The following is a 133,080-nucleotide window of genomic DNA, read 5'->3' as shown; positions in this document are numbered from 1 at the left end:
TCCCCTCTCTCATCTCTCACCTCTCCTCCCTCCTCTATTCCCCCCTCTCTCCTCTTTCCCTCTCTTCTCTCTCTCTATTCCCCCTCTCTCACTCTATCCCCTCTTCTCTCTTTATTCCCCCTCTCTCTCTCTCTTTTATTTCAACTCTCTCTCTATTCCTCTCTCTCTCTCTTTTCCCCTCTCTCTCTCTTCCCCCTCTCTCTCTATCCCCTCCCTCTCTCCCTTTCCCCCTCTCTCTCTCTCTCTCTCTCCCCCCTCTCTTTCTCTATCCCCCCCTCTCGCTCTCTCTCTCTCTCTATCCCCCTCTCTCTCTCTCTATCCCCCTCTCTCTCTCTCTATTCCCCTCTCTCTCTCTCGCTCTATTCCCCCTCTCTCTCTCTCTCTCTCTCTATTCCCCCCTCTCTCTCTCTCTATTCCCCCCTCTCTCTCTCTCTATTCCCCCCTCTCTCTCTCTATTCCCCTCTTTCTCTCTCTATTCCCCCTCACTCTCTCTATACCCCACCTCTCTCTCTCTCTCTCTTATTTCACTCTCTCTCTCTATTCCTCTCTCTCTCTCTTCCCCCTCTCTCTCTATTCCCCCCCCTCTCCCCTCTCTCTCTCTTCCCTCTCTCTCTCTTCCCCTCTCTCTCTCTATTCCCTCCTCTCTCTCTCTCTATTCCCTCCTCTCTCTCTCTCTATTCCCTCCTCTCTCTCTCTCTATTCCCTCCTCTCTCTCCCTATTCCCTCCTCTCTCACTCTATTCCCTCCTCTCTCTCTATTCCCTCCTCGCTCTCTCTCTCTTCCCTCCTCGCTCTCTCTCTATTCCCTTCTCTCTATTCCCTCTCTCTCTCTCTATTCCCTCCTCTCTCTCTCTCTTCCCTCCTCTCTCTCTCTATTCCTCCCTCTCGCTCTCTATTCCTCTCTCTCTCTCTGTTCCCCTCTCTATCCCTCTCTCTCTCTTCCCCTTTCTCTCTCTATTCCCCTTTCTCTCTCTATTCCCTCTTTCTCTCTCTCTTCCCACCTTTCTCTCTCTATTCCCCTCTTTCTCTCTCTATTCCCCTCTCTCTTTCTCTATTCCTCTCTCTCTCTCTTCCCCCCTCTCTCTCTCTCTTCCCCCCTCTCTCTCTCTATCCCCTCTCTCTCTCTCAATCCCCTCTCTCTCTCTCTATTCCCCTCTGTCTCTCTATCCCCCCCTCTCTCTCTACCCCTCCCCCTCTCTCGCTCTCTATCCCTCCCCCTCTCTATTCCCACTCTCTCTATCCCCCCCCTCTCCACACCCCCACCCTCTATTCTCCTGTTGTGTGTGAACTGGTTGTGAATTTGATGCCAGCCCCTGGGTTTCTCTGCCACCAGGAGTGTAAGGATTACCGTGCTGGGACTCTCTCCTCCGCTGCTCAGTGTCTGGAAGTTTTCACGGGAAGCTTGCCTTGCCTCCAGCCAGTACCCGAGCTGTTGCTGTAGGCCGTGGCTTTCTGACTGTAATCCAGTGCACTGTTGCTTTCCCTGCGTTATCCCTCTCTCCGTATTCCCTTCTCTATTCCCCTCTCCTTTCTGCTCGACTTGTCAATTACCTTTCACACACGATATGAGCTTACCGTCTCACCCAGTGATGCCTCTCACCGCAAAAGCCCCGCAGGTCTGCAATCCATATGTTAATGCTTTATAATCATCCCTTTATCAGCAGAGGGAGGCCACACCTCTGTCGCTATGGTAATACAGCAATATTTGATAAGGATGGGCACTCCAGGCTTTGCGCGAGTACAAGAACCATTCTCCCCTCCCCCTCCATCCTATCAGCCGGCTCTCTGCGAGACTTGCAGTCAATGGCTGGCCAACTTCGAGGCATTCCAGCTATTCCTGTCAATGTCCCACCTCATCGAACACAACAGTAAGGGAGGACATTCAGTCCATCAGGCCTGTGCCGGCCCTGTGAAAGAACGATCCCATTAGTCGCGCAATGCTCCAGGCAATAAGTGGGGGGGGGACGCGTGTTTTTTATTAGTTCCGGGATGTGGGCGTCGCTGGCCAGGCCGGCATTTATTGCCCGTCCCTAATTGCCCCGTGAGAAGGTGGTGGTGAGCCGCTGCCTTGAACCGCTGCAGTCCGTGTGGTGAAGGTGCTCCCACAGTGCTGTTAGGGAGGGAGTTCCAGGATTGTGACCCAGCGACGATGAAGGAACGGCCAATATATTTCCAAGTCAGGATGGTGTGTGACTTGGAGGGGAACGTGGAGGTGGTGGTGTTCCCCTGGGCCTGCTGCCCTTGTCCTTCTAGGTGGTAGAGGTCGCGGGTTTGGGAGGTGCTGCTGAAGAAGCCTTGGCGAGTTGCTGCAGTGCATCTTGTAGATGGTGCACACTGCAGCCACGGTGCGCCGGTGGTGGAGGGAGTGAATGTTGAAGGTGGTGGATGGGGTGTCAATCAAACGGGCTGCTTTGTCCTGGATGGTGTCGAGTTTCTTGAGTGTTGTTGGAGCTGCAACTTATCCAGGCAAGTGGAGAGTATTCCATCACACTCCTGACTTGTGCCTTGTAGATGGTGGAAAGGCTTTTGGGGAGTCAGGGGGTGAGACACTTGCCGCAGAATACCCAGCCTCTGACCTGCTCTTGTAGCCACAGTATTTATGTGGCTGGTCCAGTTAAGTTTCTGGTCAATGGTGACCCCCAGGATGTTGACGGTGGGGGATTCAGCGATGGTTATGCCGTTGAATGTTAAGGGGCGGAGGTTAGACTCTCGCTTGTTGGAGATAGTCATTGCCTGCCACTTGTGTGGTGCGTATGTTACTTGCTATTATCAGCCCAAGTCTGAATGTCGCCCAGGTCTTGCTGCATACGGGCATGGACTGCCTCATTATCTGAGGAGTTGCGAATGGAACTGAACACTGTGCAGACATCAGCGAACATCCCCACTTCTGACCTTGTGATGGAGGGAAGATCATTGATGAAGGAGCTGAAGATGGTTGGGCCTAGGACACTGCCCTGAGGATCTCCTGCAGCGATGTCCTGGGGGCTGTGATAACTGGCCTCCAACTACCACAACCATCTTCCTTTGTGCTGGGTATGACTCCAGCCAGTGGAGAGTTTTCCCCCTGATTCCCATTTATGCGAACGGTAGCATAATGGTTATGTTACTGGACTAATAATCCCGAGGCTTGGACAATTGATCCGGAGATGTGAGTTCAAATCCCTCCACGGCAGCTGGGGAATTTAAATTCAGTTAATTAAATAAATCTGGAAAATAAAGCTAGTGCCAGTAATGGTGACCTTGAAACTATCGGATTGTCATCAAAACCCATCTGGTTCACTGATGTCCTTTAGGGAAGGAAATCTGCTGCCCTTACTCGGTCTGGCCTATAAGTGACTCCAGACCCACAGCAATGTGGTTAACTCTTAACTGAAATAGCCTAGCAAGACATTCAGTTGTACAAAACCACTATGAAAAACAATATTAAGAATAAAACCGGACGGACCACCCGGCTTTGACTTCGGCATTGGCTTCAGAGACAACAATGGCGGACCCAGCCCTGTGGACCCTGCAAAGTCCTCCTCACTAATATCTGGGGACTTGTACCAAAACTGGGAGAGCTATTCCACAGACTAGTCAAGCAACAGCCTGACATAGTCATAATCCTGGGATGGCGGGACTGACATATCAAGAAAGACTGGATCAGCTGGGCTTGTATTCACTGGAGTTCAGAAGAGTGAGAGGGGATCTCATAGAAACGTTTAAAATTCTGATGGGACTGGACAGGTTAGATGCAGGAAGAATGTTCCCGATGTTGGGGAAGTCCAGAACCAGGGGTCACAGTCTAAGGATAAGGGGAAAGCCATTTAGGACCGAGATGAGGAGAAACTTCTTCACCCAGAGAGTGGTAAACCTGTGGAATTCTCTACCACAGAAAGTTGTTGAGGCCAATTCACGAAATATATTCAAAAAGGAGTTAGATGTAGTCCTTAGGGGGATCAAGGGGTATGGCGAGAAAGCAGGAATGGGGTACTGAAGTTGCATGTTCAGCCATGAACTCATTGAATGGCGGTGCAGGCTCGAAGGGCCGAATGGTCTACTCCTGCTCCTATTTTCTCTGTTTCTATGTTTACTCACAGAATCAACCGATGTCCCAGACTCCTCCATCACCATCCCTGGGTATGTCCTGTCCCACCGTCAGGACAGTCCCACCCGAGGTGGCGGCTCAGTGATATACAGTCGGGAGGGAGTGGCGCTGGGAGTCCTCAACATTGACTCCAGACCCCATGGAATCTCATGGCTTCAGGTCAAGCATGGGCAAGGAAACCTCCTGCTGATAACCACCTACCGCCCTCCCTCAGCTGATCAATCAGTACCCTCCATGTTGAACACCACGTGGAAAAAGCACTGAGGGTAGCAAGGGCACAGTATGTACTCTGGGTGGGGACTTTAATATCCATCATCAAGAGTGGCTCCGTAGCACCACTACTGATCAAGCTGGCCGAGTCCTGAAGGACATAGCTGCCGGACTGGGCCTGCGGCCGATGATGAGAGAACCAACACGAGAGAAAAACCTACTTGACCTCGGCTTTACCTGTCGCAGATGCATCTGTCCATGACAGCATTGGTAGCATTGGTCATCACACAGTCATTGTGGAGATGAAGTCCTGTCTTCACACTGAGGACACCCTCCACCGTGTTGTGTGGCACCAGCACCGTGCTAAATGGGATAGATTCAGAACATATCTAACAGCTCAAAACTGGGCATCCATGAGGCATTATGGGCTATCAGCAGCAGCAGAATTGTATTGCACCACAATCTGTAACCTCATGGCCAGGCATATCCCTCAACTAACCCTGATTCAATGTGGAATGCAGAAAAGCATGCCAAGTGCAGCACCAAACGTACCTAAAAATGAGGTGCCAACCTGGGGAAGCTGCAACACAGGACTACATGCATGCTAAACAGCAGAAACAGCATGCTATAAACAAAGCTAAGTGATCCCACAATCAATGGATCACATCAAAACTCTGCAGTCCTGCCACATCCAGTTGTGAATGGTGGTAGATAATTAAGCAACATACCGAGCCACTCTTGGTGATGGACATTGAAGTCCTCCACCCAGAGTACATTCTGTGCCCTTGCTACCCTCAGTGCTTTTTCCACGTGGTGTTCAACATGGAGGGTACTGATTGATCAGCTGAGAGAGGGCGGTAGGTGGTTATCAGCAGGAGGTTTCCTTGCCCATGCTTGACCTGAAGCCATGAGACTTCATGGTGTCCGGAATCAATGTTGAGGACTCCCAGGGCCACTCCCTCCCGACTGTATACCACTGTACTGCCACCTCGGGTGGGACTGTCCTGCCAGTGGGACAGGACCTACCCAGGGATGGTGATGTAGACGTCTGGGACATTGGTTGAAAGGTTTGATTCTGTGAGTATGACAATGTCAGGCTGTTGCTTGACTGTGGGACAGCGCTCCTAGTTTTGGTACAAGTTCCCAGATGTTGGTGAGGAGCACTTTGCAGGGTCGGCTGGCCTGGGTGTGGCTTAGGTCAGGGATCACTGACACTTGCACACACAGTTGATTTAGTCGCAATCTCCTCAATCACCTCACCACCAACATTCCCGCTAAGCTGCGTGGCCAAGCACTGGCCAGGAACCTGGAGGTCCCGCACAGGCTGCTTACTGGATATTGAACGGGGGATTTTGTGCATACGCGAAATTTTGAATGGGCTTGTAGCTCGTTAAAGGGACCATTCAACTACAAAAATAAATGAGGGGAACATTGCTAACCACCCATTGCTCAACGTGATCTTCTCAAACTTAGATGTCTTCCACAACCAAATAGCCTGCGAATACATAAGAACATAAGAAATAGGAGCAGGAGTAGGCCATACGGCCCCTCGAGCCTGCTCCGCCATTTAATACGATCATGGCTGATCCGATCATGGACTCGGCTCCACTTCTCTGCCCGCTCCCCATAACCCCTTATCCTCTTATCGATTAAGAAACTGTCTATCTCTGTCTTAAATATATTCAATGACCCAGCCTCCACAGCTCTCTGAGGCAGCAAATTCCACAGATTAACAACCTTCTGAGAGAAGAAATTCCTCCTCATCTCAGTTTTAAATGGGCGGCCCCTTATTCTAAGACTATGCCCCCTAGTTCTAGTGTCCTCTATCAGTGGTAACATCCTCTCTGCATCCACTTTGTCAAGCCCCCTCATAATCTTATATGTTTCGATAAGATCACCTCTCATTCTCCTACCCGACCTTTCCTCATAAGTCAACTCCCTCAACCTTCAAAAAAATTGACGTGTATCAACACGTACAGAGGACTGTTCAGATACCACAGAATGCCCTTTTGGGATTCGCTTGGCGGCGGCCATCTTCCAGAGGAACAGGGAGAGTCTGCTGAAATCGGTTCCGCGCACCGTGGTGTTTCAAGACGACATCCTGATCACTGGTCGCAATACCACCGAACACTTGCACAACCTGGAAGAGGTTCTCAAACGACTGGACAGAGTTGGGACTCAGGCTGAAACGCTCCAAGTGTGTTTTCCTGGCACCAGAGGTCAAATTTCTGGGGAGAAAGATTGCGGCGGACGGCACCAGACCCACGGACTCCAAGACGGAGGCCATCAAGAATGTATCCAGACCACAGAATGTGACAGAGCTGCGTTCGTTCCTGGGACTCCTCAACTATTGAGATAACTTTCTACCGGGGTTGAACACTTTGCTCGGCCCACTACCACTTATTTGACGACTGGGTTTGGGGTAAATCTCACGAGACAGCCTTTCACAAGGCCAGAGACCTGCTATGTTCTAACAGTTACTTGTATTGTATGACCCATGTAAATGTTTAGTACTTGCTTGTGATGCATCTTCGTATGGGGTTGGTTGTGTGTTACAGCAAGCCAATGGGTCAAGCAAACTGCAACCGGTTGCATATTGACCCAGAAGCTTATCGAAGGCTGAAAGAGCCTGCAGTATAGTTGAGAAAGAAGCATTAGCATGCATATACAGGGTTAAGAAGATGCACCAATACCTATTTGGATTCCGGTTCGAGCTCGAAACTGACCACAAGCCGCTCATTTCGCTGTTCTCAGAAAGCAAAAGTATTAACACAATGCTTCATCCCGCATCCAAAGATGGGCACTAACGTTATCTGCGTATGACTATGTAATCCGCCACAGACCAGGCACTGAGAACTATGCTGATGCCCTCAGTCGGCTACCATTGCCCACCACCGGGGTGGAAATGGCGCAACCCGGAGACTTGCTTCTTGTAATGGATGCTTTTGAGAGTGAGTGGACACCCGTCACAACTCACCAGATCAGGACCTGGACTAGCCAGGACCCGGACTAGCCAGGACCCGGTGCTATCACTAGTAAAAAGCTGCGTCCTCAATGGGAGCTGGTCGGCCGTTCCCGGGGAAATGCAAGATGAAATTAAGCTGTTCCACCGACGCAAGGATGAAATGTCCATCCATTTGGATTGTCTCCTATGGGGGAATCGTGTAGTTTTGCCAAAAAAAGGCAGGGAAACGTTTATACGTGATCTCCACAGTACTTACCCAGGCATAGTCATGATGAAGGCTATCGCCAGGTCACATGTTTGGTGGCCTGGCATTGACTCGGAATTGGAGTCATGTGTACACCAATATTTCACTTGCTCACAGTTGAGCAATGCACCAAGGGAGGCCCCACTGAGTCTGTGGTCATGGCCCTCCAAACTGTGGTCCAGGGTCCACGTAGATTTCGCTGGCCCCTTTCTAGGAAAGATGTTCCTTGTAGCAGTGGATGCTTACTCTAAATGGATTGAATGTATAATAATGTCATCATGTACGTCCACTGCCACCATTGAAAGCCTCCGGGCCATGTTCACCACCCATGGTTTGCCCAACGTCCTTGTTAGTGACAATGGACCATGTTTCACCAGCTCGGAATTCAACGAGTTCATGACCCGCAATGGCATTAAGCATTCAGGTCTGCCCCGTTTAAACCCACATCCAATGGTCAAGTGGAACAGGCAGTCCAAACCATCAAGCAGAGCTTGAAACGCGTGATGGACGGTTCCCTGCAGACCCGGTTATCTCAGGTTCTGCTCAGTTACCAGACGCGACCCCACTCGCTTACTGGTGTTCCCCCGGCAGAATTGTTAATGAGGAGAGCACTCAAAACCAGGCTCTCCTTAGTCCACCCGGATCTCAATGATCATGCAGAAACCCGGCGTCACCGGCATAACATGTACCACGATTGCGTGGCTGTGTCACGTGACATTGAGGTTAATGACCCTGTGTTTGTTGTTAATTACGGTCATGGTCCCAAATGGGTTGCTGACACTGTGTTAGCCAAGGAAGGGAATAGAGTGTTTGTTGTCAAACCTTTGAATGGACAAACGTGCAGAAAACATTTGGATCAGACCAAACTGCGATTCACTGACAACCAAGAAGAGTTTGAAGAGGACATTACCATCATTGATCCACCCAGACACACCCAACCAGCAATCAACCTCGCGATCAACCACGAGGATGAACCCACCATGCCCGACAGTCCGATCAGACCAGCCACACCGCAGAGCAGCTATGATCCGACCCACTCACCCATGTCAGGACTTCAACTCAGGCGATCAACGGGGGAACGCAGAGCCCTGGATCGCCTCAACTTGTAAATAACTTGGGGGAGGGAGTGATGTTATGTATGTAAACTTTACTAGTGTGTAAGACTTGCCACCAGGGGGTGCACCTGTGGGAGACCCAAGGGTCACCTGCACACCCCGGGCAAGCAGGTATAAAAGGCAGACTACCATGCTCCCTCCTCACTCTGGAGTTACATTAAAGAGACCAAGGTCACAACAGTTTGAGCTTAAGATTATACAGTCTTGTGGAGTTACTCTAAACGTAAGAGCGGGGGTGGGGGAAGGGAGAAGTGATTCCGGAACATTTCCGCGGCAGGAAGTGAGTGGATTGGGAGTGAATGGGAGTGAGTGGCTGGATTGGAATCCTGCGCTGGCAATCGGTCTGGTGCTGGTACAGGACTGAGCAGGGAGCTTGGTAATTGAGAGCTGCAGAGTCAGCAGGTGAGAGGCAGGTACAGACAGGCAGCTTTATCGAATGCTTCGAGTGTCCTCATAACTCTGGCCGACTTCCTGCTTTCCACAACGGACTGACTGGGGCCGAGCTCCAGTTGGAAGCATTTCTGAGGGCTCACCACCTGCCCTTGCGCCTCCCATTATCATCTTCATCATCATAGGCAGTCTTTCGAAATCGAGGAAGACTTGCTTCCACTCTAAAAGTGAGTTGTTAGGTGACTGAACAGTCCAATGCAGGAATTACAGTTTCTGTCAGAGATGGGACAGACAGTGGTTGAGGGAAAGGGAGGGTGGGACAGGTTTACCGTACACTCTTTCCGCTGCCTGCACTTGGTTTCTGCATGGTCTCGGCGACGAGACTCGAGGTGCTCAGCGCCCTCCCGGATGCACTTCCTCCACTTAGGGCGGTCTTTGGCCAGGGACTCCCAGGTGTCAGTGGGGATGTTGCACTTTATCAGGGAGACTTTGAGGGTGTCCTTGTAACGTTTCCGCTGCCCACCTTGGGCTCGCTTGCCGTGTCGGAGTTCCGAGTAGAGCGCTTGCTTTGGGAGTCTCGTGTTGGGCATGCGGACAGTGTGGCCTGCGTCTCCAACTAGCCCATGACTAATAAAACAGCCTCCACACCAGCACCACTTCATAGCTAGTAAACAACAGTGTGCAAAGAAAATGAAAGAGCAACTTCTGTTTAAAGTGTAGAGATAATTTCTCTGCCTAAGTATGTCGGAGATTAATCCCTCATTCCGGAGATTGCAGGGGGGGTCCCAGAGGGTTCTTGGCAACCCTGCTAGAGGGGGAGGGGCTGCTGAGCTCATCCAAGACCCAAGACAAAAACAGCAAAGTTCACTTTATCTGCACCAATGTAATCGCTGCGTTCCCTTGCTAGTTCCTCTGTTTATATAATGTGGTCAGCCTGATGTGTTAATTGCCTGTTCTGATGTGTCAGCAGCCTGGCTCAAGTTCCAGTGTCTCAGTGCGTACATCTCTCACTTCTGAGTCACGAGGTTGTGGGTTCGAGACCCACTCCAGAAATTTGAGCACAAATCTCTAGGCTGACAGTTCAGTGCAGTGCTGAGGGAGGGCTGCACTGTCGGAAGGGCAGTACTGAGGGAGTGCTGCACTGTCGGAGGGGCAGTACTGACGGAGCACTGCACTGTCGGAGGGGCAGTACTGAGGGAGTGCTGCACTGTCGGAGGGGCAGTACTGAGGGAGTGCTGCACTGTCGGAGGGGCAGTACTGACGGAGCACTGCACTGTCGGAGGGGCAGTACTGAGGGAGTGCTGCACTGTCGGAGGGGCAGTACTGAGGGAGTGCTGCACTATCGGAGGGGCAGTACTGAGGGAGTGCTGCACTATCGGAGGGTCAGTACTGCGGGAGTGCTACATTGTCAGAGAGGCAGTACTGAGGGAGTGCTGCACTGTCAGAGGTGCCGACTTTCAGATGAGATGTTAAACCGAGGCCCCGTCTGCCTTTCAGGCGGAAGTAAAAGATCCCATGGCACTATTCAAAGAGCAGGGGAGTTATCCCCAATATCCTGGGACAATATTTAGCCCACAATCAAAATCAGTAAAACTGATTATCCTGTCGTTATCACATTGCTGTTTGTGGGAGCTTGCTGTGCGCACACTGGCTGAGTGTTTCCTACATTACAACAAAACTTCAAATCAAGTACTTCACGTATGGTAAATGGCAGGGAGTGCTGAGGGGGTGAAAGGTGTTGTCCAAGTGCCAGGTCTGCCTTACCCGGTGGATGGAGTCGGGTGAGGAGCAGGGTGCTGTGGGTCAGGGTGCTGGGGACAGGGTGCCAGGCTGTTGGGCAGGGTGCTGGGGACAGGGTGACAGGCTGTGGGACAGGGTGCGAGGCTGTGGGACAGGGTGCTGGGGGCAGGGTGCTAAGCTGTGGGACAGGGTGCTAGGCTGGGTGCTGGGGCAGGGTGCTAGGCTGTGGGACAGGGTGCTGGGGACAGGGTGCTAAGCTGTGGGACAGGGTGATGGGGGCAGGGTGCTAAGCTGTGGGACAGGGTGCTGGGGGCAGGGTGATAAGCTGTGGGGCTGGGTGATGGGGGCAGGGTGCTAAGCTGTGGGGCTGGGTGCTGGGGGCAGGGTGCTAAGCTGTGGGGCTGGGTGCTGGGGGCAGGGTGCTAAGCTGTGGGACAGGGTGCTGGGGGCAGGGTGATAAGCTGTGGGGCTGGGTGCTGGGGGCAGGGTGATAAGCTGTGGGGCTGGGTGCTAGGCTGGGTGCTGGGGCAGGGTCCTAGGCTGTGGGACAGGGTGCTAAGCTGTGGGACAGGGTGCCAGGCTGGGTGCCGGGGGCAGGGTGCCAGATCAGACACCCCACCCACAGTACTGGGAGTGGCGAGCTCTCCCGCCGGATGTGAAGCTCCAGGTCCCTCCCGAGTTGAACTTTGTTTCCTGGATCCGAGCGGTGGCCGGCAGCGGGAGTTCGGGGCGGAGCGGGGCCCGGAGTGGGAGCGGAGCGGAGCACAGCCCCGTGTGGCCCCTGGACAGCCAGCGGCCCCAGCATTCCGCCAGACCCCACTGTGTCTGCCCAGCCAGCCCCAACTCTGCGCTCCACACTCCGCTCCACCCCACTGCCCAACCCAGGTGTGTGTGTGTGTACAGGTAGGTGCCTGTGTCCCAGTGTCACTAACCCAGGTGTGTGTGTGTACAGGTAGGTGTGTGTCCCAGTGTCACTAACCCAGGTGTGTGTGTGTGTACAGGTAGGTGTGTGTCCCAGTGTCACTAACCCAGGTGTGTGTGTGTACAGGTAGGTGTGTGTCCCAGTGTCACTAACCCAGGTGTGTGTGTGTACAGGTAGGTGTGTGTCCCAGTGTCACTAACCCAGGTGTGTGTGTACAGGTAGGTGTGTGTCCCAGTGTCACTAACCCAGATGTGTGTGTGTACAGGTAGGTGCCTGTGTCCCAGTGTCACTAACCCAGGTGTGTGTGTACAGGTAGGTGCCTGTGTCCCAGTGTCACTAACCCAGGTGTGTGTGTGTATATAGGTAGGTGCCTGTGTCCCAGTGTCACTAACCCATGTGTGTGTGTGTGTGTACAGGTAGGTGCCTGTGTCCCAGTGTCACTAACCCAGGTGTGTGTGTGTACAGGTAGGTGTGTGTCCCAGTGTCACTAACCCAGGTGTGTGTGTGTGTACAGGTAGGTGTGTGTCCCAGTGTCACTAACCCAGGTGTGTGTGTGTACAGGTAGGTGTGTGTGTGTACAGGTAGGTGTGTGTCCCAGTGTCACTAACCCAGGTGTGTGTGTGTACAGGTAGCCGTGTGTCCCAGTGTCACTAACCCAGGTGTGTGTGTGTACAGGTAGGTGTGTGTCCCAGTGTCACTAACCCAGGTGTGTGTGTACAGGTAGCCGTGTGTCCCAGTGTCACTAACCCAGGTGTGTGTGTGTGTACAGGTAGGTGTGTGTCCCAGTGTCACTAACCCAGGTGTGTGTGTGTACAGGTAGGTGTGTGTCCCAGTGTCACTAACCCAGGTGTGTGTGTGTACAGGTAGGTGTGTGTCCCAGTGTCACTAACCCAGGTGTGTGTGTGTACAGGTAGGTGTGTGTCCCAGTGTCACTAACCCAGGTGTGTGTGTGTACAGGTAGGTGTGTGTCCCAGTGTCACTAACCCAGGTGTGTGTGTGTGTACAGGTAGGTGTGTGTCCCAGTGTCACTAACCCAGGTGTGTGTATGTACAGGTAGCCGTGTGTCCCAGTGTCACTAACCCAGGTGTGTGTATGTACAGGTAGGTGTGTGTCCCAGTGTCACTAACCCAGGTGTGTGTGTACAGGTAGCCGTGTGTCCCAGTGTCACTAACCCAGGTGTGTGTATGTACAGGTAGGTGTGTGTCCCAGTGTCACTAACCCAGGTGTGTGTGTACAGGTAGGTGTGTGTCCCAGTGTCACTAACCCAGGTGTGTGTATGTACAGGTAGGTGTGTGTCCCAGTGTCACTAACCCAGGTGTGTGTGTACAGGTAGGTGTGTGTCCCAGTGTCACTAACCCAGGTGTGTGTATGTACAGGTAGGTGTGTGTCCCAGTGTCACTAACCCAGGTGTGTGTGTACAGGTAGGTGTGTGTCCCAGTGTCACTAACCCAGGTGTGTGTGTACAGGTAGGTGTGTGTCCCAGTGTCACTAACCCAGGTGTGTGTGTACAGGTAGGTGTGTGTCCCAGTGTCACTAACCCAGGTGTGTGTATGTACAGGTAGGTGTGTGTCCCAGTGTCACTAACCCAGGTGTGTGTGTGTGTGTGTGTACAGGTAGGTGTGTGTCCCAGTGTCACTAACCCAGGTGTGTATGTACAGGTAGGTGTGTGTCCCAGTGTCACTAACCCAGGTGTGTGTATGTACAGGTAGGTGTGTGTCCCAGTGTCACTAACCCAGGTGTGTGTATGTACAGGTAGGTGTGTGTCCCAGTGTCACTAACCCAGGTGTGTGTGTGTGTACAGGTAGGTGTGTGTCCCAGTGTCACTAACCCAGGTGTGTGTGTGTACAGGTAGGTGTGTGTCCCAGTGTCACTAACCCAGGTGTGTATGTACAGGTGAGCTGCAGCAGTGGACGTGAGATGGCACACCGCTCTCAATGTTCGTTCACGGGCGATGTCGACAATGATTCCAGCCATGTCCCTCCTCACTACAAGGAGTATTACCGCATTGCCATCGACGTACTGGCGGAGGAGGGGATCGACGCCTATTACCGCTTCCTGGTGAATGAGAAGGAGGTGGACTTTCTCAGCACCAGCGAGATTGAGCACATTAATAAGCACCTGAAGAAACCGGCCATACCCTTGGACGAGCTTGAGTTTCTGGGCGATGAGTATGATGAATCGGACTCATCGGGCACCTATTGGCCTGTCCATACTGACATTGCTGCCCCAGCGCTGGATCTGGGATGGCCCAGCACTCACATGTGCAGGGGACCCTCCGATGTCACCATCTTTGTCCACCCACCGGCCCCCGATGCTCTGAGCATCAAGGAGGAGGTCAGAAGACTGATCAGGTCCGCTACCCAGGTAAGGAGATGAATGAGCTGCTCAATGGTCTTTTCACCCCGATAATCCCATGGGGAAGAGGAATGGCCGTGTAGGTTCCAGGCGTTCACTCGACTCACTGTCTCCTTTCACAGTCCCACACTGAGCCGTAGACTTGTCTGTAACACTCACTGTACAGCCATAGAATGGATTGAAGGCCATTCGGCCCATCGATCCTGTGTCAGCTCTGTGCAAAACCTATCCGTGTAATCCCACTGCCCCGGTCTTTCACCATTGCCCTGCAACTATTTATACAAGTTCCTTTCGAAAGTTACTGGCCCTGAAATCCCGGTTTCTTCTTCCCGCGGGCGTGTGACTAAAAGTAGGAGAAAAGATGCACACTTACCTTTTGGTCGAACGCTTGCCAGAGATCGCGGACTCGAGGCCTGCTCTTCTTGTGCAACGTTAGGGCATTCACGTTAGGACATCCGCAGGAGTCAAGTGGGCCTGGACACCCAATCACAGGGAAGTATTTTCTCATTCATAGTAAGCGGAGGTCGTAAGTCGGAAACTCCTATTACTGTGAATGAGATACACCCCCAAACACGACATAAAACATTAAAAAACTCACATAAATACACTATAGAAATTAAAGTTGATATAAAAGGTTTGAAAAAAAACATCTTTTTGCCGATTTTAAAAAAAAGTTTAATTATGGTTTAAAATAAAATTACCTGAGTGGACTTTTAACATAAATATGTATTTTTAAATTTTATTTAACTATGTTTTTGTATGTATTTAAACTCTTACGCTGGTAAAAGTAGGCTATGCACCTGCTTTCACCAGGCGCTGGAGTTTTAAGGACATTCGCAGGGCAAGAGATGGGCAAACAGTCCAATCCCTGCCGTGGGAATATCCTTCTCCCAAGATGCGGGAGGGTCTGTCAAACCAGAAACCAATGCCCGCCGAAAACCGGCTTTTCCGATGCCTTGCCGGGTCCGTACACACCCCGGCACGCACTCTGTCCCGACCCGGCACGCACTGTGTCCCGACCCGGCACGCACTCTGTCCCGACCCGGCACGCACTCTGTCCCGACCCGGCACGCACTCTGTCCCGACCCGGCACGCACTCCGTCCCGACCCGGCACGCACTCTGTCCCGACCCGGCACGCACTCGGTCCCGACCCGGCACGCACTCGGTCCCGGCACGCACTCGGTCCCGACCCGGCACGCACTCGGTCCCGACCCGGCACGCACTCCGTCCCGACCCGGCACGCACTCGGTCCCGACCCGGCACGCACTCCGTCCCGACCCGGCACGCACTCCGTCCCGACCCGGCACGCACTCCGTCCCGACCCGGCACGCACTCCGTCCCGACCCGGCACGGACTCTGTCCCGACCCGGCACGCACTCCGTCCCGACCCGGCGCGCACTCCGTACCGACCCGGCGCGCACTCTGTCCCGACCCGGCACGCACTCTGTCCCGACCCGGCGCGCACTCCGTACCGACCCGGCACGCACTCTGTCCCGACCCGGCACGCACTCTGTCCCGACCCGGCACGCACTCTGTCCCGACCCGGCACGCACTCCGTACCGACCCGGCGCGCACTCCGTACCGACCCGGCACGCACTCTGTCCCGACCCGGCACGCACTCTGTCCCGACCCGGCACGCACTCTGTCCCGACCCGGCACGCACTCCGTACCGACCCGGCGCGCACTCTGTCCCGACCCGGCACGCACTCTGTCCCGACCCGGCGCGCACTCCGTACCGACCCGGCACGCACTCTGTCCCGACCCGGCACGCACTCTGTCCCGACCCGGCACGCACTCTGTCCCGACCCGGCGCGCACTCCGTACCGACCCGGCACGCACTCGGTCCCGACCCGGCACGCACTCCGTCCCGACCCGGCACGCACTCCGTACCGACCCGGCACGCACTCTGTCCCGACCCGGCACGGACTCTGTCCCGACCCGGCACGCACTCCGTCCCGACCCGGCACGCACTCCGTCCCGACCCGGCACGCACTCTGTCCCGACCCGGCACGCACTCTGTCCCGACCCGGCACGCACCTGGCACGCACTCTGTACCGACCCGGCACGCACTCTGTACCGACCCGGCACGCACTCCGTCCCGACCCGGCACGCACTCCGTCCCGACCCGGCACGCACTCCGTCCCGACCCGGCACGCACTCCGTCCCGACCCGGCGCGCACTCTGTCCCGACCCGGCACGCACTCCGTCCCGACCCGGCACGCACTCTGTCCCGACCCGGCACGCACTCTGTCCCGACCCGGCACGCACTCTGTCCCGACCCGGCACGCACTCCGTACCGACCCGGCACGCACTCGGTCCCGACCCGGCACGCACTCGGTCCCGACCCGGCACGCACTCCGTCCCGACCCGGCACGCACTCGGTCCCGACCCGGCACGCACCCGGCACGCACTCCGTCCCGACCCGGCACGCACTCCGTCCCGACCCGGCACGCACTCCGTCCCGACCCGGCACGCACTCCGTCCCGACCCGGCACGCACTCCGTCCCGACCCGGCACGCACTCCGTACCGACCCGGCACGCACTCCGTACCGACCCGGCACGCACTCCGTCCCGACCCGGCACGCACTCTGTCCCGACCCGGCACGCACACGGCACGCACTCTGTCCCCACCCGGCACGCAGTCCGTACCGACCCGGCACGCACCCGGCACGCACTCCGTACCGACCCGGCACGCACCCGGCACGCACTCTGTCCCGACCCGGCACGCACTCTGTCCCGACCCGGCACGCACTCTGTCCCGACCCGGCACGCACCCGGCACGCACTCCGTACCGACCCGGCACGCACCTGGCACGCACCCGGCACGCACTCTGCCCCGACCCGGCACGTACTCTGCCCCGACCCGGCACACACTCGACACACACTCCGTACCGACCCGGCATGCACCCGGCACGCACTCTGCCCCGACCCGGCACGTACTCTGCCCCGACCCGGCACATACTCGACACACACTCCGTACCGACCCGGCACGCACCCGGCACGCAATCCGTACCGACCCGGCACACACCCGGCATGCACTCTGTCCCGACCCGGCACATACTCGACACACACTCCGTACCGACCCAGGGAGGCTGGAATTTCTGGGCCACGATTAAATCTGCTTCCACCGCCCCTTCAGGCAGCGCGTTCCAGATCACAACAACTCGCTGCCGAAAGAAATGTTTTCCCCATCTCCACTCTGGTCCTTTTGCCAATTACCTTCAATCTGTGCCCTCTGGTTACCGACCCTGCTGCCGCTGGAAACGATCTCTCCTTACTGTCAGATTTTAACATTCTCATTCTTGTTTTCAATCAATCCATGGATTCGCACCCCCTTCACCGCCTCTATCCCTGTAACCCCCTCGCCCCTCTATCCCTGTAACCCCCTTCACCGCCTCTATCCCTGTAACCCCCTCGCCCCTCTATCCCTGTAACCCCCTCGCCCCTCTATTCCTGTAACCCCCTTGCCCCTCTATCCCCCTAACCCCCTCGCCCCTCTATTCCTGTAACCCCCTCACCCCTCTATCCCTCTAACCCCCTCGCCCCTCTATACCTCTAACCCCCTCGCCCCTCTATCCCTGTAACCCCCTCGTCCCTCTATCCCTGTAACCCCCTTGCCCCTCTATTCCTGTAACCCCCTCGCCCCTCTATCCCTGTAACCCCCTCGCCCCTCTATCCCCCTAACCCCCTCGCCCCTCTATCCCTGTAACCCCCTCGCCCCTCTATCCCTGTAACACCCTCGCCCCTCTATCCCTGTAACCCCCTCACCCCTCTATCCCTGTAACCCCCTCGCCCCTCTATCCCTCTAACCCCCTCGCCCCTCTATCTCTATAACCCCCTCGCCCCCCCATCTCGAAAACCCCCACGCCCCCCTCTATTCCTGTAACCCCCTTGCCCCCCCCATCTCTATAACCCCCTCGCCCCCTCTCTATCCCTCTAACCCCCTCGCCCCTCTATCCCTCTAACCCCCTCGCCCCTGTATCCCTCTAACCCCTTCGCCCCTGTATCCCTGTAACCCCCCTCGTCCCCATCTCTGTAACCCCCTCGCCCCCCCCTATCTCTATAACCCCCTTGCCCCCTTTTATCCCTGTAACCCCCTCGCCCCCCCATCTCGCCCTCCCCTCTATCTCTATAACCCCCTCGCCCCCCATCTCGAAAACCCCCACGCCCCCCCTCTATTCCTGTAACCCCCTCGCCCCCCCATCTCTATAACCCCCTCGACCCCTCTCTATCTCTATAACCCCCTCACCCCCCTCTATCTCTACAACCCCCTCGCCCCCCCCTATCTCTATAACCCCCTCGCCCCCCCCTATCTCTATAACCCCCTCGCCCCCCTCTATCTCTACAACCCCCTCACACCCCCCTATCTCTATAACCCCCTCGCCCCCTCTATCTCTACAACCCCCTCACACCCCCCATCTCTATAACCCCCTCGCCCCCCCTATCTCTATAACCCCCTCGCACCCCATCTATCTCTATAACCCCCTCGCACCCCCTCTATCTCTATAACCCCCTCGCACCCCCTCTATCTCTATAACCCCCTCGCCCCCCCTCTATCTCTACAACCCCCTCGCCCCCCCCTATCTCTATAACCCCCTCGCCCCCCCCTATCTCTACAACCCCCTCGCCCCCCCCATCTCTATAACCCCCTCGCCCCCCCCTATCTCTATAACCCCCTCGCCCCCCTCTATCTCTACAACCCCCTCACACCCCCCTATCTCTATAACCCCCTCGCCCCCCCTCTATCTCTCTAACCCCCTCGCACCCCCCTATCTCTATAACCCCCTCGCCCCCCCCTCTATCTCTATAACCCCTCGCCCCCCTCTATCTCTCTAACCCCCTCGCCTCCCCTCTATCTCTATAACCCCCTCGCCCCCCTCTATCTCTATAACCCCTCCCCCCCCCCTCTATCTCTATAACCCCCTCACACCCCCCCTATCTCTATAACCCCCTCGCCCCCCCTCTATCTCTCTAACCCCCTCGCCTCCCCTCTATCTCTATAACCCCCTCGCCCCCCTCTATCTCTATAACCCCCTCGCCCCCCCCTCTATCTCTATAACCCCCTCGCACCCCCTCTATCTCTATAACCCCCTCGCCCCCCTCTATCTCTATAACCCCCTCGCCCCCCCTCTATCTCTCTAACCCCCTCGCCTCCCCTCTATCTCTATAACCCCCTCGCCCCCCTCTATCTCTATAACCCCTCGCCCCCCCCTCTATCTCTCTAACCCCCTTGCCCCCCCCTCTATCTCTATAACCCCCTCGTCCCCCCTCTATCTCTATAACCCCCTCGACCCCCTCTATCTCTATAACCCCCTCGCCCCCCTCTATCTCTATAACCCCCTCGCCCCCCTCTATCTCTATAACCCCCTCGCCTCCCCTCTATCTCTCTAACCCCCTCGCCTCCCCTCTATCTCTATAACCCCCTCGCCTCCCCTCTATCTCTATAACCCCCTCGCCCCCCTCTATCTCTATAACCCCTCGCACCCCCCTATCTCTATAACCCCCTCGCCCCCCCTCTATCTCTCTAACCCCCTCGCCTCCCCTCTATCTCTATAACCCCTCGCACCCCCCTATCTCTATAACCCCCTCGCCCCCCCTCTATCTCTCTAACCCCCTCGCCTGCCCTCTATCTCTATAACCCACTCGCCCCCCCTCTATCTCTATAACCCCCTCGCCTCCCCTCTATCTCTATAACCCCTTCGCCCCCCCCTCTATCTCTATAACCCCCTCGCCCCCCTCTATCTCTATAACCCCTCGCACCCCCCTATCTCTATAACCCCCTCGCCCCCCCCTCTATCTCTATAACCCCCTCGCCCTCCCCCTCTATCTTTATAAACACCTCGCCCCCCCCTATCTCTATAACCCCCTCGCCCCCCCCCCTTATCTCCATAACCCCCTCGACCCCCTCTATCTCTATAACCCCCTCGTCCCCCCTCTATCTCTATAACCCCCTCGCCCCCCCCCATATCTCCATAACCCCCTCGACCCCCTCTATCTCTCTAACCCCCTCGCCTCCCCTCTATCTCTATAACCCCCTCGCCCCCCCTCTATCTCTCTAACCCCCTCGCCTCCCCTCTATCTCTATAACCCCCTCGCCCCCCCTCTATCTCTATAACCCCTCGCCCCCCCCCTCTATCTCTATAACCCCCTCGTCCCCCCTCTATCTCTATAACCCCCTCGCCCTCCCCCTCTATCTTTATAAACACCTCGCCCCCCCCATCTCTATAACCCCCTCGCCCCCCCCCCCTTATCTCCATAACCCCCTCGACCCCCTCTATCTCTATAACCCCCTCGCCCCCCCCCTCTATCTCTGTAACCCCCTCGACCCCCTCTATCTCTATAACCCCCTCGCCCCCCCCTCTATCTCTGTAACCCCCTCGACCCCCTCTATCTCTATAACCCCATCGCCCCCCCCTCTATCTCTGTAACCCACTCGACCCCCTCTATCTCTATAACCCCTCGCACCCCCCTCTATCTCTGTAACCCCCTCGCCCCCCCTTTATCTCTATAACCCCCTCGCCCCCCCCCTCTATCTCTGTAACCCCCTCGACCCCCTCTATCTCTATAACCCCTCGCACCCCCCTCTATCTCTATAACCCCCTCGCCCCCCCCTCTATCTCTGTAACTCCCTCGACCCCCTCTATCTCTATAACCCCCTCGCACCCCTCTCTATCTCTGTAACCCCCTCGCCCCCCCTTTATCTCTATAACCCTCCTCGCCCCCCCCTCTATCTCTATAACCCCCTCGCCCCCCCTCTATCTCTATAACCCCCTCGCCCCCCCTCTATCTCTGTAACCCCCCCACGACCCCCCTCTAACCCTGTAACCCCCTCGCCCCCCTCTAACCCTGTAACCCCCTCGCCCCCCCTTTATCTCTATAACCCTCCTCGCCCCCCCCTCTATCTCTATAACTCCCTTCGACCCCCCTCTATCTCTGTAACCCCTCGCCCCCCCCCTCTATCTCTGTGACCCCCCCCTATCCCTGTAACCCCTCGCCCCCCTCATTCTCTGTAACCCCCCTCGACCCCCCTCGATCTCTATAACCCCCTCGCTCCCCCTCTATCTCTGTAAACCCCCTCACCCCCCTCTATCTCAATAACCCCCTCGCCCTCTCTATCCCTGTAATCTCAATGCAAGGAGTATTCGGAACCCAGGAGAGGGCTCTGAGCTAGTTAGAGTGGGTGAGAGCTCAGATGAACAGGATCCCAAGAAAGAATGCAAAAGGCAGGAGGCAACAGAGCAGAATAGCACTGGGGTAAGTGTAAACCACAAGTGATAGAAAGGGACAATATGTATGAATATAAAGGGGCTGCAGGAGGGGTCAAAACTAAAAATCATGGTTTAAAAACTAGTATTAAAACACTCTAAACGCACGCAGCATTCGAAATAAAGCAAATGAGTTGACGGCACAAATCATTACAAATGGGTATGATTTGGTGGCCATTACAGAAACGTGGTTGCAGGGTGGCCAAGACTGGGAATTAAACATACAGGGGTATCTGACAATTCGGAAAGATAGACAAGAAGGGAAAGGAGGTGGGGTAGCTCTGTTAATAACGGAAGATATCAGAGCAGTTGTGAGAGACGATATTGGCTCTAATGAACAAAATGTTGAATCATTGTGGGTGGAGATTAGAGACAGTAAGGGGAAAAAGTCACTGGTGGGTGTAGTTTATAGGCCCCAAATAATAACTTCATGGTGGGGCGGGCAATAATCAAGGGAATAATAGAGGCATGTGAAAAAGGAACGGCAGTAATCATGGGGGATTTTAACCTACATATCGATTGGTCAAATCAAATCGCACAGGGTAGCCTGGAGGAGGAATTCATAGAATGCATACGGGATTGTTTCTTAGAACCGTATGTTACAGAACCTACAAGGGAGCAAGCGAACTTAGATCTGATCCTGTGTAATGAGACAGGAATAATAAACGATCTCCTAGTAAAAGATCCTCTCGGAATGAGTGATCACAGTATGGTTGAATTTGTAATCAGATTGAGGGTGAGGAAGTTGTGTCAGAAATGAGCATACTATGCTTAAACAAAGGGGACTACAGTGGGATGAGGGCAGAGTTGGCGAAAGTAGATTGGGAACACAGACTAAACGGTGGCACAATTGAGGAACAGTGGAGGACTTTTAAGGAGCTCTTTCATAGTGCTCAACAAAAATATATTCCAGTGAAAAAGAAGGACAGTAAGAGAAGGGATAACCAAGGAAATAAAGGAGAGTATCAAATTAAAAACCAATGCGCATAAGGTGGCCAGGGTTAGTGGGAAACTAGAAGATTGGGAACATTTTAAACGACAGCAAAGAATGACTAAGAAAACAATAAAGAAAGGAAAGATAGATTACAAAAGTAAACTTGCGCAAAACATAAAAACAGATAGTAAAAGCTTTTACAGATATATAAAATGGAAAAGAGTGACTAAAGTAAATGTTGGTCCCTCAGAAGATGAGAAGGGGGATTTAATAATGGGAAATGTGGAAATGGCTGAGACCTTAAACAATTATTTTGCTTCGGTCTTCACAGTGGAAGACACAAAAACCATGCCAAAAATTGCTGGTCACAGGAATGTGGGAAGGGAGGACCTTGAGACAATCACTATCACTAGGAGGTAGTGCTGGACAGGCTAATGGGACTCAAGGTAGACAAGTCCCCTGGTCCTGATGAAATGCTTCCCAGGATATTAAAAGAGATGGTGGAAGTTATAGCAGATGCATTCGTTATAATCTACCAAAATTATCTGGGCTCTGGGGAGGTACCAGCGGATTGGAAAGCAGCTAATGTAACGCCTCTGTTTAAAAAAGGGGGAAGACAAAAGGCAGGTAACTATAGGCCGGTTAGTTTAACATCTGTAGTGGGGAAAATGCTTGAAGCTATCATTAAGGAAAAAATAGCGGGACATCTAGATAGGAATAGTGCAATCAAGCAGACGCAACATGGATTCATGAAGGGGAAATCATGTTGAACTAATTTACTGGAATTCTTTGAGGATATAATGAGCATGGTGGATAGACGTGTACCGATGGATGTGGTGTATTTAGATTTCCAAAAGGCATTCGATAAGGTGCCACACAAAAAGTTACTGCAGAAGATAAAGGTACGCGGAGTCAGAGGAAATGTATTAGCATGGATCGAGAATTGGCTGGCGAACAGAAAGCAGAGAGTCGGGATAAATGGGTCCTTTTCGGGTTGGAAATCGGTGGTTAGTGGTGTGCCACAGGGATTGGTGCTGGGACCACAACTGTTTACAATATACATAGATGACCTGGAAGAGTGAACAGAGTGTAGTGTAACAAAATTTGCAGATGACACAAAGATTAGTGGGAAAGCGGGTTGTGTGGAGGACACAGAACTGCAAAGAGATTTGGATAGGTTAAGCGAATGGGCTAAGGTTTGGCAGATGGAAGTGTGTTGGTATTTACAGGATGTCCTCGGGAGTGTGTCAGTATTTAGAGAGCGTCCCCGGGAATGTGTCAGTATTTCGAGGGACTTCTCCAGGAGTGTGCCTGTATTTACAGAGTGTCCTCGGGAGTGTGCCTGTATTTACAGAGTGTCCTCGGGAGTGTGTCAGTATTTACAGGGGGTCCCCGGGAGTGTGTCAGTATTTACAGGACGTCCCCGGGAGTGTGTCAGTATTTACAGGACGTCCCCGGGTGTGTGTCAGTATTTACAGGGCATCCTCGGGTGTGTGTCAGTATTTACAGGGCATCCTCGGGTGTGTGTCAGTATTTACAGGGGGTCCCCGGGAGTGTGTCAGTATTTACAGGGGGTCCCCGGGAGTGTGTCAGTATTTCGAGGGCATAATTCTTATGTTCTTATGTAAGTAACCCCCTCGCCCCCTCTATCTCTGTAACCCCCTCACCCCCTCTATCCCTGTAACCCCCTCGCCCCCTCTATCCCTGTAACCCCCTCACCCCCCTCTATCTCTGTAACCCCCCTCGCCCCCCTCTATCCCTGTAACCCCCTCGCACCCCCCTCTATCCCTGTAACCCCCTCACCCCCTCTATCTCTGTAACCCCCCTCACCCCCTCTATCTCTGTAACCCCCTCGCCCCCTCTATCTCTGTAACCCCCTCACCCCCTCTATCTCTGTAACCCCCTCACCCCCTCTATCCCTGTAACCCCCTCACCCCCTCTATCCCTGTAACTCCCCTCGCCCCCTCTATCCCTGTAACCCCCTCGCCCCCCTCTATCTCTGTAACCCCCTCACCCCCTCTATCTCTGTAACTCCCCTCGCCCCCTCTATCCCTGTAACCCCCTCGCCCCCCTCTATCTCTGTAACCCCCTCACCCCCTCTATCTCTGTAACCTCCCACATCTCTGTAACCCCCTCGCCCCCCCACCATCTCTATAACCCCTCCCTCTATCTCTATAACTTCCTCACGCCCCTCTATCTAACCCCCTCTCCACCCCATCTCTATAACCCCCCTCCCCCTCCCTATCTCTGTAACCCCCTTCAGCTCCACAACCCTCCTCCATCTCTGTAACCTCATCCAGCCCTACAGCCCTCCCTGTCTCTGTAACCTCATCCAGCCCCTACAGCCCTCCCTATCTCTGTAGCCTCCTCCAGCCCTACACTCCTCCCTATCTCTGTAACCTCCTTCAGCCCCTACACGCCTCCCTATCTCTGTAACCTCCTCCAGCCCCTACACTCCTCCCTATCTCTGTAACCTCCTTCAGCCCCTACACCCCTCCCTATCTCTGTAACCTCCTCCAGCTCTTACACCCCTCACTATCTCTGTAACATCCTCCAGCCCTACACCCCTCCCTATCTCTGTAATCCTCTTCAGCCCTACATCCGTCCCTATCTCTGTACCCTCCTCCAGCCCTACACCCCTCTCACTCTCTGTAACGTCCTCCAGCCCTACACCCCTCCCGACCTCTGTAACCTCCTCCAGCCCCTACGGCCCTGTCTATCTCTGTAACCTCCTCCAGCCCTACACCCCTCCCTATCTCTGTAACCCCCTCCAGCCCTACAGCCCTCCCTATCTCTGTAACCTCCTCCAGCCCTACACCCCTCCCTATCTCTGTAACCTCCTCCAGCTCCGACACCCTCCCTATTTCTGTAACCTCCTCCAGCCCTACATCCCTCCCTATCTCGGTAACCTCCTCCAGCCCTACACCCTCCCTATCTCTGTAACCTCCTCCAGCCCGACATCCCTCCCTATCTCTGTAACCCCCTACAGCCCTCCCTATCTCTGTAACCTCCTCCAGCTCCTACACCCTCCCTATTTCTGTAACCTCCTCCAGCCCTACATCCCTCCCTATTTCTGTAACCTCCTCCAGCCCTACATCCCTCCCTATCTCGGTAACCTCCTCCAGCCCCACACCCTCCCTATCTCTGTAACCTCCTCCAGCCCGACATCCCTCCCTATCTCTGTAACCTCCTCCAGCACTACACCCCTCCCTATCTCTGTAACCCCCTCCAGCCCTACACCCCTCACTATCTCTGTAACCTCCTCCAACCCTACACCCCTCCCTATCTCTCTAACCTCCTTCAGCCCCTACGACCCTCCCTATCTCTGTAACATCCTCCAGTCCTACAACCCTCTGAGATCCTAGAATAGGATCACAGAAGGAGGCCATTCGGCCCATCGAGTCCGCGCCGGCTCTGTCGAAGAGCAGTGCAGTCAGTCCCACTCTCCCCGCTCTTTCCCCATATCCCGGCAATTTTATCCTTCAGGTATTTATCCAATTCTCTTTTGAAGGTTACTATTGAATCTGTTCCACCGCCCATCAGGCAGTGCATTGCAGATCCTAACCGCTCATTGCATAAAAAAGGTTTCCCCTCATGTCTCCTCTTTTTTTTGCCGATCACCTTATATCTGTGCCCTCCCATTATCAACCTTTCAGCCAATGGAAACCGTTTCGCTTCATTTACTCTATAAAAACATAGAATCATAGAAACCTGCAGCGCAGAAGGAGGCCATTCCGGCCCATCGTGTCCGCGTTGGCCGACAAAGAGCCGCACGGCCCTCGGTCAGCAGCCCTGAAGGTTACATATAAACCTAGGAACAATGAACAATGGCGGAAAGGCAAAGAGCACCCGGCCCAACCAGTCCGCCCCACACAACTGCGACAGCGCTACACTGAAACATTCTACACTCCACCCCAACCGGAACCATGTGATCTCCTGGGAGAGGCAAAAACCAGACAAAAGTCCAGACCAATTGGAGAACAAAATCTGGGAAAGTTCCTCTCTGACCCATCCAGGCGATCGACACTAGTCCAGGCGATCACCCTGGCCGTATTCTATTCCCTGCAGTACTTACCATTATATCTGCTCCGTCCAACAAAAGGTCATCCAGTCTAATCCAAATTACCAGCTCTAGGTCTGTAACCCTGCAGGTTAGGGCACTTCAAGTGCCCATCCAACCATCTCTTAAAAGTGGTGAGGGTTTCTGCATCCACCACTCTTCCAGGCAGCGAGTTCCAGATCCCCACAACCCTCTGCGTAAAGAAGCCCCCCCTCAATTCCCCTCTAAACCTTCTACCAACCACCTTAAAACTATGCCCCCTCGTAATAGACCCCTCCACCAATGGAGATGGGCCCTATGTCCAGGCCCCTCAATATTTTGTACACCTTAATGAGGTCTCCTCTCAACTGCCTCTGCTCCAATGAGAACAAATCCAGCCTATCCAATCTCTCCTCATAACTAAGATTCTCCATTCCAGGCAACCTAGTAAATCTCCTCTGCACCCTCTCTAGTGCAATCATGTCCTTCCTATAATACGGCGACCAGAACTGCACGCAGTACTCCAGCTGTGGCCTAACCTAAGTATTATACAATTCAACCATAACGTCCCTGCTCTTATATTCTATATGCCAATAAAGGCAAGAATTCCGTATGCCTTCTTAACCACCTTATCCACCTGGCCTGCTACTTTCAGGGATCTGTGGACAATCTGTGGACTTTGCCTGCCAATCTTTGATTCCAATTTACCCAGGGGAGATCTGTTCTCAACCCACTGAAATTAGCTATTTTTATTCTAGATTGCACATTGTCCTTCTCTATAAGTGTAGAGTTAAAGTCTCCCAATATAAGAAATAGGAACAGGAGTAGGCCATTCGCCCCCTCGAGCCTGTTCCGCCATTCAGTAAGATCATGGCTGATCTTAACACTCTATAGTTCTTGCACCGATAAGTGACTTATTTGCAAATCTGCACCTCCACATCCTTTACACAATCTGGAGGCCTATAAAATACACCAACTAGCAAAATAGCTCCTTTATTGTTTCTCAACTCTAGCCAAATAGTTTCTGTCTTTGATCCCTCAAGGACATTCTTTCTAACACTGTAATATTTTCAGTAATCAAAACTGCTTCACCTTCTCCTATTTTCCCTTCCCTATCTTTCCTGAATACCTTGTACCCAGGAATATTTAACATCCAATTTTCCCTTTTTTTGAGCCAGGTCTCAGTTATCCCCATTGCATCATATTCCCACGTTGCTATTTGTGCCTGCAGCTCATCAACCGAATTAACCTCAGATAAGAACATAAACATAAGAATTAGGAACAGGAGTAGGCCACATGGTCCTCGAGCCTGCTCCTCCATTTAATAAGATCATGGCTGATCAGATCTTGGGCTCAGCTCCACTTCCCTCCCCGCTCCCCATAACCCTTTACTTCCTTATCGCTCAAAAATCTGTCCATCTCTGTCTTAAATATATTCAATGACCCAACCTCCATAGCTCTCTGGGGCAGAGAATTCCATAGATTTACGACCCTCTGAGAGAAATTCCTCCTCATCTCAATTCTTAAATGGGCGACCCTTTATTCTGAAACTATGCCCCCTAGTTCTAGATTCCCCCACGAGGGGAAGTATCCTCTCTGCATCGACCTTGTCGAGCCCCCTCATTATTTTACATGTTTCAATAAGATCACCTTTCATTCTTCTGAACTCCAATGTGTATAGGCCCAACCTACTCAACCTATCTTCATAAGTCAACCCCCTTATCTCCGAATCAGCCTAGTGAACCTTCTCTGAACTGCCTCCAATGCAAGTATATCCTACCTTTTAATACGGAGACCAAAACTGTACGCAGTACTCTAGGTGTGGCCTCACCAATACCCTGTACATTTTGTGATCAGCCATGATCTTATTGAATGGTGGTGCAGGCTCGAAGGGCCAAATGGCCTACTCCTGCACCTATTTTCTATGTTTCTATGTAGCAGGATTTCTCTGCTTTTATACTCCATCCTCCTTGCAATAAAGGACATCATTCCATTTGCCTTCCTCATTATTTGCTGTACTTGCATACTAACTGTTTGTGTTTCATGCACAAAGTCCTCCAGCTCCCTCTGTACTGCAGCATTTTGTAATTTGCTCTTTGATTTTTCCTGTGAAAATGGACAACTTCACACTTTCCCACATTTTACTCCATCTGCCAAATGTTTGCCCACTCACTTAGCCTGTCTACATCCCTTTGCAGATTTTTTGTGTCCTCCTCACATCTTGCTTTCCCACCCATCTTTGTGTCATCAGCAAATTTGGCTACATTACACTCAGTCTCTTCATGCAAGTCATTAATATAGATTGTAAATAGTTGGGGCCCAGCACCGATCCCTGCGGCACCCCACTGGTTACTGTTTGCCAACTTGAAAATGACCCCTTTTCCCCGACTCTCTGTTTTCTGTTAGTTAGCCAATCCTCTCTCCATGCTAATATATTACCCTCAACCCCATGAGCTCTTATCTTGTGCAGTAACCTTTTATGTGGCACCTTATCGAATGCCTTCTGGAAGTCCAAATGCACCACATCTACTGATCGCCCCCTTATCCACCCTGCTCATTACATCCTCAAAGAACTCCAGCAAATTTGTCAAACATGATTTCCCTTTCATAAAACCATGCAGACTCTGCTTGGTTGAATCATGCTTTTCCAAATGTCCTGCTACTGCTTCCTTAATAATGGACTCCAGCATTTTCCCAACAACAGATGTTAGCAGCATTACAATCACCTGGGACCACTCCAGAATCCAGGGAATTTTGGTAAATTACAACCAATGCATCCACTATCCCTGCAGCTACTTCTTTTAAGACCCTAGGATGCAGGCCATCAGGTTCAGGGAACTTGTCCATCTTTAGTCCCATTATTTTACTGAGTACTGTTATTTTAAGTTCATCCCTGCCGCAGGGATCAGTGCTGGATCCTCAACTATTTACAATCTATTTTAATGACTTGGATGAAGGGACCGAGTGTAATGTCGCCAAGTTTGCTGATGATACAAAGATGGGTGGGAAAGCAAATTGTGAGGAGGACACAAAAAATCTGCAAAGGGATATAGACAGGCTAAGTGAGTGGGCAAAAATTTGGCAGATGGAGTATAATGTGGGAAAGTGTGAAGTTATCCACTTTGGCAGAAATAATAGAAAAGCAAATTACTATTTAACTGGGGAAAAATTGCAAAGTGCTTCAGTACAGATGGACCTGGGGGCCCTTGTATATGAAACACAAAAAGTTAGTATGCAGGTACAGCAAGTAATCTGGAAGGCAAGTGGAATGTTGGCCTTTATTGCAAGGGGGATAGAGTATAAAAGCAGAGAAGTCCTGCTACAACTGTACAGGGTATTGGTGAGGCCACACCTGGAGTACTGCGTACAGTTTTGGTCTCCGTATTTAAGGAAGGATATACTTGAATTGGAGGCTGTTCAGAGAAGGTTCACTCGGTTGATTCCTGAGATCAGGGGATTGACTTATGAAGATAGTTTGAGTAGGTTGGGCCTCTACACATTGGAGTTCATAAGAATGAGAGGTGATCTTATTGAAACATATAAGATAATGAGGGGTCTCGACAAGGTGGATGCAGAGAGGATATTTCCACTCAGAGGGGAAACTAGAACAAGGGGGCATAGTCTCTAAGGGGCCACCCATTTAAAACTGAGCTGAGGAGGAATTTCTTCTCAGAAGGTTGTAAATCTGTGGAATTTACTACCCCAGAGAGCTGTAGAGGCTGGGTCATTGAATATATTTAAGGCAGAGATAGACAGCTTTTTGAGCGATAAGGGAGAAAAGGATAATGGGGAGCTGAGTCCATGATCGGATAAGCCATCAGCTTATTGAATGGCGGAGCAGGCTCGAGGGGCCAAACGGCCGACTCCTGCTCCTATTTCTTAAATTTCTTATGTTTGTTATGATCACTCTTTCCTAGAGGATCCTTTATTATGAGACTTATTACACAGTACCTGTACCAGATCCAAGATAGCCTGATCCCTTGTTGGTTCCACAACGTTCTGTTCAAGGAAACCATCTCGGATACACTCTATGAATTCTTCCTCAAGGCTACCGTGGCCAATTTGATTTGACCAATCAATGTGAAGATTAAAATCGCCCATGCTTATTGCCGTACCTTTCTTACAAGCCTCCATTATTTTTTGATTTATATTCAGTTCAACAGTGTGGCTACTGTTAGGGGGGCCTATAGACTACGCCCACCAGTGACTTCTTCCCCTTATTATTTCTTATCTCCACCCAAACTGATTCTACATCTTGATCTTCTGAGTCAATATCATTCCTCACTACTGCACTGATCCCATCCTTTATAAACCGAGCTACCCCACCTCCTTTTCCTTTCTGTCTATCCGACCAAATCGTCAAATACCCCTGAATATTCATTTCCCTGCCTTGGTCACCTTGTAACCACGTCTCTGTAATGGCTGTCAGATCATATCACATTTATATCTACTTGTACCGTCAACTCATCTATCTTGTTACGAATGTTGAGGAGCTTTTAAATTTATTCTTTTTACCATTTTTCCTGCTTTGACCCCACTCTCTGATACACTCTTATTTTTGTACATTTTGTCCCTTCCTGTCACGCTCTGGTTATCATTTCCCCCTTCGCTACCCTGCTCTATTGCCTTCTCCTTGCTCTTTGACTTTTTAAATTTCCGCTCACCTGAACCCTCCCCTCCTCCCCCCCCACTATTTAGTTTAAAGCCCTTTCTGCAGCCCTAGTTATTCAATTTGCCAGGGCACTGGTCCCAGCACGGTCTAAGTGGAGCCCGTCCCAGTGGAACAGCTCCCTCTTACCCCAGTACTGGTAGCAGTGCCCCACGAACCAAAACCCATTTCTCCCACACCAGTCTTTGAGCCACGTGTTGAACTCTCTGATCTTATTGACCCGATGCCAATTTGCTTGTGGCTCAGGTAGTAATACAGAGATTATTACCTTTTGTGGTTCTGCTTTTCACTTTAGCTCCCTCAGCAGAATCTCTTTCTTTGTCCTATCTTTGTCATTGGTACCTGGTGGACCACGACAACTGGATCTTCCCCTCCCACTCCAAGTTCCTCTCCAGCCCAGAGGAGGCGTCCTTAACCCTGGCACCAGGCAGGCAACACAGCCTTCGGGACTCACACTCTCGGCTGCAGAGAACGGTATCTATGCCCCTAAATTTACTGCCCTCTCCCGCTAACCTTTCTTTTTACTCCCCCCACTTGAATGGCCACCTGTACCACGGTGCTGTGGTCAGTTTGCTCATCCTCCCCGTAGTCCCTGCTCTCGTCCACACAGGGAGCAAGAGCCTCGAACCTGTTAGACAAGAGCAAGGGCTGAGGTTCCTCCAATGTTAATTTGTGGGTCCCCATACCTGCCTCACTTGTAGTCACACCCTCCTGTCCCTGACCACGGACCGAAGTTGAATTAATTGATTTAAGGGGTGTGACTGCTTCCTGGAACACAGCGTCCAGGTAACTCTTCCCCCTCCCCGATGTATCGCAGTGTTTGAAGCTCGGACTGCAGCTCATCAACACGGAGCCGACGTTCCTCGAGGTGCAGACACCTACTGTAGATGTGGTCACCGTGGACCTCAATGGGGTCCACCAGCTCCCACATGTTGCAGCAGTAACAACTCGCCTGTCCCGCCATCGCTAATGTATTTAGTTAATTAAGTTTTGAATGTTTAGTTTTTAATCCCGGCTCTTAATTTAAACCAATGCCCAAGGAAAGAGAGAAATACTGACCAACCAATCACTTCCCTGCTTTCCTGGGACGTCACACTTTCAATCTTTTTACTTCTTGCCCTCCCGGGTCAGTTGCTCCAATTCTGGCTCGCTCTTTTAATCTCCTGCTCCCGGTCTGCTCTCCCGTGGTTATGTTATCTCTGTGCTCTTCCAATTCTGGCCTCTTGCACATCCTGATTTTAATCACTCCACCCTTGGCAGCCGTGCCTTCAGCTGCTGAAGCACAAGCACTGGAATTCCCTCCCTAAACCTCACCACCTCTCTGCCCCTCGCTTCTCTTTTTAAGACGGTCCTCGAAACCTACCTGTTTGATCAAGCTTTTGGTCATCTGTCCTAATATTTCCTGACGTGGTTGACTGACAAATTTTGTTTGAACATAAGATAGGAGCAGGAGTAGGCCGTTCGGCCCCTCGAGCCCTCTGGGGCAGAGAATTCCAAAGATTCACAACCCTCTGAGTGAAGAAATTCCTCCTCATCTCTGTCCTAAATGGCCGACCCCTTATTCTGAGACTGTGACCCCTGGTTCTAGACTCCCCAGCCAGGGGAAACATCCTCCCTGCATCTACATCACACTTATGTGCATTTCAACGGCCTTGTGTCTGCGCATTTCGGCAGTCTGTTTATCTACTCCTGATTTCAATTACTATCCTTCTCACTGCTTACTCCATTTCTGAGTTTGCTGCCATCTGCATACTTTGAAATGATGCCCAGTCTCCTCAAGTCCAGGTCAGTGGAATATATCAAAAGAGCAGTGGTCCCAGTACCGACTCCTGGGGAACCCCACTGTATACCTCCCTCCAGTCCGATAAACAACTGTTCACCACTACTCTCTGTTTCCTGTCACTGAGCCAATTTATTATCCATGCTGACACTGTCCCTTTTATTCCATGGGCTTCAACTTTGCTGCAAACCGATTATGTGGCACTTTATCGAACGCCTTTTCAAAGCCTTTGCACACAACCACAACCTCACCACCTTCATCAACTCCGTTACATCATCAGAGAACTCAGTCAAGTTAGTCGGGCAGGATTTGCCTTTAACAAATCCGTGCTGGCTGTCATTTATTAACCCATTTTTTGCCAAGCTTAATTTTGTAGATAATGTGGATAAATGTGAGGTTATCCACTTTGGTGGTAAAAACAGGAAGGCAGAATATTATCTGAATGGTGACAGATTAGGAAAAGGGGAGGTGCAACGAGACCTGGGTGTCATGGTACATCAGTCATTGAAGGTTGGAATGCAGGTACAGCAGGCGGTGAAGAAGGCAAATGGCATGTTGGCCTTCATAGCGAGGGGATTTGAGTATAGGAGCAGGGAAATCTTACTGCAGTTGTTCAGGGCCTTGGTGAGCCCCACCTGGAATATTGTGTTCAGTTTTTGTCTCCTAATCTGAGGAAGGACATTCTTGCTATTGAGGGAGTGCAACGAAGGTTCACCAGACTGATTACCGGGATGGCGGGACTGACTTATGAGGAGAGACTGGATCAACTGGGTCTGTATTCACTGGAGTTTAGAAGGATGAGAGGGGATCTCATATAAACATATAAAATTCTGACGGGACTGGACAGGTTAGATGCGGGAAGAATGTTCCCGATGTTGGGGAAGTCCAGAACCAGGGGACATAGTCTTAGGATAAGGGGTAAGCCATTTAGGACTGAGATAAGGAGAAACTTCATCACTCAGAGAATTGTGAACCTGTGGAATTCTCTACCACAGAAAGTTGTTGAGGCCAGTCTGTTAGATATATTCAAAAGGGAGTTAGATATGGCCCTTACGGCTAAAGGGATCAAGGGTATGGAGAGGAAGCAAGAAAGGGGTACTGAGGGAATGAACAGCCATGATCATATCGAATGGCGGTGCAGGCTCGAAGGGCCGAATGGCCTACTCCTGCACCTATTTTCTATGTTTCGATGTCTCGGATTATTGTCTGTAAAAGTTTCCCCACGTGCTGTTGGGCTGACTGCCCTGTTGTTTCCGGGTTAATCCCCCTTCCCGGTTTTTGAAGAGTGTTGTAACATTTGCAATCCTCCAGTCCTCTGTCCTGACCCCGAGAGTCACCTTCTCCTTTAACACTCACACACTGAGCCCGAGAGTCACCATCTCCTTTAACACTCACACACTGAGCCCGAGAGTCACCTTCTCCTTTAACACTCACACACTGAGCCCGAGAGCCACCTTCTCCTTTAACACTCACACACTGAGCCCGAGAGTCACCATCTCCTTTAACACTCACACACTGAGACCGAGAGTCACCTTCTCCTTTAACACTCACACACTGAGCCCGAGAGTCACCATCTCCTTTAACACTCACACACTGAGCCCGAGAGTCACCATCTCCTTTAACACTCACACACTGAGCCCGAGAGTCACCATCTCCTTTAACACTCATACACTGAGCCCGAGAGTCACCTCCTTTAACACTCACACACTGAACCCGAGAGTCACCATCTCCTTTAACACTCACACACTGAGCTCGAGAGTCACCTTCTCCTTTAACACTCACACACTGAGCCCGAGAGCCACCTTCTCCTTTAACACTCACACACTGAGCCCGAGAGTCACCATCTCCTTTAACACTCACACACTGAGCCCGAGAGCCACCTTCTCCTTTAACACTCACACACTGAGCCCGAGAGTCACCATCTCCTTTAACACTCACACACTGAGCCCGAGAGTCACCATCTCCTTTAACACTCATACACTGAGCCCGAGAGTCACCTCCTTTAACACTCACACACTGAACCCGAGAGTCACCATCTCCTTTAACACTCACACACTGAGCTCGAGAGTCACCTTCTCCTTTAACACTCACACACTGAGCCCGAGAGCCACCTTCTCCTTTAACACTCACACACTGAGCCCGAGAGTCACCATCTCCTTTAACACTCACACACTGAGCCCGAGAGTCACCTTCTGACTCGGTATCGTGTGTGATTTAACCCTTCACTATCCAGCACGGCCTGTTATTGCTGAGTGAATCGCTGATTTTATTCTGGGTTTGTTGTTCCCGCAGGTGATTGCGATTGTAATGGATGTTTTTACTGACATCGATCTGTTTGATGAGGTACTGGAGGCAGCGAGCCACGGGATACCTGTCTACCTTCTCTTGGATGAATTCTTCTCTCACCACTTTCTGGAAATGGTCAAGAAATGCCGCGTGAATCTGAGCCGTATACACGTAAGAGCCCGTTATCTTTAGCCTGGTCTATCACGGAGTTACGGCGGGGCTGGTTTTAAAGATTGGGGGAACCGGGAGTACTGGGTGAGACACAGACCTCGTGCCTCTGGGATGCTCAGATACAGCTCACACTGATGGGACAATGCCTTTTTTCTGTCTGTGAACCGTAAGGTGTGAAATGGGTATGTGCAATCTGAGCACATATCCTCATAAACAGGGACAGGCGGAACCAGTCAACACTCGAGTCCAAAGGTTGTGGGTTCAGCTCCCACTGCTCGATAGGTTGGGAATCTAGGCCGACTCTCCAGTGCAGTACGAATGGCTGTGCTGGCTTGGGGTATTGAAGATTCCATTGAACCCTTCTTCACTGGGAGAGTTCACCTGGCCAACATTTCCCCCCCCACCCCCAACCCAAACCGCTGCGAAGGAATAGCCGCTCGTGCATCTGATTGCTGTGTCATAGGCGGTCCCTCGAGTCGAGGATGACTTGCTTCCACATCAAAAAGTTCACAGGTGTTTTAATGAAGGACCTAGTATTCCAGGTCCCGAACTACATCCTGAAAGGGTGGAAGATGCCTGTGCGTGGATTTTTTTAACGTGGGGTGACCGTTGCACACCAGCCACCACACGGGCTTGACAGAGCGAGGTCTTGGTCCAGTGCCAGGGGTAAACCAGGGCGACTGGAGACCTGCTCTGCTGCACGGACCTAGTGCACATATCGCAATGTGGGCTGGGCCCGTGCTGCCTCTGGTGTGTATGGGAGCTTCCGCTGCAAACGTTACTTGCTGCATTTGCCTCCGGAACAACAGTGAGGGGTTTGTAAACAATGCATCGTGCATGGAATGTGCTGGGTAAGTTCGCAGTTGTGAGACAGCACTATATAAACACTGACCATTCTTTAACATTATTAGTAACAGGAGTCTTTCCCTGCGCAGTTTGTGTCCCTGAATTCGGTGCTATCCCTTGTCCCTTTGTATCCTTCAATTTGTAACATATAAGGAACAACGCCCCCCCTCCCCAATCCTAAACAAGTACAGGCTCCTCTTACTGAATAAGCGTCAGGAACTATCAAACGGCTTGGATTCAGGGAGAGGAGATTGAAATCAGTGAAAGCAAGTCAGGGTAGATACAAGTCTACAAAGAATAGGTGGGATATTAAAGGGTACGGGGAGTGAGGGGAGAGTGGGATTAGACTGGTTGGGATATTAAAGGGTACGGGGAGTGAGGGGAGAGTGGGATTAGACTGGGTGGGATATTAAAGGGTGAGGGGAGAGTGGGATTAGACTGGGTGGAATATTAAAGGGTACGGGGAGTGATGGGGGAGAGTGGGATTAGACTGGGTGGGATATTAAAGGGTGTGGGGAGAGTGGGATTAGACTGGGTGGGATATTAAAGGGTACGGGGAGTGAGGGGGGAGAGTGGGATTAGACTGGGTGGGATATTAAAGGGTGAGGGGAGAGTGGGATTAGACTGGGTGGAATATTAAAGGGTACGGGGAGTGAGGGGGGAGAGTGGGATTAGACTGGGTGGGATATTAAAGGGTGAGGGGAGAGTGGGATTAGACTGGGTGGACTATTAAAGAGTACGGGGAGTGATGGGGGAGAGTGGGATTAGACTGGGTGGGATATTAAAGGGTGTGGGGAGTGAGGGGAGAGTGGGATTAGACTGGGTGGGATATTAAAGCGTGAGGGGAGAGGGGCATTAGACTGGTTGGGATATTAAAGGGTACGGGGAGTGAAGGGGAGAGTGGGATTAGACTGGGTGGTACATTAAAGGGTACGGGGAGTGAGGGGGGTGAGTGGGATTAGACTGGGTGGGATATTAAAGGGTGTGGGGAGTGAGGGGAGAGTGGGATTAGACTGGGTGGGATATTAAAGCGTGAGGGGAGAGGGGCATTAGACTGGTTGGGATATTAAAGGGTACGGGGAGTGAAGGGGAGAGTGGGATTAGACTGGGTGGTACATTAAAGGGTACGGGGAGTGAGGGGGGTGAGTGGAATTAGACTGGGTGGGATATTAAAGGGTGTGGGGAGTGAGGGGAGAGTGGGATTAGACTGGGTGATTTGTGGAGAAAAACACCAGGCAACTTTAATGGAAGAAATGGTTCTATAATCAGCTGTTTCAGCTCTGTAACCCCTGCGATCATGCACACCACATTGTGTATATCCAGTAGAACCAGCAGTAATGTGACCGATGGAGTATAATGTGGGGAAATGTCAGGCTATTCACTTTGGTAGAAAGAATAGAAACACAGAATATTTTTTAATTAGTGAGAAACTTTTAAATGTTAGCTGCTTTGGTAGGAAAAATAAAAAAGCAAATTATTATTGAAATGGGGAGAGGTTAATAAATGCTGCGGTACAGAGGGATTTGGGTGTATTTGTGCGAGGAACACAGAAAGCGAGCATGCAGGTACAGCAAACAATAAGGAAGGCAAATGGGATGTTGTCCTTTTATTGCCAGGGGGTTGGAGTATAAGAGTACTGAAGTCTTGCTACAATTGTTCAGGGCTCTGGTGAGACCACACCTGGAGTACTGTGTACAGTTTGGTCTCCTTTCTAAGGAAGGATATACTTACCACACTCGACCAGCTCTGCTGGGCGGGCCACATTGTCCACATGCCCGACACGAGACTCCCAAAGCAAGCGCTCTACTCGGAACTCCTTCACGGAAACGAGCCAAAGGTGGGCAGAGGAAACGTTTCAAGGACACCCTCAAAGCCTCCCTGATAAAGTGCGACATCCCCACTGACACCTGGGAGTCCCTGGCCAAAGACCGCCCTAAGTGGAGGAAGTGCATCCGGGAGAGTGCTGAGCACCTCGAGTCTCGTCGCCGAGAGCATGCAGAAACCAAGCGCAGTCAGCGGAAGGAGCGTGCGGCAAACCAGTCCCACCCTCCCTTACCCTCAATGACAGTGACAGGGACTGTGGTTCTCGTATTGGACTGTACCGTCACCTGAGGATTCATTTTTAGAGTGGAAACAAGTCTTCCTGTGAGGGGGACACTAAGAGGCTGCAGGGTGACTTGGACAGGTTAGGTGAGTGGGCAAATGCATGGCAGATGTAGCATAATGTGGATAAATGTGAGGTTATCCACTTTGGGGGCAAAAACACGAAGGCAGAATATTATCTGAATGGCGGCAGATTATGAAAAGGGGAGGTGCAGCGAGACCTGGGTGTCATGGTACATCAGTCATTGAAAGTTGGCATGCAGGTACAGCAGGCGGTGTTGAAGACAAATGGTATGTTGGCCTTCATAGCTAGGGGATTTGAGTATAGGAGCAGGGAGGTCTTACTGCAGTTGTACACGGTCTTAGTGAGACCTCACCTGGAATATTGTGTTCAGTTTTGGTCTTCTAATCTGAGGAAGGACGTTCTTGCTATTGAGGGAGTGCAGCGAAGGTTCACCAGACTGATTCCTGGGATGGCTGGACTCTCATATGAAGAGAGACTGGATCAACTGGGCCTTTATTCACTGGAGTTTAGAAGGATGAGAGGGGATCTCATAGAAACGTATAAGATTCTGATGGAACTGGACAGGTTAGATGCGGGAAGAATGTTCCCGATGTTGGGGAAGTCCAGAACCAGGGGACGTAGTCTTAGGATAAGGGGTAGGCCGTTTAGGACTGAGATGAGGAGAAACTTCTTCACTCAGAGAGTTGTTAACCTGTGGAATTCCCTGCCACAGAGAGTTATTGATGCCAGTTCATAGGATATATTCAAGAGGGAGTTAGATATGGCTCTTACGGCTAAGGGGATCAAGGGGTATGGAGAGAAAGCAGGAATGGGGTACTGAGGGAATGATCAGCCATGATCTTATTGAATGGTGGTGCAGGCTCGAAGGGCCAAATGGCCTACTCCTGCACCTATTTTCTATGTTTCTTCGATTCCGAGGACTGCCTATGATGATACTTGCCTTGGAGGTGGTACAATAGATTGATTCCTGGGATGAGAGGGTTGTCTTATGAGGCGAGATTGTGTAGAATGGGCCTATACTCTTTGGAGTTTAGAAGGATGAGAGGTGATCTCATTGAAACATACCAGATTCTGAGGGGGATTGACAGGGTAGATGCTGAGAGGTTGTTTCTCCTGGCTGCAGAGTCTAGAACTAGGGTCACAGTCTCAGGATAAGGGGTCAGCCATTTAAGACTGAGATGAGGAGGAATTTCTTCACTCAGGGGCTGTGGATGCTGAGTCTCTGAATATATTCAAGGCTGAGATCGATAGATTTTTAGAGTCAGGGGGGATTTTTGGAGTTTCGGAGAATCCCGGGATATGGAGATTGGGGGAAAGTGGAGTTGAGGTCAATGATCAGCCAGGATCTCATTAAATGGCGGAGCAGGCTCGAGGGGCCGTATGGCCGACTCCTGCTCCTATTTCTTATCTTCTTATCTTCTTAACCCCTGTACACCTGGACCTTACTGTCCTGGCTACATATTCCAGGTGAAAAATGCTTCAAACCACAGAAAGAGGTTAGAGATTCAACGGAAATTCTGGGAGGGGTGACGGAAATCAGCCAACGTGGTTGATTTAAAGGAAGAAAGGAAGATGACAAGGTTTCAGGGAGAGGATTCTGGAGAATGAACCGAAGTAGCTGCCAATGGTGCAGTGATGGGTAAGAGCTACACGAGAGGCCAGAGCCAGAGAGAGCTTGGTGTGTTGCAGGAGGAGCTGATCGGGCTGGGCAGTGAGGTGGAGCGATTTAAACACCATGAGGAGAATTGCAAGTTTGAGGCATTGCTGGGTCTTGTGCAGTCTGGGAACTCCCGGGTATATCAGTTACCCAAAAATGGTGCAGTTTAAGGTTCAGCTTATCATGGGAAAGAGAATCATAGAATCATCATGATCATCACCATCACAGGCAGTCCCTCGGAATCGAGGAAGACTTGCTTCCACTCTTAAAATGAGTCCTCAGGAGACTGAACAGTCCAATACGAGAGCCACAGTCCCTGTCACAGGTGGGACAGACAGTCGTTGAGGGAAGGGGAGGGTGGGACTGGTTTGCCGCACGCTCTTTCCGCTGTCTGCTCTTGATTTCTGCATGCTCTCGGTGATGAGACTCGAGGTGCTCAGTGCCCTCCCGGATGCACTTCCTCCACTTACGGCGGTCTTTAGCCAGGGACTCCCACATGTCGGTGGGGATGTTGCACTTTATCAGGGAGGCTTTGAGGGTGTCCTTGTAACGTTTCCTCGACCCACCTTTGGCGCGTTTGCCATGAAGAAGTTCCGAGTCGAGCGCTTGCTTTGGGAGTCTCGTGTTAGCCATGCGGACAATGTGACCTGCCCAGTGGAGCTGATCGAGTGTGGTCAGTGCTTCAATGCTGGGGATGATACAGCACAGGGGGCCATCAGCCTGTGCCAGCTCTTTGAAAAAATTATCCAATGAGTCCCATTCCCCCCGCTCTTTCCCGAAAGTCCTACAAATTTCTCCTTTTCAAATAGCCAATTCCCTTTAGAAAGTTACTATTGATCTGCTTCTACCGCCCTTTTAGGCAGCACGTTCCTGATCACAACAACTCGCTGCGTAAAACACTTCTCCTCATCTCCCCTCGGGATCTTTTGCCAAACACCTTAAATCTGTGTCCTCTGGTTACTGATCCTCCTGCCAGTGGAAACAGTCTTTCCTTATTTACTCTATCTATGAATCCCGAGGCCCGGATGAAATGTATCGCAGAGAAGCCAAAGAGGAAATGGCAGAGGCTCTGACCATAATTTTCCAATCCCCAGGCGACAGGTGTAGTGACAGAGGATTGGAGGACTAATAATGTACTTTTGTTTAAAAAGGGAGAAAGGGATAGACCGAATAAATCTAAGCCAGTCAGCCCACAGGATCTAGGGCAAAGTGGCAAGTTGGATCCAAAATTGGCTCGGAGGCAGGAAGCAAAGGGTAATGGTGATGGATGTTTTTGTGACTGGAAGGCTGTATCCAGTGGGGTTTCACAGGGCTGTGCTAGGTCCATAGAAACATAGAAAGTAGGTGCAGGAGTAGGTCATTCAGCCCTTCGAACCTGCTCCACTATTCAATATGATCATGGCTGATCATGCAACTTCAGTACCCCATTCCTGCTTTCTCTCCACACCCCTGATCCCTTTAGCCATAAGGGCCATATCTAACTCCCTTTTGAATATATCTAACAACTTTCTGTGGTAGAGAATTCCACAGGTTCACAATTCTCTGAGTGAAGAAGTTTCTCCTCATCTAAATGGCTTACCCCTTACCCTTAGACTGTGACCCCTGGTTCTAGACTTCCCCAACATCGGGAACATTCTTCCTGCAATCCCGTCAGAATTTTATATATTTCTATGAGATCCCCTCTCATTCTTCTAAATTCCACTGAGTATAAGCCTAGCCGATCCAGTCTTTCTTCATATATCAGTCCTGCCATCCCTGGAATCAGTCTGGTGAACCTTCGCTGCACTCCCTCAATAGCAAGAACGTCCTTCCTCAGATTGAAAGACCACAACTCAACACAATATTCCAGGTGAGGCCTTACCAAGGCCCTGTACAACTGCAGTAAGACCTCCCTGCTCCTATATTCAAATCCTCTCGCTATGAAGGCCAACATGCCATTTGCCTTCTTCACCGCCTGCTGTACCTGCATGCCACCTGTCAATGACTGATGTACCATGACACCCAGATCTCATGGCACCTCCCCTTTTCCTAATCTGTCACCATCCAGATAATATTCTGCCTTCCTGTATTTGCCACCAAAGTGGATAACCTCACATTTATCTACATTATACTGCATCTGCCATGCATTTGCCCACTCACCTAACCTGTCCAAGCCACTCTGCAGCCTCTTAGCATCCTCCTCACAGCTCACACTGCCACCCAGCTTAGTGCCATCTGCGAACTTGGAGATATTACATTCAATTCCTTCATCTAAATCATTAATATATATTGTAAATAGCTGGGGTCCCAGCACTGAGCCCTGCAGCATCCCACTAGTCACTGCCTGCCATTCTGAAAAGAACCCGTTTATTCCTACTCTTTGCTTCCTGTCTAACAACCAGTTCTCTATCCACGTCAATACATTACCCCCAATATCATGTGCTTTAATTTTGCACACTAATCTCTTGTGTGGGACCTTGTCAAAAGCCTTTTGAAAGTCCAAATACACCACATCCACTGGTTCTCCCTTGTCCACTCTGCTAGTTACATCCTCAAAAAATTCTAGAAGATTTGTCAAGCATGATTTCCCTTTCATAAATCCATGCTGACTTGGACCGATCCTGTCACTGCTTTCCAAATGCGCTGCTATTACATCTTTAATAATTGATTCCAACATTTTCCCCACTACCGATGTCAGGCTAACCGGTCTATAATTCCCTGTTTTCTCTCTCCCTCCTTTTTTAAAAAGTGGTGTTACATTAGCTACCCTCCAATCCATAGGAACTGATCCAGAGTCGATAGACTGTTAGAAAACGATCACCAATGCATTCACTATTTCCAGGATCACTTCCTTAAGTACTCTGGGATGCAGACTATCAGGCCCCAGGGATTTTTCGGCCTTCAATCCCATCAATTTCCCTAACACAATTTCCTGACTAATAAGGATTTCCTTCAGTTCCTCCTTCTCACTAGACCCTCAGTCCCCTAGTATTTCCGGAAGGTTATTTGTGTCTTCCTTCGTGAAGACAGAACCAAAGTATTTGTTCAATTGGTCTGCCATTTCTTTGTTCCCCATTATAAATTCACCTGAATCCGACTGCAAGGGACCTACATTTGTCTTCACTAATCTTTTTCTCTTCACATATCTATCGAAGCTTTTGCAGTCAGTTTTTATGTTCCCTGCAAGCTTATTCAGTCGTTGAAGGTTGGCATGCAGGTACAACAGGCGGTTAAGAAAGCAAATGGCATGTTGGCCTTCATAGCGAAGGGATTTGAGTACAGGGACAGGGAGGTGTTGCTACAGTTGTACAGGGCCTTGGTGAGGCCACACCTGGAGTATTGTGTACAGTTTTGGTCTCCTAACCTGAGAAAGGACATTCTTGCTATTGAGGGAGTGCAGCGAAGGTTCACCAGACTGATTCCCGGGATGGCGGGACTGACCTATCAAGAAAGACTGGATCAACTGGGCTTGTATTCACTGGAGTTCAGAAGAATGAGAGGAGACCTCATAGAAACGTTTAAAATTCTGATGGGTTTAGACAGGTTAGATGCAGGAAGAATGTTCCCAATGTTGGGGAAGTCCAGAACCAGGGGTCACAGTCTAAGGATAAGGGGTAAGCCATTTAGGACCGAGATGAGGAGAAACTTCTTCACCCAGAGAGTGGTGAACCTGTGGAATTCTCTACCACAGAAAGTAGTTGAGGCCAATTCACTAAATATATTCAAAAACGAGTTAGATGAAGTCCTTACTACTCGGGGGATCAAGGGGTATGGAGAGAAAGCAGGAAAGGGGTACTGAGGGAATGATCAGCCATGATCTTATCGAATGGTGGTGCAGGCTCGAAGGGCCGAATGGCCTACTCCTGCACCTATTTTCTATGTTTCTATGTATACTGCTGTTTGGTGGCCTGTACACAACTCCCACTAGCGTTTTCTTCCCTTTGGTGTTCCGCAGCTCTACCCATAAAAATTCCACATCATCCAAGCTAATGTCCTTCCTTGCTATTGCGTTAATCTCCTCTTTAATCAGCAACGCGACCCCATCTCCTTTTCCTTTCTGTCTATCCTTCCTGAATATTGAATACCCCTGGATGGTGAGTTCCCAGCCTTGGTGAACCTGGAGCCATGTCTCCGTAATCCCAATTACATCATATTCGTTAACAGCTATCTGCGCAATTAACTATTCCACCTTATTACGAATGCTCCTCGCATTGAGACACAGAGCCTTCAGGCTTGTTTTTTTAACACGCTTTGTCCTTTTAGAATTATGTTGTAATGTGGCCCTTTTTGATTGTTGCCTTAGGTTTCTCTGCCCTCCACTTTTCCTTATCTCCTTTCTATCTTTTGCTTCTGCCCCCATTTTAATTCCCTCTGTCTCCCTGCATAGATTCCCATCCCCCTGCCATATTAGTTTAACCCCTCCCCAACAACACTAGCAAACACTCCCCCTCGGACATTAGTTCCGGTCCTGCTGAGATGCAGACCGTCCGGTTTGTCCTGGTCCCACCTCCCCCAGAACCAGTTCCAATGTCCCAGGAATTTGAATCCCTCCCTCTTGTACCATTCCTCAAGCCACGTATTCATCTTAACTATCCTGCTATTTCTACCCTGACTAGCACGTGGCACTGGTAGCAATCCTGAGATTACTATCTTTGAGGTCCTACTTTTTAATTTAACTCCTAGCTCCCTAAATTCAGCTTGTATGACCTCATCCCGTTTTTTACCTATATCGATGGTACCTATATGCAACACGACAATTGGCTGTTCACCCTCCCCCTCCTGAATGCCCTGCAATCGCTCCGAGACATCCTTGACCCTTGCACCAGGGAGGCAACATACCATCCTGGAGTCTTGATTGCAGCCGCAGAAACGCCAATCTATTCCCCTTACAATTGAATCCCCTATCACTATCGCTCTCCCACTCTTTTTCCTGCCCTCCTGTGCAGCAGAGCCAGCCACGGTGCCATGAACTTGGCTGCTGCTGCCTTCTCCTGATGAGTCATCCCCTCAACAGTATCCAAAACGGTGTATCTGTTTTGGAGGGAGATGACCGCAAGGGACCCCTGCACTGCCTTCCTTCCACTGCTTTGCCTGATAGTCACCCATCCCCTATCTGCCTTTGTAACCTTTATCTGCGGTGTGACCAGCTCACTAAACGTGCTATTCACGACATCCTCAGCATCGCGGATGCTCTAGAGTGAATCCAGGCGCAGCTCCCGTGCCGCAATGCGGTCTGTCAGGAGCTGCAGGCGGATGCACTTCCTGCACATGTAGTTGTCAAGGACACTGGAAGCGTCCCTGACTTCCCACATAGCTCGATCGTCGACCTTCCGCCGCTCACAACTGCTGTTTCGACTGCCCGAACCCCTGGCCTTTTACAGGCCTCGATCCTCGACCTTCCGCTGTGCCCGACTGCTCCCAACTGTCACTTGCTTCTTGTGGTATATATCAATGACTTTGACTTGAACGTTGGGGGTATGATTAAGAAGTTTGCAGATGACACTAAAATAGGCTGTGTGGTTGACAATGAAGAAGAACAAAGGGATCTTGGACGGGAAAGAGTGCAGAGGAGATTTACAAGAATGTTGCCTGGACTGGAGAATTTTAGATATTAGGAAAGATTGAAGATGCCGGGTCTGATTGGAACAGAGGCTAGGGGAGAACTTATTGAGGTATATAAAATTATGAGGGGCCTGGATAGAGTGGATAGGAAGGACCTGTTTCCTTTGGCAGAGGGGTCAACAACCAGGGGACATAGATTTAAAGTAATTGCGGGGAGGTTTAGAGGGGATTTGAGGAGAAATGTCTTCACCCAGAGGGTGGTGGGGGTCTGGAACTCACGGCCTGAAAGTGTGGTAGAGGCAGAAACCCTCACCACATTTAACAAGTACTTGGATGTGCACCTGAAGTGCCGTAACATGCAGGGCTACAGACCCAGAGCTGGAAAGTGGGATTAGGCTGGGTAGCTCTTGGTCGGCCGGCACGGACACGATGGGCCGAATGGCCTCCTTCCGTGCTGTAAATTTCTATGATTGTAACCCAGGGGTCTCTCTCTCTCTCTCTCTCTCCCTGTGCCTGCTGAACAATTTCATCAATTGTTTATAGCCTCTCCTCAGTCGTCCTACCATAAAGCATCACCGCATTGCGACGTGAATACGACAAGCATTAGAAAGATAGATGATGGGATGGTCTCAGAAACTGCACTTGTCAGCACTAAAGGGAATTAGTGTCGAATCAGTGAAATGTCTGCATCTCCCAGGAGATCACATGGACCCCTTTAAAGCCTGACACACTCCCAGGGACCCCCTGTAAATACTGACACACTCCCGAGGACACTCTGTAAATACAGGCACACTCCTGGAGAAGTCCCTCGAAATACTGACACATTCCCGGGGATGCCCTTGAAAGACTGACACACTCCCGAGGACGCCCTGTAAATACTGACACACTCCTGGGGACCCACTGTAAATGCTGACACACTCCCGGGGAACCCCTGTAAATACTGACACACTCCTGGGGACCCCCTATAATTACTGACACACTCCCGGGGACCCCCTGTAAAGACTGACACACTCCTGGGGACCCCCTGTAAAGACTGACACACTCCCGAGGACATCCTGTAAATACCGACACACTCCCAAGGACATCCTATAAATACTGACACACTCCCGGGGACCCCCTGTAAATACTGACACACTCCCGGGGAACCTCTGTAAATACTGACACACTCCCGAGGACATCCTGTAAATACCGACACACACCCGAGGACACCCTGTAAATACAGGCACACTCCTGGAGAAGTCCCTGTAAATACTGACACACTCCCGGGGACACCCTGTAAATACTGACACACACCCGGGGACCCCTGTAAATACTGACAAACTCCCGGGGACGCCCTCTAAATACTGACACACTCCCGGGGACGCCCTCTAAATACTGACGCACTCCCGAGGACATCCTGTAAATACCGACACACTCCCGAGGACACCCTGTAAATACAGGCACACTCCTGGAGAAGTCCCTCTAAATACTGACACACTCCCTTGGACCCCTGTAAATACTGACACACTCCTGGGGACGCCCTGTAAATACTGACACACTCCCGCGGAGGCCCTGTAAATACTGACACTCTCCTGGGGACCCACTGTAAATGCTGACACACTCCCGGGGAACCCCTGTAAATACTGACACACTCCCAGGGAACCTCTGTAAATACTGACACACTCCCAGGGACCCCTGTAAATACTGACACACTCCTGGGGACGCCCTGTAAATACTGACACAATCCCAGGGACCCCCTGTAAATACTGACATTCTCCTGGGGAGGCCCTGTAAATACTGACACACTCCCGGGGACGCCCTGTAAATACTGACATTCTCCTGGGGACCCACTGTAAATGCTGACACACTCCCGGGGAACCCCTGTAAATACTGACACACTCCCGGGGAACCTCTGTAAATACTGACACACTCCTGAGGACACCATGTAAATACAGGCACACTCCTGGAGAAGTCCCTCTAAATACTGACACACTCCCGGGGACGCGCTGTAAATACTGACACACTCCCGGGGACCCCCTGTACATACTGACACACTGCCGGGGAGCCCCTGTACATACTGACACACTGCCGGGGACGCCCTGTAAATACTGACACACTCCTGGGGACCCACTGTAAATGCTGACACACTCCCGGGGACCCCTGTAAATACTGACACACTCCCGGGGACCCCTGTAAATACTGACACATTCCCAGGGACCCCCTGTAAATACTGACACACTCCCGGGGACCCCCTGTAAATACTGACACACTCCCGGGGACCCCCTGTAAATACCGACACACTCCCGAGGACACCCTGTAAATACAGGCACACTCCTGGAGAAGTCCCTGTAAATACTGACACACTCCCGGGGATGCCCTGTAAATACTGACACACACCCGGGGACACCTGTAAATACTGACAAACTCCCGGGTACGCCCTCTAAATACTGACACACTCCCGAGGACATCCTGTAAATACCGACACACTCCCGAGGACACCCTGTAAATAGAGGCACACTCCTGGAGAAGTCCCTCTAAATACTGACACACTCCCAGGGACCCCTGTAAATACTGACACACTCCTGGGGACGCCCTGTAAATACTGACACACTCCCGGGGAGGCCCTGTAAATACTGACACACTCCCGGGGACGCCCTGTAAATACTGACATTCTCCTGGGGACCCACTGTAAATGCTGACACACTCCCGGGGAACCCCTGTAAATACTGACACACTCCCGGGGAACCTCTGTAAATACTGACACACTCCCGGGGAACCTCTGTAAATACTGACACACTCCTGAGGACACCCTGTAAATACAGGCACACTCCTGGAGAAGTCCCTCTAAATACTGACACACTCCCAGGGACGCCCTCTAAATATTGACACACTCCCGAGGACCCCTGTAAATACTGACACACTCCCGGGGACCCCCTGTAAATACTGACACACTCCCGGGGACCCCTGTAAATACTGACACACTCCCGGGGACCCCTTGTAAATACTGACACACTCCCGGGGATCCCCTGTAAATACAGGCACACTCGTGGAGAAGTCCCTCTAAATACTGACACACTCCCGAGGACATGCTGTAAATACCGAAACACTCCCGAGGACACCCTGTAAATACAGGCACACTCCTGGAGAAGTCCCTGTAAATACTGACACACTCCCGGGGACGCCTGTAAATACTGACACACTCCCGGGGACGCCCTGTAAATACTGACACACTCCCGGGGACCCCCTGTACATACTGACACACTGCCGGGGAGCCCCTGTACATACTCCCACACTGCCGGGGACGCCCTGTAAATACTGACACACTCCTGGGGACCCACTGTAAATGCTGACACACTCCCGGGGACCCCTGTAAATACTGACACATTCCCGGGGACCTTCTGTAAATACTGACACACTCCCGGGGACCCCCTGTAAATACTGACACACTCCCGGGGACCCCCTGTAAATACAGACACACTACCGGGGACCCCCTGTAAATACTGACACCCTCCCAGGGACCCCCTGTAAATACCGACATACTCCCGAGGACATCCTGTAAATACCGACACACTCCTGAGGACACCCTGTAAATACAGGCACACTCCTGGAGAAGTCCCTCTAAATACTGACACACTCCCGGGGACGCCCTCTAAATACTGACACACTCCCGAGGACCCCTGTAAATACTGACACACTCCCGGGGACCCCCTGTAAATACAGGCACACTCGTGGAGAAGTCCTTCTAAATACTGACACACTCCCGGGGACGCCCTCTAAATACTGACACACTCCCGAGGACATCCTGTAAATATCGACACACTCCCGAGGACACCTTGTAAATACAGGCACACTCCTGGAGAAGTCCCTGTAAATACTGACACACTCCCAGGGACGCCTGTAAATACTGACACACTCCCGGGGATGCCCTGTAAATACTGACACACTCCCGGGGACCCCCTGTACATACTGACACACTGCCGGGGACCCCCTGTAAATACTGACACACTCCCGGGGACCCCCTGAAATACCGACACACTCCCGAGAACACCCTGTAAATACAGGCACACTCCTGGAGAAGTCCCTCTAAATACTGACACACTCCCAGGGACCCCTGTAAATACTGACACACTCCTGGGGACGCCCTGTAAATACTGACACACTCCCGGGGAGGCCCTGTAAATACTGACACACTCCCGGGGAACCTCTGTAAATACTGACACACTCCCAGGGACCCCTGTAAATACTGACACACTCCTGGGGACGCCCTGTAAATACTGACACACTCCCGGGGAGGCCCTGTAAATACTGACACACTCCCGGGGACGCCCTGTAAATACTGACACTCTCCTGGGGACCCACTGTAAATGCTGACACACTCCCGGGGAACCCCTGTAAATACTGACACACTCCCGGGGAACCTCTGTAAATACTGACACACTCCTGAGGAAACCCTGTAAATACAGGCACACTCCTGGAGAAGTCCCTCTAAATACTGACACACTCCCGGGGATGCCCTCTAAATACTGACACACTCCCGAGGACCCCTGTAAATACTGACACACTCCCGGGGACCCCCTGTAAATACTGACACACTCCCTGGGACCCCTGTAAATACTGACACACTCCCGGGGACCCCCTGTAAATACAGGCACACTCGTGGAGAAGTCCCTGTAAATACTGACACACTCCCGGGGACGCCCTCTAAATATTGACACACTCCCGAGGACATCCTGTAAATACCGACACACTCCCGAGGACACCCTGTAAATACAGGCACACTCCTGGGGACCACCTATAAATACTGACACTCCTGGGGGCCCTCTGTAAATACTGACACACTCCCGGGACGCCCTGTAAATAGTGACACATTCCCAGAGAATCCCCGTAAATACTGACACACTCCTGGGGACCCACTCTAAATACTGACACACTCCCGGGACGCCCTGTAAATACTGACACACTCCCGGGGACCCCCTGTAAATACTGATACACTCCCCGGGTACGCCCTGTAAATACTGACAAACTCCCGGGGAACCTCTGTAAGTACTGACACACTCCCTGGGACCCCCTGTAAATGCTGACACACTCCCGGTGACCCCCTCTAAATACTGACACACTCCCGGGGACACCCGGTACATACTGACACACTCCCGGGGACCCTCTGTAAATACTGACACACTCCCCGGGGACACCCTGTAAATACTGACACACTCCCGGGGACCCCCTGTAAATACTGACACACTCCCATGAAATCCCTGCAAATACTGACACACTCCCTGGGGCACCCTGTACATACTGACACACTCCCGGGGAGTCCCTGTACATACTGACACACTCCCGGGGAGTCCCTGTACATACTGACACACTCCCGGGGACCCCCTGTAAATACTGACACACTCCCGGGGACCCCCTGTAAATACTGACACACTCCCAGGGAGTCCCTGTAAATACTGACACATTCCCGGGGAGTCCCTGTAAATACTGACACACACCTGGGGAACCACTGCAAATACTGACACGCTCCCTGGGGACCCTCTGTACATACTGAGACATTCACGGGGATACCCTGTAAATACTGATAAACTCTTGGGGACCTGCAGTAAATACTGAACACACTCCCGGGGACCCTTTTAAATACTGACACACTCCCGGGGACCCACTGTAAATACTGACACACACCTGCGGACCCCTTCTACATACTGACACACTCTGAGGACCCACTGTAAATACTGATGCAGTCCCCAGGGACCCCCTGTAAATACTGACACACTCCCGGGGACCCCCTGTAAATACTGACACACTCCCCGGCGACCCCCTGTAAATACTGACACACTCCCCGGGGACTCCCTGTAAATACTGACACACACTCCCGGGGACCCCCTGTAAATACTGACACACTTCTGGGGACCCACTGCAAATACTGACACACTCCTGGGGACCCACTGCAAATACTGACACACTCCTGGGGACCCACTGCAAATACTGACAGACTCCCTGGGGACCCTCTGTAAATACTGACACACTCATGGGGACCACCTATAATTACTGACACACTCCCGGGGGCCCCCTGTAAATAATGACACACTCCTGGGGACCCCCTATAATTATTGACACACTCAAAGGGTACGCCAGTAAATACTGACACACTCCTGGGGACCTCCTGTAAATACTGACACACTCCCGGGGACCCCCTGTAAAAACTGACACATTCCCAGAGAATCCCCGTAAATACTGACACACTCCGGGGACCCACTCTAAATACTAACACACTCCCGGGGACCCCCTGTAAATACTGACACACTCCCGGGGACCCCCTGTAAATACTGACACACTCCCCGGCGACCCCCTGTAAATACTGACACACTCCCCGGGGACTCCCTGTAAATACTGACACACTCCCGGGGACCCCATGTAAATACTGACACACTTCTGGGGACCCCCTGTAAATACTGACACACTCCTGGGGACCCCCTGTAAATACTGACACACTCCAGGGGGCCCCCTGTAAATACTGACACACAGCCGGGGACCCCCTGTACATACTGACACACTCCCGGGGACCCCCTGTAAATACTGACAGACTCCCGGGGACCCTCTGTAAATACTGACACACTCCCCGGGGACACCCTGTAAATACTGACACACTCCCGGGGACCCCCTGTAAATACTGACACACTCCCGTGAAATCCCTGCAAATACTGACACACTCCCTGGGGCACCCTGTACATACTGACACACTCCCGGGGACCCCCTGTAAATACTGACACACTCCCGGGGACCCTCTGTACATACTGACACACTCCCGGGGACCCCCTGTAAATACTGACACACTCCCGGGGACCCCCTGTAAATACTGACACACTCCCAGGGAGTCCCTGTAAATACTGACACATTCCCGGGGAGTCCCTGTAAATACTGACACACACCTGGGGAACCACTGCAAATACTGACACGCTCTTTGGGGACCCTCTGTACATACTGAGACATTCACGGGGATACCCTGTAAATACTGATAAACTCTTGGGGACCTGCAGTAAATACTGAACACACTCCCGGGGACCCTTTTAAATACTGACACACTCCCGGGGACCCACTGTAAATACTGACGTACTCCCAGGGACCCCCTGTTAATATTGACACACTCCCCGGGGACCCCGTGTAAATGCTGACACACACCTGCGGACCCCTTCTACATACTGACAAACTCTGAGGACCCACTGTAAATACTGATGCAGTCCCCAGGGACCCCCTGTAAATACGGACACACTCCCGGGGACCCCCTGTAAATACTGACACACTCCCCGGCGACCCCCTGTAAATACTGACACACTCCCCGGGGACTCCCTGTAAATACTGACACACTCCCGGGGACCCCCTGTAAATACTGACACACTTCTGGGGACCCCCTGTAAATACTGACACACTTCTGGGGACCCACTGCAAATACTGACACACTCCTGGGGACCCACTGCAAATACTGACAGACTCCCTGGGGACCCTCTGTAAATACTGACACACTCATGGGGACCACCTATAATTACTGACACACTCCCGGGGGCCCCCTGTAAATAATGACACACTCCTGGGGACCCCCTGTAAATACTGACACACTGCCGGGGACTCCCTGTAAATACTGACACACTCCCGGGGACCCCATGGAAATACTGACACACTCACGGGGACCCTCTGTAAATACTGACACACTCCCGGGGACCCCCTGTAAATACTGACACACTCCCCGGGGGCCCCCTGTAAATACTGACACAATACTGCGGAACCCCTCTACATACTGATACACTCACGAGGACCCACTGTAAATACTGACACACTCCCAGTGACCTCCTGTAAATACTGATACACTCCGCGTGGACCCCCTGTAAATACTGATACACTCCTTGGGAACCCCGTGTAAATGCTGACACACTCCTGCGGACCCCCTGTAAATACTGACACACTCCGAGGACCCACTGTAAATATTGACGCACTCCCGGGGATTCCCTGTATATACTGACATACTTTCGGGGACCCCCTGTATATACTGACACATTCCCGGGGACACGCTGTTAATACTGACACACTGCCGGGGATGCCCTGTAAATATTGACACACTTCCAGGGAACCCTGTATATACCGACACACTCCCAGGGACCCCTTGTAAATACTGACACACTCCTGGGGACCCTCTGTAAATACTGACACACTCCTTGGGACCCCCTGTAAATACTGACACACTCCTGGGGACCCTCTGTAAATACTGACACACTCCCGGGGACCCCCTGTAAATACTGACACACTCCCGGGGGCCGCCTGTAAATACTGACACACTCCTGGGGACCCCCTGTAAATACTGACACACTCCTGGGGACCCCCTATAATTACTGACACACTCCCAGGGACTTCCTGTAAATACTGACACACTTCTGCGGACCCCTTGTAAATAAGAACATAAGAACATAAGAATTAGGAACAGGAGTAGGCCATCTAGCTCCTCGAGCCTGCTCCATAACCCTTAATTCCCTTATTGGTTAAAAATCTATCTATCTGTGATTTGAATACATTCAATGAGCTAGCCTCAACTGCTTCCTTGGGCAGAGAATTCCACAGATTCACAATCCTCTGGGAGAAGAAATTCCTTCTCAACTCAGTTTTAAATTGGCTCCCCCATATTTTGAGGCTGTGCCCCCTACTTCTAGTCCCCCCGACCAGTGGAAACAACCTCTCTGCCTCTATCTTGTCTATCCCTTTCATTATTTTAAATGTTTCTGTAAGATCACCCCTCATCCTTCTGAACTCCGAGTAAACACCCAGTCTACTCAATCTATCATCATAAGGTAACCTCCTCATCTCCGGAATCAGCCTAGTGAATCGTCTCTGTACCCCCTCCAAGGCTAGTATATCCTTCCTTAAGTAAGGTGACCAGTACTGCACGCAGTACTCCAGGTGTGGCCTCACCAATACCCTGTACAGTTGCAGCAGGACCTCCCTGCTTTTGTACTCCATCCCTCTCGCAATGAAGGTGTTAGATCTCTTAATTTCCAATGAAATACGAACTCCGATGGTAGTTTTAACTTTTTAATCTTGGCAGAGAGTAACAAGCTGCTGGCTGATTGCCAGTTTCTTTGTCTTACTGAGATACATGGTCAAAATGGCTGTATTTTATACCTGGATCAATTTACAGAAAAGAACTCGCCTTCTTTGACCTTATTGGCTCAATTGAAAGTCTTTTAACGTTTTAATTGGCTCGCTACCCAAGGTCTGAAAATGTCAAGTTGATTGATGAGTTAATGCAACATGCCCATGAACTGCATGTAGCAGCCTTGACTTGGGGGTCTGTGAATTTTCACAGTCTGTCTAAATGAGCCTGTTTGAATACTCTATCAATCCCCCCTTTGATTCTTTCACAAACTGAATCATAAAACATCAGGTATCACTGGTTAAACATTCTACAAAATAATTTCATACATGTTAATAGAGTTTCCTTCTAAAATTTGTTGATGTGTTTCGCCACATGTCCGGACTAGTAGCTTCCACACAAATTTACACCAACCCGAGTTCCATCGTGGCCACAATGGAAGTCTGGTTTTAGTAGGTTAATTAACCTTATTCCAATTTAATCCAAATCAATATCTTAATTCAACCAGTAAACAACCTTCCCTTAAGCATAACATACCCCTGTGCCACGTACAGACGGTCTGCTGGGACCTGCAAGGTGTCTCACCTGCGGGACAGCAGCTACAGCCGCCTGGTCACAACAACATTTAATCAACATAAACAAACAATATAAAAGTAAAATAATTACAACAAATAGAATTAAACCTTCCACCAATGAAGTTCCTATTGAACCGAGCCATTCAGTGGCTCCACTCCACAAAGTGAATGTGGGGGTTGCTTAAGTTTTTCTACCTCCTTTTGGATATGCTCCGCTAAGTGGGTAATTTCTTCGGAGCTGTCTGGGATATATGTGCAACACTCAGTTCCGAGTAGGGCGCAAGTACCTCCCTTTTCAGCCAGGATGTAATCAAGGGCCAGTCTATTCTGTAGGGCTACTGTACGGATTGCTACCATTTCTGCATTGATTTTAACTAGGGCCTCTGTGGTATCATTAGCTACCCGTTCCACAATGTTAATGGATTCCCTTGCCAGTTTGGCGGTCCCATATCCAGGGATCAGGATGGCAAAGAACCTCTCTGTTTCTGTGATAGCTCTCTTAGGACGGTGTAAATGTTCCGACAGTCACTTTATATGATACATATAAGGCACAATGTAGGCTAAATAGCAGGATCCCATCCAATTCTGGGGCAGCCAAGTGTAGGCCTTGTGGCCACACACCCAATAGGTGCCATTATATGCAATGAATGTTAGCTGTTTCTTTGTCAGCAACACTCCGGGGCCTGTCCAGGCTTTTCCATCTGTTTTATTCAGAATCCCTGTTACGTTAAAAATTCCCATATCGGCCCAGTTTGGACGGTTCCGTGGCTTGATTCTATTATAATTCCGGGAGCAGTTACTATACCCCATATTTTGGCCTCCTTTGATGTTTCTAATCAGACAGACCGATTCCCCCGGTCTTCCTATTCCCGTTGTATTAGTGATAACAAAAAATGGGGGCCGTTTGGAATTATTGTAGCACGGTTGGTATTCCCCTTCAAAGGTAGTCAGATTGTAACCTGCTGACTTCCATTTACGTGCCCAGTTTTTCGTATCCTGAAACGCATTGCCTGTTTTATTTTGATTAATTATCCACTCAGCCATTTCCAAGATATTCAAGGGAACTGGCCTCAAGAGAATCCCTCCCTTTGAGTGAATAGGAATATGCGTACACACCCAACAACTAGAAATGTTACCTTGTTTGGCATAAATGTATGACATATATAAAAAGGTATTTACATATAATTCCCTTGGTACCCTATTTCCCTTTGGTGCAGAGGGTCAGCTAGTAAGAAGTAGGCCTATGCCTAGGATACCTACAATCAATAATACAGTAAATTTATACATTTTCGCAAAAAGTAATTGTCCTTATTAGATTTCAGCTTCAGTTACGGGTGCTCGTTTAACGTGTGAAGTGTGGATCCAGGCTTTCTTTCCTTGGACTTTAACAGCTGCCTGGGTGGTCAATAACACTTGATAAGGTCCCTCCCACTTGGCACCCAAAGGTTCTTTATGCAACTTTTTCACATACACCCAGACTCCCGGGATGATGTCGTGTCCTCCTTCGGGTGGATTACCCCAAGCTGCCGATACCTGTCGGGAAACAGAACTAATAGCATTGGTTAAGTTCTGACAGTATGATAACAAAGTGTCACTCATTAAGTGAACATCAGCTTTCCGTAAATCCATAGTTCCTGGCAGCGACATGGGTCTTCCTGTTATAATTTCAAATGGGCTTAGACCTGTAGTTCTGTTCGGGGTTGCCCTAATGCTACATAGCACTATTGGTAGTGCCTGGGGCCATGGTGTTCCTTTTTGGTGATTTGTGTTTTGTCGATGCTGGCTTTATGTCCTTTCAGCCGAAGGTGATCCAGCAAAGCTCGTAAATCTTGTTCATGCTGTTCTTCCGTGTTTGAAGCTAGCAGGATATCGTCTACATATTGTTGGGGTAAGCATGTTAATTCCGCCCCTGTGTCTAAAAGACAGTCCACACCCTTATTGCCCACCCTCACAGTTATATATATCCCATCTCCCCGCTGTTGTATTAGTGCGAGGAGGGGGGCCAGGGTGGGCTCTCATCGTTTTTTGCTATCCCAAGTAACTCCTTCTGTTGTTGTATTGTCAGTCGCTTAAATGCTTCTATGAGGTCGTTATCTTGTGACAAGCCTGGCTTGTTGGCTGAATTGTATCCCTGGCTGCGTCCTCTTCCCCAGCCGCGACCTTTCTGTTTTGCCCTGCACGTCTTGGCCCAGTGACCTTCTTTCCCACAATAATGACATTTTCCGGGTAATTTTCCTAATTGTTTATCGGAATCCTGGGATTTCCATTCCATAGCCTGTACAGCTCGGACTTTAGCTCCCATATCCCGATCTAATTGGTTACATCGATCCACCAATGCTGCAAAGGTAGTTCCTCTACCTTCCCAGTCCGGTAACACTACCTTAAGCATTTTGGACAGTTCTGGCTTTAGACCTGCCACGAAAGCTGCTTTCAGGGGTCCAAACACTTGTTCATCCATTTCCTCATCCGTATTATTCATACCCGAATGTTCTAGCCACGTGCATCTAAACCGCTTGTCATACTCCAGGACCTCCTCTGTTCCTTTCTGTTGGCAGGCTGCAATTTTTCCCCAGTCTGTCTTAGCTGGACTGAAGGCTTGCAGCCAGTGTTTAATCGCCTCCCATCCTGTGTGTCTAATTCTTGCTCATTCTGCCCCAAAGCTTCATCTACCTTGTCGTGCAATTTTCTTCCCTGTATTTTTGGCACCATTATGGTCAAAATTTGCACTCCGTCCCAGGGATGAAGTTGATATATATTTCTTAAGCGGTCCAATTGGTCCCACGTTTTTACTCCCCCTTTCTTTGGATTGGGCAATTCTTTGGACCATTTATCAATTTTCTCTGGGTCTGCCGGAGCATGAACTAAGTATTCTGCATACACCCTTCTCGTTGTTTTTTTGGTTCCACCCTCATCCGCAGTCTCTTCTGATTTGACTACAACTCGTCTTTTTTTAAACGGGGCAAAGCGCACCCCTAATTCTTCATCATCCTCCGACACTGTATTGTCGGAGGATTCAGAAACCGTATCTATTCCTCGGTCGTGTCTTCGGGTTTGCACTTTTAATTTATCCAAACATGGGTACCCTGGGAATTGATCAATACATTTTCCTTTTCCTATTACTGTCTCTTGACCTAATGATTTTTTCCATTCTTTAATTTCACCTTTAAGATCTTTAACTTCTGCTTCCAGCTTTCCAAGTTCAAGCTTTTTCTGTCGCAGCTATGCACAAACAGCTGCAATTGGTCCTTTGTACTGGTCAGTCCTCGATCATGTTGGGAACGCATTATAATTTCATTCCGGTTTCTAATCTGGCCCATAACCGCTAGGGACCATCTAGTTCGCTCTTTATTTTTCATACGGGTCGTTTTTCCCCAGACCCTTTTAATCTCGTCCTTTGGAGGTTCCGTACTTTTGTTCGATCTTAATACAGGTTTTAGATAAGTTGAATTGTTGCTCTATGTATTCTTTCAACTGTTCAAGAATTAAATCTACCGAAACTTCAGGTGGTGCCTGCCCACCTTTAACAGTTGTAGGCAATTCTTTGCCCTTGTCTCCTGCTGCCATTTCTTTACTGAGTTCTTTACTGGGGTCTCGAGTCGTAGGCCTGCTAGCCGATCAATAGGTTGGTGATTAATTAACTAACACACCGCCGAAGTTTAGACGTCTATGGGACCTCGAGCCGACTACCAACCGGAGGGTTCGCAAACCGGAGGCTTTCGGAATCACGTAGAAGGAGAGGCGAATTTAGACTTTTGACCGAGGACTTTTTTTAAAAAGAGGAGTCCTTACCTCAATATGTAGGTCCGATGTCCAAAATTCAGTTTCTTTCCTCAGCGATCCTGTTCGCAGCGCCAAAATTGTTAGATCTCTTAATTTCCAATGAAATACGAACTCCGATGGTAGTTTTAACTTTTTAATCTTGGCAGAGAGTAACAAGCTGCTGGCTGATTGCCAGTTTCTTTGTCTTACTGAGACACATGGTCAAAATGGCTGTATTTTATACCTGGATTAATTTACAGAAAAGAAACTCGCCTTCTTTGACCTTATTGGCTCAATTGAAAGTCTTTTAACGTTTTAATTGGCTCGATACCCAAGGTCCGAAAATGTCACGTTGATTGATGAGTTAATGCAACATGCCGAACTGCATGTAGCAGCCTTGACTTGGGGGTCTGTGAATTTTCACAGTCTGTCTAAATGAGCCTGTTTGAATACTCTATCAGAAGGCCAACATTTCATTCGCATTTCTGATTACCTGCTGCACCTGCGAACTAACTTTTTGGGATTCATGCACAAGGACCCCCAGGTCCCTCTGCAACGCAGCATGTTGTAATTTCTCCCCATTCAAATAATATACCCTTTTACTGTTTTTTTTCCCAAGGTGGATGACCTCACATTTTCCGACATTGTATTCCATCTGCCAAACCGTAGCCCATTCGCTTAACCTATCTAAATCTCTTTGCAGCCTCTCTGTGTCCTCTACACAACCCACTTTCCCACTAATCTTTGTGTCATCTGCAAATTTTGTTACAATACACTCTGTCCCCTCTTCCAGGTCATCTATGTATATTGTAAACAGTTGTGGTCCCAGCACTGATCCCTGTGGCACACTCCCGGGGAATCCGTGTAAATACTGACACACTCCTGCGGACCCCCTGTAAATACTGACACACTCCTGCGGACCCCCTGTAAATACTGACACACTCCAGGGGGCCCCCTGTAAATACTGACACATTCCCTGGGACCCCCTTTTAATTACTGACACACTCCCAGGGACCTCCTGTAAATACTGACACACTCCCACGGACCCCTTGTAAATACTGACACACTCCCGGGAAATCCCTTTAAATACTGACACACTCCTGGGGACCCCCTGTAAATACTGACACATTCCCTGGGACCCCCTATAATTACTGACACACTCCCAGGGACCCCCTGTAAATACTGACACACTCCCGGGGACCCTCTGTAAATACTGACACATTCCCGGGGAATCCCTGTAAATACTGACACACTCCCGGGGACCCCCTGTAAATACTGACACACTCCCAGGGACCCCCTGTACATACTGACACACTCGCAGGGACCCCCTGTAAATGTTGACACACTCCCGGGGACCCCCTGTAAATACTGACACACTCCCGGGGACTCCCTGTAAATACTGACACACTCCCGAGGATTCCCTGTAAATAGTGACACACTCCCGGGACACCCTGTAAATACTGACACACTCCCGGGGACCCCCTGTAAATACTGACACACTCCCGGGGACTCCCTGTAAATACTGACACACTCCCGGGGATTCCCTGTAAATAGTGACACACTCCCGGGACACCCTGTAAATACTGACACACTCCCGGGGACTCCCTGTAAATACTGACACACTCCCGGGGACCCTCTGTAAATATTGGCACACTCCCGGGGACTCCCTGTAAATACTGACACACTCCCGGGGACCCTCTGTAAATATTGGCACACTCCCGGGGATCCCCTGTAAATATTGACACACTCCCTGGGACCTCCTGTAAATACTGACACACTCCCGGGGAGTCCCTGTAAATACTGGCACACTCCCGGGGACCCCCTGTAAATACTGACACACTCCCGTGGACCCCTGTAAATATTGACACACTCCCCGGAAATCCCTGTAAATATTGACACACTTCCCGGAAATCCCTGTAAATACTGACACACTCCTGGGGACCCCCTGTAAATATTGACACACTCCCTGGGACCCTCTGTAAATGCTGACACACTCCTGGGGACCCCCTGTAAATACTGACACACTCCCGGGGACCCCCTGTAATTACTGACACACTCCCGGGGAGTCCCTGTAAATACTGACACACTCCCGGGGACCCACTGCAAATACTGACACACTCCCGAGGACACCCTGTAAATAGTGACACACTCTCTGGGGACCCCCTGTAATTACTGACACACTCCCGGGGAGTCCCTGTAAATACTGACACACTCCCGGGGACCCACTGCAAATACTGACACACTCCCGGGGACCCACTGCAAATACCGACACACTCCCTGGGGACATCTGTAAATACTGACACACTCACGGGGACCCTCTGTAAATACTGACACACTCCTGGGGACCCCCTTTAAATAGTGACACACTCCCTGGGGACCCTCTGTAAATACTGACACACTCCTGGGGACCCCCTGTAAATAGTGACACACTCCCTGGGGACCCTCTGTAAATACTGACACACTCCCTGGGGACCCTCTGTAAATACTGACACACTCACGGGGACCCTCTGTAAATACTGACACACTCCTGGGGACCCCCTGTAAATAGTGACACACTCCCTGGGGACCCTCTGTAAATACTGACACACTCACGGGGACCCTCTGTAAATACTGACACACTCCCGGGGACCCCCTGTAAATACTGACACGCGCTGATTCCCTGGTGCGTCTCACACACCCCCCTCTGGCCTGTTGACCCTGGTTTGACACCATGTGGCACAGAGATGGAGAGGTGTTGTTTGCAAATGGAAAGACTGTGTTGTTAAGAATAACTTTGTGTGTGGGAATTCGGCAAGCAAATAGCGAGCTCGGGGTGATGACTCACTGCCGTCCTGTGAATGGGTGATTGTACTCCGAGAACTCGTGTCCCCACCCGAGACAGTTTCCTGTCAGTATATATCACTTTCAGGTCTATCTGCTCTTCTCTGAGTAAACACTATTGTTACAGCACTGCTTGGATGGCCATGGGTTATTGGCAAGTTTACCTCAATCGATGCCTTTCTCTGCAGATCCACAGATCCCTGAAGGTGGTTAAAAAGGTTTACGGAATGCTTGCCTTTATTGGCCGAGGCATAGAATACAAGAGCAGCAGGGGGGGGGGGGGTTATGCTTGAACTGTATAAAACACTGGTTAGGCTACAGCTGGAGTACTGCGTGCAGTTCTGGTCACCACATTACAGGAAGGATGTGATTGCCCTGGAGAGGGTGCAGAGGAGGTTTACGAGGATGTTGCCGGGACTGGAGAATCTCAGCTAATAGGACAGATTGGATAGGCTGGGATTGTTTGCCTTTGGAACAGAGGAGGCTGAGGGGAGACCTCATTGAGGTGTATAAAATTATGAGGGGTCTGGATAGGATGGATAGGAAGGATCTGTTTCCCTTAGCAGAGGGGTCAACAACCAGGGGACATAGATTTAAAGTAATTGGTTTAGGGGGGATTTGAGGGGAAATGTCTTCCCCCAGAGGGTGGTGGGGGTCTGGAACTCACTGCCTGAAAGGGTGGTAGAGGCAGAAACCCTCACCACATTTAAAAAGTACCTGGATGTGCACCTGAAGTGCCGTAACCTGCAGGGCTATGTCCCCTGGTTGTTGACCCCTCTGCTAAGGGAAATAGGCCCTTCCTATCCACTCTATCTCGGGCCCTCATAATTTTATACACCTCAATCAAGTGGATATGAAATTGGCTAAGTGACAGGAAACATCTTAGGCAGTCCCTTGAAGCAAGGATGACTTGCGTCCACACCAAACAATGATGAGTTCACAGGTGTTTCAATGAAGGACTCGATGTTCCAGGTCTTGATCTATATTGTGAAGGGTGGAAGATGTCTGTGCGTGGATTTTTTTAACGTGGGGTGACCGTTGCACACCAGCCACCACACGGGCTCGACAGAGCTAGGCCTTGGTCCAGTGGCAAGGGTTAACCAGGACGACTGGAGACCAGCTCTGCTGCACGGACCTAGTGCGCGCACATATCGCAGTGTGGGCTGGGCCCGTGCTGCCCCAGGGCCCTCGGCTCCCCTGGGCCCCGATCACGTCCCTCCACAATCTCTCGCCGCTCCTTCGCCCCGACCTCGCCGCTCCTGCTGTATCTGCCCCCGCTCCACGCACAGACCTGGATTTTGGTGACATCCAATCCGGTCGCCCTTCCCCAAGTTGTCGCCCTCCTGCACCAGCTCACACCGCTCCCTGAAGTGGCCTCCACGCTCCCTGCGAGCTACCACACCTCCGCTCCTCTTACAGGAAACAGAGAGCAGTTGTGAACAATTGTTTATCGGACTGGAGGAAGGTGTACAGTGCGGTTTCCCAGGGGTAGTTCCACCATCACTGCTTTTATTGATGTACTGTATATTAATGACTTGGACTTGGGTGTACAGGGCACAATTTCAACATTTGCCGATGACACAGAACTTGTAAGTATAGTGAACAGTGAGGAGGGGACTGACAGACTTCGGGAAACCATTGCCAGACTGCTGAAATGGGCGGATGAAATTTAATGCAGAAAAGTGTGAGGTGATATATCTTGGCGGAAAGAATGAGGAGAGAACATATAAACTGTCATCTTCAAATGTTGAAATTGTGCCCTGTACACCCACTTCCAAGTCATTAATAAATATCAAGAAAAGCAGTGGTCCCAGTACCGGCCCCTGGGGAACACAATGTATACCTTCCTCCAGTCCGATAAACAACCATTCACCACTACTCTCTGTTCGACATAGTTCAAGCATAGCCTTCCTGCTCCTGTATTCTATGTCTCAGCAAGCATTCCGTGTGCCTTCTTAACCACTTTATCCACCCGGCTGCTACCTTCAGGGATCTGTGGACCTGCACTCCCAAGGTCCTTTGTTCCTCCACATGTCTCAGTGCACTCCCATTTAATGTGTATTCCCTTTCATTGTTAGCCCTCCCCAAATGCATTACCTCACACTTCTCCGGATTGAGTTCCATTTGCCGCTGTTCTGCCCACCTGACCAGTTCATTGATATCTTCCTGCAGTCCGCAGCTTTCTTCTTCATGATCAACCACACGGACTATTTTAGTGTCATCTGCAAACTACTTCATCATACCCCCAACACTCGAGTCTAAATCATTGCTATAAACCTGATCTTGGGGGCTGAGCCTGTCACAGGAGAAGACAAGTGTTGAGTCACGCTGGTGAGATTAGCAAAGTCTTCCTACATTGACTTTGTTTGGTATGTTGATGTTTAGTTTTTTCAAGGTTAACAATGCTGTTGCCAGGCAGCCCATCGCTGTTCAAACAGTCAAACAGTGACTACTTGGCACTGTCCCAGGGGAGTGAAGAATTGGACTAAAGAGCCCCCCTGCCCTCGACCAAACGGCAACTTCTAAGCAGCATTGCTTGAGGGATCACTGCACAATCCATTCCTTCCTTGTGTGTGATATCCCACTGGCTTCCTAACCTGGCTATTGCTGCTCTGTGTGGCTCCATGCCACCACATGTCATGCATTCATCGTTGGAGGGAACATTCACAGGTGGTAGAAATGTGTTTGGTGCTGTGACATAGCTCAGGTCACCGGTCCGCCCGCTGTCTGGGCACAGGTCTGTTCAGCTTCTGGGCTCAGACACTCAGAGCCCATGTAGCAACTGTCCAGTCAGTGCCAGCCGTGGCTCAGGGGGCAGCTCCCTCGCCTCTGGGCCAGAAGGTTGTGGGTTCAAGTCCCACTCCAGGAACTTGAGCACAAAAATTCTACGCTGACACTCCCAGTGCAGTACTGAGGGAGTGCTGCACTGTCGGAGGGGCAGTACTGAGGGAGTGCCGCACTGTCGGAGGGGCAGTACTGAGGGAGTGCCGCACTGTCAGAGGGTCAGTACTGAGGGAGTGCCGCAGTGTCCGAGGGTCAGTACTGAGGGAGTGCCGCACTGTCAGAGGGTCAGTACTGAGGGAGTGCCGCAATGTCCGAGGGTCAGTACTGAGGGAGCGCTGCATTGTTGGAGGGGGCAGTACTGAGGGAGTGCTGCACTGTCGGAGGGGCAGCACTGAGGGAGTGCCGCACTGTCGGAGGGGCAGTACTGAGGGAGCGCTGCACTGTCGGAGGGGCAGTACTGAGGGAGTGCCGCAGTGTCGGAGGGGCAGTACTGAGGGAGTGCCGCACTGTCCGAGGGTCAGTACTGAGGAGCGCTGCATTGTTGGAGGGGGCAGTACTGAGGGAGTGCTGCACTGTTGGAGGGACAGTACTGAGGGAGTGCTGGGCTGTCGGAGGTGCAGTACTGAGGGAGTGCTGGGCTGTCGGAGGTGCCATATTTTGGATGAGACATTAAACCGAGGCCCCGACTGCTCTGACAGGTGGATGTGAAAGATCCCATGGGACTATTTTGCAGAGGAGCTGGGGAGTTCTCCCCGGTGTCCACACCAATATTTATCCCTCAATCAAGAACACCAGAAAACAGATTATCTGGTTATTGCTGTTTGTGGGATCTTGCTGTGCAGAAATAGTCTGCCGCGTTTCCACATTACGACAGTGTCTACACTCCAAAAGTAAAGGCTGTAAAGTGCTTTGAGATGTCCTGAGATCCTACAAGGCGATATAGAAATCTTTCTTTCAGCCCATTTAGCTTACCATTAGGCCCATGCCCTAATTTACTGTTCAGGTATCACCATTAAAGGGGGTCTCTGGGAGTGCATCAGTATTTACAGGTTTGTTCCAGAGCACAATCACAGACAGGGGCCTCCCGCCAATGTGTCACTGTTCATGGACGTTCTGGGACGTGTGGGGTCAGTACACGGGATTCCTGATACCATGCTATTCACCACGGTCCAGGAGTGAGTTACTATTGACAGAGGGTCCCTGTCACTGTGCTATTCCCGGGGTCCGGGAGTGAGTTACTATTTACAGAGGGTCCCTGTCACTGTGCTATTCCCAGGGTACGGGAGTGAGTTACTATTTACAGAGGATCCCTGTCACAGTGCTATCCCCAGGGTCCGGGAGTGAGTTACTATTTACAGAGGGTCCCTGTCACTGTGCTATTCCCGGGGTCCGGGAGTGAGTTACTATTTACAGAGGGTCCCTGTCACTGTGCTATTCCCGGGGTCCGGGAGTGAGTTACTATTTACAGAGGGTCCCTGTCACTGTGCTATTCCCGGGGTCCGGGAGTGAGTTACTATTTACAGAGGGTCCCTGTCACTGTGCTATTCCCGGGGTCCGGGAGTGAGTTACTCTTTACAGAGGGTCCCTGTCACTGTGCTATTCCCAGGGTCCGGGAGTGATACTATTTACAGAGGATGCCTGTCACCGTGCTATTCCCGGGGTCCGGGAGTGAGTTACTATTTACAGAGGGTCCCTGTCACTGTGCTATTCCCGGGGTCCGGGAGTGAGTTACTATTTACAGAGGGTCCCTGTCACTGTGCTATTCCCCAGGGTCCGGGAGTGAGTTACTATTTACAGAGGGTCCCTGTCACTGTGCTATTCCCAGGGTGCGGGAGTGAGTTAATATTTACAGAGGGTCCCTGTCACTGTGCTATTCCCGGGGTCCGGGAGTGAGTTACTATTTACAGAGGGTTCCTGTCACTGTGCTATTCCCAGGGTCCGGGAGTGAGTTACTATTTACAGAGGGTCCCTGTCACTGTGCTATTCCCCAGGGTCCGGGAGTGAGTTACTATTTACAGAGGGTCCCTGTCACTGTGCTATTCTCGGGGTCTGGGAGTGAGTTACTATTTACAGAGGGTCCCTGTCACTGTGCGATTCCCGGGGTCCGGGAGTGAGTTACTATTTACAGACGGTCCCTGTCACTGTGCTATTCCCAGGGTTCGGAGTGAGTTACTATTTACAGAGGGTCCCTGTCACTGTGCTATTCCCGGGGTCCGGGAGTGAGTTACTATTTACAGAGGGTTCCTGTCACTGTGCTATTCCCAGGGTCCGGGAGTGAGTTACTATTTACAGAGGGTCCCTGTCACTGTGCTATTCCCGGGGTCCGGGAGTGAGTTAATATTTACAGAGGGTCCCTGTCACTGTGCAATTCCCGGGGTCCGGGAGTGAGTTACTGTTTACAGAGGGTCCCTGTCACTGTGCTATTACCGGGGTCTGGGAGTGAGTTACTATTTACAGAGGGTCCCTGTCACTGTGCTATTCCCAGGGTCCGGGAGTGAGTTACTATTTACAGAGGGTCCCTGTCACTGTGCTATTCCCGGGGTCCGGGAGTGAGTTACTATTTACAGAGGGTCCCTGTCACCGTGCTATTCCCGGGGTCCAGGAGTGAGTTACTATTTACAGAGGGTCCCTGTCACTGTGCTATTCCCAGGGTCCGGGAGTGAGTTACTATTTACAGAGGGTCCCTGTCACTGTGCTATTCCCGGGGTCCGGGAGTGAGTTACTATTTACAGAGGGTCCCTGTCACTGTGCTATTCCCGGGGTCCGGGAGTGAGTTACTATTTACAGAGGGTCCCTGTCACTGTGCTATTCCCGGGGTCTGGGAGTGAGTTACTATTTACAGAGGGTCCCTGTCACTGTGCTATTCCCGGGGTCCGGGAGTGAGTTACTATTTACAGAGGGTCCCTGTCACTGTGCTATTCCCGGGGTCCAGGAGTGATACTATTTACAGAGGGTTCCTGTCACTGTGCTATTCCCGGGGTCCAGGAGTGAGTTACTATTTACAGAGGGTCCCTGGGAGTGTGTTATTATGTACAGGGGGCCTGGAAGTGTGTCAATATTTATAGGGGGTCCGTGGAATGAGTCATTATTTACTGGCGGGGGGGTCCCAAGGAGTCTGTAAATATTTACAGCGGTCTCTCTGAGTGTGGAGATATTTATCGGGGTCCCCAGAAGTATTAGTCGAGAATCCTGTGCAGTGTGTTAATATTTACAGGGTTGTGTGGCGGGGGGACCAGGATTGTGCCAATGTTTACCAGGGAGGGGGGAAGGATTGTGTCAATGTTTACCAGGGAGGGGGGAAGGATTGTGTCAATGTTTACCGGGGAGGGGGGAAGGATTGTGTCAATGTTTACAGGTGGGGGAGGATTGTGTCAATGTTTACAGGGGGGGGGGGGGGCAGGATTGTGTCAATGGTTACAGGGGGGGGGGGAGGATTGTGTCAATGTTTACAGGGGGGGGGCAGGATTGTGTCAATGGTTACGGGGGACGCGGCAGGATTGTGCCAATGTTTACGAGGGGGAGGTTTGTGTCAATGTTTACAGGGGAGGGGGGCAGGATTGTGCCAATGTTTACAGGGGAGGGGGGCAGGATTGTGTCAATGGTTACGGGGGACGCGGCAGGATTGTGCCAATGTTTACGATGGGGGAGGTTTGTGTCAATGTTTACGGGGGGGAGGTTTGTGTCAATGTTTACAGGGGGGGGGGGTGGATTGTGTCAATGTTTCCCGGGGGGGAGAGGATTGTGTCAATGTTTACGAGGGGGGAGGATCGTGTCAATGTTTCCGGAGGGTGGGGGGAGATTTGTGTCAATGTTTACAGGGCGGGGGGGAGGATTGTATCAATGTTTACAGGGGGGGGGGGGGGGAAGGATTGTGTCAATGTTTACAGGGGGGGGGGGGGAGGATTGTGTCAATGTTTACGAGGGGGGAGGATCGTGTCAATGTTTCCGGAGGGTGGGGGGAGGATTGTGTCAATGTTTCCAGAGGGTGGGGGGAGGATTGTGTCAATGTTTACAGGGGGGGGGGGGGGGGGAGGATTGTGTCAATGTTTACAGGGCGGGGGGGGAGGATTGTGTCAATGTTTACAGGGGGGGGGGGGGGAGGATTGTGTCAATATTTACAGGGCGGGGGGGAGGATTGTGTCAATGGATTGTGTCAATGTTTACAGGGGGGGGGGAGGATTGTGTCAATGTTTACAGGGGGGGGGGAGGATTGTGTCAATGTTTACAGGGGGGGGAGGATTGTGTCAATGTTTACAGGGGGGGGAGGATTGTGTCAATGTTTACAGGGGGGGGGGGAGGATTGTGTCAATGTTTACAGGGGGGGAGGATTGTGTCAATGTTTACGAGGGGGGAGGATTGTGTCAATGTTTACAGGGCGGGGGGGAGGATTGTGTCAATGTTTACAGGGGGGGGGAGGATTGTGTCAATGTTTACAGCGGGGGGGGGGGAGGATTGTGTCAATGTTTACAGGGGGGGGGGAAGGATTGTGTCAATGTTTACGAGGGGGGAGGATCGTGTCAATGTTTCCGGAGGGTGGGGGGAGGATTGTGTCAATGTTTCCGGAGGGTGGGGGGAGGATTGTGTCAATGTTTACAGGGGGGGGGGGGAGGATTGTGTCAATATTTACAGGGCGGGGGGGAGGATTGTGTCAATGTTTACAGGGGGGGGGAGGATTGTGTCAATGTTTACAGGGCGGGGGGGAGGATTGTGTCAATGTTTACAGGGGGTGGGGGATTGCGTCAATGTTTACGAGGGGGGAGGATTGTGTCAATGTTTACAGGGCGGGGGGGAGGATTGTGTCAATGTTTACAGGGGGGGGAGGATTGTGTCAATGTTTACGAGGGGGGAGGATTGTGTCAATGTTTACAGGGCGGGGGGGAGGATTGTGTCAATGTTTACGGGGGGGGGGGGAGGATTGTGTCAATGTTTACGGGGGGGGGGAGGATTGTGTCAATGTTTACAGGGGGGGGGGGGGGGGGAAGGATTGTGTCAATGTTTACAGGGGGGGGGAGGATTGTGTCAATGTTTACAGGGGGGGGGGGGGAGGATTGTGTCAATGTCTACAGGGGGGGGGGAGGATTGTGTCAATGTCTACAGGGGGGTGGGGAGGATTGTGTCAATGTTTCCGGGGGGGGGAGGATTGTGTCAATGTCTACAGGGGATTTTTAAAAAGAAGGTTATTTTCGGAGCTTGCTGAACAGCTTCACACACGCTCCATTCCTGGTTGCAAAATGTGCAAACTTTGCAACTAACGCCCTCGGCGTGTGAGCTGCTGGATTGACGGGAATCTCTCTCTCGGCCGACAGTGTGTGAGGAGCCTGTTGTGCAATTATCTGATGAAGTGCGGTGCGAACCTTCACCTGGGCGAATTGCTTCGAATGCCACACTGCCTTTTGTTGCTGGGATTATTTACCATGAATATTTCAGTGGTCCTCAGTCAGAATTCAAAGTTGGTTTCTCACTGTGTGACTCCACGGCCTCGGAATAGTCACACTGCTTGTCCGACATCCAGCACTGCACAGCAGAAACCTCCTCCAACTAACGACCAAAGATACTGTTTCCTGAACCCGTCACAAACTCCGTTCCCTGGCCACCGATTCCATCCCTCTCCCCAACTCCTGTCTGAGGCTGAACCAGACTGTTCGCAACCTGGGTGTCATATTTGACCCTGAAATGAGCTTTTGACCACAGATCTGCCCCATAACTAAGGCCGCCTATTTCCAGCTCCGTAACATCGTCCGTCTCCACCCCTGCCTTAGCTCATCCGCTGCTGAAGCCCTCATCCGTGCCTTTGTTATCTCTGGACTCGACTACTGCAACGCACTCCAGGCTGGCCTCCCACATTCTGCACTCCATAAATCTGATGTGATCCAAATCTCGGCTGCCCCTGTCCTGACTCACACCAAGTCCCGCTCACCCATCACCCCCGTGCTCGCTGACCTACATTGGCTCTGGGTTAAGCAACGCCTCGATTTTAAAATTCTCATCCTTGTGTTCAAATCCCTCCACGGCCTCGCCCCTCCCTATCTCTGTAATCTCCTCCAGCCCCACAACCCTCCAAGATCTCTGCGCTCCTCTAATTCTGCCCTCTTGAGCATCCCTGATTATAATCGCTCCACCATCGGTGGCCGTGCCTTCTGTTGCCTGGGCCCCAAGCTCTGGAGCTCCCTCCCTAAACCTCTCCGCCTCTCTCTCTCCTCCTTTAAGACCCTCCTTAAAACCCATCTCTTTACCAAGCTTTTGGTCCTAATATCTCCTTATGTGGCTCGGTGTCAAATTATTAACTGACCACACACCTGTGAAGCACCTTGGGTGTTTTGCTATTAAAGGCGCTATATAAATGTAGGTTGTTGTGTGTGCACTGGCACGCCCCTGTCCTGCAGTACCCTTGTTCTTTCTGTGAATGTTTGAGCTATTTACGGATCTGTGACAGGATTATCTCCGGGGTCACCTCTGCAAACGGCACAGTGTGCGCACGGTCATTTCTCAGGCGTTCCGTTACAGCGCGGACCCTTGTCGAAATGCAAGTTCTGCCGGGGCATTCCAGTGATCTTGCACTGCTCCGTGAGTTAGTAGGCGTGGAGAGTAGTAAGTACACCTCGCTGGATCCAGCATAAGCTGGCTGAGTGACCGTGTAACTGAACTGCAGAGTGCGGAACTTAAAGCGGGAATTTGGTGAGAGTGGGACTTGGGAGCAGAGAGGTGGAAGGCCGTGTGAATATAAACCAAGGGACAGCAGCCAAAGAGGAATACTTTAAATAAAGAGCAGCGTCTGAGGTCAAATCCACAAACCTACACCTGAATTGTAACTATGTCGTTGCTTAATGGGCCAGTTAACTTAAAATAAAAAGACTTGCCTTTCTATAGCGCCTTTCACAACCACCGCACATGCCAAAGTGCTTTACAGCTAATGAAGTACTTTTGGAATGTAGTCACTGTTGTAATGTGGGAAACACAGCAGCCAATTTGCGCACAGCAAGCTCCCACACACAGCAATGTGATAATGACCAGATCATCTGTTTTAATGATGTTGATTGAGGGATAAATATTGGCCCCAGGACACTGGGCAGAACTCCCCTGCTCTTCTCCGAAATAGTGCCGTGGGATCTTTTACGTCGCCCTGAGAAAGAGCAGACGGGGCCTCGGGTTAACATCTCATCCAAAAGGCGGACATATAAACATTAAAATAACTAAACATAGAGCAGGAAATGGCAGTACAGGCAGAGTGTTGGGCCTGCTGAATGTGGGAATTTGTGGGCAGTAAACCTGTCCTGGGCGATCACATCTTGAAGGAAATGTTTCTCCCGTGACTGACTGCGGCTCAGTGGTTGAACTAGAGTGTGAGTTCGAGACCCTCGGACTGATAGGATGGGGGAGGAATATCTGGATCACTTACTCCACAACACACTAAGTCGGTACAGGAAGGGGCGAGTGTGACTGACAGTCAGTAAGCTCGGGGAAATCCATTTGAGGCAGGAAAGGAGGTGGCTCGGAATCCGGTCGTGTCCGATAGGTACAATGTACCTGCTACCTGAGAGAAGGAGAGAGGCGACAGTGCTGACCGAGGCTCAGTGGAGCAGGGCTCTGTTCCATGGTGGAGGAGCAGGATAGAAAGGGGATTCGATAATCAGGGGAATAGATTGCATCCAGTGCAGTTACAATCAAGGCTCTCGGAGCGTTTCTTGCCGACCTGGTGCCAGATTAGGGGATATCTCAGAGCAGCTGGAAAGGGAGGGTAAATTTAAGGAAGTAACATACGCACCACACAAGTGCCAGGCAATAGCCATCTCCAACACGAGAGAGTCTAACCTCTGCCCCTTGACATTCAACGGCATAACCATCGCCGAATCCTCCACCATCAACATCCTCGGGGGTCACCATTGACCAGAAACTTAACTGGACCAGCCACGTAAATACTGTGGCAACAAGAGCGGGTCAGAGGCTGGGTATTCTGCGACGAGTGTCTCACCTCCTGACTCCCCAAAGCCTTTCCACCATCTACAAGGCACAAGTCAGGAGTGTGATGGAACACTCTCCCCTTGCCTGGATGAGTTGCAGCTCCAGCAGCAGCCAAGAAGCTCGACACCATCCAGGACAAAGCAGCCCGTTTGATTGACACCCCATCCACCACCTTCAACATTCACTCCCTCCACCACCGGCGCACCGTGGCTGCAGTGTGTACCATCTACAAGATGCACTGCAGCAACTCGCCAAGGCTTCTTCAGCAGCACCTCCCAAACCCGCCACCTCTACCACCTAGAAGGACAAGGGCAGCAGGCCCAGGGGAACACCACCACCTCCACGTTCCCCTCCCAGTCACACACCATCCTGACTTGGAAATATATCGGCCGTTCCTTCATCGTCGCTGGGTCACAATCCTGGAACTGCCTCCCTAACAGCACTGTGGGAGCACCTTCACCACACGGACTGCAGCGGTTCAAGGCAGCGGCTCACCACCACCTTCTCAAGGGGCAATTAGGACGGGCAATAAATGCCGGCCTTGCCGGCTGTAGGGGGCATGTATATGTTTTACACTCTACCCTGATTCTTTGACCTCGGAACTTATAGAGGAACAGGACAACACGTGGCACAAAATTTAGGCCAATGTCAGTTTTATTACGCAGGAAAACTAACCAAAATTACAGAACTAGGCTTCTGAGAGAAATCGACTGAAGACATACAATCACCCTTCCTGGTTGTATCTATTATAAGTTCGTGGTCATTGGTTCTGTGACCGGTTGATTATTCTTTTGGCCGTTCTCTGCAGTGTTGTTCCTTCCGTGTACGTACCTCGCTTCGGTCCCACACTTCCGTTAGCCCGCCGAACGATGATGGACGACTGGTGGTGTGTATGTGTACCTGTACGGGTACCCTGGTGGTGTGTGTACCTGTACGGGTACCCCTGGTGGTGTGTGTACCTGTACGGGTACCCCTGGTGGTGTGTGTACCTGTACGGGTACCCCTGGTGGTGTGTGTACCTGTACGGGTACCCCTGGTTGTGTGTGTACCTGTACGGGTACCCCTGGTTGTGTGTGTACCTGTACGGGTACCCCTGGTGGTGTGTGTACCTGTATGGGTACCCTGGTGGTGTGTGTACCTGTACGGGTACCCCTGGTGGTGTGTGTACCTGTACGGGTACCCCTGGTGGTGTGTGTACCTGTACGGGTGCCCCTGGTGGTGTGTATGTGTACCTCTACGGGTACCCCGGTGGTGTGTGTACCTGTATGGGTACCCCTGGTGGTGTGTGTACCTGTACGGGTACCCCTGGAGGTGTGTACGTGTACCTGTATGGTACCCCTGGTGGTGTGTGTACCTGTACGGGTATCCCTGATGGTGTGTGTACCTGTACGGGTACCCTTGGTGGTGTGTGTACCTGTACGGGTATCCCTGGTGGTGTGTGTACCTGTATGGATACCCCTGGTAGTGTGTACGTGTACCTGTACATGTACCCTTCTTCAGCACCCGTCAGTGCCTTCCGTCTATTCTTCTTGCATGTTCTTCTGTGTCTTGAGCTGCTTCTAGCTCGCATTCAGAAGAGGTCAAGGTCTACAGGGCTGTAGTAATACCCACCCTCCTGTATGGCTCAGAGACATGGACCATATACAGTAGACACCTCAAGTCGCTGGAGAAATACCACCAACGATGTCTCCACAAGATCCTACAAATCCTCTGGGAGGACAGATGCACCAACGTTAGCGTCCTCGACCAGGTCAACATCCCCAGCATTGAAGCACTGATCACACTTGATCAGCTCCACTGGGCAGGCCACATTGTTTCCAGACACGAGACTCCCAAAGCAAGCGCTCTACTCGGAACTCCTACCTGGCATACGAGCCAAAGGTGGGCAAAGGAAACATTACAAGGACACCCTCAAAGCCTCCCTGATAAAGTGCAACATTCCCACCGACATCTGGGAGTCCCTGGCCCAAGACCGTCCTAAGTGGAGGAAGTGCATCCGGGAGGGTGCTGAGCACCTCGAGTCTCGTCGCCGAGAGCATGCAGAAACCAAGCGCAGACAGTGGAAGGAGCGTGCGGCAAACCAGTCCCACCCTCCCCTTCCCTCAACCACTGTCTGTCCCACCTGTGACAGAGACTGTAATTCCCGTATTGGACTGTTCAGTCACCTAAGAACTCATTTTTAGAGTGGACGCAAGTCTTCCTCGATTCTGAGGGACTGCGTATGATGATGATGGTGATGAGCTCGCATATTTATATCCACGTTATGATTGATCTCCTGCCACTGTGGTTTCTGATAATGTGTTTTCATCGATACGTTGTTTTGTGGTGATCCTGGTTGATTGACTGCAATAATGGACTCGACTGTTCCCAGTTTGCACACGGAGTCTACGAGTCTCAAGGTGACTCCCCACCTTAACAGCTCGATCCTCAAAAATGTGCACCTGGGGTGATTCCTTTGTTGTCCGATCTTCTTGCAGACTTGGCGTCTCCAGTGAGCTTGTTCCCCGGCCCCCGCACCGCCCTTTGGCCAATCAAGGGCTTCATGGTAACAACACCATTGTTGTTATGTATAAAGTCAGTTTGTTCCTGACCACAGAGTGTCCTTAATTGGGGTGAGTCACCCTAAGACTGGCACCCATTGTCCAGTTAATTCCAAAAGCTTGTATTAATCAATGTTTAGTTTATGGTGTCCTGTGCTTTTCTGAAGATTTGTAACCTTATACGGCGACGCCCACGTCCCAGGAATCAATATAGAAGAAGGAGGAGTTGTGGTCCATGTTGGGACCAGTGACACAGGAAAGAACAGGGAGCAGGGCCTGCTGAGAGAGTGTCGGGATTAGGAGTTACAGTATCGGCCTGGGAAGAGCAGCAGTGCAGATTCCCCAGAATGGTACAGGGACTAAAAGATTTAGATCATGAGGATAGGTTGCACAGACTAGGCTTGTTTTCCCTCGAGTGTAGAGGATTACGGGGTGATCTAATCGAGGTGTTTAAGATGATTGAAGGAGTTGAGAGGGTAGATATTTCCTCTAATGGAGGGAGTTCAGAACAAGGGGCATAATCTTAAAATCAGAGCCAGGGATGATGTCAGGAAACACTTCCTCACACAGAGGGCAGTGGGAATCTGGAACGCTCTCCCCTAAAATGCCGTTGAGCAACTGAACATGTCCAAACTGAGATTGACAGATCATCTGTGATGGGATAGAATGGTGAGCAGGCTCGAGGGGCTGACTGGCCTCCTGGGGCAGCTTACTGCTGTGACTGTTGAACTGGGAGAGGGAGCTTGTCCCAGAAATGACGTGGTCAACGGCGCTCACAGACCAGGACTGGTGAGGTTCCGCCCCAGCGTGACCTCGGCTGGGGGTCAGGTAACCTCAGTGTGCCCGGGCTTGTGGGGCAGACAAACTGAGCGCTGGCCTTCTCTCTGCTCACGTTCCCGGGGGGGGGGGGGGGGTGAGGGGAGGATACAGCAGACACTTACTGCCCAGGCTCACACCTTGCTGCTGACGCGACATCCATTGCCCTGGGATAGGACAGCTGATTGTTTTGCAATTGAGAGCCTTGCTCAGCCATTTTGGAGTCAAGTGCAGGCCACATCATGCAGAGCGGTCAGCTTCCCTTCCCTCAAATCATCTGGGCTTTGATGAAAATCTTTATTGTATTTATTTTAAGTGCCAGCCATGGGTCGCCCTCTCGCCTCTGAGTCAGAAGCTCATGGGTACAAGTCCCAGTCCCGAGGCTTGAGCACATAATCCAAGCTGACACTCCCAGTGCTGTACTGAGGGAGTGCCGCACTGTCGGAGGGGCAGCACTGAGGGAGTGCCGCACTGTCAGAGGGGCAGCACTGAGGGAGTGTTGCATTGTCGGAGAGGCAATACTGAGGGAGTGCCACACAGTCGGAGGGGCAGTACTGAGGGAGCGCCGCACTGTCGGAGGGGCAGTACTGAGGGAGTGCCGCACTGTCGGAGGGGCAGTACTGAGGGAGTGCTGCACTGTCGGAGGGGCAGTACTGAGGGAGTGCTGCACTGTCGGAGGGGCAGTACTGAGGGAGTGCTGCACTGTCGGAGGGGCAGTACTGAGGGAATGCTGCACTGTCAGAGGGGCAGTACTGAGGGAGCGCTGCACTGTCAGAGGGGCAGTACTGAGGGAGTGTTGCATTGTCGGAGAGTCAATACTAAGGGAGTGCCACACAGTCGGAGGGGCAGTACTGAGGGAGCGCCGCACTGTTGGAGGGGCAGTACTGAGGGAGTGCCGCACTGTCGGAGGGGCAGTACTGAGGGAGTGCTGCACTGTCGGAGGGGCAGTACTGAGGGAATGCTGCACTGTCAGAGGGGCAGTACTGAGGGAGTGCTGCACTGTTGGAGGGGCAGTACTGAGGGAGTGCTGCACTGTTGGAGGGGCAGTACTGAGGGAATGCTGCACTGTCAGAGGGGCAGTACTGAGGGAGTGCTGCACTGAGGGAGTGCCGCACTGTCAGAGGGGCAGTACTGAGGGAGTGCTGCATTGTTGGAGAGGCAGTACTGAAGGAGTGCTGCACTGTTGGAGGGGCAGTACTGAGGGAGTGCTGCACTGTCAGAGGGGCTTTACTGAGGGAGCGCGGCACTGTCGGAGGGGCAGTACTGAGGGAGCGCTGCACTGTCGGAGGGGCAGTACTGAGGGAGTGCTGCACTGTCGGAGGGGCAGTACTGAGGGAGGGCAGTTCTGGGGTAATGCTACACTGTCGGAGGTGCCGTCCTTCCAATGGGACGTTAAACCGAGGTTCTGTCTGCTCTCTCTGGAGCATGTAAAAGATCCCATGGCACTATTTTGAAGAAGAGCAGGGGAGTTCTCCCCGGTGTCCCGGGGCCAATATTTATCCCTCAATCAACAGAACAAAAACAGATGATCTGGTCATTATCACGTTGCTGTGTGTGGGAGCTTGCTGTGCGCAAGTTAGCTGCCGTGTTTCCCACATTACAACAGTGACTACATTCCAAAAATACTTCATTGGCTGTGAAGCACTGTGGGATGTCCGGTGGTCGTTGACGGTGCTTTAGAAATACGTCACCATCTCTGGCCGAAGGCGATGGGGCTGGAGCGCCATAGCGCCCAGCGATTATGGCGGGAGTCGGTGTGAGCCCCATGTCCGCTCGCAAAGCTCCTTTCTCCTCCTCTGTTGCGTTTATTGACAGCGCACGGGTTAGCAGATTTATGAAGTTCAAATGGCCATGGTGGGGTTTGAACTCTGACCTTTGTGTTGCCAGTCCCGTCCATTAGCGGTAGACGAGTCTATGCTGCAAGCAGGAGGGCAGTGAAGGAGTGAGTGGAGAGCTCCATGGTGTCAGTGCTGCCATTGGCAGCAGTAGGAAGTGGCATTACAGCCTGTGGTGTACTGGTGGTATTTCATCGTCATCATACGCAGTCCCTCAGGATCGAGGAAGACTTGCTTCCATTCTAAAAGTGAGCCCTTAGGTGACTGAACCGTCCAATACGAGAACCACAGTCCCTGTCACAGGTGGGACAGATAGTTGTTGAGGGAAGGGGAGGGTGGGACTGGTTTTCCGCTGCCTGTGTTTAATTTCTGCATGCTCTCGGCGATGAGACTCGAGGTGCTCAGTGCCCTCCCGGATGCACTTCCTCCACTTGTGGCGGCGTTTGGCCAGGGATTCCCAGGTGTCAGTGGGAATGTTGCACTTTATCAGGGAGGCTTTGAGAGTGTTCTTGTAATGTTCCCGCTGCCCACCTTTGGCTCATTTGCCTTGAAGGAGTTCCGAGTAGAGCGCTTGCTTTGGGAGTCTCGTGTCTGGCATGCGAACTATGTGACCTGCCCAGCGGAGCTGTTCAAGTGTGGTCAGTGCTTCAATGCAGGGGATGTTGTCCTGGTCGAGGACGCTCGCGTTGGTGCGTCTGTCCTTGATGATGAAAATGATGATGAGGTTGTGTTTGTATCTTACCTGTAACCCAGTAATTCCCCAGTGGCCCAGTGATTGGGTGGGAAATCTTCCCTTGTCATGCCACTATCGGAACGTTTTGTGTATCTCGGGTGCTTGCTGCTGATTTTTCTTCATCTTTTCCAGTTCCTGAGAGTGCGGACACTATCGGGATCAACCTACTACTGCAAATCTGGGATGTCCTTCACGGGGAACCTGATTGAGCGATTCATGCTGGTGGATTGTAATGCTGTTCTCTGCGGCTCCTACAGGTCAGTGACTGGCTGCGATGATTCTCTGAACACTGGTGCCCTGGAGTGTGCAGGCTGGTAGTAATCTTAGGATTGCTACCAGTGCCACGTGCTAGTCAGAGTAGGAATCGCAGGATAGCGCAGATGAATACGTGGCTTGAGGAGTGGTGCAGCAGGGAGGGATTCAAGTTCATGGGGCATTGGAACTGGTTCTGGGGGAGGTGGGACCAGTATAAATCGGACAGTCTGCACCTGGGCAGGACCGGAACCAATGTCCTCGGGGGGAGTGTTTGCTAGTGCTGTTGGGGAGGAGTTAAACTAATATGGCAGGGGGATGGGAATCTATGCAGGGAGACAGAGGCAAGTAAAATGGGGGCAGAAGCAAAAGATAGAAAGGAGATAAGGAAAGGTGGAGGGCAGAGAAACCTAAGGCAAAAATCAAAAAGGGCCACATTACAACATAATTCTAAAAGGACAAAGAATGTTTAAAATAAAACAAGCCTGAAGGCTCTGTGCCTCAATGCGAGGAGCATTCGTAATAAGGTGGATGAATTAACTGCGCAGATAGCTATTAACGGAATTGGGATTAAGGAGACATGGCTCCAGGGTGACCAAGGCTGGGAACTCAACATCCAGGGATATTCAATATTCAGGAAGGATAGACAGAAAGGAAAAGGAGGTGGGGTAGCGTTGCTGGTTAAAGAGGAGATTAACGCAATAGTAAGGTAGGACATTAGCTTGGATGATGTGGAATCTGTATGGGTGGAGCTGCTGAACACCAAAGGGCAGAAAACGCTAGTGGGAGTTGTGCACAGACCACCAAACAGTAGTAGTGAGGTTGGGGATGGCATCAAACAAGAAATTATGGATGCATGCAATAAAAGTACAGCAGTTGTCATGGGTGACTTCAATCTACATATTGATTGGGCTAACCAAACTAGTAGCAACACGGTGGAGGGGGATTTCCTGGAGTGTATTAGGGATGGTTTTCTTGACCAATATGTCGTGGAACCAACTAGAGAGCAGGCCATCCTAGACTGGGTGTTGTGTAACGAGAGAGGATTAATTGGCAATCTTGTTGTACGAGGCCCCTTGGGGAAGAGTGACCATAATATGGTAGAATTCTTCATTAAGATGGAGAGTGACAGTTAATTCAGAGACCAGGGTCCTGAATTTAAAGAAAGGTAACTTCGATGGTATGAGACGTGAATTGGCTAGAATAGACTGCCAAATGATATTTAAAGGGTTGACGGTGGATAGGTAATGGCAGACATTTAAAGATCACATGGATGAACTTCAACAATTGTACATTCCTATCTGGAGTAAAAATAAAACGGGGAAGGTGGCTCAACCATGGCTAACAAGGGAAATTAGGGATAGTGTTAAATCCAAGGAAGAGGCATATCAATTAGCCAGAAAAAGCAGCAAACCTGAGGACTGGGAGAAATTTAGAATTCAGCAGAGGAGGACAAAGGGTTTAATTAGGAGGGGAAGATAGAGTATGAGAGGAAGCTTGCTGGGAACATAAAAACTGACAGCAAAAGCTTCTATAGATATGTGAAGAGAAAACGGTTAGTCAAGACAAATGTAGGTCCCTTGCAGTCAGAATCAGGGGAATTTATAATGGGGAACAATGAAATGGCAGACCAATTGAACAAATACTTTGGCTCTGTCTTCACTCAGGAAGACACAAGTAACCTTCCGGATGGACTAGGGGACCGAGGGTCTAGCGAGAAGGAGGAACGGAAGGGAATCCTTATGAGTTAGGGAAATTGATGCGATTGAAGGCCGATAAATCCCCAGGGCCTGATTGTCTGCATCCCAGAGTACTTAAGGAAGTGGCCCTAGAAATAGTGGATGCATTGGTGATCATTTTCCAACATTCTTTCGACTTTGGATCAGTTCCTATGGACTGGAAGGTAGCTAATGTAACCCAACTTTTCAAAACAGGAGAAAACAGAGAATTATAGACCAGTTAGCCTGACATCGGTAGTGGGGAAAATGTTGGAATCAATTATTACGGATGAAATAGCAGCACATTTGGAAAGCAGGGACAGGATCGGTCCAAGTCAGCATGGATTTATGAAAGGGATATCATGCTCGACAAATCTTCTCGAATTTTTTGAGGATGTAACTGGTAGAGTGGACAAGGGAGAACCAGTGGATGTGGTGTATTTGGACTTTCAAAAGGCTTTTGACAAGGTCCCACACAAGAGATTGGTGTGCAAAATCAAAGCACATGGTATTGGGGGTAATGTATTGATGTGGATAGAGAACTGATTGGCAGACAGGAAGCAGAGAGTCGGGATAAACGGGTCCTTTTCAGAATGGCAGGCAGTGACTAATGGGGTGCCGCAGGGTTCAGTGCTGGGACCCCAGCTATTTACAATATACATCAATGATTTGGACGAAGGAATTGAATGTAATATCCCCAGGTTTGCAGATGGCACTAAGCTGGGTGGCAGTGTGAGCTGTGAGGAGGATACTCAGAAGCTGCAGGGTGACTTGGACAGGTTGGGTGAGTGAGTTCCTTCGTGGCAAACGAGCCAAAGGTGGGCAGTGGAAACGTTACAGGGGCACCCTCAAAGCCTCCCTGATAAAGTGCAACATCCCCACTGACACCTGGGAGTCCCTGGCCGAAGACCGCCTTAAGTGGAGGAAGTGCATCCGGGAGGGCGCTGAGCACCTCGAGTCTCGTCGCCGAGAGCGTGCAGAAATCAAGCGCAGGCAGCGGAAGGAGCGTGCGGCAAACCAGTCCCACCCACCCCTTTCCTCAACCAATATCTGTCCCACCTGTGACAGAGTCTGTGGCTCTCGTATCGGACTGTTCAGTCACCAAAGAACTCACTTCAGGAGTGGAAGCAAGTCTGCCTCGATTCCGAGGGACTGTCTATGATGATGATGATGAGGACAGATGCAGTATAATGTGGATAAATGTGAGGTTATCCACTTTGGTGGTAAAAACAGAGAGACAGACTATTATCTGAATGGTGACAGATTAGGAAAAGGGGAGGTGCAGCGAGACCTGGGTGTCATGGTACATCAGTCATTGAAAGTTGGCATGCAGGTACAGCAAGTGGTTAAGAAGGCAAATGGCATGTTGGCTTTCATAGCTAGGGGATTTGAGTATAGGAGCAGGGAGGTCTTACTGCAGTTGTACAGGGCCTTGGTGAGGCCTCACCTGGAATATTGTGTTCAGTTTTGGTCTCCTAATCTGAGGAAGGACGTTCTTGCTATTGAGTTAGTGCAGCGAAGGTTCACCAGACTGATTCCTGGGATGGCAGGACTGACATATGAAGAAAGACTGGATCGACTAGGCTTATATTCACTGGAATTTAGAAGAATGAGAGGGGATCTCATAAAAACATATAAAATTCTGACGGGGTTAGACAGGTTAGATGCAGGAAGAATGTTCCCGATGTTGGGGAAGTCCAGAACCAGGGGACACAGTCTAAGGATAAGGGGTAAGCCATATCGGACCAAGATGAGGAGAAACTTCTTCACTCAGAGAATTGTGAACCTGTGGAATTCTCTACCACAGAAAGTTGTTGATGCCAATTCACTAAATATATTCAAAAGGGAGTTAGATGTGGCCCTAATGGCTAAAGAGATCAGTGGGTATGGAGAGAAAACAGGAATGGGGTACTGAAGTTGCATGACAAGCCATAATCTTATTGAATGGCGGTGCAGGCTCGAAGGGCCGAATGGCCTACTCCTGCACCTATTTTCTATGTTTCTAACCGATCCCCAGCTATCACACTCAGTGCAAGTCAGTCACCTCCTGCAGGTTAAACCTGTTTCTGATGTGTGCAGGAGCTTTCGCTCTGTCAATACCAATTCGCCTCTCCTCACAGTGCTCACTGTTGTCGGGTGTTGGCTGGTTACCCAGTGACGGCCTACCAACTCAGCCTAATCCTGTCTTTTCTCACACTTGACAATAGTGTTCAACCCTGTCCTCACAGCTCTAGGCTTAAAGTCTGCCAATGTTGAGGTACTGAGAGTCAGTCTGCTTGCTTTGAGGACTGTGTACACAATGAGCTTGGAATGTGAACATCATCAAAATAGGCAGTCTCTCGGAATTGAGGAAGACTTGCTTCCACTCTTAAAATGTGTCCTTAGGTGGCTGAACAGTCCAATACGAGAACCACAGTCTCTGTCACAGGTGGGACAGATAGTCGTTGAGGGTAAGAGTGGGTGGGACTGGTTTGCCGCACACTCCTTCCGCTGTCTGCGCTTGATTTCTGCATGCTCTCGGCGATGAGACTCAAGGTGCTCAGCGCCCTCCCGTAAACACTTCCTCCACTTAGGGCGGTCTTTGGCCAGGGACTCCCAGGTGTCAGTGGGATGTTGCACTTTATCAGGGAGGCTTTGAGGATGTCCTTGTAACGTTTCCGCTACCCACCTTTAGCTCGTTTGCCGTGGACGAGTTCCGAGTAGAGCGCTTGCTTTGGGAGTCTCGTGTCTGGCATGCAAACAATGTGGCCTGCCCAGCGGAGCTGATCAAGTGTGGTCAGTGCTTCAATGCTGGGGATGTTGGCCTGGTTGAGGACGTTAATGTTGGTGTGTCTGTCCTCCCAGAGGATTTGCAGGATCTTGCGGAGACATCGTTGGTGGTATTTCTCCAGTGACTTGAGATGTCCCCTGTACATGGTCCATGGTACATGGTACAGTTGTCGCTGGAATGTGAACATGGGCTCTTGCTTGTCAACAGATCACTGAGGGTAGCAGGCCAGGTGGATAAGGTGGTTAAGAAGGCATATGGAATATTTGCCTTTATTAGCGGAGGAATACAAGAGCAGTGACTAGTGGGGTACCACAGGGATCAGTGCTGGGGCCACAGCTATTCACAATATGTATAAATGATTTGGATGAGGCAACCAAATGTAATATTTCCAAATTTGCTGACGACACAAAACTAGGTGGGATTGTGAGGAGGATGCAAAGACACTGCAAGGCGATTTAGATAGGTTGAGTGAGTGGGCAAACACATGGCAGATGCAGTGTAACATGGATAAATGTGAAGTTACCCACTTTGGTAGGAAAAACATAAGGACAAAGTGTTATTTAAATGGTGATGGCTTGGGAAGTGTCGATGTACAGAGGGACCTGGGTGTCCTTGTACACCAGTCAGTGAAAGCAAACATGCCGGCGCAGCAAGCAGTTAGGAAGAGGATTTGAGTACAGGAGCAAGGATGTCTTACTACAGTTATACAGGGCCTTGGTGAGACCGCACCTGGAGTATTTTTAGCAGTTTTGGTCTCCTTACCCAAGAAAGGATATACTTAACATAGAGGGAGTGCAATGAAGGTTCACCAGACTGATTCCTGGGATGGCAGGACTGTCGTATGAGGAGAGATTGGGTCGACTAAGCCTGTATTCACTAGAGTTTCGAAGAATGAGAGGGATCTCATTGAAACGTATAAAATTCTGACTGGGTTGGACAGACTGGATGTGGGGAGGATGTTTCCCCGGGGCTGGGAAGTCTAGAACAAGGGGTTACAGTCTCAGGATACGGGGTAGGAAATGTCGGACCGAGATGAGGAGAAATGTTTTCACTCAGAGGGTGGTGAACCTGTGGAATTCTCTACCACAGAAGGCTGTGGAGGCCACGTCACTGAATATATTTAAGAGGGAGATAGATAGATTTCTAGAAACAAAAGGCATCAAGGGGTACGGGGAAAAAGCAGAAATATGGTGTTGAGATAGAGGATCAGCCATGATCACATTGAATGGTGGTGCAGAGAAACATAGAAAATAGGTGCAGGAGTAGGCCATTCGGACCTTCGAGCCTGCACCACCATTCGATAAGATCATGGCTGATCATTCCCTCAATACCCCTGTCCTGCTTTCTCTCCATACCCCTTGATCCCTTTAGCCGTAAGGGCCACATCTAACTCCCTCTTGAATATATCCAATGAACTGGCATCAACAACTCTCTGCGGCAGGGAATTCCACAGGTTAACAACTCTCTGAGTGAAGAAGTTTCTCCTCATCTCAGTCCTAAATGGCCTACCCCTTATCCTAAGACTGTGTCCCCTGGTTCTGGACTTCCCCATCATCGGGAACATTCTTCCCACATCGAACCTGTCCCGTCCCGTCAGAATCTTATACGTTTCTATGAGATCCCCTCTCATCCTTCTAAACTCCAGTGTATAAAGGCCTAGTTGATCCAGTCTCTCCTCATATGTCAGTCCAGCCATCCCTGGAATCAGTCTGGTGAACCTTCGCTGCACTCCCTCAATAGCAAGAACATCCTTCCTCAGATTAAGAAACCAAAACTGAACACAATATTCCAGGTGAGGCCTCACTAAGGCCCGATACAATTGCAGTAAGACCGCCCTGCTCCTATACTCAAATCCCCTAGCTATGAAGGCCAACATGCCATTTGCCGCCTTCACCACCTGCATGTCAACTTTCAATGACTGATGAACCATGACACCCAGGTCTCGTTGCACCTCCCCTTTTCCTAATCTGCCGCCATTCAGATAATATTCTGCCTTCATGTTTTTGCCCCCAAAGTGGATAACCTCACATTTATCCACATTATACTGCATCTGCCATGCATTTGCCCACTCACCTAACCTGTCCAAGTCACCCTGCAGCCTCTTAGCATCCTCCTCACAGCTTACACCACCACCCAGCTTAGTGTCATCTGCAAACTTGGAGATATTACACTCAATTCCTTCATCCAAATCATTGATGTATATTGTAAATAGCTGGGGTCCCAGCACTGAGCCCTGCGGCACTCCACTAGTCACTGCCTCCCATTCCGAAAAGGACTCGTTTATCCCGACTCTCTGCTTCCTGTCTGCCAACCAGTTCTCTATCCACGCCAGTACATTACCCCCAATACCATGTGCTTTGATTTTGCACACTAATCTCTTATGTGGGACCTTGTCAAAGGCCTTTTGAAAGTCCAAATACACCACATCCACTGGTTCTCCCTTGTCCACTCTACTAGTTACATCCTCAAAAATTGCAGAAGATTTGTCAAGCATGATTTCCCTTTCACAAATCCATGCTGACTTGGACCGATCCTGTCACTGCTTTCCAAATGCGCTGCCCTTAATAATTGATTCCAACATTTTCCCCACCACTGATGTCAGGCTAACCGGTCTATAATTACCCATTTTCTCTCCCTCCTTTTTTAAAAAGTGGTGTTACATTAGCTACCCTCCAGTCCATAGGAACTGATCCAGAGTCGATAGACTGTTGGAAAATGATCACCAATGCATCCACTATTTCGAGGGCCACTTCCTTAAGTACTCTGGGAGACAGACAATCAGGCCCCGCTGATTTATCGGCCTTCAATCCCATCAATTTCCCCAACACAATTTCCCGCCTAATTAGGATATCCTTCAATTCCTCCTTCTCACTAGACCCTCGGTCCCCTAGTACATCCGGAAGGTTATTTGTGTCTTCCTTCGTGAAGACAGAACCAAAGTATTTGTTCAGTTGGTCTGCCATTTCTTTGTTCCCCATTCTAAATTCACCCGAGTCCGACTGCAAGGGTCCTACGTTTGTCTTCACTAATCTTTTTCTCTTCACATATCTAGAGAAGCTTTTGCTGTCAGTTTTTATGTTCCCAGCAAGCTTCCTCTCGTACTCTATTTTCCCCCTCCTAATTAAACCCTTTGTCCTCCTCTGCTGAATTCTAAATTTCTCCCAGTCCTCTGGTTTGCTGCTTTTTCCGGCCAATTTATATGCCTCTTCCTTGGATCTAAAACTATCCTTAATTTCCCTTGTTAGCCAGGGTTGAGCCACCTTCCCTGTTTTATTTTTACTTCAATTGTTGAAGTTCATCCATGTGATCTATAAATGTTTGCCATTGCCTATCCACCATCAACCCTTTAAGTATCACTCGCCAGTCTATTTCAGCCAATTCACACCTCATGCCGTCGAAGTTAGCTTTCCTTAAGTTCAGGGCCCTAGTCTCTGAATTAACTGTGTCACTCTCCATCTTAATAAAGAATTCTACCATATTATGGCCACTCTTCCCCAAGGGGCCTCGCAAAACAAGATTGCTAATTAGTCCCTTCTCATTGCAGGCTTGAAGGGCCGAATGGCCTACTACTGCTCCTATTTTCTATGTTTCTATGTTATGCTTGAATTATATAAGACACTGGTTAGGCCACAGCTGGAGTACTGCGTGCAGTTCTGGTCACCACATTACAGGAAGGATGTGATTGCACTGGAGAGGGTACAGAGGAGATTTATGAGGATGCTGCTTAGACTGGAGAAATTTAGCAATGAGGAAAGGTTGGATAGGTTGGGGTTGTTTTCTTTGGAACAGAGGAGGCTGAGGGGAGACCTGATTGAGGTGTATAAAATTATGAGGGGCTGAGGTGAAGTGGATAGGAAGGACCTGTTACCCTTGGCAAAAGGGTCAACATCTAGGGGGCAGAGATTTAAAGTAATTGGGGGGAGGTTTTGAGGGGATTTGAGGAGAACATTTTATTCGCCCAGAGGATGGTGGGGGTCTGGAACTCACGGCCTGAAAGGGTGGTAGAGGCAGAAACCCTCACCACATTTAAACAGTACTTGGATGTGCACCTGAAGTGCCGTAACCTGCAGGGCTACAGCCCTAGAGCTGGAAAGTGGGATTAGGCTGGGTAGCTCTTGGTCGGCCGGTACGGACACGATGGGCCGAATGTGCTGTAAACGTCTGGGATTCTATGATGTGGTGAACACAAAATGTCACCAACTTGGCAACAAAGGGCATGAAATGTGTACAAAGGGGCCTAGAGCGATTCAGTGGGCGAGGCTATGGCAGAGGGAGGTCACTCTGGGGTACTGCTCCAAGAAAGACCCATCAGAATCATTTGTAAACGGTGAGAGAGTAGGAGCTAAGCAGGGAAAGGCTAGCGCACTCTTGCAAAAGGTATGGAGAAAAGCTGATGGAAATTCTGCTTTGTGTTCATTCACGGCAAACTTTGCTCAATAGGTCTCATAAAACACATGAAACAAATTAAGTGGGTTTGCAGGTACAGCAAGTGATCAGGAAGGCAAATGGAATGTTGGCCTTTATTGCAAGGGGGATAGAGTATAAAAGCAGAGAAGTCCTGCTACAACTGTACAGGGTATTGGTGAGGCCACACCTGGAGTATGCGTACAGTTCTGGTCTCCGTATTTAAGGAGGGATATACTTGTATTGGAGGTTGTTCTGAGAAGGTTCACTCGGTTGATTCCTAAGATGAGGAGGTTGACCTAAGATGAAAGGTTGAGCAGGTTGGACCAATACACATTGGAGTTTAGAAGAATGAGAGGTGATCTTATTGAAATGTATAAGATTCTGAGGGGGGCTTGACAGGGTAGATGCAGAGAGGATGTTTCCCCTCGTGGGGGAATCGAGAACTAGGGGGCATAGTTTCAGCATAAGGGGCCGCTTTAAAACTGAGGTAAGGAGGAATTTCTTCACTCAGAGGGTTGTAAATCTGTGGAATTCTCTGCCCCAGAGAGCTGTGGAGGCTGGGTCATTGAATATATTTAAGGCGGAGATAGACAGATTTTTGAGCGATAAGGGAGTAAAGGGTTATGGGGAGCGGGCAGGGAAGTGGAGCTGAGTCCATGATCGGATCAGCCATGGTCTTATTGAATGGCGGAGCAGGCTCGAGGGGCCGAATGGCCGACTCCTGCTCCTATTTCTTATGTTCTTATAACAGCCAGTTGACAGCTTTGGCTTTGTCGACAGCTGTATCCCTGGTCCCCATCCCCACATCCAGCAGGTTTGAAGGAATGTGAATCGTTTTTGTCCGTCTCTGTATTTGGAATGGTTGTAGAGAGCAGGACTGTATTGATTTCGACTGTTTTTAATCTCTCGCTCTCTTCGCCCCGCAGTTTCATGTGGTCCTTTGAGAAGATACACCGCAGTATTGTGCAACGGTTTCAGGGAGAGCTTGTGGCCATCTTCGATGAGGAATTCCGTATCCTGTTTGCCCAGTCCAGCCCTCTCCCCGGGGTGGAGAATGCAATATCGGACTTGGATAACTATTACACCGTGGCCCCGTACCAGCCTACCGAGAGGCAGCAACGCAAACCAAAGCCGGGATTCGGCCGGCAGGAGGACTTGCTTTCCCAACACTCGGGGTACTCCTGGGCTGAACCGGATTCGGAGCGCTTTCCCCATAATTTCCGACAGGACGATGGGTACAGGCAGCACATGGAGGGAACGAGTCTCAGAGGCAACATGAAGCAGTTTGCGCCTTTCCAGAAGGAGAAAATGCAGTTTGATCCCACGTCGAGCGCTATTCTGAGGGCCAAGCGGATGGAAATGAACTCGTACAAACGGAAAAGTTATGCAGAAGGGACTCTGGAAAGTTTTGAGGTCAGGGATCATCAATTTGGGCGGATAACGGAGCACTACGATGAACTCGATGCCAGGTCGGAGAAGTTATTCAGGGAGAAGATTCATCCTTTAGAGCCGAGATTGACCAGGTTCAACTCTTTTAACAGCAAGCAGCAAACCGGTGGCCAAGGAATGCTGGAGCGATTCAGGCAAAACAGAGCGGGTGTCCATCAGTTTGACGAGGTCGTAGACCAACCAGGGCACCGATATCGGCCACGGAATTACGACGAGACTTTCCTGTCCGATTTACCGCACCAACCGCCGCTGGCAAGCCATGAACCTTCCAACTCCTCCAAAAAAGTCTGCCACGGTTCAAGTGATCTGGAGCTGGTGAGTGAAGGAAGACTGGGTCTGAACATACAGAAGCGACCCAACCTTGGCCAGTCGTACGCCTGCCAAAAGTCCCCAACTCAGAAACAAGTTCTGGATCCCAAAATGCTCTTCCAGGAGTCGAGTCTGGGCCGGAAACCTGACGACCAACCCACCAAACATGGGCTGAGAAAATGGAGGCTTGGCTCTTATCTCGGTGCGTATCAGGAAGAGCACCGAGAGTTGTTGGAGGAGGGCTTTCCTGCACCAGCGGAAGCGCACGATAGCTCTGAAGTTCTCCAGGCTCCGAGGAAAAACTCAACTCCTTTCGAGGCGGCCCTGGCCAGAGATCCTCTGCCGATGACGAGTTATAATCGCTTGGATCTGTACAGCTCAAAGTTCTTGAAGTCAGACGTGTTTGATGACCAATCTCTGTCATCGGATAAAGGAAAGGAGGAGCGAGGTATTAAGCTAGCCAAGCACGAGTCCATGCGGAACAAGATAAACCCAATGCTGCAGAGGAGCTCCAGACTGCGCTCTTCGCTCATCTTCAGTTCTTCAAAGATCGAGCAGCACGTTGCGCAGAAAGGGAAAAGCGTTCTGAGCATCAGGGAGCAGGCACCCAACGAAGCCAAGGAACTGGAAGAAGCAGAGCTGCAGGAAAACAGCAGCAAACGGGTGCTCGGCAATGAGCAGGCCGACCCAATTCGTCAGTCCGCGCTTACCAACGTCTCGCCAAGCGAGACCGCCAAAACGTCAGGCCCGAGTCCAAAAGAGGTCCTTGGTGGGCGGCCGCTGGACTTGGACCTGAGTCGGCAGCTGAGTGATTCTGGTTTGGGCGGTCGTGGGGTGCCGGACGTGAATTCCAGCGCCCAGCCCAAGACCAAACCAAGGCTAGATCTTCAGCTGAGCAAGAAGGTCCAGGACGTCATCAACAAAATGACCCGAGCGTCGTTGGCAAGTGAGATGGAGAAATCCGCAAAGGTCATTCATTCGCCGCCTGCGCAGCCGGATCCCCAACCCCCTCCACAGCCCTGTCCACCGCCTGCCGCTCAGCCAGGGCCCCAACCTTCTCAACTCGGCCCCAAAGCCTCTCTGCTGAGCGCCAAGCCTTTTGCTGAGCCAGGCCCCCAGCCTTCTCAGGCAACCACTCAAACCAGTGCCAGCAATCCCCGCGAGTTTCTGAGACGCTCCTTCGGATCCATCGACCCTCTCAAAAGACCCTCTTCCACCTCGACGCTGGAGGAGGTCCAAGGGAATTCAGCCAAAGCCAAGCTGCACTCGTCTGCCGCGTGCCTGGACACCCAAGGCGGAAAAGGCGACAAGGCGGGAGAGGATTCTGGGCTGCCGAATTTGATGGCAAAGGCTCCTGCAAAGTGGAAAAGTTTCCTCAGCCTTGCCGGTGACGCCAAATCGAAAGAAACGCCCGTCCAGGCTGCCACGGAGACGGCGCAGAGTCCGGAGACCACCCCCAAAAGTGCCCCAAGTGAGGCAGTGCCCCCCAGCGCCGAGAAAGAGGAGAAGGCACAACACCGGCCCCCCACCATCGCCGCGGCACCCAAAGCTGCTCCAACGGGCCTCGCGGGCAGGTATGGTGCCTCCGCCTCCAACGCCCTGTACAGCAGCAATCTTCGGGACGACACCAAGGTCATCCTGGAGCAAATCTCGGCCAACAGCCAGAAAAACCGGGCGGAGAGTGCCAAATCCCAGCAGGCCGCCCCCGGCGAGGCCGAGGGTCCAGCTGGCCCGGCGGAGCTCAAGGCGGCCCCCGAGTCAGACAGAACCGACTCGGACAAGAAGCAGCAGTCCTTCATCTCATCCCGGTTCGAGAGCCTGCTTCGGAACAAAGGCAGAACGCCCCTCCCGACTGACCAGACCGACCCCCTAATCAAGAAGATGGACAGCTTTCGGAAGGAGAGGCGGGCATACAGTCGCTTCGAAGTCTTCTACAAGAAAGACGAGCCCCTCAAAACGGAGGAGAGCACGGCGAGCCAACACAGCGATGGGGCGCAGGGTGCCGCGGATGGTGAAGACAAGAGGAGGCCCGCCAAGCTTATTCCCAAGTTTTTGGGGACGTTGAGGAGGTTTTAATGCTGCTTGTGACTGACCAAACAAACTGGAGGGAACGCCCAGGCCGCTGGACCGTTTGTTGCCGGGCGCCGACCTTTCGTGAGCTGGCCCAGAATACGAGACATTGCTCGAAACTGTCGACCGACAGCGGCTAACCAAGTCGAGATGTTTATGCTATCCTGTCATGTATTTGCTTCCAAGAATTCATGGCAACACATTGCTGTTTAAGAACAAGTTGGTTCATTAGCAAAGGTTTAAGTAATCACACACTGCACATTGCCAGTCTATCCACCGGCCTCACAGTCACCTTCCTCATCGAGGATTGCCCCGAACCCAACTGGCTGGGGTTTTATTGAGTCTTGTGAACGTCACCGTGACTGGGATAAGCCACTCCCAACTCAACAGCTCCACCAACCTGCGAGCAGGTTGGTGGAGCTGTTGAGTTGGGAGTGGCTTATCCCAGTCACGGTGACGTTCACCGGTGCGGACATTACATTAGATGTTAGATCAGTAGGGTGATGTACAGCGAGGCATGAACTAGAGCTCTGAGCCCCAGTCACTCCAGTGGAGGAATCTTGGCCAGCTGGGTGTGACTTACAACGTTCCTCGATGGAGAAGAAAGGCCCCATGATGCACGCAGGGTTTATATCTCCCCGGGCATTAAACGGCATCTTTTCACTCGACAATCACACTTGTTTTTATTGTTGAGTATTTCAGGTGGTGGCACACAATACAAACAACCTTACAGAGCGAGCAACGGAAAGGAGAGGGATTGTCCTTCGGGCTGAGTGACTGGCTCCGACATGTGGCCTACCACTCCTCGATTTCACAATTCTCATCCTTGTTTTCAAATCCCTCGCCCCCCCCCACCCTCCCTATCGCTGTAATCTCCTCCAGCCCCATAACCCCCCCTCGAGATCTCTGCGCTCCTCTAATTCTGCCCCTCCACCATCGGTGGCTGTGCCTTCTGTTGCCAGGGGCCCCCAAGCTCTGGAACTCCCTCCCTAAATCTCTCCGCCTCTCTCCCTCTCTTTCCTCCTTCAAGACGTTCCTTAAACCGACCTCTCCGACCGAGCTTTTGGTCACCTGCCCTCATTTTTCTTTATGCTGCTGGGTGCCAAATTTTTAAAATCTTGTCATACTCCTGTAAATGGCTGGGGACGTTAAAGGTGCTATATAAATGCGAGGTATTGTAGCATAGTTTCGCAATGTCGGGGCGAAGGGAGGGACTGCACAGGAACTGGGGCCAGAGTTTGAGGACGGGATCGAAGGCTTGGTCAAAGAGCTAGATTTTCAGTGGGTTTTTGAAGGAGGGGAGAAGCCACGAGATGGAGGAATAAAGTGCCTTAGTATATTCGGCAGGCTTTAGGGGATGGACTGAGGGTCTCTTGCCCCAAGAGGCCAGCCATGCCAAGTTGTAGCCAGCCATATATAATGTGGGGTCATTTTCCTAGGTGGGGAGGAGGGGTAAGCTTGTTTTGCCCCAACTTTAAAAATAACAATTATCATTTGTAATGACAGTCAAAGATGTAGAATGGAACATGTGCCCTGTACAGACTGGCTCACACTCGGAGCTGGTAGTTCACGTCAAAGCTTCAGCCAGTTCCACACTGCCCAGTGTTAAAGGCCATTTTGTCATCCGTTGCACTGCCTGTTCAGTTTAAGTCTTTTGTCTTTCCATCTAAGTCTTCCCCTTTACTCTCCTGAAGGTCAGGGGCTCATATTTAGGGCTATGGCTTCACACATAGACAGAGACAGACAGACTTAGAGACAGACAGACTTAGACACACACACACACACACACACACAGATACACACACACACACACACAGATACACACACACACACAGATACACACAGAGACACACACACACACAGATACACACACACACACAGATACACACACACACACACATACACACAGAGACACACACACACACAGATACACACACACACACAGATACACACAGATACACACAGAGACACACACAGATACACACAGATACACACACAGACACAGATACACACACACACACACACAGATACACACACACACACACACACACACAGATACACACACACACACACACACAGATACAGATACACACAGATACACACACACACAGATACAGATACACAGAGACACACACACACACAGATACACACATACACACACACACACCGATACACACAGATACACACAGAGACACACACACACACAGATACACACACAGACACAGATACACACACACACACACAGATACACACACACACACAGACACACAGAGACACAGACACACACACACAGACACAGATACACACAGATACACACACAGACACAGATACACACACACACACACACAGATACACACACACACAGATACACACAGAGACACACACACACACAGATACACACAGAGACACAGATACACACAGACACAGATACACACACACACAGACCGACACACACACACACACACACACATAAAGGCCACGCTCTCGTACCTCACTAAAGTGACCATTCGTCGTTACTGAGCCTCCCTTGGGTGTGCCAGCAGCGCTCAGTGTTGACTCTCCCGCAGGTTATGACAGGCGGCTCTGAAGTGGCCACCCTGGGCACGTTCTCTCCTCCGGAGCCCGAGAATGTGGTGAATTGGCACACCTCGGGCCAACCCTGCCTGGCCTCGCTCCACACTGACCTGGCCGGGATTGAACCTGGCTCCTGCTGGTGAGGAGGGACTCACCAACCACTGGTGCGCTTCCCCAATGAACCACAGTGGGCGGTGAATCAAATCATGGCGGTGAAAAGAATGCAAAGGATGAAGGTTGGACTGAGTGGGGGAGTGTTTTATATTAACTGGCTGGGATTGGGGGAGAGGAGGTTGCTTTCTATCAATTCTGATCTTGTCTGCGATTAATTCAATATCCTTTTCCTCTCTCTGCCATTCACAACCTGCACTTACCCAGAATACTCATAATTACCCAGCTGGCAGTGGGAGCACTATATTCAGTCTCCCGACAGTTGGGTACAAAGCACATCTCCCTGTAGCTGGGACTGGCTGTCAGTGTGTTGTGATACACAGCCCGTCGAAAGAATATTGCGCACCATATTGGCTGGCCGCCCGCCTGCGTTCAGTAAAGGGTCAATGTCACAGTCTATGATGGGGGAAAGCTCTCACTGTTACACAGGAAGTGGTGACATGTTGCCTGCACGTCTCCTTATAACCAGCTCCTCTCCACCTGTGTACTGAATGTTAATATTTTTGATATTGTGCAAGTCTGCTGCCTGTGTACATTCACCAAACGCTTTTATTGTGTATTAAATATGTTCAGGGTAAGGCTATCCCAAACAAACGTAAAGCTGCTGTACCCTATCTAACCCGTGTTGTACCTGCCCTGGGAGTGTTTGATGGGACAGTGTAGAGGGAGCTTTACTCTGTATCTAACCCGTGTTGTACCTGCCCTGGGAGTGTTTGATGGGACAGTGTAGAGGGAGCTTTACTCTGTATCTAACCCGTGCTGTACCTGCCCTGGGAGTGTTTGATGGTACAGTGTAGAGGGAGCTTTACTCTGTATCTAACCCCGTGCTGTACCTGCCCTGGGAGTGTTTGATGGTACAGTGTAGAGGGAGCTTTACTCTGTATCTAACCCCGTGCTGTACATGCCCTGGGAGTGTTTGATGGTACAGTGTAGAGGGAGCTTTACTCTGTATTTAACCCGTGCTGTACCTGCCCTGGGAGTGTTTGATGGGACAGTGTAGAGGGAGCTTTACTCTGTATCTAACCCGTGTTGTACCTGCCCTGTGAGTGTTAGATGGTACAGTGTAGAGGGAACTTTACTCTGTATCTAACCACGTGCTGTACCTGCCCTGGGAGTGTTTGATGGGATAGTGTAGAGGGAGCTTTACTCTGTATCTAACCCTGTGGTGTACCTGCCCTGGGAGTGTTTGATGGGACAGTGTAGAGGGAGCTTTACTCTGTATCTAACCCCCTGTACCTGCCCTGGGAGTGTTTGATGGGACAGTGTAGAGAGAGCTTTACTCTGTATCTAACCCGTGCTGTACCTGCCCTGGGAGTGTTTGATGGGACAGTGTAGAGGGAGCTTTACTCTGTATCTAACCCGTGCTGTACCTGCCCTGGGAGTGTTTGATGGGACAGTGTAGAGGGAGCTTTACTCTGTATCTAACCCGTGCTGTACCTGCCCTGGGAGTGTTTGATGGGACAGTGTAGAGGGAGCTTTACTCTGTATCTAACCCCCTGTACCTGTCCTGGGAGTGTTTGATATTGATACTGAGTACCTGAAATGCAAGGCCTCAGCAAGCACAAACTGACAGACCAATGAACAGGGGAGGGGGAAGAGGGAACCCACTTTCCACTAACTGGGAATATTACTGGAAAAATGACGCAGCAACTCAGGGAACGAATAGTTTAACAGGATGATCAGCGGCTTCCGCCCCAGACACACAGTCCCCCACTCTCCCCGCACCGCCTCGGTCCCGGGTCACGGAAGGGTGTTTAGTTTTTTAAAATTTGTACTTTTCTAACAGAAGGGACAAAGCAGGGAAATATTTAAATTAAAACGGTTTTAGTATTTTGTATATATTGTTGCATCTAACAGGGGGTTGTATTACTTTTTGTTACTGGCGTTCCACGCCTGCTGGGCAAGGCTTTATTAATCTGTTTCTCGGGGAAGCTCATTCTGTTTTCAACATTATATTTAGTTCCAGTTTACAGGCTGCTGCTGGGGACGGCTCAACCATTGCCAAGGGTTCTCTGGGGCCTCATCCAACTGGCCATTGTACCTGCGAGGATCCGAACAAGCTCATCCGCCACGGGGGCCAATGCAGCCCAACCCATCCACACACACTCACTCTCCCCCCCCCCCCCTCCCCACACACACACACTCGCTCTCCTCCACCCCCCCCACACACACTCACTACCCCCCCCTCCCCACACACACACACACACACACACACGCTCTCCTCCCCCCCTCCCCACACACACACACTCTCCCCCCGCCCTGCCCACACACACACACACACTCGCTCTCCTCCACCCCCCCCCACACACACACACACACACACACGCTCTCCTCCCCCCCTCCCCACACACACACACTCACTACCCCCCCCTCCCCACACACACACACACACACACACACACACACACACACTCTCCTCCCCCCCTCCCCACACACACACACTCACTACCCCCCCCTCCCCACACACACACACACACACACACACACACACACTCTCCTCCCCCCCTCCCCACACACACACACTCTCCCCCCGCCCTCCCCACACACACACACACACTTGCTCTCCTCCCCCCCTCCCCACACACACACACACACACTTGCTCTCCTCCCCCCCTCCCCACACACATACACACACACTCGCTCTCCTCCACCCCCCTCCCCACACACACACACACACACACACTCGCTCTCCTCCACCCCCCTCCCCACACACACACACACACACACTCGCTCTCCTCCCCCCCTCCCCACACACACACACGCTCTCCTCCCCCCCCTCCCCACACACACACACACACACACACACACACACACTCTCCCCCCGCCCTCCCCACACACACACACACCCACTCGCTCTCCTCCCCCCCCCTCCCCACACACACTCACTCTCCCCCTGCCCCAGGCCCCAGCCCCCCCCCCCACACACACACACACACACACTTGCTCTCCCCCAGCCCCAGGCCCCTCCCTCCTCCCCACACACACACACTCTCCCCCAGCCCACTCACTAATTGAGGGGCCCACTTTGCTGAGACTGCACTGGGCCCTGCCGACATTGAGCTCAGAGTTTCCTGCACAACATTCCTGGTCTCCAGGCAAAGGTCCCCACCCCCCCGGCAATACTCCGTCATCACTGGCCATTCCTCCACAGGAAGGGACGCGATCCACAATCTTTAGCAGGAGATCACACCGCCCTCGGGCTGGAGCAATAAGAATTGGCAGAGAACATTTCTGTTAGATTATCTTTTGCTCATGTAACTAAAAGTGGCTGTGAAGGGGACCAATCCTTCTATACTGACCGTGCCAAACTCTGTGATGGATGGGCTTTCCGACCTGGGGGCGTGGGGCAGCCCAACAGAAACACAGCATTGTGAATGCTTCAGCAAACGTGTCAATATAACTGGAACACAATGAATGCCATTTATAGATTGTTAGGGATTGGTTGATAAAGGTTTTGTTCTGTATATCTCAGTACAATGTGCAACAAAGCACATTCTCCTGTATCTCAGCACAATACCAGCAAAATAAACAGCCTGTGGTTTACACTGAGCCACTGCTCACGTCTTCGTGTTTGAGTCTCAAACTTATATTCATGTTGCACCTTGAACAATCCCGTGGGGCACTGCAGAAGAGCAAAGACAATCAGCGAGGGGGAGAGGGGGAGGGGAGGGGAGGCAGGGGCAGTGAGCAGAGGTAACACAAGTAATCAGGACAGCAAATGGTACGTTAGCCTTTATTACAATGGGATTTGAGTGTTGAGAGTAAAGATGCCTTACTGCAATTATATCATCATCATTATAGGCAGTCCCTCGAAGCGAGGGTGACTTGCTTCCACGCCAAAAAGGGAGGAGTTCACAGGTGATTCAATGAAGGACCCAATATTCCAGGTCCTGAATTACATCCTGAAGGGTGGAAGATGCCTGTGGGTGGATTTGTTTAACGTGGGGTGGTCGTTGCACACCAGCCACCACACGGGCTTGACAGAGCGAGGTCTTGATCCAGTGGCAAGGGTTAACCAGGACGACTGGAGACCTGCTCTGCTGCACGGACCCAGTGCGCTCACATATCGCAATGTGGGCTGGTCCGTGCTACCCCTGGGCCCTCGCCTCTCCTGGGCCCCGATCACGTCCCTCCACAATCTCTCGCCGCTCCTTCGCCCCGACCTCACCGCCCCTGCTGCACCTGCCCGCGCTCCAATCACCGACCTGGGTTATGGTGACGTCCGATCCAGTCGTCCCCTTCACTGCCATCACCCTCCTGCACCAGCTCATGCTGTACCTTGCAGTGGCATGGCCGCTCCAAGGGGCCAGCTCCAAGGGGCCCGCTCCAGGGGCCACTCCAGGGCCCGCTCCAAGGGCCCGCTCCAAGGGCCCGCTCCAGGGCCCACAGTTCCGCTCCTTTTATGGCCCAGGTCCTGCGAGAGACCACCAGCAGCAGGCCGGGCCATAAAAGGAACAGAGGTGCAATTATACAGGGCCCTGGTGAGACCACACCGGGAGTATTGTGCACAGTTTTGGTCTCCTTACCTAAGGAAGGATATACTTGCCACAGAGGGAGTGCAACGAAGGTACAACAGACTGATTCCTGGGATGGGGGATTGTCCTATGACCAGAGATTGAGTAGACTCAGCCTATATTCTCGAGAGTTTAGCAGAATGAAAGGGGATCTCATTGAAAGATACAAAATTCTTACAGGGCTTGACAAGGCAGATGCAGACAGGATGTTTCCCCTGACTGGGGAGTCTAGAACCAGGGGTCACAGTCTCAGAATAAGAGGTCTGCCATTTAGGGCTGAGATGATGAGACACTTCTTCACTGAGATGGTGGTGAATCTTTGGAATTCTCTACCCCAGCGGGCTATGGAGGCTCAGTCTTTGAGTATATTCAAGATAGCGATTGATAGATGTTTGGATATTCAGGGAATCAAGGGATATGGGGATAGAGCAGGAAAGTGAAGTTGATGTAGAAGATCAGCCATGATCTCACTGAATGGCGGAACAGGCTCGAGGGGCGATTGCTCCTAACTCTGTTGTTTGTGTATGGGCTGGTCTGTGCTCATGCGGAGGGGTTTCGGAGGGAGATTAGAGAGCAGTGCTGAGACAATTGAACACTCCGCAACTGATGATGGAACCGAGGGCGGGCAATGTTCAGATCAGAGGAACATTGGGCTCACAGACCGGTTAAGGTGGAGGTCACTGGGGGCAGTATATAACCTTTAATTTTGTTTTCAGAATGTGGCTGATAGTAGCAAGGCCACAATTCTTGTCCAGCCCGAGATACCCTCAGAAATAAAATAGAGATTAATCCCAAACACGGCTTGAATTTAATCCACGCGGGCAGGGCAAGGCACCTTGGAGGGAGTGAATATGATGATTCCCTCCCAGCAAAGGAACATCAAAAAATCCATGATCCCTGGAGAGGGAGAGCCATGAACCTTGGGTTTTCTGGGTAGTTCACACATTGTCAGACAGGGAACCAGCACTGGGAGCCCGAGAGTGAGTGGGAGCAGGAAAAAGCTCAGGGAGAGGGGGTGAGGGGGGGGAGAGAGAGAGAGGGGGGGGAGAGAGAGAGAGGAGGGACGGGGGGGAAGAGAGAGAGGGGGGGGGGAGAGAGAGAGAGGAGGGACGGGGGGGGAGAGAGAGGAGGGAGATGGGGGGGAGAGAGAGAGGGGGGTTAGCGGGAGGGGGGGAGGGAGAGAGAGGGGGGACGGAGGGAGGGAGCGGGGAGAGCGAGAGGGGGAGAGAGAGGAGGGAAAGGGGGGGAGAGCAAGAGGGGAGAGGGAGAGAGGATGGAAAGAGGGGAGGAGAGGGAGGGGGACAGCGGGAGGGGGAAGGAGAGAGAGGGGGGACGGAGAGGGGGGGGACAGTAGGGGAGAGCAGGAGAGGGGAGAGAGAGAGGGGGAAGGAGAGAGAGGGGGGAGCGAGAGGGGAGAGAGTGAGAGGGGAGAGAGCGAGAGAGGGGGAGGGAGAGAGGGAAGAGAGAGGGGTGTCATGTATTCAACTGTCATTGTAACCCATGTATAAACTAACTTAAGTTGTGCATCATGAGAACATTGACCACAAGGGGGCGAACTTGTGGGAGACACTCCTAACCTGGACTTTCCGGTATAAAAAGGGAAGCTCCACCCACCGTCTGCCTCTTGAGTTCTTGGTAATAAAGGTAACTGGTCACAGAGTGACCTCTCAAGTATGGGACTCGTGTGCATTTATTCTGTATAGTAAGGAAATATCATTGGCGATGAGAAACTGGGATTTAAACCACGCAAGTATGCCACTAGCAGCACAGACGAGAGATACTGTGTTGGTGATGATTGGGACGACTTTATTGAGAGACTCGAGCAAAGTTTTGTCACTAAGGAATGGCTGGGACAGGATTAAGCCGACAAACGCAGGGCTCATCTCCTGATGGTTTGTGGATCCAGGACGTACTCCCTGATGAAGGATCTTCTAGCGCCAGAGAAGCCGGCGGACAAGACTTTTGAAGAGCTCAATAAGTTGATCGGGGAACACATTAAACCGGCGAGCAGCATCCACATGGCGAGACACCGGTTTTACACGCACCGGCGGCAAGAAGGGCAAAGCGTTCCAGACTTCGTGGCAGACCTCCGGCGACTGGCGAGCCTATGTAAGTTCCCAGATACATGCAGAGCGGAGATGCTGCGAGGCTTTTTTATTGAGGGCATCGGGCACGCTGGGGTTTTCAGGAAACTGATTGAGACCAAAAACTTGACCTTGGAAGCGGCGGCTCTGATAGCCCAGACATTTATCTCAGGGAAGGAAGAGACCAGAATGATTTATGGCAAACATCTTGGCTCAAATGCGGAAAATGACCAGGGAGTCAGTTAATGCGGCACACAGTTCTCCAGGCAGACAAGGGCAATTGGATATGCCCCAGCATGTAGTCGAACCCAAAGGGGGAATTCAACAGAGACAATGGCTAGCTGAACGGTGATGTGAGGTTATCCACTTTGGTGGTAAAAACAGAGAGACAGACTATTATCTGAATGGTGACAGATTAGGAAAAGGGGAGGTGCAACGAGACCTGGGTGTCATGGTACATCAGTCATTGAAGGTTGGCATGCAGGTACAGCAGGCGGTTAAGAAAGCAAATGGCATGTTGGCCTTCATAGCGAGGGGATTTGAGTACAGGGGCAGGGAGGTGTTGCTACAGTTGTACAGGGCCTTGGTGAGGCCACACCTGGAGTATTGTGTACAGTTTTCGTCTCCTAACTTGAGGAAGGACATTCTTGCTATTGAGGAAGTGCAGCGAAGATTCACCAGATTGATTCCCGGGATGTCGGGACTGACATATCAAGAAAGACTGGATCAACTGGGCTTGTATTCACTGGAGTTCAGAAAAATGAGAGGGGACCTCATAGAAATGTTTAAAATTCTGATGGGTTTAGACAGGTTAGATGCAGGAAGAATGTTTCCAATGTTGGGGAAGTCCAGAACCAGGGGTCACAGTCTAAGGATAAGGGGTAAGCCATTTAGGACCGAGATGAGGAGAAACTTCTTCACCCAGAGAGTGGTGAACCTGTGGAATTCTCTACCACAGAAAGTTGTTGGGGCCAATTCACTAAATATATTCAAAAAGGAGTTAGATGAAGTCCTTACTACTAGGGGGATCAAGAGGTATGGTGAGAAAGCAGGAATGGGGTACTGAAGTTGCATGTCCAGCCATGAACTCATTGAATGGCGGTGCAGGCTAGAAGGGCTGAATGGCCTGCTCCTGCACCTATTTTCTATGTTTCTATGTAAGAACACGACGTAGAGTTTACTCCACCACAGGTGACCGAATACAGGAACCAAGCGGAGGAGAGCCCAGTCACTGGGCAGTCCGGACAGGCCTGAGGCACCGCAAACAGCAGACACTCAGGCCAGTGCCCAACAACCGGAGCCGCAACTCAGGCGCTCTGCAAGGGAGCGTAAACCACCAGAGAGACTCAACCTGTGATCCCAATAAGACTTTTGGGGGGGAGGTGATGTCATGTATTCAACTGTCATTGTAACCCATGTATAAACTGACCTAAGTTGTACACCTTAAGAACACTGACCACAGGGGGCGAACTTGTGGGAGACACTCCGAATCAGGACTTTCAGTTATAAAAGGGGAAGCTTCACCCACCTTCATCACTTGAGGTCTTGGTAATAAAGGGAACTGGTCACAGAGTGACCTTCTCTCAAGTATGGGCTTTGTGTGCATTTATACTGTATAGTAAGAACATATCAGAGAGGAGAGGGGAGGGTGAAGAGGGAGGGGAGAGAGAAAGAGCGGGGTTGGGGGAGAGAGATATACATATATTTGCTGGGGCGGGGGGAGGTGCTGGGGTGGGGCAGGGTTCTGAGGGGAGAAGCAGATAAATAGATGGTCTCCACCAGAGTGGTGCAGAGGTCCATGAGCTGGTTGCAGGAGATGTTGGAGGGGATGGGGGAGAGGAGTTTAAGGACAGTTGTTGGGGATGGGGGAGAGGAGTTTAAGGACAGTTGTTGGGGATGGGGGGAGGAGTTTAATGACAGTTGTTGGGGATGGGGAGATGAGTTTAAGGACAGTTGTTGGGGATGGGGGAGAGGAGTTTAAGGACAGTTGTTGGGGATGGGGGAGAGGAGTTTAAGGACAGTTGTTGGGGATGGGGGAGAGGAGTTTAAGGACAGTTGTTGGGGATGGGGAGAGGAGTTTAAGGATAGTTGTTGGGGATGGGGAGAGGGGTTTAAGGACAGTTGTTGGGGATGGGGAGAGGAGTTTAAGGACAGTTGTTGGGGATGGGGGAGAGGAGTTTAAGGACAGTTGTTGGGGATGGGGGAGAGGAGTTTAATGACAGTTGTTGGGGATGGGGAGATGAGTTTAAGGACAGTTGTTGGGGATGGGGGAGAGGAGTTTAAGGACAGTTGTTGGGGATGGGGGAGAGGAGTTTAAGGACAGTTGTTGGGGATGGGGGAGAGGAGTTTAAGGACAGTTGTTGGGGATGGGGAGAGGAGTTTAAGGACAGTTGTTGGGGATGGGGAGAGGAGTTTAAGGACAGTTGTTGGGGATGGGGGAGAGGAGTTTAAGGACAGTTGTTGGGGATGGGGGAGAGGAGTTTAAGGACAGTTGTGCGGGATGGGGGAGAGGAGTTTAAGGACAGTTGTTGGGGATGGGGGAGAGGAGTTTAAGGACAGTTGTTGGGGATGGGGAGGGGAGCTTAAGGACAGTTGTTGGGGATGGGGGAGAGCAATTTAAGGACAGTTGTTGGGGATGGGGGAGAGGAGTTTAAGGACAGTTGTTGGGGACGGGGGAGAGGAGTTTAAGGACAGTTGTTGGGGATGGGGAGAGGAGTTTCAGGACAGTTGTTGGTGATGGGGAGAGGAGTTTAAGGACAGTTGTTGGGGATGGGGGAGAGGAGTTTAAGGACAGTTGTTGGGGATGGGGGAGAGGAGTTTAAGGACAGTTGTTGGGGATGGGGGAGAGGAGTTTAAGGACAGTTGTTGGGGATGGGGAGAGGAGTTTAAGGACAGTTGTTGGGGATGGGGAAGAGGAGTTTAAGGACAGTTGTTGGGGATGGGGAGAGGAGCTTAAGGACAGTTGTTGGGGATGGGGGAGAGGAGTTTAAGGACAGTTGTTGGGGATGGGGGAGAGGAGTTTAAGGACAGTTGTTGGGGATGGGGAGAGGAGTTTAAGGACAGTTGTTGGGGATGGGGAGAGGAGTTTAAGGACAGTTGTTGGGGAAGGGCGTGAGGAGTTTAAGGACAGTTGTTGGGGATGGGGGAGAGGAGTTTAAGGACAGTTGTTGGGGACGGGGAGAGGAGGTAAAGGACAGTTGTTGGGGATGGGTGAGAGGAGTTTAAGGACAGTTGTTGGGGATGGGGAGAGGAGTTTAAGGACAGTTGTTGGGGATGTGGAGAGGAGTTTAAGGACAGTTGTTGGGGATGGGGAGAGGAGTTTAAGGACAGTTGTTGGGGACGGGGGAGAGGAGTTTAAGGACAGTTGCTGTGGACGGGGGAGAGGAGTTTAAGGACAGTTGTTGGGGATGGGGGAGAGGAGTTTATGGACAGTTGTTGGGGATGGGGAGAGGAGTTTAAGGACAGTTGTTGGGGATGGGGAGAGGAGTTTAAGGATCAGTTGTTGGTGATGGGGGAGAGGAGTTTAAGGACAGTTGTTGGGGATGGGGAGAGGAGTTTAAGGATCAGTTGTTGGTGATGGGGGAGAGGAGTTTAAGGACAGTTGTTGGGGATGGGGAGAGGAGTTTAAGGATCAGTTGTTGGTGATGGGGGAGAGGAGTTTAAGGACAGTTGTTGGGGATGGGGAGAGGAGTTTAAGGACAGTTGTTGGGGATGGGGAGAGGAGTTTAAGGACAGTTGTTGGGGACGGGGGAGAGGAGTTTAAGGACAGTTGTTGGGGACGGGGAAAGGAGCTGAAGGACAGTTGCTGGGGACGGGGGAGAGGAGTTTAAGGACAGTTGTTGGGGATGGGGGAGAGGAGTTTAAGGACAGTTGTTGGGGATGGGAGAGAGGAGTTTAAGGACAGTTGTTGGGGATGGGGAGGGGAGCTTAAGGACAGTTGTTGGTAATGGGAGAGAGGAGTTTAAGGACAGTTGTTGGGGACGGGGAGAGAAGTTTAAGGACAGTTGTTGGGGATGGGGGAGAGGAATTTAAGGACAGTTGTTGGGGATGGGGGAGAGGAGTTTAAGGACAGTTGTTGGGGACGGGGGAGAGGAGTTTAAGGACAGTTGTTGGGGATGGGGGAGAGGAGTTTCAGGACAGTTGTTGGTGATGGGGAGAGGAGTTTAAGGACAGTTGTTGGGGATGGGGGAGAGGAGTTTAAGGACAGTTGTTGGGGATGGGGGAGAGGAGTTTAAGGACAGTTGTTGGGGATGGGGGAGAGGAGTTTAAGGACAGTTGTTGGGGATGGGGAGAGGAGTTTAAGGACAGTTGCTGGGGATGGGGGAGAGGAGTTTAAGGACAGTTGTTGGGGACGGGGAGAGGAGTTTAAGGACAGTTGTTGGGGATGGGGGAGAGGAATTTAAGGACAGTTGTTGGGGATGGGGGAGAGGAGTTTAAGGACAGTTGTTGGGGACGGGGGAGAGGAGTTTAAGGACAGTTGTTGGGGATGGGGGAGAGGAGTTTCAGGACAGTTGTTGGTGATGGGGAGAGGAGTTTAAGGACAGTTGTTGGGGATGGGGGAGAGGAGTTTAAGGACAGTTGTTGGGGATGGGAGAGAGGAGTTTAAGGACAGTTGTTGGGGATGGGGAGGGGAGCTTAAGGACAGTTGTTGGTAATGGGAGAGAGGAGTTTAAGGACAGTTGTTGGGGACGGGGAGAGGAGTTTAAGGACAGTTGTTGGGGATGGGGGAGAGGAATTTAAGGACAGTTGTTGGGGATGGGGGAGAGGAGTTTAAGGACAGTTGTTGGGGACGGGGAGAGGAGTTTAAGGACAGTTGTTGGGGACGGGGAGAGGAGTTTAAGGACAGTTGTTGGGGATGGGGGAGAGGAATTTAAGGACAGTTGTTGGGGACGGGGGAGAGGAGTTTAAGGACAGTTGTTGGGGATGGGGGAGAGGAGTTTCAGGACAGTTGTTGGTGATGGGGAGAGGAGTTTAAGGACAGTTGTTGGGGATGGGGGAGAGGAGTTTAAGGACAGTTGTTGGGGATGGGGGAGAGGAGTTTAAGGACAGTTGTTGGGGATGGGGGAGAGGAGTTTAAGGACAGTTGTTGGGGATGGGGAGAGGAGTTTAAGGACAGTTGTTGGGGATGGGGAAGAGGAGTTTAAGGACAGTTGTTGGGGATGGGGAGAGGAGCTTAAGGACAGTTTTTGGGGATGGGGGAGAGGAGTTTAAGGACAGTTGTTGGGGATGGGGGAGAGGAGTTTAAGGACAGTTGTTGGGGATGGGGAGAGGAGTTTAAGGACAGTTGTTGGGGATGGGGAAGAGGAGTTTAAGGACAGTTGTTGGGGATGGGGAGAGGAGCTTAAGGACAGTTGTTGGGGATGGGGGAGAGGAGTTTAAGGACAGTTGTTGGGGATGGGGGAGAGGAGTTTAAGGACAGTTGTTGGGGATGGGGAGAGGAGTTTAAGGACAGTTGTTGGGGATGGGGAGAGGAGTTTAAGGACAGTTGTTGGGGAAGGGCGTGAGGAGTTTAAGGACAGTTGTTGGGGATGGGGGAGAGGAGTTTAAGGACAGTTGTTGGGGACGGGGAGAGGAGGTAAAGGACAGTTGTTGGGGATGGGTGAGAGGAGTTTAAGGACAGTTGTTGGGGATGGGGAGAGGAGTTTAAGGACAGTTGTTGGGGATGTGGAGAGGAGTTTAAGGACAGTTGTTGGGGATGGGGAGAGGAGTTTAAGGACAGTTGTTGGGGACGGGGGAGAGGAGTTTAAGGACAGTTGCTGTGGACGGGGGAGAGGAGTTTAAGGACAGTTGTTGGGGATGGGGGAGAGGAGTTTATGGACAGTTGTTGGGGATGGGGAGAGGAGTTTAAGGACAGTTGTTGGGGATGGGGAGACGAGTTTAAGGATCAGTTGTTGGTGATGGGGGAGAGGAGTTTAAGGACAGTTGTTGGGGATGGGGAGAGGAGTTTAAGGATCAGTTGTTGGTGATGGGGGAGAGGAGTTTAAGGACAGTTGTTGGGGATGGGGAGAGGAGTTTAAGGATCAGTTGTTGGTGATGGGGGAGAGGAGTTTAAGGACAGTTGTTGGGGATGGGGAGAGGAGTTTAAGGACAGTTGTTGGGGATGGGGAGAGGAGTTTAAGGACAGTTGTTGGGGACGGCGGAGAGGAGTTTAAGGACAGTTGTTGGGGACGGGGAAAGGAGCTGAAGAACAGTTGCTGGGGACGGGGGAGAGGAGTTTAAGGACAGTTGTTGGGGATGGGGGAGAGGAGTTTAAGGACAGTTGTTGGGGATGGGAGAGAGGAGTTTAAGGACAGTTGTTGGGGATGGGGAGGGGAGCTTAAGGACAGTTGTTGGTAATGGGAGAGAGGAGTTTAAGGACAGTTGTTGGGGACGGGGAGAGGAGTTTAAGGACAGTTGTTGGGGATGGGGGAGAGGAATTTAAGGACAGTTGTTGGGGATGGGGGAGAGGAGTTTAAGGACAGTTGTTGGGGACGGGGGAGAGGAGTTTAAGGACAGTTGTTGGGGATGGGGGAGAGGAGTTTCAGGACAGTTGTTGGTGATGGGGAGAGGAGTTTAAGGACAGTTGTTGGGGATGGGGGAGAGGAGTTTAAGGACAGTTGTTGGGGATGGGGGAGAGGAGTTTAAGGACAGTTGTTGGGGATGGGGGAGAGGAGTTTAAGGACAGTTGTTGGGGATGGGGAGAGGAGTTTAAGGACAGTTGCTGGGGATGGGGGAGAGGAGTTTAAGGACAGTTGTTGGGGACGGGGAGAGGAGTTTAAGGACAGTTGTTGGGGATGGGGGAGAGGAATTTAAGGACAGTTGTTGGGGATGGGGGAGAGGAGTTGAAGGACAGTTGTTGGGGACGGGGGAGAGGAGTTTAAGGACAGTTGTTGGGGATGGGGGAGAGGAGTTTCAGGACAGTTGTTGGTGATGGGGAGAGGAGTTTAAGGACAGTTGTTGGGGATGGGGGAGAGGAGTTTAAGGACAGTTGTTGGGGATGGGGGAGAGGAGTTTAAGGACAGTTGTTGGGGATGGGGGAGAGGAGTTTAAGGACAGTTGTTGGGGATGGGGAGAGGAGTTTAAGGACAGTTGTTGGGGATGGGGAAGAGGAGTTTAAGGACAGTTGTTGGGGATGGGGAGAGGAGCTTAAGGACAGTTGTTGGGGATGGGGGAGAGGAGTTTAAGGACAGTTGTTGGGGATGGGGGAGAGGAGTTTAAGGACAGTTGTTGGGGATGGGGAGAGGAGTTTAAGGACAGTTGTTGGGGATGGGGAGAGGAGTTTAAGGACAGTTGTTGGGGAAGGGCGTGAGGAGTTTAAGGACAGTTGTTGGGGATGGGGGAGAGGAGTTTAAGGACAGTTGTTGGGGACGGGGAGAGGAGGTAAAGGACAGTTGTTGGGGATGGGTGAGAGGAGTTTAAGGACAGTTGTTGGGGATGGGGAGAGGAGTTTAAGGACAGTTGTTGGGGATGTGGAGAGGAGTTTAAGGACAGTTGTTGGGGATGGGGAGAGGAGTTTAAGGACAGTTGTTGGGGACGGGGGAGAGGAGTTTAAGGACAGTTGCTGTGGACGGGGGAGAGGAGTTTAAGGACAGTTGTTGGGGATGGGGGAGAGGAGTTTAAGGACAGTTGTGGGGGATGGGGGAGAGGAGTTTAAGGACAGTTGTTGGGGATGGGAGAGAGGAGTTTAAGGACAGTTGTTGGGGATGGGGAGGGGAGCTTAAGGACAGTTGTTGGTAATGGGAGAGAGGAGTTTAAGGACAGTTGTTGGGGACGGGGAGAGGAGTTTAAGGACAGTTGTTGGGGATGGGGGAGAGGAATTTAAGGACAGTTGTTGGGGATGGGGGAGAGGAGTTTAAGGACAGTTGTTGGGGACGGGGAGAGGAGTTTAAGGACAGTTGTTGGGGACGGGGAGAGGAGTTTAAGGACAGTTGTTGGGGATGGGGGAGAGGAATTTAAGGACAGTTGTTGGGGACGGGGGAGAGGAGTTTAAGGACAGTTGTTGGGGATGGGGGAGAGGAGTTTCAGGACAGTTGTTGGTGATGGGGAGAGGAGTTTAAGGACAGTTGTTGGGGATGGGGGAGAGGAGTTTAAGGACAGTTGTTGGGGATGGGGGAGAGGAGTTTAAGGACAGTTGTTGGGGATGGGGGAGAGGAGTTTAAGGACAGTTGTTGGGGATGGGGAGAGGAGTTTAAGGACAGTTGTTGGGGATGGGGAAGAGGAGTTTAAGGACAGTTGTTGGGGATGGGGAGAGGAGCTTAAGGACAGTTGTTGGGGATGGGGGAGAGGAGTTTAAGGACAGTTGTTGGGGATGGGGGAGAGGAGTTTAAGGACAGTTGTTGGGGATGGGGAGAGGAGTTTAAGGACAGTTGTTGGGGATGGGGAGAGGAGTTTAAGGACAGTTGTTGGGGAAGGGCGTGAGGAGTTTAAGGACAGTTGTTGGGGATGGGGGAGAGGAGTTTAAGGACAGTTGTTGGGGACGGGGAGAGGAGGTAAAGGACAGTTGTTGGGGATGGGTGAGAGGAGTTTAAGGACAGTTGTTGGGGATGGGGAGAGGAGTTTAAGGACAGTTGTTGGGGATGTGGAGAGGAGTTTAAGGACAGTTGTTGGGGATGGGAGAGGAGTTTAAGGACAGTTGTTGGGGACGCGGGAGAGGAGTTTAAGGACAGTTGCTGTGGACGGGGGAGAGGAGTTTAAGGACAGTTGTTGGGGATGGGGGAGAGGAGTTTATGGACAGTTGTTGGGGATGGGGAGAGGAGTTTAAGGACAGTTGTTGGGGATGGGGAGAGGAGTTTAAGGATCAGTTGTTGGTGATGGGGGAGAGGAGTTTAAGGACAGTTGTTGGGGATGGGGAGAGGAGTTTAAGGACAGTTGTTCGGGATGGGGGAGAGGAGTTTAAGGACAGTTGTTGGGGACGGGGGAGAGGAGTTTAAGGACAGTTGTTCGGGACGGGGGATCGGAGCTTAAGGACAGTTGTTGGGGACAGGGGAGAGGAGTTTAAGGACAGTTGTTGGGGATGGGGAGAGGAGCTTAAGGACAGTTGTTGGGGACAGGGGAGAGGAGTTTAAGGACAGTTGTTGGGGACAGGGGAGAGGAGTTTAAGGACAGTTGTTGGGGATGGGGAGAGGAGCTTAAGGACAGTTGTTGGGGACAGGGGAGAGGAGTTTAAGGACAGTTGTTGGGGATGGGGAGAGGAGTTTAAGGACAGTTGTTGGGGATGGGGAGAGGAGTTTAAGGACAGTTGTTGGGGATGGGGGAGAGGAGTTTAAGGACAGTTGTTGGGGACGGGGGAGAGGAGTTTAAGGACAGTTGTTGGGGATGGGGAGAGGAGTTTAAGGACAGTTGTTGGGGATGGGGGAGAGGAGTTTAAGGACAGTTGCTGGGGATGGGGGAGAGGAGTTTAAGGACAGTTGTTGGGGACGGGGAGAGGAGTTTAAGGACAGTTGTTGGGGATGGGGGAGAGGAGTTTAAGGACAGTTGTTGGGGATGGGGGAGAGGAGTTTAAGGACAGTTGTTGGGGACAGGGGAGAGGAGTTTAAGGACAGTTGTTGGGGATGGGGAGAGGAGTTTAAGGACAGTTGTTGGGGACGGGTAGAGGAGTTTAAGGACAGTTGTTGGGGATGGGGGAGGAGTTTAAGGACAGTTGTTGGGGATGTGGAGAGGAGTTTAAGGACAGTTGTTGGGGATGGGGAGAGGAGCTTAAGGACAGTTGTTGGGGATGGGGGAGAGGAGTTCAAGGACAGTTGTTGGGGATGGTGGAGAGGAGTTTAAGGACAGTTGTTGGGGATGGGGGAGAGGAGTTTAAGGACAATTGTTGGGGACGGGGAGAGGAGTTTAAGGACTGTTGTTGGGGATGGGTGAGAGGAGTTTAAGGACAGTTGTTGGGGATGGGGAGAGGAGTTTAAGGACAGTTGTTGGGGACGGGGAGAGGAGTTTAAGGACAGTTGTTGGGGATGGGGAGAGGAGCTTAAGGACAGTTGTTGGGGACAGGGGAGAGGAGTTTAAGGACAGTTGTTGGGGACAGGGGAGAGGAGTTTAAGGACAGTTGTTGGGGATGGGGAGAGGAGCTTAAGGACAGTTGTTGGGGACAGGGGAGAGGAGTTTAAGGACAGTTGTTGGGGATGGGGAGAGGAGTTTAAGGACAGTTGTTGGGGATGGGGAGAGGAGTTTAAGGACAGTTGTTGGGGATGGGGGAGAGGAGTTTAAGGACAGTTGTTGGGGACGGGGGAGAGGAGTTTAAGGACAGTTGTTGGGGATGGGGAGAGGAGTTTAAGGACAGTTGTTGGGGATGGGGGAGAGGAGTTTAAGGACAGTTGCTGGGGATGGGGGAGAGGAGTTTAAGGACAGTTGTTGGGGACGGGGAGAGGAGTTTAAGGACAGTTGTTGGGGATGGGGGAGAGGAGTTTAAGGACAGTTGTTGGGGATGGGGGAGAGGAGTTTAAGGACAGTTGTTGGGGACAGGGGAGAGGAGTTTAAGGACAGTTGTTGGGGATGGGGAGAGGAGTTTAAGGACAGTTGTTGGGGACGGGTAGAGGAGTTTAAGGACAGTTGTTGGGGATGGGGGAGGAGTTTAAGGACAGTTGTTGGGGATGTGGAGAGGAGTTTAAGGACAGTTGTTGGGGATGGGGAGAGGAGCTTAAGGACAGTTGTTGGGGATGGGGGAGAGGAGTTCAAGGACAGTTGTTGGGGATGGTGGAGAGGAGTTTAAGGACAGTTGTTGGGGATGGGGGAGAGGAGTTTAAGGGACAGTTGTTGGGGATGGGGGAGAGGAGTTTAAGGACAGTTGTTGGGGATGGGGAGGGGAGCTTAAGGACAGTTGTTGGGGACAGGGGAGAGGAGTTTAAGGACAGTTGTTGGGGATGGGGAGAGGAGCTTAAGGACAGTTGTTGGGGATGGGGAGAGGAGTTTAAGGACAGTTGTTGGGGATGGGGGAGAGGAGTTTAAGGACAGTTGCTGGGGATGGGGGAGAGGAGTTTAAGGACAGTTGTTGGGGACGGGGAGAGGAGTTTAAGGACAGTTGTTGGGGATGGGGGAGAGGAGTTTAAGGACAGTTGTTGGGGATGGGGGAGAGGAGTTTAAGGACAGTTGTTGGGGACAGGGGAGAGGAGTTTAAGGACAGTTGTTGGGGATGGGGAGAGGAGTTTAAGGACAGTTGTTGGGGACGGGTAGAGGAGTTTAAGGACAGTTGTTGGGGATGGGGGAGGAGTTTAAGGACAGTTGTTGGGGATGTGGAGAGGAGTTTAAGGACAGTTGTTGGGGATGGGGAGAGGAGCTTAAGGACAGTTGTTGGGGATGGGTGAGAGGAGTTCAAGGACAGTTGTTGGGGATGGGGGAGAGGAGTTTAAGGACAGTTGTTGGGGATGGGGGAGAGGAGTTTAAGGACAATTGTTGGGGACGGGGAGAGGAGTTTAAGGACAGTTGTTGGGGATGGGTGAGAGGAGTTTAAGGACAGTTGTTGGGGATGGGGAGAGGAGTTTAAGGACAGTTGTTAGGGACGGGGAGAGGAGTTTAAGGACAGTTGTTGGGGATGGGGAGAGGAGTTTAAGGACAGTTGTTGGGGACGGGGGAGAGGAGTTTAAGGACAGTTGCTGTGGATGGGGGAGAGGAGTTTAAGGACAGTTGTTGGGGATGGGGGAGAGGAGTTTATGGACAGTTGTTGGGGATGGGGAGAGGAGTTTAAGGACAGTTGTTGGGGATGGGGAGAGGAGTTTAAGGGACAGTTGTTGGTGATGGGGAGAGGAGTTTAAGGACAGTTGTTGGGGACGGGGGAGAGGAGTTTAAGGACAGTTGTTGGTGATGGGGAGAGGAGTTTAAGGACAGTTGTTGGGGACGGGGGAGAGGAGTTTAAGGACAGTTGTTGGGGATGGGGGAGAGGAGTTTAAGGACAGTTGTTGGGGATGGGGGAGTGCAGTTTAAGGACAGTTGTTGGGGATGGGGAGAGGAGTTTAAGGACAGTTGTTCGGGATGGGGGAGAGGAGTTTAAGGACAGTTGTTGGGGACGGGGGAGAGGAGTTTAAGGACAGTTGTTCGGGACGGGGGAGAGGAGCTTAAGGACAGTTGTTGGGGACAGGGAGAGGAGCTTAAGGACAGTTGCTGGGGACGGGGGAGAGGAGTTTAAGGACAGTTGTTGGGGATGGGGGAGAGGAGTTTAAGGACAGTTGTGGGGGATGGGGGAGCGGAGTTTAAGGACAGTTGTTGGGGATGGGAGAGAGGAGTTTAAGGACAGTTGTTGGGGATGGGGAGGGGAGCTTAAGGACAGTTGTTGGGGATGGGGGAGAGGAGTTTAAGGACAGTTGTTGGGGACAGGGGAGAGGAGTTTAAGGACAGTTGTTGGGGATGGGGAGAGGAGCTTAAGGACAGTTGTTGAGGATGGGGGAGAGGTGTTTAAGGACAGTTGTTGGGGATGGGGGAGAGGAGTTTAAGGACAGTTGTTGGGGACGGGGAGAGGAGTTTAAGGACAGTTGTTGGGGATGGGGGAGAGGAGTTTAAGGACAGTTGTTGGGGATGGGGAGAGGAGTTTAAGGACAGTTGTTGGGGATGGCGGAGAGGAGTTTAAGGACAGTTGTTGGTGATGGGGAGAGGAGTTTAAGGACAGTTGTTGGGGACGGGGGAGAGGAGTTTAAGGACAGTTGTTGGGGATGGGGAGAGGAGTTTAAGGACAGTTGTTGGGGATGGGGGAGAGGAGTTTAAGGACAGTTGTTGGGGATAGGGGAGAGGAGTTTAAGGACAGTTGTTGGGGATGGGGGAGAGGAGTTTAAGGATAGTTGTTGGGGATGGGGGAGGAGTTTAAGGACAGTTGTTGGGGACGGGGGAGAGGAGTTTAAGGACAGTTGTTGGGGATGGGGAGAGGAGTTTAAGGACAGTTGTTGGGGACGGGGGAGAGGAGTTTAAGGACAGTTGTTGGGGATGGGGAGAGGAGTTTAAGGACAGTTGTTGGGGATGGGGGAGAGGAGTTTAAGGACAGTTGCTGGGGATGGGGGAGAGGAGTTTAAGGACAGTTGTTGGGGACGGGGAGAGGAGTTTAAGGACAGTTGTTGGGGATGGGGGAGAGGAGTTTAAGGACAGTTGTTGGGGATGGGGGAGAGGAGTTTAAGGACAGTTGTTGGGGACAGGGGAGAGGAGTTTAAGGACAGTTGTTGGGGATGGGGAGAGGAGTTTAAGGACAGTTGTTGGGGACGGGTAGAGGAGTTTAAGGACAGTTGTTGGGGATGGGGGAGGAGTTTAAGGACAGTTGTTGGGGATGTGGAGAGGAGTTTAAGGACAGTTGTTGGGGATGGGGAGAGGAGCTTAAGGACAGTTGTTGGGGATGGGGGAGAGGAGTTCAAGGACAGTTGTTGGGGATGGTGGAGAGGAGTTTAAGGACAGTTGTTGGGGATGGGGGAGAGGAGTTTAAGGACAATTGTTGGGGACGGGGAGAGGAGTTTAAGGACTGTTGTTGGGGATGGGTGAGAGGAGTTTAAGGACAGTTGTTGGGGATGGGGAGAGGAGTTTAAGGACAGTTGTTGGGGACGGGGAGAGGAGTTTAAGGACAGTTGTTGGGGATGGGGAGAGTAGTTTAAGGACAGTTGTTGGGGACGGGGGAGAGGAGTTTAAGGACAGTTGCTGTGGACGGGGGAGAGGAGTTTAAGGACAGTTGTTGGGGATGGGGGAGAGGAGTTTATGGACAGTTGTGGGGGATGGGGGAGAGGAGTTTAAGGGACAGTTGTTGGGGATGGGGGAGAGGAGTTTAAGGACAGTTGTTGGGGATGGGGAGGGGAGCTTAAGGACAGTTGTTGGGGACAGGGGAGAGGAGTTTAAGGACAGTTGTTGGGGATGGGGAGAGGAGCTTAAGGACAGTTGTTGGGGATGGGGAGAGGAGTTTAAGGACAGTTGTTGGGGATGGGGGAGAGGAGTTTAAGGACAGTTGCTGGGGATGGGGGAGAGGAGTTTAAGGACAGTTGTTGGGGACGGGGAGAGGAGTTTAAGGACAGTTGTTGGGGATGGGGGAGAGGAGTTTAAGGACAGTTGTTGGGGATGGGGGAGAGGAGTTTAAGGACAGTTGTTGGGGACAGGGGAGAGGAGTTTAAGGACAGTTGTTGGGGATGGGGAGAGGAGTTTAAGGACAGTTGTTGGGGACGGGTAGAGGAGTTTAAGGACAGTTGTTGGGGATGGGGGAGGAGTTTAAGGACAGTTGTTGGGGATGTGGAGAGGAGTTTAAGGACAGTTGTTGGGGATGGGGAGAGGAGCTTAAGGACAGTTGTTGGGGACGGGGGAGAGGAGTTTAAGGACAGTTGTTGGGGATGGGGAGAGGAGTTTAAGGACAGTTGTTGGGGATGGGGAGAGGAGTTCAAGGACAGTTGTTGGGGATGGGGGAGAGGAGTTTAAGGACAGTTGTTGGGGATGGGGGAGAGGAGTTTAAGGACAATTGTTGGGGACGGGGAGAGGAGTTTAAGGACAGTTGTTGGGGATGGGTGAGAGGAGTTTAAGGACAGTTGTTGGGGATGGGGAGAGGAGTTTAAGGACAGTTGTTGGGGACGGGGAGAGGAGTTTAAGGACAGTTGTTGGGGATGGGGAGAGGAGTTTAAGGACAGTTGTTGGGGACGGGGGAGAGGAGTTTAAGGACAGTTGCTGTGGATGGGGGAGAGGAGTTTAAGGACAGTTGTTGGGGATGGGGGAGAGGAGTTTATGGACAGTTGTTGGGGATGGGGAGAGGAGTTTAAGGACAGTTGTTGGGGATGGGGAGAGGAGTTTAAGGGACAGTTGTTGGTGATGGGGAGAGGAGTTTAAGGACAGTTGTTGGGGACGGGGGAGAGGAGTTTAAGGACAGTTGTTGGTGATGGGGAGAGGAGTTTAAGGACAGTTGTTGGGGACGGGGGAGAGGAGTTTAAGGACAGTTGTTGGGGATGGGGGAGAGGAGTTTAAGGACAGTTGTTGGGGATGGGGGAGTGCAGTTTAAGGACAGTTGTTGGGGATGGGGAGAGGAGTTTAAGGACAGTTGTTCGGGATGGGGGAGAGGAGTTTAAGGACAGTTGTTGGGGACGGGGGAGAGGAGTTTAAGGACAGTTGTTCGGGACGGGGGAGAGGAGCTTAAGGACAGTTGTTGGGGACAGGGAGAGGAGCTTAAGGACAGTTGCTGGGGACGGGGGAGAGGAGTTTAAGGACAGTTGTTGGGGATGGGGGAGAGGAGTTTAAGGACAGTTGTGGGGGATGGGGGAGCGGAGTTTAAGGACAGTTGTTGGGGATGGGAGAGAGGAGTTTAAGGACAGTTGTTGGGGATGGGGAGGGGAGCTTAAGGACAGTTGTTGGGGATGGGGGAGAGGAGTTTAAGGACAGTTGTTGGGGACAGGGGAGAGGAGTTTAAGGACAGTTGTTGGGGATGGGGAGAGGAGCTTAAGGACAGTTGTTGAGGATGGGGGAGAGGTGTTTAAGGACAGTTGTTGGGGATGGGGGAGAGGAGTTTAAGGACAGTTGTTGGGGACGGGGAGAGGAGTTTAAGGACAGTTGTTGGGGATGGGGGAGAGGAGTTTAAGGACAGTTGTTGGGGATGGGGAGAGGAGTTTAAGGACAGTTGTTGGGGATGGCGGAGAGGAGTTTAAGGACAGTTGTTGGTGATGGGGAGAGGAGTTTAAGGACAGTTGTTGGGGACGGGGGAGAGGAGTTTAAGGACAGTTGTTGGGGATGGGGAGAGGAGTTTAAGGACAGTTGTTGGGGATGGGGGAGAGGAGTTTAAGGACAGTTGTTGGGGATAGGGGAGAGGAGTTTAAGGACAGTTGTTGGGGATGGGGGAGAGGAGTTTAAGGATAGTTGTTGGGGATGGGGGAGGAGTTTAAGGACAGTTGTTGGGGATGGGGAGAGGAGTTTAAGGACAGTTGTTGGGGATGGGGAGAGGAGCTTAAGGACAGTTGTTGGGGACGGGGAGAGGAGTTTAAGGACAGTTGTTAGGGATGGGGGAGAGGAGTTTAAGGACAGTTGTTGGGGACGGGGGAGAGGAGTTTAAGGACAGTTGTTGGGGACGGGGGAGAGGAGTTTAAGGACAGTTGTTGGGGATGGGGGAGAGGAGTTTAAGGACAGTTGTTGGGGACAGGGGAGAGGAGTTTAACGACAGTTGTTGGGGATGGGGAGAGGAGCTTAAGGACAGTTGTTGAGGATGGGGGAGAGGAGTTTAAGGACAGTTGTTGGGGATGGGGGAGAGGAGTTTAAGGACAGTTGTTGGGGACGGGGAGAGGAGTTTAAGGACAGTTGTTGGGGATGGGGGAGAGGAGTTTAAGGACAGTTGTTGGGGATGGGGAGAGGAGTTTAAGGACAGTTGTTGGGGATGGCGGAGAGGAGTTTAAGGACAGTTGTTGGTGATGGGGAGAGGAGTTTAAGGACAGTTGTTGGGGACGGGGGAGAGGAGTTTAAGGACAGTTGTTGGGGATGGGGAGAGGAGTTTAAGGACAGTTGTTGGGGATGGGGGAGAGGAGTTTAAGGACAGTTGTTGGGGATAGGGGAGAGGAGTTTAAGGACAGTTGTTGGGGATGGGGGAGAGGAGTTTAAGGATAGTTGTTGGGGATGGGGGAGGAGTTTAAGGACAGTTGTTGGGGATGGGGAGAGGAGTTTAAGGACAGTTGTTGGGGATGGGGAGAGGAGCTTAAGGACAGTTGTTGGGGACGGGGAGAGGAGTTTAAGGACAGTTGTTAGGGATGGGGGAGAGGAGTTTAAGGACAGTTGTTGGGGACGGGGGAGAGGAGTTTAAGGACAGTTGTTGGGGATGGGGGAGAGGAGTTTAAGGACAGTTGTTGGGGATGGGGGAGAGGAGTTTAAGGACAGTTGTTGGGGACAGGGGAGAGGAGTTTAACGACAGTTGTTGGGGATGGGGAGAGGAGCTTAAGGACAGTTGCTGGGGATGGGGGAGAGGAGTTTAAGGACAGTTGTTGGGGATGGGGAGAGGAGTTTAAGGACAGTTGTTGGTGATGGGGAGAGGAGTTTAAGGACAGTTGTTGGGGACGGGGGAGAGGAGTTTAAGGACAGTTGTTGGGGATGGGGAGAGGAGTTTAAGGACAGTTGTTGGGGATGGGGGAGAGGAGTTTAAGGACAGTTGTTGGGGATGGGGGAGAGGAGTTTAAGGACAGTTGTTGGGGATGGGGGAGAGGAGTTTAAGGATAGTTGTTGGGGATGGGGGAGGAGTTTAAGGACAGTTGTTGGGGATGGGGAGAGGAGTTTAAGGACAGTTGTTGGGGATGGGGAGAGGAGTTTAAGGACAGTTGCTGTGGACAGCGGAGAGGAGTTTAAGGACAGTTGTTGGGGATGGGGGAGAGGAGTTTAAGGACAGTTGTTGGGGATGGGGAGAGGAGTTTAAGGACAGTTGTTGGGGATGGGGAGAGGAGTTTAAGGGACAGTTGTTGGTGATGGGGAGAGGAGTTTAAGGACAGTTGTTGGGGACGGGGGAGAGGAGTTTAAGGACAGTTGTTGGTGATGGGGAGAGGAGTTTAAGGACAGTTGTTGGGGACGGGGGAGAGGAGTTTAAGGACAGTTGTTGGGGATGGGTGAGAGGAGTTTAAGGACAGTTGTTGGGGATGGGGGAGTGGAGTTTAAGGACAGTTGTTGGGGATGGGGAGAGGAGTTTAAGGACAGTTGTTCGGGATGGGGGAGAGGAGTTTAAGGACAGTTGTTGGGGACGGGGGAGAGTAGTTTAAGGACAGTTGTTCGGGACGGGGGAGAGGAGCTTAAGGACAGTTGTTGGGGACGGGGAGAGGAGCTTAAGGACAGTTGCTGGGGACGGGGGAGAGGAGTTTAAGGACAGTTGTTGGGGATGGGGGAGAGGAGTTTAAGGACAGTTGTGGGGGCTGGGGGAGCGGAGTTTAAGGACAGTTGTTGGGGATGGGAGAGAGGAGTTTAAGGACAGTTGTTGGGGACAGGGGAGAGGAGTTTAAGGACAGTTGTTGGGGATGGGGAGAGGAGCTTAAGGACAGTTGTTGAGGATGGGGGAGAGGAGTTTAAGGACAGTTGTTGGGGATGGGGGAGAGGAGTTTAAGGACAGTTGTTGGGGACGGGGAGAGGAGTTTAAGGACAGTTGCTGGGGATGGGGGAGAGGAGTTTAAGGACAGTTGTTGGGGATGGGGAGAGGAGTTTAAGGACAGTTGTTGGGGATGGGGGAGAGGAGTTTAAGGACAGTTGTTGGTGATGGGGAGGGGAGTTTAAGGACAGTTGTTGGGGACGGGGGAGAGGAGTTTAAGGACAGTTGTTGGGGATGGGGAGAGGAGTTTAAGGACAGTTGTTGGGGATGGGGGAGAGGAGTTTAAGGACAGTTGTTGGGGATAGGGGAGAGGAGTTTAAGGATAGTTGTTGGGGATGGGGGAGAGGAGTTTAAGGATAGTTGTTGGGGATGGGGGAGGAGTTTAAGGACAGTTGTTGGGGATGGGGAGAGGAGTTTAAGGACAGTTGTTGGGGATGGGGAGAGGAGCTTAAGGACAGTTGTTGGGGACGGGGAGAGGAGTTTAAGGACAGTTGTTGGGGATGGGGGAGAGGAGTTTAAGGACAGTTGTTGGGGACGGGGTAGAGGAGTTTAAGGACAGTTGTTGGGGACGGGGGAGAGGAGTTTAAGGACAGTTGTTGGGGATGGGGGAGAGGAGTTTAAGGACAGTTGTTGGGGACAGGGGAGAGGAGTTTAAGGACAGTTGTTGGGGATGGGGAGAGGAGCTTAAGGACAGTTGTTGAGGATGGGGGAGAGGAGTTTAAGGACAGTTGTTGGGGACGGGGGAGAGGAGTTTAAGGACAGTTGCTGTGGACGGGGGAGAGGAGTTTAAGGACAGTTGTTGGGGATGGGGGAGAGGAGTTTATGGACAGTTGTTGGGGATGGGGAGAGGAGTTTAAGGACAGTTGTTGGGGATGGGGAGAGGAGTTTAAGGATCAGTTGTTGGTGATGGGGGAGAGGAGTTTAAGGACAGTTGTTGGGGATGGGGAGAGGAGTTTAAGGACAGTTGTTCGGGATGGGGGAGAGGAGTTTAAGGACAGTTGTTGGGGACGGGGGAGAGGAGTTTAAGGACAGTTGTTCGGGACGGGGGAGAGGAGCTTAAGGACAGTTGTTGGGGACGGGGAAAGGAGCTGAAGGACAGTTGCTGGGGACGGGGGAGAGGAGTTTAAGGACAGTTGTTGGGGATGGGGGAGAGGAGTTTAAGGACAGTTGTGGGGGATGGGGGAGAGGAGTTTAAGGACAGTTGTTGGGGATGGGAGAGAGGAGTTTAAGGACAGTTGTTGGGGATGGGGAGGGGAGCTTAAGGACAGTTGTTGGTAATGGGAGAGAGGAGTTTAAGGACAGTTGTTGGGGATGGGGGAGAGGAGTTTAAGGACAGTTGTTGGGGATGGGGGAGAGGAGTTTAAGGACAGTTGTGGGGGATGGGGGAGAGGAGTTTAAGGACAGTTGTTGGGGATGGGGGAGAGGAGTTTAAGGACAGTTGTTGGGGATGGGGAGGGGAGCTTAAGGACAGTTGTTGGGGATGGGGGAGAGGAGTTAAAGGACAGTTGTTGGGGACAGGGGAGAGGAGTTTAAGGACAGTTGTTGGGGATGGGGAGAGGAGCTTAAGGACAGTTGTTGGGGACAGGGGAGAAGAGTTTAAGGACAGTTGTTGGGGATGGGGAGAGGAGTTTAAGGACAGTTGTTGGGGATGGGGAGAGGAGTTTAAGGACAGTTGTTGGGGATGGGGGAGAGGAGTTTAAGGACAGTTGTTGGGGACGGGGGAGAGGAGTTTAAGGACAGTTGTTGGGGATGGGGAGAGGAGTTTAAGGACAGTTGTTGGGGATGGGGGAGAGGAGTTTAAGGACAGTTGCTGGGGATGGGGGAGAGGACTTTAAGGACAGTTGTTGGGGACGGGGAGAGGAGTTTAAGGACAGTTGTTGGGGATGGGGGAGAGGAGTTTAAGGACAGTTGTTGGGGATGGGGGAGAGGGGTTTAAGGACAGTTGTTGGGGACAGGGGAGAGGAGTTTAAAGACAGTTGTTGGGGATGGGGAGAGGAGTTTAAGGACAGTTGTTGGGGACGGGGGAGAGGAGTTTAAGGACAGTTGTTGGGGATGGGGGAGAGGAGTTTAAGGACAGTTGTGAGGATGGGGGAGAGGAGTTTAAGGACAGTTGTTGGGGATGGGAGAGAGGAGTTTAAGGACAGTTGTTGGGGATGGGGAGGGGAGCTTAAGGACAGTTGTTGGTAATGGGGGAGAGGAGTTTAAGGACAGTTGTTGGGGATGGGGGAGAGGAGTTTAAGGACAGTTGTTGGGGACAGGGGAGAGGAGTTTAAGGACAGTTGTTGGGGATTGGGAGAGGAGTTTAAGGACAGTTGTTGGGGACGGGGGAGAGGAGTTTAAGGACAGTTGTTGGGGATGGGGGAGAGGAGTTTAAGGACAGTTGTGAGGATGGGGGAGAGGAGTTTAAGGACAGTTGTTGGGGATGGGGAGGGGATCTTAAGGACAGTTGTTGGTAATGGGGGAGAGGAGTTTAAGGACAGTTGTTGGGGATGGGGGAGAGGAGTTTAAGGACAGTTGTTGGGGATGGGGGAGAGGAGTTTAAGGACAGTTGTTGGGGATGGGAGAGAGGAGTTTAAGGACAGTTGTTGGGGATGGGGGAGAGGAATTTAAGGACAGTTGTTGGGGATGGGGAGCGGAGCTTAACGACAGTTGTTGGGGACAGGGGAGAGGAGTTTAAGGACAGTTGTTGGGGATGGGGAGAGGAGCTTAAGGACAGTTGTTGGGGACAGGGGAGAGGAGTTTAAGGACAGTTGTTGGGGACAGGGGAGAGGAGTTTAAGGACAGTTGTTGGGGATGGGGAGAGGAGCTTAAGGACAGTTGTTGGGGACAGGGGAGAGGAGTTTAAGGACAGTTGTTGGGGATGGGGAGAGGAGTTTAAGGACAGTTGTTGGGGATGGGGAGAGGAGTTTAAGGACAGTTGTTGGGGATGGGGGAGAGGAGTTTAAGGACAGTTGTTGGGGATGGGGAGAGGAGTTTAAGGACAGTTGTTGGGGATGGGGGAGAGGAGTTTAAGGACAGTTGCTGGGAATGGGGGAGAGGAGTTTAAGGACAGTTGTTGGGGACGGGGAGAGGAGTTTAAGGACAGTTGTTGGGGATGGGGGAGAGGAGTTTAAGGACAGTTGTTGGGGATGGGGGAGAGGAGTTTAAGGACAGTTGTTGGGGACAGGGGAGAGGAGTTTAAGGACAGTTGTTGGGGATGGGGAGAGGAGTTTAAGGACAGTTGTTGGGGACGGGTAGAGGAGTTTAAGGACAGTTGTTGGGGATGGGGGAGGAGTTTAAGGACAGTTGTTGGGGATGTGGAGAGGAGTTTAAGGACAGTTGTTGGGGATGGGGAGAGGAGCTTAAGGACAGTTGTTGGGGATGGGGGAGAGGAGTTCAAGGACAGTTGTTGGGGATGGTGGAGAGGAGTTTAAGGACAGTTGTTGGGGATGGGGGAGAGGAGTTTAAGGACAATTGTTGGGGACGGGGAGAGGAGTTTAAGGACTGTTGTTGGGGATGGGTGAGAGGAGTTTAAGGACAGTTGTTGGGGATGGGGAGAGGAGTTTAAGGACAGTTGTTGGGGACGGGGAGAGGAGTTTAAGGACAGTTGTTGGGGATGGGGAGAGTAGTTTAAGGACAGTTGTTGGGGACGGGGGAGAGGAGTTTAAGGACAGTTGCTGTGGACGGGGGAGAGGAGTTTAAGGACAGTTGTTGGGGATGGGGGAGAGGAGTTTATGGACAGTTGTGGGGGATGGGGGTTGAGGAGTTTAAGGGACAGTTGTTGGGGATGGGGGAGAGGAGTTTAAGGACAGTTGTTGGGGATGGGGAGGGGAGCTTAAGGACAGTTGTTGGGGACAGGGGAGAGGAGTTTAAGGACAGTTGTTGGGGATGGGGAGAGGAGCTTAAGGACAGTTGTTGGGGATGGGGAGAGGAGTTTAAGGACAGTTGTTGGGGATGGGGGAGAGGAGTTTAAGGACAGTTGCTGGGGATGGGGGAGAGGAGTTTAAGGACAGTTGTTGGGGACGGGGAGAGGAGTTTAAGGACAGTTGTTGGGGATGGGGGAGAGGAATTTAAGGACAGTTGTTGGGGATGGGGGAGAGGAGTTTAAGGACAGTTGTTGGGGACAGGGGAGAGGAGTTTAAGGACAGTTGTTGGGGATGGGGAGAGGAGTTTAAGGACAGTTGTTGGGGACGGGTAGAGGAGTTTAAGGACAGTTGTTGGGGATGGGGGAGGAGTTTAAGGACAGTTGTTGGGGATGTGGAGAGGAGTTTAAGGACAGTTGTTGGGGATGGGGAGAGGAGCTTAAGGACAGTTGTTGGGGATGGGTGAGAGGAGTTCAAGGACAGTTGTTGGGGATGGGGGAGAGGAGTTTAAGGACAGTTGTTGGGGATGGGGGAGAGGAGTTTAAGGACAATTGTTGGGGACGGGGAGAGGAGTTTAAGGACAGTTGTTGGGGATGGGTGAGAGGAGTTTAAGGACAGTTGTTGGGGATGGGGAGAGGAGTTTAAGGACAGTTGTTGGGGACGGGGAGAGGAGTTTAAGGACAGTTGTTGGGGATGGGGAGAGGAGTTTAAGGACAGTTGTTGGGGACGGGGGAGAGGAGTTTAAGGACAGTTGCTGTGGATGGGGGAGAGGAGTTTAAGGACAGTTGTTGGGGATGGGGGAGAGGAGTTTATGGACAGTTGTTGGGGATGGGGAGAGGAGTTTAAGGACAGTTGTTGGGGATGGGGAGAGGAGTTTAAGGGACAGTTGTTGGGGATGGGGAGAGGAGTTTAAGGACAGTTGTTGGGGACGGGGGAGAGGAGTTTAAGGACAGTTATTGGTGATGGGGAGAGGAGTTTAAGGACAGTTGTTGGGGACGGGGGAGAGGAGTTTAAGGACAGTTGTTGGGGATGGGGGAGAGGAGTTTAAGGACAGTTGTTGGGGATGGGGGAGTGCAGTTTAAGGACAGTTGTTGGGGATGGGGAGAGGAGTTTAAGGACAGTTGTTCGGGATGGGGGAGAGGAGTTTAAGGACAGTTGTTGGGGACGGGGGAGAGGAGTTTAAGGACAGTTGTTCGGGACGGGGGAGAGGAGCTTAAGGACAGTTGTTGGGGACAGGGAGAGGAGCTTAAGGACAGTTGCTGGGGACGGGGGAGAGGAGTTTAAGGACAGTTGTTGGGGATGGGGGAGAGGAGTTTAAGGACAGTTGTGGGGGATGGGGGAGCGGAGTTTAAGGACAGTTGTTGGGGATGGGAGAGAGGAGTTTAAGGACAGTTGTTGGGGATGGGGAGGGGAGCTTAAGGACAGTTGTTGGGGATGGGGGAGAGGAGTTTAAGGACAGTTGTTGGGGACAGGGGAGAGGAGTTTAAGGACAGTTGTTGGGGATGGGGAGAGGAGCTTAAGGACAGTTGTTGAGGATGGGGGAGAGGTGTTTAAGGACAGTTGTTGGGGATGGGGGAGAGGAGTTTAAGGACAGTTGTTGGGGACGGGGAGAGGAGTTTAAGGACAGTTGTTGGGGATGGGGGAGAGGAGTTTAAGGACAGTTGTTGGGGATGGGGAGAGGAGTTTAAGGACAGTTGTTGGGGATGGCGGAGAGGAGTTTAAGGACAGTTGTTGGTGATGGGGAGAGGAGTTTAAGGACAGTTGTTGGGGACGGGGGAGAGGAGTTTAAGGACAGTTGTTGGGGATGGGGAGAGGAGTTTAAGGACAGTTGTTGGGGATGGGGGAGAGGAGTTTAAGGACAGTTGTTGGGGATAGGGGAGAGGAGTTTAAGGACAGTTGTTGGGGATGGGGGAGAGGAGTTTAAGGATAGTTGTTGGGGATGGGGGAGGAGTTTAAGGACAGTTGTTGGGGATGGGGAGAGGAGTTTAAGGACAGTTGTTGGGGATGGGGAGAGGAGCTTAAGGACAGTTGTTGGGGACGGGGAGAGGAGTTTAAGGACAGTTGTTAGGGATGGGGGAGAGGAGTTTAAGGACAGTTGTTGGGGACGGGGGAGAGGAGTTTAAGGACAGTTGTTGGGGACGGGGGAGAGGAGTTTAAGGACAGTTGTTGGGGATGGGGGAGAGGAGTTTAAGGACAGTTGTTGGGGACAGGGGAGAGGAGTTTAACGACAGTTGTTGGGGATGGGGAGAGGAGCTTAAGGACAGTTGTTGAGGATGGGGGAGAGGAGTTTAAGGACAGTTGTTGGGGATGGGGGAGAGGAGTTTAAGGACAGTTGTTGGGGACGGGGAGAGGAGTTTAAGGACAGTTGTTGGGGATGGGGGAGAGGAGTTTAAGGACAGTTGTTGGGGATGGGGAGAGGAGTTTAAGGACAGTTGTTGGGGATGGCGGAGAGGAGTTTAAGGACAGTTGTTGGTGATGGGGAGAGGAGTTTAAGGACAGTTGTTGGGGACGGGGGAGAGGAGTTTAAGGACAGTTGTTGGGGATGGGGAGAGGAGTTTAAGGACAGTTGTTGGGGATGGGGGAGAGGAGTTTAAGGACAGTTGTTGGGGATAGGGGAGAGGAGTTTAAGGACAGTTGTTGGGGATGGGGGAGAGGAGTTTAAGGATAGTTGTTGGGGATGGGGGAGGAGTTTAAGGACAGTTGTTGGGGATGGGGAGAGGAGTTTAAGGACAGTTGTTGGGGATGGGGAGAGGAGCTTAAGGACAGTTGTTGGGGACGGGGAGAGGAGTTTAAGGACAGTTGTTAGGGATGGGGGAGAGGAGTTTAAGGACAGTTGTTGGGGACGGGGGAGAGGAGTTTAAGGACAGTTGTTGGGGACGGGGGAGAGGAGTTTAAGGACAGTTGTTGGGGATGGGGGAGAGGAGTTTAAGGACAGTTGTTGGGGACAGGGGAGAGGAGTTTAACGACAGTTGTTGGGGATGGGGAGAGGAGCTTAAGGACAGTTGCTGGGGATGGGGAGAGGAGTTTAAGGACAGTTGCTGTGGACAGCGGAGAGGAGTTTAAGGACAGTTGTTGGGGATGGGGGAGAGGAGTTTAAGGACAGTTGTTGGGGATGGGGGAGAGGTGTTTAAGGACAGTTGTTGGGGATGGGGGAGAGGAGTTTAAGGACAGTTGTTGGGGATGGGGGAGAGGAGTTTAAGGACAGTTGTTGGGGATGGGGGAGAGGAGTTTAAGGACAGTTGTTGGGGACGGGGGAGAGGAGTTTAAGGACAGTTGTTGGGGATGGGCAGAGGAGTTTAAGGACAGTTGTTGGGGATGGGGAGAGGAGTTTAAGGACAGTTGTTGGGGACGGGGGAGAGGAGTTTAAGGACAGTTGCTGTGGACGGGGGAGAGGAGTTTAAGGACAGTTGTTGGGGATGGGGGAGAGGAGTTTATGGACAGTTGTTGGGGCTGGGGAGAGGAGTTTAAGGACAGTTGTTGGGGATGGGGAGAGGAGTTTAAGGACAGTTGTTGGGGATGGGGGAGAGGAGTTTAAGGACAGTTGTTGGGGATGGGGGAGAGGAGTTTAAGGACAGTTGTTGGGGATGGGGAGAGGAGTTTAAGGACAGTTGTTCGGGATGGGGGAGAGGAGTTTAAGGACAGTTGTTGGGGACGGGGGAGAGGAGTTTAAGGACAGTTGTTGGAGATGGGGGAGAAGAGTTTAAGGACAGTTGTTGGGGATGGGGAGAGGAGTTTAAGGACAGTTGTTGGGGATGGGGGAGAGGAGTTTAAGGACAGTTGTTGGGGACGGGGGAGAGGAGTTTAAGGACAGTTGTTGGGGATGGGGGAGAGGAGTTTAAGGACAGTTGTTGGGGATGGGGAGAGGAGTTTAAGGACAGCTGTTGGGGATGGGGGTGAGGAGTTTAAGGACAGTTGTTGGGGATGGGGGAGAGGAGTTTAAGGACAGTTGTTGGGGATGGGGGAGAGGAGTTTAAGGACAGTTGTTGGGGATGGGGGAGAGGAGTTTAAGGACAGTTGTTGGGGATGGGGAGAGGAGTTTAAGGACAGTTGTTGGGGATGGGGGAGAGGAGTTTAAGGACAGTTGTTGGGGATGGGGGAGAGGAGTTTAAGGACAGTTGTTGGGGATGGGGAGAGGAGTTTAAGGACAGTTGTTGGGGATGGGGGAGAGGAGTTTAAGGACAGTTGTTGGGGATGGGGGAGAGGAGTTTAAGGACAGTTGTTGGGGATGGGGAGAGGAGTTTAAGGACAGTTGTTGGGGACGGGGGAGAGGAGTTTAAGGACAGTTGTTGGGGATGGGGAGAGGAGTTTAAGGACAGTTGTTGGGGATGGGGGAGAGGAGTTTCAGGACAGTTGTTGGGGATGGGGGAGAGGAGTTTAAGGACAGTTGTTGGGGATGGGGAGAGGAGTTTAAGGACAGTTGTTGGGGATGGTGAGAGGAGTTTAAGGACAGTTGTTGGGGATGGGGGAGAGGAGTTTAAGGACAGATGATGGGGATGGGGTAGAGGATTTTAAGGACAGTTGTTGGGGATGGGGGAGAGGAGCTTAAGGACAGTTGCTGGGGACGGGGGAGAGGAGTTTAAGGACAGTTGTTGGGGATGGGGGAGAGGAGTTTAAGGACAGTTGTTGGGGACGGGGAGAGGGGTTTAAGGACAGTTGTTGGGGATGGGGAGAGGAGTTTAAGGACAGTTGTTGGGTACGGGTGAGAGGAGTTTAAGGACAGTTGTTGGGGATGGGGAGAGGAGTTTAAGGACAGTTGTTGGGGACGGGGAGAGGGGTTTAAAGGCAGTTGTTGGGGATGGGGAGAGGAGTTTAAGGACAGTTGTTGGGGACGGGGGAGAGGAGTTTAAGGACAGTTGTTGGGGATGGGGAGAGGAGTTTAAGTACAGTTGTTCGGGATTGGGGAGAGGAGTTTAAGGACAGTTGTTGGGGATGGGGAGAGGAGTTTAACGACAGTTGTTGGGGACGGGGGAGAGGAGTTTAAGGACAGTTGTTGGGGATGGGGAGAGGAGTTTAAGGACAGTTGTTGGGGACGGGGAGAGGGGTTTAAGGACAGTTGTTGGGGATGGGGAGAGGAGTTTAAGGACAGTTGTTGGGGACGGGGGAGAGGAGTTTAAGGACATTTGTTGGTGATGGGGAGAGGAGTTTAAGGACAGTTGTTGGGGATGGGGGAGAGGAGTTTAAGGACAGTTGTTGGGGATAGGGAGAGGAGTTTAAGGACAGTTGTTGGGGATGGGGGAGAGGAGTTTAAGGACAGTTGTTGGGGATGGGGGAGAGGAGTTTAAGGACAGTTGTTGGGGATGGGGAGAGGAGTTTAAGGACAGTTGTTGGGGATGGGGGAGAGGAGTTTAAGGACAGTTGTTGGGGATGGGGGAGAGGAGTTTAAGGACAGTTGTTGGGGATGGGGGAGAGGAGTTTAAGGACAGTTGTTGGGGATGGGGGAGAGGAGCTTATGGACAGTTGCTGGGGACGGGGGAGAGGAGTTTAAGGACAGTTGTTGGGGATGGGGAGAGGAGTTTAAGGACAGTTATTGGGGACGGGGAGAGGAGTTTAAGGACAGTTGTTGGTGATGGGGAGAGGAGTTTCAGGACAGTTGTTGGGGATCGGGAGAGGAGTTTAAGGACAGTTGTTGGGGACGGGGAGAGCGGTTTAAGGACAGTGGTTGGGGATGGGGAGAGGAGTTTAAGGACAGTTGTTGGGGACGGGGGAGAGGAGTTTAAGGACAGTTGTTGGTGATGGGGAGAGGAGTTTAAGGACAGTTGTTGGGGACGGGGGAGAGGAGTTTAAGGACAGTTGTTGGGGATGGGAGAGGAGTTTAAGGACAGTTGTTGGGGACGGGGGAGAGGAGTTTAAGGACAGTTGCTGTGGACGGGGGAGAGGAGTTTAAGGACAGTTGTTGGGGATGGGGCAGAGGAGTTTATGGACAGTTGTTGGTGATGGGGGAGAGGAGTTTAAGGACAGTTGTTGGGGATGGGGAGAGGAGTTTAAGGACAGTTGTTCGGGATGGGGGTGCGGAGTTTAAGGACAGTTGTTGGGGACGGGGGAGAGGAGTTTAAGGACAGTTGTTCGGGACGGGGGAGAGGAGCTTAAGGACAGTTGTTGGGGACGGTGAGAGGAGCTTAATGACAGTTGCTGGGGATGGGGAGAGGAGTTTAAGGACAGTTGTTGGGGATGGGAGAGTAGTTTAAGGACAGTTGTTGGGGACGGGGGAGAGGAGTTTAAGGACAGTTGCTGTGGACGGGGGAGAGGAGTTTAAGGACAGTTGTTGGGGATGGGGAGAGGAGTTTAAGGGACAGTTGTTGGGGACGGGGGAGAGGAGTTTAAGGACAGTTGTTGGTGATGGGGAGAGGAGTTTAAGGACAGTTGTTGGGGATGGGGAGAGGAGTTTAAGGACAGTTTTTGGGGATGGGAGAGGAGTTTAAGGACAGTTGTTGGGGACGGGGGAGAGGAGTTTAAGGACAGTTGCTGTGGACGGGGGAGAGGAGTTTAAGGACAGTTGTTGGGGATGGGGCAGAGGAGTTTATGGACAGTTGTTGGTGATGGGGGAGAGGAGTTTAAGGACAGTTGTTGGGGATGGGGAGAGGAGTTTAAGGACAGTTGCTGTGGACGGGGGAGAGGAGTTTAAGGACAGTTGTTGGGGATGGGGCAGAGGAGTTTATGGACAGTTGTTGGTGATGGGGGAGAGGAGTTTAAGGACAGTTGTTGGTGATGGGGAGAGGAGTTTAAGGACAGTTGTTGGGGATGGGGAGAGGAGTTTAAGGACAGTTGTTGGGGATGGGAGAGGAGTTTAAGGACAGTTGTTGGGGACGGGGGAGAGGAGTTTAAGGACAGTTGCTGGGGACGGGGGAGAGGAGTTTAAGGACAGTTGTTGGGGATGGGGAGAGGAGTTTAAGGGACAGTTGTTGGTGATGGGGGAGAGGAGTTTAAGGACAGTTGTTGGGGATGGGGAGAGGAGTTTAAGGACAGTTGTTCGGGATGGGGGAGCGGAGTTTAAGGACAGTTGTTGGGGACGGGGGAGAGGAGTTTAAGGACAGTTGTTCGGGACGGGGGAGAGGAGCTTAAGGACAGTTGTTGGGGACGGTGAGAGGAGCTTAATGACAGTTGCTGGGGACGGGGGAGAGGAGTTTAAGGACAGTTGTTGGGGATGGGGGAGAGGAGTTTAAGGACAGTTGTTGGGGACGGGGAGAGGGGTTTAAGGACAGTTGTTGGGGATGGGGAGAGGAGTTTAAGGACAGTTGTTGGGGATGGGGAGAGGAGTTTAAGGACAGTTGTTGGGGACGGGGGAGAGGAGTTTAAGGACAGTTGTTGGGGACGGGGAGAGGGGTTTAAGGACAGTTGTTGGGGATGGGGAGAGGAGTTTAAGGACAGTTGTTGGGGACGGGGGAGAGGAGTTTAAGGACAGTTGTTGGTGATGGGGAGAGGAGTTTAAGGACAGTTGTTGGGGATGGGGAGAGGGGTTTAAGGACAGTTGTTGGTGATGGGGAGAGGAGTTTAAGGACAGTTGTTGGGGATGGGGAGAGGAGTTTAAGGACAGCTGTTGGGGATGGGGGTGAGGAGTTTAAGGACAGTTGTTGGGGATGGGGGAGAGGAGTTTAAGGACAGTTGTTGGGGATGGGGAGAGGAGTTTAAGGACAGTTGTTGGGGATGGGGGAGAGGAGTTTAAGGACAGTTGTTGGGGATGGGGAGAGGAGTTTAAGGACAGTTGTTGGGGATGGGGGAGAGGAGTTTAAGGACAGTTGTTGGGGATGGGGGAGAGGAGTTTAAGGACAGTTGTTGGGGATGGGGAGAGGAGTTTAAGGACAGTTGTTGGGGATGGGGGAGAGGAGTTTAAGGACAGTTGTTGGGGATGGGGGAGAGGAGTTTAAGGACAGTTGTTGGGGATGGGGAGAGGAGTTTAAGGACAGTTGTTGGGGACGGGGGAGAGGAGTTTAAGGACAGTTGTTGGGGATGGGGAGAGGAGTTTAAGGACAGTTGTTGGGGATGGGGGAGAGGAGTTTCAGGACAGTTGTTGGGGATGGGGGAGAGGAGTTTAAGGACAGTTGTTGGGGATGGGGAGAGGAGTTTAAGGACAGTTGTTGGGGATGGTGAGAGGAGTTTAAGGACAGTTGTTGGGGATGGGGGAGAGGAGTTTAAGGACAGATGTTGGGGATGGGGTAGAGGATTTTAAGGACAGTTGTTGGGGATGGGGGAGAGGAGCTTAAGGACAGTTGCTGCGGACGGGGGAGAGGAGTTTAAGGACAGTTGTTGGGGACTGTGGAGAGGAGTTTAAGGACAGTTGTTGGGGATGGGGGAGAGGAGTTTGAGCACAGTTGTTGGGGATGGGGAGAGGAGTTTAAGGACAGTTGTTCGGGATGGGGGAGAAGAGTTTGAGGACAGTTGTTGGGGATGGGGGAGAGGAGTTTAAGGACAGTTGTTGGGGATGGGTGAGAGAGGTTTAAGGACAGTCGTTGGGGATGGGGGAGAGGAGTTTAAGGACAGTTGTTGGGGACGGGGGAGAGGAGTTTAAGGACAGCTGTTGGGGACGGGGGTGATGAGTTTAAGGACAGTTGTTGGGGATGCGGGAGAGGAGTTTAAGGACAGTTGTTGGGGATGGGGAGAGGAGTTTAAGGACAGTTGTTGGGGACGGGGGAGAGGAGTTTAAGGACAGTTGTTGGGGATGGGGAGAGGAGTTTAAGGACAGTTGTTGGGGATGGGGGAGAGGAGTTTAAGGACAGTTGTTGGGGAGGGGGGAGAGGAGTTTAAGGACAGTTGTTGGGGATGGGGCGAGGAGTTTAAGGACAGTTGTTGGGGATGGTGAGAGGAGTTTAATGACAGTTGTTGGGGATGGGGGAGAGGAGTTTAAGGACAGTTGTTGGGGATGGGGGAGAGGATTTTAAGGACAGTTGTTGGGGATGGGGGAGAGGAGCTTAAGGACAGTTGCTGGGGACGGGGGAGAGGAGTTTAAGGACAGGTGTTGGGGATGGGGGAGAGGAGTTTAAGGACAGTTGTTGGGGACGGGGAGAGGGGTTTAAGGACAGTTGTTGGGGATGGGGAGAGGAGTTTAAGGACAGTTGTTGGGGATGGGGAGAGGAGTTTAAGGACAGTTGTTGGGGACGGGGGAGAGGAGTTTAAGGACAGTTGTTGGGGACGGGGAGAGGGGTTTAAGGACAGTTGTTGGGGATGGGGAGAGGAGTTTAAGGACAGTTGTTGGGGACGGGGGAGAGGAGTTTAAGGACAGTTGTTGGTGATGGGGAGAGGAGTTTAAGGACAGTTGTTGGGGATGGGGAGAGGGGTTTAAGGACAGTTGTTGGTGATGGGGAGAGGAGTTTAAGGACAGTTGTTGGGGATGGGGAGAGGAGTTTAACGACAGCTGTTGGGGATGGGGGTGAGGAGTTTAAGGACAGTTGTTGGGGATGGGGGAGAGGAGTTTAAGGACAGTTGTTGTGGATGGGGGAGAGGAGTTTAAGGACAGTTGTTGGGGATGGGGGAGAGGAGTTTAAGGACAGTTGTTGGGGATGGGGAGAGGAGTTTAAGGACAGTTGTTGGGGATGGGGGAGAGGAGTTTAAGGACAGTTGTTGGGGATGGGGGAGAGGAGTTTAAGGACAGTTGTTGGGGATGGGGAGAGGAGTTTAAGGACAGTTGTTGGGGATGGGGGAGAGGAGTTTAAGGACAGTTGTTGGGGATGGGGGAGAGGAGTTTAAGGACAGTTGTTGGGGATGGGGAGAGGAGTTTAAGGACAGTTGTTGGGGACGGGGGAGAGGAGTTTAAGGACAGTTGTTGGGGATGGGGAGAGGAGTTTAAGGACAGTTGTTGGGGATGGGGGAGAGGAGTTTCAGGACAGTTGTTGGGGATGGGGGAGAGGAGTTTAAGGACAGTTGTTGGGGATGGGGAGAGGAGTTTAAGGACAGTTGTTGGGGATGGTGAGAGGAGTTTAAGGACAGTTGTTGGGGATGGGGGAGAGGAGTTTAAGGACAGATGTTGGGGATGGGGTAGAGGATTTTAAGGACAGTTGTTGGGGATGGGGGAGAGGAGCTTAAGGACAGTTGCTGGGGACGGGGGAGAGGAGTTTAAGGACAGTTGTTGGGGATGGGGGAGAGGAGTTTAAGGACAGTTGTTGGGGACGGGGAGAGGGGTTTAAGGACAGTTGTTGGGGATGGGGAGAGGAGTTTAAGGACAGTTGTTGGGGACGGTGGAGAGGAGTTTAAGGACAGTTGTTGGGGATGGGGAGAGGAGTTTAAGGACACTTGTTGGGGACGGGGAGAGGGGTTTAAGGACAGTTGTTGGGGATGGGGAGAGGAGTTTAAGGACAGTTGTTGGGGACGGGGGAGAGGAGTTTAAGGACAGTTGTTGGGGATGGGGAGAGGAGTTTAAGGACAGTTGTTGGGGACGGGAAGAGGGGTTTAAGGACAGTTGTTGGGGATGGGGAGAGGAGTTTAAGGACAGTTGTTGGGGACGGGGGAGAGGAGTTTAAGGACAGTTGTTGGGGATGGGGAGAGGAGTTTAAGGACAGTTGTTGGGGACGGGGAGAGGGGTTTAAGGACAGTTGTTGGGGATGGGGAGAGGAGTTTAAGGACAGTTGTTGGGGACGGGGGAGAGGAGTTTAAGGACAGTTGTTGGGGATGGGGGAGAGGAGTTTAACGACAGTTGTTGGGGACGGGGGAGAGGAGTTTCAGGACAGTTGTTGGGGATGGGGAGAGGAGTTTAAGGACAGTTGTTC

General features: G+C 51.6%; 2 protein-coding genes across 6 annotated transcripts in view; one reads left to right on the top strand and one right to left on the bottom strand.

The window, feature by feature from the left end:
• LOC139264786 (IQ motif and ankyrin repeat domain-containing protein 1-like) overlaps nucleotides 1-1,723 on the bottom strand; it is a 168,917-nt gene extending 167,194 nt beyond the window's left edge. For 2 of the 3 annotated variants that reach the window (XM_070881921.1, XM_070881924.1), the window contains exon 1: nucleotides 1,575-1,723. The gene's annotated coding sequence lies outside the window, so the exon portion shown is untranslated. The remainder of the gene's footprint in view (nucleotides 1-1,574) is intronic. The other variant, XM_070881923.1, reaches the window with a different exon arrangement.
• Nucleotides 1,724-11,484: 9,761 nt separating this feature from the next.
• fam83hb (family with sequence similarity 83 member Hb) lies at nucleotides 11,485-91,587 on the top strand. 3 transcript variants are annotated; one of them, XM_070880142.1, is made up of 5 exons: nucleotides 11,485-11,635; nucleotides 13,566-14,036; nucleotides 35,007-35,171; nucleotides 78,409-78,533; nucleotides 88,350-91,587. In XM_070880142.1, the coding sequence occupies exons 2-5, from the start codon at nucleotides 13,590-13,592 to the stop codon at nucleotides 91,255-91,257; spliced, it is 3,645 nt and encodes a 1,214-aa protein (XP_070736243.1). In that variant the 5' UTR covers nucleotides 11,485-11,635; nucleotides 13,566-13,589; the 3' UTR covers nucleotides 91,258-91,587. The 3 variants fall into 3 exon arrangements, with proteins under 3 accessions (XP_070736243.1, XP_070736241.1, XP_070736242.1); XM_070880140.1 differs by having other exon boundaries at nucleotides 11,485-11,641; nucleotides 13,552-14,036; XM_070880141.1 differs by lacking the exon at nucleotides 11,485-11,635 and adding an exon at nucleotides 13,459-13,473.
• The last annotated feature ends 41,493 nt before the right edge of the window (nucleotides 91,588-133,080 follow it).

This window comes from Pristiophorus japonicus, chromosome 5, assembly GCF_044704955.1.
Source record: "Pristiophorus japonicus isolate sPriJap1 chromosome 5, sPriJap1.hap1, whole genome shotgun sequence".
In the NCBI taxonomy this organism is placed as follows: domain Eukaryota; kingdom Metazoa; phylum Chordata; class Chondrichthyes; family Pristiophoridae; genus Pristiophorus; species Pristiophorus japonicus.
This window is presented reverse-complemented; position numbering and strand designations above follow the sequence as displayed.

Coding starts and splice junctions, on each gene's coding strand:
- fam83hb (XM_070880142.1), top strand. CDS start 13,590: ATGGCACACCGCTCTCAATGTTCGTTCACGGGCGATGTCGACAATGAT. Junction 35,172..78,408: donor TGAATCTGAGCCGTATACAC/GTAAGAGCCCGT, acceptor CATCTTTTCCAG/TTCCTGAGAGTGCGGACACT. Junction 78,534..88,349: donor GTTCTCTGCGGCTCCTACAG/GTCAGTGACTGG, acceptor TTCGCCCCGCAG/TTTCATGTGGTCCTTTGAGA.